General features: G+C 40.0%; 9 protein-coding genes and 1 long non-coding RNA gene across 10 annotated transcripts in view; all 10 read right to left on the bottom strand.

Moving 5' to 3' along the window:
• The window catches only part of LOC121690315 (mucin-5AC-like), a 7491-nt gene extending 6641 nt beyond the window's left edge, over positions 1–850 (bottom strand). Inside the window, exons 1-2 of the mRNA XM_042070801.1 lie at positions 841–850; positions 1–592 (exon numbers count right to left, since the gene is read on the bottom strand). The exon at positions 1–592 is cut by the window's left edge and continues 157 nt beyond it. Of these exons, the coding sequence (XP_041926735.1) occupies positions 1–592; positions 841–850 (602 nt within the window). The remainder of the gene's footprint in view (positions 593–840) is intronic.
• Positions 851–4724: 3874 nt separating this feature from the next.
• Positions 4725–5629, bottom strand: LOC121690090 (salivary glue protein Sgs-3-like; the record flags this gene model as incomplete). Its single annotated transcript, XM_042070443.1, has 1 exon — positions 4725–5629. A coding segment is annotated over exon 1 (855 nt), but the record flags the coding sequence as incomplete, so codon positions are not given.
• Positions 5630–8859: 3230 nt separating this feature from the next.
• On the bottom strand, positions 8860–10769 carry LOC121690314 (integumentary mucin C.1-like). The gene is made up of 2 exons (XM_042070800.1): positions 10173–10769; positions 8860–8865 (listed from the first exon to the last, which is right to left on the bottom strand). Exons 1-2 carry the CDS (start codon positions 10767–10769, stop codon positions 8860–8862), a joined length of 603 nt encoding a protein of 200 aa, XP_041926734.1.
• Positions 10770–15542: 4773 nt separating this feature from the next.
• LOC121690313 (mucin-5AC-like) lies at positions 15543–17867 on the bottom strand (the record flags this gene model as incomplete). Its single annotated transcript, XM_042070798.1, has 3 exons — positions 15543–16091; positions 16173–16262; positions 17049–17867. Coding segments are annotated over 3 exons (1458 nt in total), but the record flags the coding sequence as incomplete, so codon positions are not given.
• Positions 17868–20450: 2583 nt separating this feature from the next.
• LOC121690312 (mucin-5AC-like) lies at positions 20451–41159 on the bottom strand (the record flags this gene model as incomplete). Its single annotated transcript, XM_042070797.1, has 11 exons — positions 41141–41159; positions 38690–38859; positions 37663–37925; positions 37011–37309; positions 28611–28789; positions 28114–28547; positions 27653–27764; positions 26241–26753; positions 21357–21512; positions 21146–21233; positions 20451–21004 (listed from the first exon to the last, which is right to left on the bottom strand). Coding segments are annotated over exons 1-11 (2787 nt in total), but the record flags the coding sequence as incomplete, so codon positions are not given.
• Positions 41160–56908: 15749 nt separating this feature from the next.
• Positions 56909–57324, bottom strand: LOC121690376. Its single transcript, XR_006025054.1, has 3 exons — positions 57301–57324; positions 57134–57217; positions 56909–57050 (listed from the first exon to the last, which is right to left on the bottom strand). It is a non-coding gene; the product is annotated as an uncharacterized LOC121690376 (long non-coding RNA).
• An 8380-nt stretch (positions 57325–65704) lies between these two features.
• LOC121689948 (location of vulva defective 1-like) lies at positions 65705–68750 on the bottom strand. The gene is made up of 7 exons (XM_042070207.1): positions 68241–68750; positions 67625–67689; positions 67363–67541; positions 67081–67196; positions 66922–66986; positions 66570–66712; positions 65705–66279 (listed from the first exon to the last, which is right to left on the bottom strand). Exons 1-7 carry the CDS (start codon positions 68631–68633, stop codon positions 66188–66190), a joined length of 1053 nt encoding a protein of 350 aa, XP_041926141.1. The 5' UTR covers positions 68634–68750; the 3' UTR covers positions 65705–66187.
• An 87-nt stretch (positions 68751–68837) lies between these two features.
• Positions 68838–81998, bottom strand: LOC121690311 (integumentary mucin C.1-like; the record flags this gene model as incomplete). The annotated part of the gene is made up of 3 exons (XM_042070796.1): positions 68838–69365; positions 78549–78617; positions 81936–81998. Coding segments are annotated over 3 exons (660 nt in total), but the record flags the coding sequence as incomplete, so codon positions are not given.
• Positions 81999–83750: 1752 nt separating this feature from the next.
• Positions 83751–103652, bottom strand: LOC121690309 (mucin-5AC-like; the record flags this gene model as incomplete). The annotated part of the gene is made up of 3 exons (XM_042070795.1): positions 83751–84377; positions 88377–88910; positions 103131–103652. Coding segments are annotated over 3 exons (1683 nt in total), but the record flags the coding sequence as incomplete, so codon positions are not given.
• Positions 103653–106439: 2787 nt separating this feature from the next.
• On the bottom strand, positions 106440–128716 carry LOC121690308 (mucin-5AC-like; the record flags this gene model as incomplete). The annotated part of the gene is made up of 9 exons (XM_042070794.1): positions 128200–128716; positions 127569–127633; positions 127295–127485; positions 127041–127156; positions 126882–126946; positions 126565–126707; positions 111342–111604; positions 107232–107729; positions 106440–106967 (listed from the first exon to the last, which is right to left on the bottom strand). Coding segments are annotated over exons 1-9 (2343 nt in total), but the record flags the coding sequence as incomplete, so codon positions are not given.
• Between the last annotated feature and the right edge of the window lie 9824 nt (positions 128717–138540).

The raw sequence follows: 138540 nt of genomic DNA, 5'->3' as shown, positions 1-138540 counted from the left end.
GTTGTAGTTGTTGGTTTATTTGTGGTGGACATAGTTGGCTCAATTGTGGTTGTTGTTTGTTCCTTTGTGGTTGTTGTTGCCTCAGCTGTGGTTGTTGGTTCAATTTTTGTTGTTGTTGCCTCTGTTGTAGTCGTTGGTTCATTTGTGGTTGAAGTTGTTGGTTCAGTTGTGGTTGTTGTTGCCACAATTGTGGTTGTTGGTTCATTTGTGGTTGAAGTTGTTGCCTCCATTGTGGTTGTTGTTTGTTCATTTGTGGTTGTTGTTGCCTCAACTGTGGTTGTTGGCTCAATATTTGTTGTTGTTGCCTCTGTTGTAGTCGTTGGTTCATTTGTGGTTGAAGTTGTTGGTTCAGTTGTGGTTGTTGTTACCTCAGTAGTAGTTGTTGGTTCATTTGTGGTGGAAGTTATTGTCTGAATTGTGTTTGTTCTTTGCTCAGTTATGGTTGTTGTTGCCTCAGTTGTAGTTGTTGGTTTATTTGTGTTTGAAGTTGTTGTCTCCGTTGTAGTTGTTGGATCATTTTTGGTTGAAGTAGTAGGCCCGATTGTGGTTGTTATTGGTTCATTTGTGGTTGTTGTTGCCTCAATTGTGGTTGTTGGTGGTTCAATTGTTGTTGTTGCCTCTGTTGTAGTCGTTGGTTCATTTTTGGTTGAAGTAGTTGGCACAATTGTGGTTGTTCTTTGCTCAGTTATGGTTGTTGTTGCCTCAGTTGTAGTTGTTGGTTCATTTGTGGTTGAAGTTGTTGTCTCCATTGCAGTTTTTGGTTCATTTGTGGTTGAAGATGTTGGTTCATCTGTGGTTATTATTGCCTCAATTGTGATTGTTGTTGCTTCTGTTGTAGACATTGGTTCATTCATGGCTGAAGTAGTTGGCACAATTGTGGTTGTTGTTGGTTCAATTGTTGCTGTTGCCTCTGTTTTAGTCGTTTGTTCATTTATGGTTGAAGTTGTTGGCTCAGTGTTGGTTGTTGTTACCTCAGTTGTAGTTGTTGGTTCATTTGTGGTGGAAATTGTTGTCTGAATTGTTGTTGTTGTTGTTGCCTCTATTGTAGTCGTTGGTTCATTTGTTCTTGTTGTTGTTGCCTCAATTGTGGTTGTTGGTTCATTTGTGGTTAAAGTAGTTGCCTCCATTGTGGTTGTTGTTGCCTCAATTGTGGTTGTTGCTGGCTCAGTTATGGTTGTTGTTGCTTCAGTTGTCGTTGCTGGTTTATTTGTGGTTGAAGCAGTAGGCCCAATTGTGGTTTTTGTTGGTTCAATTGTGGTTGTTGGTTCATTTGTGGTTGAAGTTGTTGGCTCAATTGTGGTTGTTGTTGGTTCATTTGTGGTTGTTGTTGCCTCAATTGTGGTTGTTGTTGGTTCAATTGTTGCCTCTGTTGTAGTCGTTGGTTCATTTGTGGTTGAAGTTGTTGTCTCAGTTGTAGTTGTTGGTTCATTTGTGGTTGAAGATGTTGGCTCATTTCTGGTTGAAGTTGTTGCCTCCATTGTGGTTGTTGTTGCCTCAATTGTGGTTGTTGTTGGTTTAATTGTTGTTGTTGCCTCTGTTGTAGTCGTTGGTTCATTTGTGGTTGAAGTTGTTGGTTCAGTTGTGGTTGTTGTTACCTCAGTTGTAGTTGTTGGTTCATTTGTGGTGGAAGTTGTTGTCTGAATTGTTGTTGTTGTTGTTTCCTCTGTTGTAGTCGTTGGTTCATTTGTTGTTGTTGGTTCATTTGTTGTTGTTGGTTCATTTGTGGTTAAAGTATTTGCCTCCATTGTGGCTGTTGGTGCCTCAATTGTGGTTGTTGCTGGCTCAATGTTGGTTGTTGTTGCTTCAGTTGTCGTTGCTAGTTCATTTGTGGTTGAAGTAGTTGGCCCAATTGTGGTTTTTGTTGGTTCAATTGTGGTTGTTGGTTCATTTGTGTTTGAAGTTGTTGGCTCAATTGTGGTTGTTGTTGGTTCATTTGTGGTTGTTGTTGCCTCAATTGTGGTTGTTGTTGGTTCAATTGTTGCTGTTGTTGCCTCTGTTGTAGTTGTTGGTTCATTTGTGGTTGAAGTAGTTGGCACAATTGTGGTTGCTGTTGGCTCAGTTGTGGTTGTTGTTACCTCAGTTGTAGTTGTTGGTTTATTTGTGGTTGAAGATGTTGGCTCATTTCTGGTTGAAGTTGTTGCGTCCATTGTGGTTGTTGTTGCCTCCATTGTGGTTGTTGTTGGTTTAATTGTTGTTGTTGCCTGTGTTGTAGTCGTTGGTTCATTTGTGATTGAAGTTGTTGGATCATTTGTGGTTGTTGTTGCATCAGTTGTAGTTGTTGGATCATTTGTGGTTGAAGTAGTTGGCACAATTGTAGTTGTTGTTGGTTCACTTGTGGTTGTTGTTGCCTCAATTGTGTTTGTTGTTGGTTCAATTGTTGTTGTTGTTGCCTCTGTTGTAGTAATTGGTTCATTTGTAGTTGAAGTTGTTGGCTCAATTGTGGTTGTTGTTGGTTCATTTGTGGTTGTTGTTGCCTCAATTGTGGTTGTTGTTGGTTCAGTTGTTGCTTCTGTTGTAGTCGTTGGTTCATTTGTGGTGGAAGTTGTTGTCTGAAATGTTGTTGTTGTTGCCTCTGTTGTAGTCGTTGGTTCATTTGTTGTTGTTGTTGCCTCAGTTGTGGTTGTTGGTTCATTTGTGGTTGAAGTAGTTGCCTCCATTGTGGTTGTTGGTGCCTCAATTGTGGTTGTTGCTGGCTCAATTGTGGTTGTTGTTGCCTCAGTAGTAGTTGTTGGGTTATTTGTGGTTGAAGTTGTTGTCTCAGTTGTAGTTGTTGGTGCCTCAATTGTGGTTGTTGCTGGGTCAGTTGTGGTTGTTGTTGCTTCAGTTGTCGTTGCTAGTTCATTTGTGGTTGAAGTAGTTGGCCCAATTGTGGTTTTTGTTGGTTCAATTGTGGTTGTTCGTTCATTTGTGGTTGAAGATGTTGGCTCAATTGTGGTTGTTGTTGGTTCATTTGTGGTTGTTGTTACCTCAGTAGTAGTTGTTGGGTTATTTGTGGTTGAAGTTGTTGTCTCAGTTGTAGTTGTTGGTTCATTTATGGTTAAAGATGTTGGCTCATTTCTGGTTAAAGTTGTTGCCTCCATTGTGGTTGTTGTTGGTTTAATTGTTGTTGTTGCCTCTGTTGTAGTCGTTGGTTCATTTGTGGTTGAAGTTGTAGGTTCAGTTGTGGTTGTTGTTACCTCAGTTGTAGTTGTTGGTTCATTTGTGGTGGAAGTTGTTGTCTGAATTGTTGTTGTTGTTGCCTTTGTTGTAGTCGTTGGTTCATTTGTTGTTGTTGTTGCCTCAGTTGTGGTTGTTGGTTCATTTGTGGTTGAAGTAGTTGCCTCCATTGTGGTTGTTGGTGCCTCAATTGTGGTTGTTGCTGGCTCAATTGTGGTTGTTGTTGCTTCAGTTGTCGTTGCTAGTTCATTTGTGGTTGAAGTTGTTGGCTCAATTGTGGTTGTTGTTGGTTCATTTGTGGTTGTTGTTGCCTCAATTGTGGTTGTTGTTGGTTCAATTGTTGCTGTTGTTGTCTCTGTTGTAGTAGTTGGTTCATTTGTGGTTGAAGTAGTTGGCACAATTGTGGTTGTTGTTGGCTCAGTTGTGGTTGTTGTTACCTCAGTAGTAGTTGTTGGGTTATTTGTGGTTGAAGTTGTTGTCTCAGTTGTAGTTGTTGGTTCATTTGTGGTTAAAGATGTTGGCTCATTTCTGGTTGAAGTTGTTGCCTCCATTGTGGTTGTTGTTGGTTTAATTGTTGTTGTTGCCTCTGTTGTAGTCGTTGGTTCATTTGTGGTTGAAGTTGTAGGTTCAGTTCTGGTTGTTGTTACCTCAGTTGTAGTTGTTGGTTCATTTGTGGTGGAAGTTGTTGTCTGAATTGTTGTTGTTGATGCCTCTGTTGTAGTCGTTGGTTCAATTGTTGCTGTTGTTGCCTCTGTTGTAGTTGTTGGTTCATTTGTGGTTGATGTAGTTGGCCCAATTGTGGTTGTTGTTGGTTCACTTGTGGTTGTTGTTGCCTCAATTGTGTTTGTTGTTGGTTCAATTCTTGTTGTTGTTGCCTCTGTAGTAGTAATTGGTTTATTTGTGTTTGAAGTAGTTGGCACAAATGTGTTTTTTGTTGGTTCAATTGTGGTTGTTGTTGCCTCTGTTTTAGTCATTGGTTCATTTTCGGTTGAAGTAGTTGGCACAATTGTGGTTGTTGTTGCCTCAATTGTGTTTGTTGTTGGTTCAATTGTTGTTGTTGCCTCTGTTGTAGTAATTGGTTTATTTGTGGTTGAAGTAGTTGGCAAAAATGTGGTTTTTGTTGGTTCAATTGTGGTTGTTGGTTCATTTGTGGTTGAAGTTGTTGCCTCAATTGTGGTTATTGTTGGTTCAATTGTTGTTGTTGTTGCCTCTGTTATAGTCGTTGGTTCATTTATGGTTAAAGTTGTTGGCTCAGTTGTGGTTGCTGTTACCTCAGTAGTAGCTGTTGGTTCATTTGTTTTGGAAGTTGTTGTCTGAATTGTGGTTGTTGTTTCCTCTGTTGTAGTTGTTGGATCATTTCTGGTTGTAGTATTTAACGCAATTGTGGTTGTTTTTGGTTCAAATGTGGTTGTTGTTGCCTTACTTGTGGTTGTTGTTGTCTCAGTTGTGGTAGTTGATTCAGTTGTAGGTGTTGGTTCATTTGTGGTTGAAGTAGTTGGCACAATTGTGGTTGCTGTTGGCTCAGTTGTGGTTGTTGTTACCTCAGTTGTAGTTGTTGGTTTATTTGTGGTTGAAGATGTTGGCTCATTTCTGGTTGAAGTTGTTGTGTCCATTGTGGTTGTTGTTGCCTCCATTGTGGTTGTTGTTGGTTTAATTGTTGTTGTTGCCTGTGTTGTAGTCGTTGGTTCATTTGTGATTGAAGTTGTTGGATCATTTGTGGTTGTTGTTGCATCAGTTGTAGTTGTTGGATCATTTGTGGTTGAAGTAGTTGGCACAATTGTAGTTGTTGTTGGTTCACTTGTGGTTGTTGTTGCCTCAATTGTGTTTGTTGTTGGTTCAATTGTTGTTGTTGTTGCCTCTGTTGTAGTAATTGGTTCATTTGTAGTTGAAATTGTTGGCTCAATTGTGGTTGTTGTTGGTTCATTTGTGGTTGTTGTTGCCTCAATTGTGGTTGTTGTTGGTTCAGTTGTTGCTTCTGTTGTAGTCGTTGGTTCATTTGTGGTTGAAGTAGTTGGCACAATTGTGGTTGTTGTTGGCTCAGTTGTGGTTGTTGTTACCTCAGTAGTAGTTGTTGGGTTATTTGTGGTTGAAGTTGTTGTCTCAGTTGTAGTTGTTGGTGCCTCAATTGTGGTTGTTGCTGGGTCAATTGTGGTTGTTGTTTCTTCAGTTGTCGTTGCTAGTTCATTTGTGGTTGAAGTAGTTGGCCCAATTGTGGTTTTTGTTGGTTCAATTGTGGTTGTTGGTTCATTTGTGGTTGAAGTTGTTGGCTCAATTGTGGTTGTTGTTGGTTCATTTGTGGTTGTTGTTACCTCAGTAGTAGTTGTTGGGTTATTTGTGGTTGAAGTTGTTGTCTCAGTTGTAGTTGTTGGTTCATTTATGGTTAAAGATGTTGGCTCATTTCTGGTTAAAGTTGTTGCCTCCATTGTGGTTGTTGTTGGTTTAATTGTTGTTGTTGCCTCTGTTGTAGTCGTTGGTTCATTTGTGGTTGAAGTTGTAGGTTCAGTTGTGGTTGTTGTTACCTCAGTTGTAGTTGTTGGTTCATTTGTGGTGGAAGTTGTTGTCTGAAATGTTGTTGTTGTTGCCTCTTTTGTAGTCGTTGGTTCATTTGTTGTTGTTGTTGCCTCAGTTGTGGTTGTTGGTTCATTTGTGGTTGAAGTAGTTGCCTCCATTGTGGTTGTTGGTGCCTCAATTGTGGTTGTTGCTGGCTCAATTGTGGTTGTTGTTGCCTCAGTAGTAGTTGTTGGGTTATTTGTGGTTGAAGTTGTTGTCTCAGTTGTAGTTGTTGGTGCCTCAATTGTGGTTGTTGCTGGGTCAATTGTGGTTGTTGTTGCTTCAGTTGTCGTTGCTAGTTCATTTGTGGTTGAAGTAGTTGGCCCAATTGTGGTTTTTGTTGGTTCAATTGTGGTTGTTGGTTCATTTGTGGTTGAAGATGTTGGCTCAATTGTGGTTGTTGTTGGTTCATTTGTGGTTGTTGTTACCTCAGTAGTAGTTGTTGGGTTATTTGTGGTTGAAGTTGTTGTCTCAGTTGTAGTTGTTGGTTCATTTATGGTTAAAGATGTTGGCTCATTTCTGGTTAAAGTTGTTGCCTCCATTGTGGTTGTTGTTGGTTTAATTATTGTTGTTGCCTCTGTTGTAGTCGTTGGTTCATTTGTGGTTGAAGTTGTAGGTTCAGTTGTGGTTGTTGTTACCTCAGTTGTAGTTGTTGGTTCATTTGTGGTGGAAGTTGTTGTCTGAATTGTTGTTGTTGTTGCCTCTGTTGTAGTCGTTGGTTCATTTGTTGTTGTTGTTGCCTCAGTTGTGGTTGTTGGTTCATTTGTGGTTGAAGTAGTTGCCTCCATTGTGGTTGTTGGTGCCTCAATTGTGGTTGTTGCTGGCTCAATTGTGGTTGTTGGTTTATTTGTGGTTGAAGATGTTGGCTCCATTGTGGTTGTTGTTGCCTCCATTGTGGTTGTTGTTTGTTTAATTGTTGTTGTTGCCTGTGTTGTAGTCGTTGGTTCATTTGTGGTTGAAGTTGTTGGATCATTTGTGGTTGTTGTTGCATCAGTTGTAGTTGTTGGATCATTTGTGGTTGAAGTAGTTGGCACAATTGTGGTTGTTGTTGGTTCACTTGTGGTTGTTGTTGACTCTGTTGTAGTCGTTGGTTCATTTGTGGTGGAAGTTATTGTCTGAATTGTGGTTGTTGTGGCCTCAGTTGTAGTTGTTGGATCATTTGTGGTTGTAGTTGGCTCAGTTGTAGTTGTTGGATCATTTTTGGTTGAAGTAGTTGGCCCAATTGTGGTTGTTTTTGGTTCATTTGTGGTTGTTTGTGCCTCAATTGTGGTTGTTGGTGGTTCAATTGTTGTTGTTCTTGCCTCTGTTGTAGTCATTGGTTCATTTTCGGTTGAAGTAGTTGGCACAATTGTGGTTGTGGTTGCCTCAATTGTGTTTGTTGTTGGTTCAATTGTTGTTGTTGTTGCCTCTGTAGTAGTAATTGGTTTATTTGTGGTTGAAGTAGTTGGGACAAATGTGGTTTTTGTTGGTTCAATTGTGGTTGTTGTTGCCTCAATTGTGGTTGTTGGTTCATTTGTAGTTGAAGTTGTTGCCTCAACTGTGGTTGTTGGCTCAATATTTGTTGTTGTTGCCTCTGTTGTAGTCGTTGATTCATTTGTGGTTGAAGTTGTTGGATCATTTGTGGTTGTTGTTGCATCAGTTGTAGTTGTTGGATCATTTGTGGTTGAAGTAGTTGGCACAATTGTGTTTGTTGTTGGTTCAATTGTTGTTGTTGTTGCCTCTGTAGTAGTAATTGGTTTATTTGTGGTTGAAGTAGTTGGCACAAATGTGTTTTTTGTTGGTTCAATTGTGGTTGTTGTTGCCTCTGTTGTAGTCATTGGTTCATTTTCGGTTGAAGTAGTTGGCACAATTGTGGTTGTTGTTGCCTCAATTGTGTTTGTTGTTGGTTCAATTGTTGTTGTTGCCTCTGTTGTAGTAATTGGTTTATTTGTGGTTGAAGTAGTTGGCAAAAATGTGGTTTTTGTTGGTTCAATTGTGGTTGTTGGTTCATTTGTGGTTGAAGTTGTTGCCTCAATTGTGGTTATTGTTGGTTCAATTGTTGTTGTTGTTGCCTCTGTTATAGTCGTTGGTTCATTTATGGTTAAAGTTGTTGGCTCAGTTGTGGTTGCTGTTACCTCAGTAGTAGCTGTTGGTTCATTTGTTTTGGAAGTTGTTGTCTGAATTGTGGTTGTTGTTGCCTCTGTTGTAGTCGTTGGTTCATTTGTGGTTGAAGTAGTTGGCCCAATTGTGGTTGTTGTTGGTTCATTTGTGGTTGTTGTTTCCTCAATTGTGGTTGTTGGTTGTCCAATTGTTGTTGTTGGTGCCTCTGTTGTAGTAATTGGTTTATTTGTGGTTGAAGTAGTTGGCACAATTGTGGTTGTGGTTGCCTCAATTGTGTTTGTTGTTGGTTCAATTGTTGTTGTTGTTGCCTCTGTAGTAGTAATTGGTTTATTTGTGGTTGAAGTAGTTGGGACAAATGTGGTTTTTGTTGGTTCAATTGTGGTTGTTGTTGCCTCAATTGTGGTTGTTGGTTCATTTGTAGTTGTTGGTTCATTTGTAGTTGAAGTTGTTGCCTCAACTGTGGTTGTTGGCTCAATATTTGTTGTTGTTGCCTCTGTTGTAGTCGTTGGTTCATTTGTGGTTGAAGTTGTTGGATCATTTGTGGTTGTTGTTGCCTCTGTAGTAGTAATTGGTTTATTTGTGGTTGAAGTAGTTGGCACAAATGTGGTTTTTGTTGGTTCAATTGTGGTTGTTGTTGCCTCTGTTGTAGTCATTGGTTCATTTTCGGTTGAAGTAGTTGGCACAATTGTGGTTGTTGTTGCCTCAATTGTGTTTGTTGTTGGTTCAATTGTTGTTGTTGCCTCTGTTGTAGTAATTGGTTTATTTGTGGTTGAAGTAGTTGGCAAAAATGTGGTTTTTGTTGGTTCAATTGTGGTTGTTGTTGCCTCAATTGTGGTTGTTGGTTTATTTGTGGTTGAAGTTTTTGCCTCAATTGTGGTTATTGTTGGTTCAATTGTTGTTGTTGTTGCCTCTGTTATAGTCGTTGGTTCATTTATGGTTAAAGTTGTTGGCTCAGTTGTGGTTGCTGTTACCTCAGTAGTAGCTGTTGGTTCATTTGTTTTGGAAGTTGTTGTCTGAATTGTGGTTGTAGTTGCCTCTGTTGTAGTTGTTGGATCATTTCTGGTTGTAGTAGTTAACGCAATTGTGGTTGTTTTTGGTTCAAATGTGGTTGTTGTGTCCTTACTTGTGGTTGTTGTTGTCTCAGTTGTGGTTGTTGATTCAGTTGTAGGTGTTGGTTCATTTGTGGTTGAAGTAGTTGCCTCAATTGTGTTTTTTGTTGGTTCAATTGTTGTTGTTGTTGCCTCTGTAGTAGTAATTGGTTTATTTGTGGTTGAAGTAGTTGGGACAAATGTGGTTTTTGTTGGTTCAATTATTGTTGTTGGTTCATTTGTAGTTGAAGTTGTTGCCTCAACTGTGGTTGTTGGCTCAATATTTATTGTTGTTGCCTCTGTTGTAGTCATTGGTTCATTTTTGGTTGAAGTTGTTGGTTCAGTTGTGGTTGTTGGTTCATTTGTGGTTGAAGTTGTTGTCTCCATTGTGGTTGTTGTTGGTTCATTTGTGGTTGTTGTTTCCTCAATTGTGGTTGTTGGTTGTCCAATTGTTGTTGTTGGTGCCTCTGTTGTAGTAATTGGTTTATTTGTGGTTGAAGTAGTTGGCACAATTGTGGTTGTGGTTGCCTCAATTGTGTTTGTTGTTGGTTCAATTGTTGTTGTTGTTGCCTCTGTAGTAGTAATTGGTTTATTTGTGGTTGAAGTAGTTGGGACAAATGTGGTTTTTGTTGGTTCAATTATTGTTGTTGGTTCATTTGTAGTTGAAGTTGTTGCCTCAACTGTGGTTGTTGGCTCAATATTTATTGTTGTTGCCTCTGTTGTAGTCATTGGTTCATTTTTGGTTGAAGTTGTTGGTTCAGTTGTGGTTGTTGGTTCATTTGTGGTTGAAGTTGTTGTCTCCATTGTGGTTGTTGTTGGTTCATTTGTGGTTGTTGTTGCCTCAACTGTGGTTGTTGGCTCAATATTTGTTGTTGTTGCCTCTGTTGTAGTCATTGGTTCATTTGTGGTTGAAGTTGTTGGTTCAGTTGTGGTTGTTGTTACCTCAGTAGTAGTTGTTGGTTCATTTGTGGTGGAAGTTATTGTCTGAATTGTGGTTGTTCTTTGCTCAGTTATGGTTGTTGTTGCCTCAGTTGTAGTTGTTGGTTTATTTGTGTTTGAAGTTGTTGTCTTCGTTGTAGTCGTTGGTTCATTTATGGTTGAAGTTGTTGGCTCAGTGTTGGTTGTTGTTACCTCAGTTGTAGTTGTTGGTTTATTTGTGGTGAAAGTTGTTGTCTGAATTGTTGTTGTTGTTGTTGCCTCTGTTGTAGTCGTTGGTTCATTTGTTGTTGTTGTTGCCTCAATTGTGGTTGTTGCTGGCTCAATTGTGGTTGTTGTTGCTTCAGTTGTCGTTGCTAGTTCATTTGTGGTTGAAGTAGTTGGCCCAATTGTGGTTTTTGTTGGTTCAATTGTGGTTGTTGTTTCATTTGTGGTTGAAGTTGTTGGCTCAATTGTGGTTGTTGTTGGTTCATTTGTGGTTGTTGTTTCCTCACTTGTGGTTGTTGTTGGTTCAATTGTTGCTGTTGTTGCCTCTGTTGTAGTCGTTGGATCATTTGTGGTTGAAGATGTTGGCTCATTTCTGGTTGAAGTTGTTGCCTCCATTGTGGTTGTTGTTGCCTCAATTGTGGTTGTTGTTGGTTTAATTGTTGTTGTTGCCTGTGTTGTAGTCGTTGGTTCATTTGTGGTTGAAGTTGTTGGATCATTTGTGGTTGTTGTTGCATCAGTTGTAGTTGTTTGATCATTTGTGGTTGAAGTAGTTGGCACAATTGTGGTTGTTGTTGGTTCACTTGTGGTTGTTGTTGCCTCAATTGTGTTTGTTGTTGGTTCAATTGTTGTTGCCTCTGTAGTAGTAATTGGTTTATTTGTGGTTGAAGTAGTTGGCACAAATGTGTTTTTGGTTGGTTCAATTGTGGTTGTTGTTGCCTCTGTTGTAGTCATTGGTTCATTTTCGGTTGAAGTAGGTTGCACAATTGTGGTTGTTGTTGCCTCAATTGTGTTTGTTGTTGGTTCAATTGTTGTTGTTGCATCTGTTGTAGTAATTGGTTTATTTGTGGTTGAAGTAGTTGGCAAAAATGTGGTTTTTGTTGGTTCAATTGTGGTTGTTGTTGCCTCAATTGTGGTTGTTGGTTCATTTGTGGTTGAAGTTGTTGCCTCAATTGTGGTTATTGTTGGTTCAATTGTTGTTGTTGCCTCTGTTATAGTCGTTGGTTCATTTATGGTTAAAGTTGTTGGCTCAGTTGTGGTTGCTGTTACCTCTGTAGTAGTTGTTGGTTCATTTGTTTTGGAAGTTGTTGTCTGAATTGTGGTTGTTGTTGCCTCTGTTGTAGTTGTTGGATCATTTCTGGTTGTAGTAGTTAACACAATTGTGGTTGTTTTTGGTTCAAATGTGGTTGTTGTTGCCTTAATTGTGGTTGTTGTTGTCTCAGTTGTGGTTGTTGATTCAGTTGTAGGTGTTGGTTCATTTGTGGTTGAAGTAGTTGGCCCAATTGTGTTTTTTGTTGGTTCGATTGTTGTTGTTGCCTCAATTGTGGTTGTTGGTTCATTTGTGGTTGAAGTTGTTGTCTCCATTGTGGTTGTTGTTGCCTCAACTGTGGTTGTTGGCTCAATATTTGTTGTTGTTGCCTCTGCTGTAGTCGTTGGTTCATTTGTGGTTGAAGTTGTTGGTTCAGTTGTGGTTGTTGTTGCCTCAATTGTGGTTGTTGGTTCATTTGTGGTGGAAGTTATTGTCTGAATTGTGGTTGTGGCCTCAGTTGTAGTTGTTGGATCATTTGTGGTTGTAGTTGGCTCAGTTGTAGTTGTTGGATCATTTTTGGTTGAAGTAGTTGGCCCAATTGTGGTTGTTTTTGGTTCATTTGTGGTTGTTTGTGCCTCAATTGTGGTTGTTGGTGGTTCAATTGTTGTTGTTCTTGCTTCTGTTGTAGTCATTGGTTCATTTTCGGTTGAAGTAGTTGGCACAATTGTGGTTGTGGTTGCCTCAATTGTGTTTGTTGTTGGTTCAATTGTTGTTGTTGTTGCCTCTGTAGTAGTAATTGGTTTATTTGTGGTTGAAGTAGTTGGGACAAATGTGGTTTTTGTTGGTTCAATTGTGGTTGTTGTTGCCTCAATTGTGGTTGTTGGTTCATTTGTAGTTGAAGTTGTTGCCTCAACTGTGGTTGTTGGCTCAATATTTGTTGTTGTTGCCTCTGTTGTAGTCGTTGATTCATTTGTGGTTGAAGTTGTTGGATCATTTGTGGTTGTTGATGCATCAGTTGTAGTTGTTGGATCATTTGTGGTTGAAGTAGTTGGCACAATTGTGATTGTTGTTGGTTCACTTGTGGTTGTTGTTGCCTCAATTGTGTTTGTTGTTGGTTCAATTCTTGTTGTTGTTGCCTCTGTAGTAGTAATTGGTTTATTTGTGTTTGAAGTAGTTGGCACAAATGTGTTTTTTGTTGGTTCAATTGTGGTTGTTGTTGCCTCTGTTTTAGTCATTGGTTCATTTTCGGTTGAAGTAGTTGGCACAATTGTGGTTGTTGTTGCCTCAATTGTGTTTGTTGTTGGTTCAATTGTTGTTGTTGCCTCTGTTGTAGTAATTGGTTTATTTGTGGTTGAAGTAGTTGGCAAAAATGTGGTTTTTGTTGGTTCAATTGTGGTTGTTGGTTCATTTGTGGTTGAAGTTGTTGCCTCAATTGTGGTTATTGTTGGTTCAATTGTTGTTGTTGTTGCCTCTGTTATAGTCGTTGGTTCATTTATGGTTAAAGTTGTTGGCTCAGTTGTGGTTGCTGTTACCTCAGTAGTAGCTGTTGGTTCATTTGTTTTGGAAGTTGTTGTCTGAATTGTGGTTGTTGTTTCCTCTGTTGTAGTTGTTGGATCATTTCTGGTTGTAGTATTTAACGCAATTGTGGTTGTTTTTGGTTCAAATGTGGTTGTTGTTGCCTTACTTGTGGTTGTTGTTGTCTCAGTTGTGGTAGTTGATTCAGTTGTAGGTGTTGGTTCATTTGTGGTTGAAGTAGTTGCCTCAATTGTGTTTTTTGTTGGTTCAATTGTTGTTGTTGTTGCCTCTGTAGTAGTAATTGGTTTATTTGTGGTTGAAGTAGTTGGGACAAATGTGGTTTTTGTTGGTTCAATTATTGTTGTTGGTTCATTTGTAGTTGAAGTTGTTGCCTCAACTGTGGTTGTTGGCTCAATATTTATTGTTGTTGCCTCTGTTGTAGTCATTGGTTCATTTTTGGTTGAAGTTGTTGGTTCAGTTGTGGTTGTTGGTTCATTTGTGGTTGAAGTTGTTGGTTCAGTTGTGGTTGTTGTTACCTCAGTAGTAGTTGTTGGTTCATTTGTGGTGGAAGTTATTGTCTGAATTGTGGTTGTTCTTTGCTCAGTTATGGTTGTTGTTGCCTCAGTTGTAGTTGTTGGTTTATTTGTGTTTGAAGTTGTTGTCTTCGTTGTAGTCGTTGGTTCATTTATGGTTGAAGTTGTTGGCTCAGTGTTGGTTGTTGTTACCTCAGTTGTAGTTGTTGGTTTATTTGTGGTGAAAGTTGTTGTCTGAATTGTTGTTGTTGTTGTTGCCTCTGTTGTAGTCGTTGGTTCATTTGTTGTTGTTGTTGCCTCAATTGTGGTTGTTGGTTCATTTGTGGTTGAAGTAATTGCCTCCATTGTGGTTGTTGGTGCCTCAATTGTGGTTGTTGCTGGCTCAATTGTGGTTGTTGTTGCTTCAGTTGTCGTTGCTAGTTCATTTGTGGTTGAAGTAGTTGGCCCAATTGTGGTTTTTGTTGGTTCAATTGTGGTTGTTGTTTCATTTGTGGTTGAAGTTGTTGGCTCAATTGTGGTTGTTGTTGGTTCATTTGTGGTTGTTGTTTCCTCAATTGTGGTTGTTGTTGGTTCAATTGTTGCTGTTGTTGCCTCTGTTGTAGTCGTTGGATCATTTGTGGTTGAAGATGTTGGCTCATTTCTGGTTGAAGTTGTTGCCTCCATTGTGGTTGTTGTTGCCTCAATTGTGGTTGTTGTTGGTTTAATTGTTGTTGTTGCCTGTGTTGTAGTCGTTGGTTCATTTGTGGTTGAAGTTGTTGGATCATTTGTGGTTGTTGTTGCATCAGTTGTAGTTGTTTGATCATTTGTGGTTGAAGTAGTTGGCACAATTGTGGTTGTTGTTGGTTCACTTGTGGTTGTTGTTGCCTCAATTGTGTTTGTTGTTGGTTCAATTGTTGTTGCCTCTGTAGTAGTAATTGGTTTATTTGTGGTTGAAGTAGTTGGCACAAATGTGTTTTTGGTTGGTTCAATTGTGGTTGTTGTTGCCTCTGTTGTAGTCATTGGTTCATTTTCGGTTGAAGTAGGTTGCACAATTGTGGTTGTTGTTGCCTCAATTGTGTTTGTTGTTGGTTCAATTGTTGTTGTTGCATCTGTTGTAGTAATCGGTTTATTTGTGGTTGAAGTAGTTGGCAAAAATGTGGTTTTTGTTGGTTCAATTGTGGTTGTTGTTGCCTCAATTGTGGTTGTTGGTTCATTTGTGGTTGAAGTTGTTGCCTCAATTGTGGTTATTGTTGGTTCAATTGTTGTTGTTGCCTCTGTTATAGTCGTTGGTTCATTTATGGTTAAAGTTGTTGGCTCAGTTGTGGTTGCTGTTACCTCTGTAGTAGTTGTTGGTTCATTTGTTTTGGAAGTTGTTGTCTGAATTGTGGTTGTTGTTGCCTCTGTTGTAGTTGTTGGATCATTTCTGGTTGTAGTAGTTAACACAATTGTGGTTGTTTTTGGTTCAAATGTGGTTGTTGTTGCCTTAATTGTGGTTGTTGTTGTCTCAGTTGTGGTTGTTGATTCAGTTGTAGGTGTTGGTTCATTTTTGGTTGAAGTAGTTGGCCCAATTGTGTTTTTTGTTGGTTCGATTGTTGTTGTTGCCTCAATTGTGGTTGTTGGTTCATTTGTGGTTGAAGTTGTTGTCTCCATTGTGGTTGTTGTTGCCTCAACTGTGGTTGTTGGCTCAATATTTGTTGTTGTTGCCTCTGCTGTAGTCGTTGGTTCATTTGTGGTTGAAGTTGTTGGTTCAGTTGTGGTTGTTGTTGCCTCAATTGTGGTTGTTGGTTCATTTGTTGTTGAAGTTGTTGACTCCATTGTGGTTGTTGTTGGTTCATTTGTGGTTGTTGTTGCCTCAACTGTGGTTGTTGGCTCAATATTTGTTGTTGTTGCCTCTGTTGTAGTCATTGGTTCATTTGTGGTGGAAGTTATTGTCTGAATTGTAGTTGTTGGATCATTTGTGGTTGTAGTTGGCTCAGTTGTAGTTGTTGGATCATTTTTGGTTGAAGTAGTTGGCCCAATTGTGGTTGTTTTTGGTTCATTTGTGGTTGTTTGTGCCTCAATTGTGGTTGTTGGTGGTTCAATTGTTGTTGTTCTTGCTTCTGTTGTAGTCATTGGTTCATTTTCGGTTGAAGTAGTTGGCACAATTGTGGTTGTGGTTGCCTCAATTGTGTTTGTTGTTGGTTCAATTGTTGTTGTTGTTGCCTCTGTAGTAGTAATTGGTTTATTTGTGGTTGAAGTAGTTGGGACAAATGTGGTTTTTGTTTGTTCAATTGTGGTTGTTGTTGCCTCAATTGTGGTTGTTGGTTCATTTGTAGTTGAAGTTGTTGCCTCAACTGTGGTTGTTGGCTCAATATTTGTTGTTGTTGCCTCTGTTGTAGTCGTTGATTCATTTGTGGTTGAAGTTGTTGGATCATTTGTGGTTGTTGTTGCATCAGTTGTAGTTGTTGGATCATTTGTGGTTGAAGTAGTTGGCACAATTGTGGTTGTTGTTGGTTCACTTGTGGTTGTTGTTGCCTCAATTGTGTTTGTTGTTGGTTCAATTCTTGTTGTTGTTGCCTCTGTAGTAGTAATTGGTTTATTTGTGTTTGAAGTAGTTGGCACAAATGTGTTTTTTGTTGGTTCAATTGTGGTTGTTGTTGCCTCTGTTGTAGTCGTTGGATCATTTGTGGTTGAAGATGTTGGCTCATTTCTGGTTGAAGTTGTTGCCTCCATTGTGGTTGTTGTTGCCTCAATTGTGGTTGTTGTTGGTTTAATTGTTGTTGTTGCCTGTGTTGTAGTCGTTGGTTCATTTGTGGTTGAAGTTGTTGGATCATTTGTGGTTGTTGTTGCATCAGTTGTAGTTGTTTGATCATTTGTGGTTGAAGTAGTTGGCACAATTGTGGTTGTTGTTGGTTCACTTGTGGTTGTTGTTGCCTCAATTGTGTTTGTTGTTGGTTCAATTGTTGTTGCCTCTGTAGTAGTAATTGGTTTATTTGTGGTTGAAGTAGTTGGCACAAATGTGTTTTTGGTTGGTTCAATTGTGGTTGTTGTTGCCTCAGTTGTAGTCATTGGTTCATTTTCGGTTGAAGTAGGTTGCACAATTGTGGTTGTTGTTGCCTCAATTGTGTTTGTTGTTGGTTCAATTGTTGTTGTTGCATCTGTTGTAGTAATTGGTTTATTTGTGGTTGAAGTAGTTGGCAAAAATGTGGTTTTTGTTGGTTCAATTGTGGTTGTTGTTGCCTCAATTGTGGTTGTTGGTTCATTTGTGGTTGAAGTTGTTGCCTCAATTGTGGTTATTGTTGGTTCAATTGTTGTTGTTGCCTCTGTTATAGTCGTTGGTTCATTTATGGTTAAAGTTGTTGGCTCAGTTGTGGTTGCTGTTACCTCTGTAGTAGTTGTTGGTTCATTTGTTTTGGAAGTTGTTGTCTGAATTGTGGTTGTTGTTGCCTCTGTTGTAGTTGTTGGATCATTTCTGGTTGTAGTAGTTAACACAATTGTGGTTGTTTTTGGTTCAAATGTGGTTGTTGTTGCCTTAATTGTGGTTGTTGTTGTCTCAGTTGTGGTTGTTGATTCAGTTGTAGGTGTTGGTTCATTTGTGGTTGAAGTAGTTGGCCCAATTGTGTTTTTTGTTGGTTCGATTGTTGTTGTTGCCTCAATTGTGGTTGTTGGTTCATTTGTGGTTGAAGTTGTTGTCTCCATTGTGGTTGTTGTTGCCTCAACTGTGGTTGTTGGCTCAATATTTGTTGTTGTTGCCTCTGCTGTAGTCGTTGGTTCATTTGTGGTTGAAGTTGTTGGTTCAGTTGTGGTTGTTGTTGCCTCAATTGTGGTTGTTGGTTCATTTGTTGTTGAAGTTGTTGACTCCATTGTGGTTGTTGTTGGTTCATTTGTGGTTGTTGTTGCCTCAACTGTGGTTGTTGGCTCAATATTTGTTGTTGTTGCCTCTGTTGTAGTCATTGGTTCATTTGTGGTGGAAGTTATTGTCTGAATTGTAGTTGTTGGATCATTTGTGGTTGTAGTTGGCTCAGTTGTAGTTGTTGGATCATTTTTGGTTGAAGTAGTTGGCCCAATTGTGGTTGTTTTTGGTTCATTTGTGGTTGTTTGTGCCTCAATTGTGGTTGTTGGTGGTTCAATTGTTGTTGTTCTTGCTTCTGTTGTAGTCATTGGTTCATTTTCGGTTGAAGTAGTTGGCACAATTGTGGTTGTGGTTGCCTCAATTGTGTTTGTTGTTGGTTCAATTGTTGTTGTTGTTGCCTCTGTAGTAGTAATTGGTTTATTTGTGGTTGAAGTAGTTGGGACAAATGTGGTTTTTGTTTGTTCAATTGTGGTTGTTGTTGCCTCAATTGTGGTTGTTGGTTCATTTGTAGTTGAAGTTGTTGCCTCAACTGTGGTTGTTGGCTCAATATTTGTTGTTGTTGCCTCTGTTGTAGTCGTTGATTCATTTGTGGTTGAAGTTGTTGGATCATTTGTGGTTGTTGTTGCATCAGTTGTAGTTGTTGGATCATTTGTGGTTGAAGTAGTTGGCACAATTGTGGTTGTTGTTGGTTCACTTGTGGTTGTTGTTGCCTCAATTGTGTTTGTTGTTGGTTCAATTCTTGTTGTTGTTGCCTCTGTAGTAGTAATTGGTTTATTTGTGTTTGAAGTAGTTGGCACAAATGTGTTTTTTGTTGGTTCAATTGTGGTTGTTGTTGCCTCTGTTTTAGTCATTGGTTCATTTTCGGTTGAAGTAGTTGGCACAATTGTGGTTGTTGTTGCCTCAATTGTGTTTGTTGTTGGTTCAATTGTTGTTGTTGCCTCTGTTGTAGTAATTGGTTTATTTGTGGTTGAAGTAGTTGGCAAAAATGTGGTTTTTGTTGGTTCAATTGTGGTTGTTGGTTCATTTGTGGTTGAAGTTGTTGCCTCAATTGTGGTTATTGTTGGTTCAATTGTTGTTGTTGTTGCCTCTGTTATAGTCGTTGGTTCATTTATGGTTAAAGTTGTTGGCTCAGTTGTGGTTGCTGTTACCTCAGTAGTAGCTGTTGGTTCATTTGTTTTGGAAGTTGTTGTCTGAATTGTGGTTGTTGTTTCCTCTGTTGTAGTTGTTGGATCATTTCTGGTTGTAGTATTTAACGCAATTGTGGTTGTTTTTGGTTCAAATGTGGTTGTTGTTGCCTTACTTGTGGTTGTTGTTGTCTCAGTTGTGGTAGTTGATTCAGTTGTAGGTGTTGGTTCATTTGTGGTTGAAGTAGTTGCCTCAATTGTGTTTTTTGTTGGTTCAATTGTTGTTGTTGTTGCCTCTGTAGTAGTAATTGGTTTATTTGTGGTTGAAGTAGTTGGGACAAATGTGGTTTTTGTTGGTTCAATTGTGGCTGTTGTTGCCTCAATTGTAGTTGTTGGTTCATTTGTAGTTGAAGTTGTTGCCTCAACTGTGGTTGTTGGCTCAATATTTGTTGTTGTTGCCTCTGTTGTAGTCGTTGGTTCATTTTTGGTTGAAGTTGTTGGTTCAGTTGTGGTTGTTGTTGCCTCAATTGTGGTTGTTGGTTCATTTGTGGTTGAAGTTGTTGTCTCCATTGTGGTTGTTGTTGGTTCATTTGTGGTTGTTGTTGCCTCAACTGTGGTTGTTGGCTCAATATTTGTTGTTGTTGCCTCTGTTGTAGTCGTTGGTTCATTTGTGGTTGAAGTTGTTGGTTCAGTTGTGGTTGTTGTTACCTCAGTAGTAGTCGTTGGTTCATTTGTGGTGGAAGTTATTGTCTGAATTGTGGTTGTTCTTTGCTCAGTTATGTTTGTTGTTGCCTCAGTTGTAGTTGTTGGTTTATTTGTGTTTGAAGTTGTTGTCTTCGTTGTAGTCGCTGGTTCATTTATGGTTGAAGTTGTTGGCTCAGTGTTGGTTGTTGTTATCTCAGTTGTAGTTGTTGGTTTATTTGTGGTGGAAGTTGTTGTCTGAATTGTTGTTGTTGCCTCTGTTGTAGTCGTTGGTTCATTTGTTGTTGTTGTTGCCTCAATTGTGGTTGTTGGTTCATTTGTGGTTGAATTAATTGCCTCCATTGTGGTTGTTGGTGCCTCAATTGTGGTTGTTGCTGGCTCAATTGTGGTTGTTGTTGCTTCAGTTGTCATTGCTAGTTCATTTGTGGTTGAAGTTGTTGGATCATTTGTGGTTGTTGTTGCATCAGTTGTAGTTGTTGGATCATTTGTGGTTGAAGTAGTTGGCACAATTGTGTTTGTTGTTGGTTCACTTGTGGTTGTTGTTGCCTCTGTAGTAGTAATTGGTTTATATGTGGTTGAAGTAGTTGGCACAAATGTGTTTTTTGTTGGTTCAATTGTGGTTGTTGTTGCCTCATTTGTGGTTGTTGGTTCATTTGTGGTTGAAGTTGTTGCCTCAATTGTGGCTGTTGGCTCAATATTTGTTGTTGTTGCCTCTGTTGTAGTCGTTGGTTGATTTGTGGTTGAAGTTGTTGGTTCAGTTGTGGTTGTTGTTGCCTCAATTGTGGTTCTTGGTTCATTTGTGGTTGAAGTTGTTGTCTCCATTGTGGTTGTTGTTGGTTCATTTGTGGTTGAAGTTGTTGGATCATTTGTGGTTGTTGTTGCATCAGTTGTAGTTGTTGGATCATTTGTGGTTGAAGTAGTTGGCACAATTGTGGTTGTTGTTGGTTCACTTGTGGTTGTTGTTGCCTCAATTGTGTTTGTTATTGGTTCAATTGTTGTTGTTGTTGCCTCTGTAGTAGTAATTGGTTTATATGTGGTTGAAGTAGTTGGCACAAATGTGGTTTTTGTTGGTTCAATTGTGGTTGTTGTTGCCTCAATTGTGGTTGTTGGTTCATTTGTGGTTGAAGTTGTTGCCTCAATTGTGCTTGTTGTTGGTTCAATTGTTGTTGCCTCTGTTATAGTCTTTGGTTCATTTATAGTTAAAGTTGTTGGCTCAGTTGTGGTTGCTGTTACCTCAGTAGTAGCTGTTGGCTCATTTGTTTTTGAATTTTTTGTCTGAATAGTGGTTGTTTTTGCCTCTGTTGTAGTTGTTGGATCATTTCTGGTTGTAGTAGTTAACGCAATTGTGGTTGTTTTTGGTTCAAATGCGGTTGTTGTTGCCTTACTTGTGGTTGTTGTTGTCTCAGTTGTGGTTGTTGATTCAGTTGTAGGTGTTGGTTCATTTGTGGTTGAAGTAGTTGGCCCAATTGTGTTTTTTGTTGGTTCAATTGTGGTTGTTGTTGCCTCAATTGTGGTTGTTGTTTCATTTGTGGTTGAAGTTGTTGTCTCCATTGTGGTTGTTGTTGGTTCATTTGTGGTTGTTGTTGCCTCAACTGTGGTTGTTGGCTCAATATTTGTTGTTGTTGCCTCTGCTGTGGTCGTTGGTTCATTTGTGGTTGAAGTTGTTGGTTCAGTTGTGGTTGTTGTTGCCTCAATTGTGGTTGTTGGTTCATTTGTGGTTGAAGTTGTTGCCTCCATTGTGGTTGTTGTTGGTTCATTTGTGGTTGTTGTTGCCTCTGTAGTAGTAATTAGTTTATTTGTGGTTGAAGTAGTTGGGACACATGTGGTTTTTGTTGGTTCAATTGTGGTTGTTGTTGCCTCAATTGTGGTTGTTGGTTCATTTGTAGTTGAAGTTGTTGCCTCAACTGTGGCTGTTGGCTCAATATTTGTTGTTGTTGCCTCTGTTGTAGTCGTTGGTTCATTTGTGGTTGAAGTTGTTGCCTCAGTTGTGGTTGTTGTTACCTCAGTAGTAGTTGTTGGTTCATTTGTGGTGGAAGTTATTGTCTGAATTGTGGTTGTTCTTTGCTCAGTTATGGTTGTTGTTGCCTCAGTTGTAGTTGTTGGTTTATTTGTGTTTGAAGTTATTGTCTCCGTTGTAGTCGTTGGTTCATTTATGGTTGAAGTTGTTGGCTCAGTGTTGGTTGTTGTTACCTCAGTTGTAGTTGTTGGTTTATTTGTGGTGGAAGTTGTTGTCTGAATTGTTGTTGTTGTTGTTGCCTCTGTTGTAGTCGTTGGTTCATTTGTTGTTGTTGGTTCATTTGTGGTTGAAGTAATTGCCTCCATTGTGGTTGTTGGTACCTCAATTGTGGTTGTTGCTGGCTCAATTGTGGTTGTTGTTGCTTCAGTTGTCGTTGCTAGTTCATTTGTGGTTGAAGTAGTTGGCCCAATTGTGGTTTTTGTTGGTTCAATTGTGGTTGTTGGTTCATTTGTGGTTGAAGTTGTTGGCTCAATTGTGGTTGTTGTTGGTTCAATTGTTGCTGTTGATGCCTCTGTTGTAGTCATTGGTTCATTTTCGGTTGAAGTAGTTGGCACAATTGTGGTTGTTGTTGCCTCTGTAGTAGTAATTACTTTATTTGTGGTTGAAGTAGTTGGGACAAATGTGTTTTTTGTTGGTTCAATTGTGGTTGTTGGCTCAATATTTGTAGTTGTTGCCTCTGTTGTAGTCGTTGGTTCATTTGTGGTTGAAGTTGTTGGTTCAATTGTGGTTGTTGTTGCCTCAATTGTGGTTGTTGGTTCATTTGTAGTTGAAGTTGTTGCCTCAACTGTGGCTGTTGGCTCAATATTTGTTGTTGTTGCCTTTGTGGTAGTTGTTGGTTCATTTGTGGTTGAAGATGTTGTCTCATTTCTGGTTGAAGTTGTTGCCTCCAATGTGGTTGTTGTTGCCTCAATTGTGGTTGTTTTTGGTTGAATTGTTGTTGTTGCTTGTGTTGTAGTCGTTGGTTCATTTGTGGTTGAAGTTGTTGGACCATTTGTGGTTGTTGTTGCATCAGTTGTAGTTGTTGGATCATTTGTGATTGAAGTAGTTGGCACAATTGTGTTTGTTGTTGGTTCAATTGTTGTTGTTGTTGCCTCTGTAGTAGTAATTGGTTTATATGTGGTTGAAGTAGTTGGCACAAATGTGTTTTTTGTTGGTTCAATTGTGGTTGTTGTTGCCTCAATTGTGGTTGTTGGTTCATTTGTGGTTGAAGTTGTTGTCTCCATTGTGGTTGTTGTTGGTTCATTTGTGGTTGTTGTTGCCTCAACTGTGGTTGTTGGCGCAATATTTGTTTTTGTTGCCTCTGTTGTAGTCGTTGGTTCATTTGTGGCGGAAGTTATTGTCTGAATTGTGGTTGTGGCCTCAGTTGTAGTTGTTGGATCATTTGTGGTTGTAGTTGGCTCAGATGTAGTTGTTGGATCATTTTTGGTTGATGTAGTTGGCCCAATTGTGGTTGTTGTTGGTTCATTTGTGGTTGTTTGTGCCTCAATTGTGGTTGTTGGTGGTTCAATTGTTGTTGTTGTTGCCTCTGTTGTAGTCATTGATTCATTTTCGGTTGAAGTAGTTGGCACAATTGTGGTTGTTGTTGCCTCAATTGTGTTTGTTGTTGGTTCAATGGTTGTTGTTGTTGCCTCTGTAGTAGTAATTGGTTTATTTGTGGTTGAAGTAGTTGGGACAAATGTGTTTTTTGTTGGTTCAATTTTGGTTGTTGTTGCCTCAATTGTGGTTGTTGGTTCATTTGTAGTTGAAGTTGTTGTCTCCATTGTGGTTGTTGTTGGTTCATTTGTGGTTGAAGTTGTTGGATCATTTGTGGTTGTTGTTGCATCAGTTGTAGTTGTTGGATCATTTGTGGTTGAAGTAGTTGGCACAATTGTGGTTGTTGTTGGTTCACTTGTGGTTGTTGTTGCCTCAATTGTGTTTGTTATTGGTTCAATTGTTGTTGTTGTTGCCTCTGTAGTAGTAATTGGTTTATATGTGGTTGAAGTAGTTGGCACAAATGTGGTTTTTGTTGGTTCAATTGTGGTTGTTGTTGCCTCAATTGTGGTTGTTGGTTCATTTGTGGTTGAAGTTGTTGCCTCAATTGTGCTTGTTGTTGGTTCAATTGTTGTTGCCTCTGTTATAGTCTTTGGTTCATTTATAGTTAAAGTTGTTGGCTCAGTTGTGGTTGCTGTTACCTCAGTAGTAGCTGTTGGCTCATTTGTTTTTGAATTTTTTGTCTGAATAGTGGTTGTTTTTGCCTCTGTTGTAGTTGTTGGATCATTTCTGGTTGTAGTAGTTAACGCAATTGTGGTTGTTTTTGGTTCAAATGCGGTTGTTGTTGCCTTACTTGTGGTTGTTGTTGTCTCAGTTGTGGTTGTTGATTCAGTTGTAGGTGTTGGTTCATTTGTGGTTGAAGTAGTTGGCCCAATTGTGTTTTTTGTTGGTTCAATTGTGGTTGTTGTTGCCTCAATTGTGGTTGTTGTTTCATTTGTGGTTGAAGTTGTTGTCTCCATTGTGGTTGTTGTTGGTTCATTTGTGGTTGTTGTTGCCTCAACTGTGGTTGTTGGCTCAATATTTGTTGTTGTTGCCTCTGCTGTGGTCGTTGGTTCATTTGTGGTTGAAGTTGTTGGTTCAGTTGTGGTTGTTGTTGCCTCAATTGTGGTTGTTGGTTCATTTGTGGTTGAAGTTGTTGCCTCCATTGTGGTTGTTGTTGGTTCATTTGTGGTTGTTGTTGCCTCTGTAGTAGTAATTAGTTTATTTGTGGTTGAAGTAGTTGGGACACATGTGGTTTTTGTTGGTTCAATTGTGGTTGTTGTTGCCTCAATTGTGGTTGTTGGTTCATTTGTAGTTGAAGTTGTTGCCTCAACTGTGGCTGTTGGCTCAATATTTGTTGTTGTTGCCTCTGTTGTAGTCGTTGGTTCATTTGTGGTTGAAGTTGTTGCCTCAGTTGTGGTTGTTGTTACCTCAGTAGTAGTTGTTGGTTCATTTGTGGTGGAAGTTATTGTCTGAATTGTGGTTGTTCTTTGCTCAGTTATGGTTGTTGTTGCCTCAGTTGTAGTTGTTGGTTTATTTGTGTTTGAAGTTATTGTCTCCGTTGTAGTCGTTGGTTCATTTATGGTTGAAGTTGTTGGCTCAGTGTTGGTTGTTGTTACCTCAGTTGTAGTTGTTGGTTTATTTGTGGTGGAAGTTGTTGTCTGAATTGTTGTTGTTGTTGTTGCCTCTGTTGTAGTCGTTGGTTCATTTGTTGTTGTTGGTTCATTTGTGGTTGAAGTAATTGCCTCCATTGTGGTTGTTGGTACCTCAATTGTGGTTGTTGCTGGCTCAATTGTGGTTGTTGTTGCTTCAGTTGTCGTTGCTAGTTCATTTGTGGTTGAAGTAGTTGGCCCAATTGTGGTTTTTGTTGGTTCAATTGTGGTTGTTGGTTCATTTGTGGTTGAAGTTGTTGGCTCAATTGTGGTTGTTGTTGGTTCATTTGTGGTTGTTGTTGCCTCAATTGTGGTTGTTGTTGGTTCAATTGTTGCTGTTGATGCCTCTGTTGTAGTCATTGGTTCATTTTCGGTTGAAGTAGTTGGCACAATTGTGGTTGTTGTTGCCTCTGTAGTAGTAATTACTTTATTTGTGGTTGAAGTAGTTGGGACAAATGTGTTTTTTGTTGGTTCAATTGTGGTTGTTGGCTCAATATTTGTAGTTGTTGCCTCTGTTGTAGTCGTTGGTTCATTTGTGGTTGAAGTTGTTGGTTCAATTGTGGTTGTTGTTGCCTCAATTGTGGTTGTTGGTTCATTTGTAGTTGAAGTTGTTGCCTCAACTGTGGCTGTTGGCTCAATATTTGTTGTTGTTGCCTTTGTGGTAGTCGTTGGTTCATTTGTGGTTGAAGATGTTGTCTCATTTCTGGTTGAAGTTGTTGCCTCCAATGTGGTTGTTGTTGCCTCAATTGTGGTTGTTTTTGGTTGAATTGTTGTTGTTGCTTGTGTTGTAGTCGTTGGTTCATTTGTGGTTGAAGTTGTTGGACCATTTGTGGTTGTTGTTGCATCAGTTGTAGTTGTTGGATCATTTGTGATTGAAGTAGTTGGCACAATTGTGTTTGTTGTTGGTTCAATTGTTGTTGTTGTTGCCTCTGTAGTAGTAATTGGTTTATATGTGGTTGAAGTAGTTGGCACAAATGTGTTTTTTGTTGGTTCAATTGTGGTTGTTGTTGCCTCAATTGTGGTTGTTGGTTCATTTGTGGTTGAAGTTGTTGTCTCCATTGTGGTTGTTGTTGGTTCATTTGTGGTTGTTGTTGCCTCAACTGTGGTTGTTGGCGCAATATTTGTTTTTGTTGCCTCTGTTGTAGTCGTTGGTTCATTTGTGGCGGAAGTTATTGTCTGAATTGTGGTTGTGGCCTCAGTTGTAGTTGTTGGATCATTTGTGGTTGTAGTTGGCTCAGATGTAGTTGTTGGATCATTTTTGGTTGATGTAGTTGGCCCAATTGTGGTTGTTGTTGGTTCATTTGTGGTTGTTTGTGCCTCAATTGTGGTTGTTGGTGGTTCAATTGTTGTTGTTGTTGCCTCTGTTGTAGTCATTGATTCATTTTCGGTTGAAGTAGTTGGCACAATTGTGGTTGTTGTTGCCTCAATTGTGTTTGTTGTTGGTTCAATGGTTGTTGTTGTTGCCTCTGTAGTAGTAATTGGTTTATTTGTGGTTGAAGTAGTTGGGACAAATGTGTTTTTTGTTGGTTCAATTTTGGTTGTTGTTGCCTCAATTGTGGTTGTTGGTTCATTTGTAGTTGAAGTTGTTGCCTCAACTGTGGCTGTTGGCTCAATATTTGTTGTTGTTGCCTCTGTTGTAGTCGTTGGTTCATTTGTGGTTGAAGATGTTGGCTCATTTCTGGTTGAAGTTGTTGCCTCCAATGTGGTTGTTTTTGCCTCAATTGTGGTTGTTTTTGGTTTAATTGTTGTTGTTGCTTGTGTTGTAGTCGTTGGTTCATTTGTGGTTGAAGTTGTTGGACCATTTGTGGTTGTTGTTGCATCAGTTGTAGTTCTTGGATCATTTGTGGTTGAAGTAGTTGGCACAATTGTGTTTGTTGTTGGTTCAATTGTTGTTGTTGTTGCCTCTGTAGTAGTAATTGGTTTATATGTGGTTGAAGTAGTTGGCACAAATGTGTTTTTTGTTGGTTCAATTGTGGTTGTTGGTTCATTTGTGGTTGAAGTTGTTGCCTCCATTGTGGTTGTTGTTGGTTCATTTGTGGTTGTTGTTGCCTCAACTGTGGTTGTTGGCTCAATATTTGTTGTTGTTGCCTCTGTTGTAGTCGTTGGTTCATTTGTGGCGGAAGTTATTGTCTGAATTGTGGTTGTGGCCTCAGTTGTAGTTGTTGGATCATTTGTGGTTGTAGTTGGCTCAGTTGTAGTTGTTGGATCATTTTTGGTTGATGTAGTTGGCCCAATTGTTGTTGTTGTTGGTTCATTTGTGGTTGTTTGTGCCTCAATTGTGGTTGTTGGTGGTTCAATTGTTGTTGTTGTTGCCTCTGTTGTAGTCATTGATTCATTTTCGGTTGAAGTAGTTGGCACAATTGTGGTTGTTGTTGCCTCAATTGTGTTTGTTGTTGGTTCAATGGTTGTTGTTGTTGCCTCTGTAGTAGTAATTGGTTTATTTGTGGTTGAAGTAGTTGGGACAAATGTGTTTTTTGTTGGTTCAATTGTGGTTGTTGTTGCCTCAATTGTGGTTGTTGGTTCATTTGTAGTTGAAGTTGTTGCCTCAACTGTGGTTGTTGGCTCAATATTTGTTGTTGTTGCCTCTGTTGTAGTCGTTGGTTCATTTGTGGTTGAAGTTGTTGGTTCAGTTGTGGTTGTTGTTACCTCAGTAGTAGTTGTTGGTTCATTTGTGGTGGAAGTTATTGTCTGAATTGTGGTTGTTCTTTGCTCAGTTATGGTTGTTGTTGCCTCAGTTGTAGTTGTTGGTTTATTTGTGTTTGAAGTTGTTGTCTCCGTTGTAGTCGTTGGTTCATTTATGGTTGAAGTTGTTGGCTCAGTGTTGGTTGTTGTTACCTCAGTTGTAGTTGTTGGTTTATTTGTGGTGTAAGTTGTTGTCTGAATTGTTGTTGTTATTGTTGCCTCTGTTGTAGTCGTTGGTTCATTTGTTGTTGTTGTTGCCTCAATTGTGGTTGTTGGTTCATTTGTGGTTGAAGTAATTGCCTCCATTGTGGTTGTTGGTGCCTCAATTGTGTTTTTTGTTGGTTCAATTGTGGTTGTTGTTGCCTCAATTGTGGTTGTTGGTTCATTTGTAGTTGAAGTTGTTGCCTCAACTGTGGTTGTTGGCTCAATATTTGTTGTTGTTGCCTCTGTTGTAGTCGTTAGTTCATTTGTGGTTGAAGTTGTTGGTTCAGTTGTGGTTGTTGTTACCTCAGTAGTAGTTGTTGGTTCATTTGTGGTGGAAGTTATTGTCTGAATTGTGGTTGTTCTTTGCTCAGTAATGGTTGTTGTTGCCTCAGTTGTAGTTGTTGGTTTATTTGTGTTTGAAGTTGTTGTCTCTGTTGTAGTTGTTGGATCATTTTTGGTTGAAGTAGTTGGCCCAATTGTGGTTGTTGTTGGTTCATTTGTGGTTGTTGTTGCCTCAATTGTGGTTGTTGGGGGTTCAATTGTTGTTGTTGCCTCAATTGTGGTTGTTGGGGGTTCAATTGTTGTTGTTGCCTCTGTTGTAGTCGTTGGTTCATTTTTGGTTGAAGTAGTTTGCACAATTGTGGTTGTTCTTTGCTCAGTTATGGTTGTTGTTGCCTCAGTTGTAGTTGTTGGTTCATTTGTGGTTGAAGTTGTTGTCTCTGTTGTAGTTGTTGGTTCATTTGTGGTTGAAGATGTTGGTTCATCTGTGGTTGTTGTTGACTCAATTGTGGTTGTTGTTCCTTCTGTTGTAGTCATTGGTTCATATGTGGTTGAAGTACTTGGCTGATTTGTGGTTGTTGTTTCCTCAGTTGTAGTTGTTGGTTCTTTTGTGGTGGAAGTAGTTGGCTCAATTTTGGTTGTTGTTGGTTCATCTGTGATTGATGTAGTTGCCTCAATTGTGGTTGTTGTTTGTTCAATTGTGGTTGTTGTGGGCTCATTGGTGGTTGAAGTTGTTGCCTCAGTTGTAGTTCTTGGTTCATTTGTGGTTGAAGTAGTTGACTCTATTGTTGTTGTTGTTGCCTCAGATGTGATTGTTGGTTGGATTGTGGTTGAAGTAATTCGCTCGGTTGTTGTTACTTCAGTTGTGGTTGTTGGTGGCTTAATAGTAGTTACTGGTTCATTTGTTGTTGTTGGTTGAATTGTAGTTGTTTTTGGTTCTATTTTGGCTGTTGCTGCCTCAGTTGTAGTTGTTGGTTCATTTGTGGTTGAAGATGTTGGTTCATCTGTGGTTGTTGTTGACTCAATTGTGGTTGTTGTTCCTTCTGTTGTAGTCATTGGTTCATTTGTGGTTGAAGTTGTTGGATCATCATTTGTGGTTGAAGTAGTTGGCACAATTGTGGTTGTTATTGGTTCACTTGTGGTTGTTGTTGGTTCAATTGTGGTGGTTGTTGCCTCTGTTATAGTCATTGGTTCATTAATGGTTAAAGTTGTTGGCTTGGTTGTTGTTACCTCAGTAGTAGTTGTTGGATCATTTGTGGTTGTAGTAGTTAGCGCGATTGTGGTTGTTTTTGGTTCAAATGTGGTTGTTGTTGCCTTACTTGTGGTTGTAGTTGTCTCAGTTGTGGTTGTTGTTGGTTCAATTGTTGCTGTTATTGCCTCTGTTGTAGTCGTTGGTTCATTTGTGGTTGAAGTAGTTGGCCCAATTGTGGTTGTTGTTGGCTCGGTTGTTGTTGCCTCCATTGTGGTTGTTGTTGCCTCAATTGTGGTTGTTGTTGCTTTAATTGTGGTTATTGTTGCCTCAGTTGTAGTTGTTGGTTCATTTGTGGTTGAAGTTTTTGGCTCAATTGTGGTTGTAGTTGTTGGTTCATCTGTGGTTGACGTTGTTGCTTCAATTGTTGTAGTGCTTGGCTCATTTGTTGTTGTTTCTACCTCAGTTGTAGTTGTTGGATTATTTGTGATTGAAGTTGCTACCTCAACTGTGGTTGTTGTTGATTCAATTGTGGTTAAAGTACTTGGCTGATTTGTGGTTTTTGTTTCCTCAGTTGTAGTTGTTGTGGTGGAAGTAGTTGACTCAATTTTGGTTGTTGTTGGTTCATCTGTGATTGATGTAGTTGCCTCAATTGTGGTTGTTGTTTGTTCAATTGTGGTTGTTGTGGGTTCATTGGTGGTTGAAGTTGTTGTCTCAGTTGTAGTTCTTGGTTCATTTGTGGTTGAAGTAGTTGACTCTATTGTTGTTGTTGCCTCAGATGTGATTGTTGGTTGGATTGTGGTTGAAATAATTCGCTCAATTGTGGTTGTTGTTACTTCAGTTGTGGTTGTTGGTGGCTCAATAGTAGTTACTGGTTCATTTGTTGTTGTTGGTTGAATTGTAGTTGTCTTTGGTTCTATTTTTGCTGTTGCTGCCTCAATTGCAGTTGTTGGTTTATTTGTGGTTGAAGTTGTTGCATCAGTTGTGGTTGTTGTTGATTCATTTGTGGTTGTTGTTGCCTTAATTGTGGTTGTTGCCTCAGTTGTAGTCGTTGGTTCATTTGTGGTTGAAGTTGTTGCCTCCATTGTGGTTGTTGTTGGTTCATTTGTGGTTGTTGTTTGTTCAGTTGTGGTTGTTGTTACCTCAGTAGTAGTTGTTGGTTCATTTGTGGTGGAAGTTGTCTGAATTGTGGTTGTGGTTGCCTCAGTTGTAGTTGTTGGTTCATTTGTGGTTGTTGTTGCCTCCATTGTTGTTGTTGTTGTCTCAATTGTGGTCGTTGTTGCCTCAGTAGTAGTTTTTGGTTCATTTGTGGTGGAAGTTGTCTGAATTGTGGTTGTGGTTGCCTCAGTTGTAGTTGTTGGTTCATTTGTGGTTGTTATTGGCTCAGTTGTGGTTGTTGTTACCTCAGTTGTAGTTGTTGGTTCATTTGTGGTTGAAGTTGTTGTCTCAGTTGTAGTTGTTCGTTCATTTGTGGTTGAAGATGTTGGCTCATTTGTTGTTGAAATCGTTGCCTCCATTGTGGTTGTTGTTGCCTCAATTGTGGTTATTGTTGCCTCAGTTGTAGTTGTTGGTTCATTTGTGGTTGAAGTTTTTGGCTCAATTGTGGTGGTTGTTGGTTCATTTGTGGTTGAAGTAGTTGCCTGACTTGTGGTTGTTTGTTCAATTGTGGCTGTTGTTGGTTCATTGGTTGTTGAAGTATTTGCCCCAATTGTGGTTGTTATTGTCTCAGTTGTAGTTTTTGGTTCATTTGTGGTTGATGTAGTTGGCTCAATTGTGGTTGTTGTTGACTTAGTTGTAGTTGTTGGTTCATCTGTGGTTGACGTTGTTGCTTCAATTGTTGTAGTGCTTGGCTCAATTGATGTTGTTTCTGCCTCAGTTGTAGTTGTTGGATTATTTGTGATTGAAGTTGCTACCTCAACTGTGGTTGTTGTTGATTCAATTGTGGTTAAAGTACTTGGCTGATTTGTGGTTGTTGTTTCCTCAGTTGTAGTTGGTGGTTCTTTTGGGGTGGAAGTAGTTGGCTCAATTTTGGTTGTTGTTGGTTGATTTGTGGTTGAAGTAGTTGACTCTATTGTTGTTGTTGTTGCCTCAGATGTGATTGTTGGTTGGATTGTGGTTGCAGCAATTTGCTCAATTGTGGTTGTTGTTACTTCAGTTGTGGTTGTTGGTGGCTCAATAGTAGTTACTGGTTCATTTATTGTTTTTGGTTGAATTGTAGTTGTTGTTGGTTCTATTTTGGTTGTTGCTGCCTCAGTTGTAGGTTTATTTGTGGTTGAAGTTGTTGCATCAGTTGTTGTTGTTGTTGATTCATTTGTGGTTGTTGTTGCCTCAATTGTGGTTGTTGTTGGTTCAATTGTTGTTGTTGCCTCAGTTGTAGTCGTTGGTTCATTTGTGGTTGAAGTTGTTGCCTCCATTGTGGTTGTTGTTAGTTCATTTGTGGTTGTTGTTGGCTCAGTAGTAGTTGTTGGTTCGTTTGTGGTGGAAGTTGTCTGAATTGTGGTTGCCTCAGTTGTAGTTGTTGGTTCATTTGTGGTTGTTGTTGCCTCAATTGTTGTTGTTATTGTCTCAATTGTAGTCGTTGTTGCCTCAGTTGTAGTTGTTGGTTCATTTGTGTTTGAAGATGTTGGTTCATTTGTGGTTGTTGTTGCCTCAATTGTGGGTGTTGTTGGTTCATTTGTGGTTGTTGCCTCAATTGTGGTTGTTGTTGGTTCAATTGTTGTTGATGTTGCCTCTGTTGTAGTCATTGGTTCATTTGTGGTTGAAGTTGTTGGCTCAGTTGTGGTTGTTGTTACCTCAGTAGTAGTTGTTGGTTCATTTGTGTTGGAAGTTGTCTGAATTGTGGTTGTGGTTGCCTCAGTTGTAGTTGTTGGTTCATTTGTGGTTGTAGTACTTGTCTTAATTGTAGTTGTTGTTTTCACAGTTGTAGCTGTTGGTTCATTTGTGGTTGAAGTAATTGCCTCAATTGTGGTTGTTATTAGTTCAGTTGTCGTTGAAGTAGTTGGTTCAATTGTGTTTGTTGTTGGTTCATTTGTAGTTGAAGTAGTTGCTTCAATTGTGGTTGTTGTTTGGTTGGTTGTTGGATCATTTTTTGTTGTTTTTGTTTGATTAGTGGTTGTTGTTTTTTCAGTTGTTGTTGTCGGTGCCTCATTTGTGGTTGGTTTACTTGTAGTTGGTATATTGGTTGATGATGTTGGTGATCCAATTGTAGTTGATACTTTAAGAAAATTGCAAGGTAGGTATTACAAAGATGGAAATATTTGTGTATTACTTCAAAAACAAAATATGATTATTTTATTGTGCCCACCAATAATCACCATGGTCATAGCAGCTGCTCTTTTCCACATTTTCATAAGTTGGAGGACCTGTTGGCAAGGGGAAAAATGCACATAACTGCAAACATGTAGAAACACTGTGAGGCCCTGAGTTTGGCAGTGATGTATTACCAGCGAATATGGCCGAGTATGCATAATATTGCACAAGATAATTGCCAGGAGGAAGATGTGATCAAACATAGTAAGTGGGTTAAGTCAGGTTGAATTCCAGTAAGGAAAGGTTTTGTTAAAACTGACCAATAGCAGTTTTGATCATTACCTTTAAATAGAATGTCAGACAAATTAGTAGCCTTTGAAATCTGAAAAACTACGGAGGTTAGCTTTTAACTAATATGGTATGATGCATCTAAGTTATGACTGTTTCCCAAAACCGTTGTACTTAGTTAGTACTTCATAAGGTTGCACCATGATAGTTTCTAAACTTTAGTAGTCTGGACTATTAATGACTGCTTCAACTGACTAATTAGAAAGTTTACACCCTGTATTATTATCTGCAGATGTGTGACTTTGACTTGTGTCCATGTGGCTGCAAATTTACTTTTAAAATATGGATGTATGATGGTTAGAAGTGTACATATCAACCATAAACATAAATCCATTTATAATTATTGATTTGCACACAAATAACTGCCATCAGTGACGTCTTTGACATAAAGATTCCCGGAAATATGTTCCTGATTACAGGTTGAGAGGTGTAGTTCAAACTAACTAACTTTACGACAGTGTACCGAATGTTCTTTGGAACTGTGGTTTTGGGAAACACTTGTGTAGCTCAACGAAGTACCGGACTATGTAAGTTGCACCACTATAGTTCAAATGATCGTTTTGGGAAACAGTTGTCGTACTCACATAGTTGCTAACATAGCTGCTAACTATGCTTTTGGGAAAATACCCCTCTATAGTTTTTTTTTTAGGTAACCCTTCCTTTTACAATCCCCTAATTATTAGGTTTTTAGCTAGTAAGTATGAGGCAAATTATGTGGAGAAGAGGAACACGTGGGTACAGAGGAGGCTGATGTGGGGACAGAAGACATGAATGGAAGAGAGGAAATGCTTGTGACTGTTGGTGGTGCCACCTGCACTCAAGGGACTAACACTCATAAGAGAAACCTGAGAAGGAGTTGGCATCCGCCCATGAAACTCTTCTTCAAGTCCCATGCCAGGAAGATGGAAAATGACCAGCAAAATAAATAAATAAAGAGAAAGTTGTGGTGAAGGGCCAAAGTAAAAAGAGTGGCAGGACATTTAAGGGATAATGGATAACACAGCATACGGTTCACAGAATTAAAGAATCACTATGCAGGTCTGGTTATTCCTTCACTGGGTTTTCACCGGATTTGGGCTTGCATTTTACTCTACACAGCTTCCCCTGCAGCTTCGGTAGCAAGTGACTGAGAAACCAAGCTAAACACATACAGGGCTCACAATAAAACGGTCGAGCAAACACATTGGTCAAGAGACTATCAAAGCACATTACAAAGACTCACCCACGGGTAGGCTACTTACAATTTCAACAGCAACAAAGCCAAGTCGGCATCCGTTTTGCAGTCTTCTTTGAAACTGCAATCTGACTACATTTTCGAGGCGCGATTAGATACTTCCGCTGAGTCACATCCGGATGTACCCGGACAGAGTCCAGAAAGTAATTTTTTTTTTCCGCGGAGAAGCGATAGGGGGAGACGAAGCACCCACCAAACGACCCAGAAAGTGTTGTAGAACCATCAGAACGACTCTCAACCTGCATAATTAAGGTAATTTTTGCTAAAATTGTTGCATAGTGTTTCTTTAAATGCACGGCCGAGGTGGTAAAATGGCCCTGACACACAGCAGAGGGGCGTTTACACCTTGTAAGTGCATTCATTTCTGTGAACCGAATGCCATGGAGTACATTGTCCTGTTTATTCCACTGTTGCCACTTGCGTTGTGTTTATTTCCTGTTATAATGTAAACGTTTTAATCACTAAAACTTTGTAGAACTACTTTTTTCTGCCACATATCAACTAATTTCTAAACTTGCAGGACAAACTGCCATTACTAGTTCTTAATGGATGGTTGCTATGTTCAAAGGCCAGTTGTTAGTTCTAAATGGATGGTTGCTACGGCTAAAAGCCAGTCGTTAGTTCTATCTCTCCCGTTGTCAAGCAGGCATATCTCAAGATTCTGATGAACCTTAGCTTTGAAACATCACTGTTTTACTTAGCTTACGTGCCATCCAACTAGCTAAAATCCACTTCAGTCATATGCTACTATGTTACTATCTGAACATCTGTATTTTACAGCTTGGATGCGTTACGGTTCAGTTCATTTAAACTTCACAACGAGTTTGGCAAATTAAAGAGAAACTATGCAGTTTTGGCAATTTCTTCGCTATTTGCTTTTTGCTCGCAGGTTTCTCTGCATAGCTCCCCCTACAGCTTCAGAGTATATGATTTTTGACACTCCTCAATCGGTGTAGTGGTAGTATGTGTGTAGTGTAGTAAAGCAATTTGTTACATCACAAGGCTGCGAGACTTTCTGTCTCTGAGGCCGTCGGCCCGCTGGCCCAAAGTTGCAAGGGTATTTTTTTTCTGCTCACAGGCGCTAGGGGGAAGCGAGACGGCCACCATTCAACCCCAAAAAAGTAATATAACCATTCCAATGACTTCAAAGCTGTTCAGTTAAGGTAAATTCAGCTAACAAACCTGCAAAGTTCCCCTTTAATAAACAAGTGTGATACAGCCAACAAATTGTAGCTACTTCATAGGTGTGCAAATAACATACGGCTAATACACATTCTAAAGAACGCAGGCCAATGGGAAATTCAACCAAGCAGTGGAATAAAGAGCCACAATGAATGCACCTTGATAACAACTATCTGCATACACACTTACTACACACTTGTTTTAGGTGGTTTTGGTTGATCTGATGGTATTTCTATCATACACTAAAATTTTTCGCCATGCCCTTCTGTTTTATTATACTATGCGCTCAGTGACTCAGGTGTGACAGTTAAAAACCTATCTATCTGTTCCAGCCACTGGCCCAAAGTAGGTTTAGATTGAGAGATCCAGTTTGTGAGGATACATTTTTTGGCAAAATGACAAAGTATTGTGATCACAGTTTTCCTTTCCAATGTAAACCAGCTATCCTCATTATAATTCATCAGGTACAGCATAGGATTCAATTCAAAAACACAATCAGTAATATCCTGAATTGCCTCGTGGACCATCTCCCAAAAACCGTAGACAGGTTTACAAAACAAAACAAAATGCATAAATGTTCCAAGTTTATCATTGCATTTTCTACAAACAGGTGAGATTGAATTGTCAAATTTATTAAGCTTCACTGGAGTCAAATAGAATTTGTACAAAAGTTTGTAGTTGGTTTCTTTAATTTTAATGTTTGTGGCTAAAGGAGAAGTCATCTTATTGCATAAACATATCCAGTCCTTATTGCTAAAAGACAGCCCAAGGTCCTGCTCCCAGTTAGTTTTTAAAGATAGAAATGAATTAGAGGAGTTAGCAGATAAGATTCTATATGACTAGGAGATTTTTCCTTTAACTGAACTAGATGAATTAATTAATGAATTGCTCAAATTCTTTATTGTGTAGTCTGACCAGTTGCTTACTAAGTAGGGAAGAAATAAGATGATGAATTTGTAGATAGAGTCTGATCTTGGGATTTGAAATTCTGTGCAAATGTCTTTGAATGTTTTAAATGAGTCTGAGTTGTTCATGAGTAGGTCAGAAAAAGTTTTTAAACACTGAGATGTCACGTTGCGAAAGTCTGACATAATGCAGGGAAGTCAGGATTGAAAGCAATGGGTGAATTTTTACATGACCTTGTATGCCTAAATGTTTATTACAGTCTTGCCAAGCTTTCAGTGTTGACTGTAGTGGGGACAAGCCCTCTACATGTGAGGAGTATTGAAGTGTATCAGTGAAAATTAGTAAGTTAATATCTAAAGGATAACACATCAGTGATTCCACTGATACTGATAGCAATAATTTTACGGTTAAAATTAATAATAATTTAATTGTCATGTGGCCCTTCTTGGTTTAAAACAAAGACACCCTCCCCTCCCCCAGTGGAATGCTAATGTAGTGGTTCAAGGGCTACAGGTACACAGGACAAAGGATGATATATATATACGCACACACACACACCCACACACAATATGCACACTAACTCTCACACCCCATGCAGATACACACACAGACCATATACACTAACTCTCACAACTACATGCAGACACACACGCACGCACAGACATACACACACATTCAGGGTTCTATTTTTTTTATTTTAACGAGCCGAAGCTCCTGGGAAATAAACAACACACAGACACAAACACACACACAGACATACACACTCACACACACACAGATATACACACTCACACACACAGTGTGTATGTCTGTGTGTGTGTGTGTTTGTGTCTGTGTGTGTGTGAGTGTGTATGTCTGAGTGTGTATATCTGTGTATGTGAGTGTATCTGTGTGTGTGTGTGTATCTGTGTGTGTGAGTGTGTATATTTGTGAGTGTGTATGTGAGTGTGTGTGTATGTCTGTGTGTGTGAATATGTGTTCACTAGTTCGCCCGTCGGCATGATTGCTATACTGAGTGTATAAGCTAAGTGCGTGTTTGGCATGGTAGCTGGCCGTGGTCATGGAATGCCTGAAGCGGAGATCGCGATAGAGCGATGGCCGCTTGCACCCCAAAAGAGCAGAAAGGAAGGCCACTACCGAAATAAAATTTGCGCTTGCTTAGCAAGTCATAGATCCACTAGAAGGAGTGGATGTACAGTAGGACTGATGGGCATCTGTGGACCAACGGCTCAGTATTTAATTGTTGCTCTGATAGGCCAATGCATGCAGCTGTAGTAGCAGCTCCTATCCTGAATGCACAGAGTAGCGGCCTGCGGGAACCGGATTTGACAAGGATATATATTAGAGTCTGGAACCTGTGACGAGTGATGGGTATCCTTCATCTGAGATGAAGAGAGCGGGCTAGTAGGCGATGCTTAAGCTGACCGATATGAGATGTAGTGTGATGGGTATGAAAGCTGAGGATCTGAGGCAGAGTTGGATATGAAAAGGTGTCCTTTTCGGAACTGATCAGTTTTAGTCTGGTAGTAAACATATTGTTTCCTGGTCTAACTCTCAAGATCTGCCATCGGGAATGAAATGAGACGAGGGGCATGTAGACTCACTACATCTCAGCAGCCCGAAGGAGGTCGGTAAACATGATGGAGGGTGAATTAGAGTGCTGTGACATGAACCCCTTGCGAAGTATAGCGAGGCAAGCAGCAAGTACACAAGAGTGGATCTTCGTTGCGCTTGCTCAGCGGCGGACATTTGTGTATTGCATAACCGTGGGAGAGCTGCTGCCGTGAGGGTCTCGGGGTTCAGCCGAGACGTTGCTGCATGGTCTTGGGGCTCAGCGGAGCAGTCATTAGATGGGTCCTGAACCTTGGCGGAGCTGTTCCTAAAGGTCCTATGGGCTCAGCGGAGCTGCTTCTCCATGGGTCCTGGGGCTCGTTGGAGCCGTCGTTGCCTGGGTCCTGTAGCTCGGTGGAGCCGTCGTTACCCGGGTCCTGGGGCTCGGTGGAGCCGTCGTTGCCTGGGACCTGGGGCTCGGTGGAGCTGTTGCTGCATGGGGCTTTGGGCTCGGCAGAGCAGTCATTGCACAGATCTTGGGCCTCGGTGTAGCTGCTGCTGTATGGGTCGTGGAGCTCAGTGTATTTGCTGCATGGTTCTGGGGCTCAGCGAAGCCAACTTGTCGACTTGACTCGACTTGACTCGACTTTATGGGTCTTGGGGCTCGGCGTAGCTGCTGTTGCATGGTTCTCGGGGCTTGGTGGAGCCGACGTTGCATGGGTCCTGGAGCTCAGCGTAGCTGTTGCTGCATGGTTCTCGGGGCTTGGTGGAGCCGACGTTGCATGGGTCCTGGATCTCGGCTTAGTTGTTGCTGCATGGCTCTTGGGGCTGAGCAAAGCAGTCGTTGCATGGGTCTTTGGTCTCAGCGTAGCTGCTGTTGCATGGGTCCTGGAGCTCAACGTAGTTGTTGCTGCGTGGTTCTTGGGGCTTCAGCGAAGCAGTCATTGCATGGGTCTTGGGGCTCAGTGAAGCCATCGTTGCATGGGTCCTGGAGCTCGACGTAGTTGTTGCTGCGTGGTTCTTGGGGCTCAGCGGAGCCGTTGTAGCAGGGTTGCAGGAGCTCAGCGGAGCAGTTGTTGCATGGGTCTTGGGGCTCAGAGTAGTTGTTGCTGCATGGTTCTTGAGGCTCAGCGAAACTATCATTGCATGGGTCCTGTAGCTTTGCTGCATGGGTCTTGGGACAGGAGCTCAGCGGAGCAGTTGCTGCATGGGTCTCCCTGAAGCTGTTGTTGCATTGGGTCCAAGCTCATTCCGTACCATCTGTGGCAGCCTTAAATAATCCAACCTGGGCTGAAAGAATACTTTTAGAATACCATTACCTGATAAAACATGACATATTCAGCATGATACGACATACAACACATAATACATGATAGGCAGATAAGGCATGATAAGGCATGAATAGCATGAATGGTGAGTATCCAGATGGAATGAAATGGCTGTGGCTAATGAATAGCTGGGTAGACGGAATGGGATGTTAAAGCTGGAACGTGCAGCGTGAGGAGGTGGTCGAAGGGCCTTTGCTGTGGCTAGTGAATAGCTGGGGAGCCGGAATGGGACGTCGTGATCCGAAGCACTCGCGGAGTGCTGATAACCCGCTGCGGCGGGCTGGCCTAGCGCGGAGCCGGGGAAGGGATGGGTAGGGGGGGGTAGCGACGCAGTCCCTACCGGAGCCGGCTGAGACCAGGTGCTTGCTAACTCGTAAAGAAAATAGGTAGCTAGCGAGGTGAGTTTGAACGGACGCCTCTTCATGAGTCGTGGCGTGCTGTACAGACGTGACTCCGGGAATGGAATGGAATGGGGAGGGGGAAAAAGGGGGAAAGGAGGGACCAGTCGTCGGAACTACTGGAAGAGGGGCAGTATGCTGGGGGTCCTGGCTGGGGGAAGTGGGTGGGGAAGGGGAAGAGGGGGCGGAGGGAGTAGCGACGCGGTCGCTACCGGGGCCGTCTGAAGAAGTGGAGTCGGATCCGGAAGTACGGCGGAGATGCTGCGGGAAGGAAGTCGGTAGTTAAGAACCTGGGCCGCTGGCGTGGCTGTGGCTGAAACAGCGGAGAGATACGCTCTGGAGCGTGTGGTGCAGGAAAGCACTGTCAAGAGCAGCCTGCTTCCTGGTCAGGAGAAGAGAATGAATAGAGGGTGCGGAAAAGAGAAAAGATTGGTTTATAGAACTTAGTGACCCGAGTTCGGGCAAATACATACATTTTTTTGCACCTTATCATGAACTACCATAGTCATGCTATATACCATTTTAAAGCTGAGGATCTCAAGAATCGATATATGTAAAGCTTTCCATGAATTAACATATATTTTGTGTGTAAAATATAAGTTTATCCCGATATATAACATATCAGAAAACCCCCCTCCACCACCCCCCCAAAGTTGCTGCGTTGATACTTTGTCACTTGTCTGTATGGCCGTACCAATAAGTTAGCCCAGCATGCTTGGTCTTGAAATTTTCGTAAGAATCCATAGATGTGAAATATTTACATTGTTTTATTGCCAATATATTGAGTAGTTGTACACGCCAGTGCAAACAAAACAGATACATAAGAAAAGAAGCGAAGTGAAAACTTATTTTCCGCGGAAATCCAGGTATTTCGGTTTGACTTCCATTATTGTCGCTGGATTCACGGTACTCTGCGTGTTCACGAGGCTCTTCTGATTCAATCGATACCAATTACATGTCTGTAGGACCAATGAGAGTCGAGATAGATGCCATCAAAGCCAATGAGTCACGTAAGCGATGAATCTGACAACCAGGCTTTGAATGGCCATAGCGCTGCGTCTGAACGAGTAAATGAGATGGGACCTAGATGTCAGTGTAGCCAACGAGGAGAGCTTTCTTTAGACACGTGACACATCGTCACATTCTACTTCCTTGTCGGCTACAAGATGCCGCGGAAATGGAGAGTGCTGCGGATGTGTGCCGCTGTCCAATGTTGGAGCAATGCAATAGCGATTTTTTTTTTTTTTTTTTTTTTTTTTTTTAATGTTGATGTCAAGATTTAGCTAACATCCAAAGTTGTGCCACTTCTGATTGATGAGCACGTCAGTGCAGTGTCGTTTTTCACTAACTGTCACACAAGAAGACGACATAAATAGTTGCAGCTTGCAATAAGATAATGCATTGCGATGCGATAAACCTTGGGTTCCCAAACTCCATCAATGTGGGCCTCCCCTCCGAAAACAGTGACACCTCCGCCCCCCCGACAATCATTTGCAAATAATGATATTCACTTCAGTTAAGCCACTTAAATAGGTGCTATACTATGCTATGCAATGCAATGATTTTTCATCATATTTTCAACGTTTGGCTTTGTTGCCCATATCAGGCTCGGGCCGTGCAGCGATAAAATGTGACAAATCTGTCCATTTTAAGTTAGCTATCGGAACGTCACATATTACCGTCACGTATGTCCAACCTCTTACGTGTATCTGTCACTTAATATTCATTTCTATACAAACCAAGGCGGCGGATTCCTAAAGAAACGCAACCACCCACACCATACGTTTATCTAAATTAGCTATGTAGCCTACCAAAAAATTAATTTTACCGTGACTCGAAGAGCTGTAAACAGTGTTGTAAGGCTGCGTGTACTAATCCGCTTGGAGCTGCAAGTTACTGTTCACTGGTAACTTGCAGCTAGCTCGGCTGGCAGCATTGTTGCTAAATTACGTTATGAAGTTTGGCACAATACATTCTCACTCAGGATAGGGATCAATAATACTTTCCACTATCCCAAAGATTTAGTATACATCTCTTCTATGATTTATTTTGATTTTATAATGTTGACAATTACATAATCATTGAAAAAAAAAACATAGATAGTTCTAACATGAAATAAACGTTTTCCCTTCTTTTTTGAATCAACTTTCCGCTCCTCCCCTCAAATCATTTGGCGCGCCTCACAGTTTGGGAACCTCTGCGATAAACGATTGTATGCGATGTGATAATAGCAAACATTTTAATAAGCTGTCAATGAGGAGGGGGGGGGGGGGGGGGGGGGGTGGTGATCACTCCCTCCTGTCGGTGTTGGCATGGAATGAAACAATAAACCGGTGTTCAAGGAGTGTCATTAATATATTTTGGCTGTAGACTGGGGTTTGAGGGCCTGCTGAGAGCGAACTTAGCGCAACTGCCCACAAAGCACTGCTTGCTGGCGAAGTGCTTATTTTAAAACATACGAAACATACAAAAACATACAAAAATATTTGTAACCAAATATGACTTTAGTTTATTTGCAAGTGAACTAGCTTGTTGCTATACCCCTAGAAGCTACATGAAACGTCGGCCATCGACACAGGACGAGTTGACCAATCACGGTCCTTGCCGTCTGCGTAGCCTGACGCAAATTACAAATGTGTACTATCGCTTTAATAATTGCTGACGTCTGCGACGCAGCGCCATCGTTTAAACAGCCTGCGGAACAAGCCAGCGGAAATACTGGGCACTTAAGGTTGAGGCTTATCAGTTCGTTATAAGTAGCTTAAATATCCAACAACGCTAATCAGTTTATGAGAAGTCACTGGACAACTATAGGAAGTGAATGAACAAGACCTGTTCCGTTTCCGATGCCAATACGGATTACGGATTGAGTGATCTTCGGAAGATAGGCCTCCGCTGGATAGTGGATAGCCTACAAACTTCAGACGCTTGGCGTGGCGAGCCATGTTAGAATTTAGAGCATTTCGAGTTACCTGGATAATCTTGCGACGTGAAAAACGTGAACTTGGAGCAGCCTGATTGTTAGAGCCTTGAAGTAGGCTGGGGTGAGTAGGCTATAGCATAATCGATAGTTGTAGCTTACCCTTGCTCTGTAACCTGACCCTCGCCAGATGAATTTCGTTCCGCTTAGCTCCGCCTAGCTCCACTCACATCCATCTGGGACCCATGAGAGTGATTTCTGCAACCGACTATATGGTTCAGCCAATCAGGACGCAGGGCGGGAGTTTCATAGATGTGAAGTAGTGGAGAAGCGACCGTGAGACTGTTATCAGCGTCACGGGTTGGCTTCGATGTGAGTGGTTGAAGTAGCACGTCAATTCAATCATATGCAAGCATTTTTTGATTAGGCCCAGCCTTCTGAAACACCATTCCAATGGATCGGTTCCAGATGGATGAGTGGAGCTAGGCGGAGCGAAATTCATCTGGCGAGGGTCAGGTTACTTGCTCTGTGCAGTGACCTGGAAATGCTGGTGAACCAGGTGGCTGTAGCCCATGGACTGGATGTAGCTTTTGGATGGTTAGTAGTGAAAAGACCTAGCTCCATTACGTCTGCCTACCGAAGCTTTGCGACTCTAATAATTTTGCGAGCGCCGCGGTGTGTGACGTATGGATAAGGAGGCCGGATTAAATACCCTGGCAGCGGAAGACAGGTGAGTTAATTGCTGTCAATCATCCCTAAGGGCTCCTCCCGAATTTTGTTTAGAAAACATCATTATGTGTGTGTGTGTGTGTGTGTGTGCATGTGTGTGTGTGTGTGTGAGAGAATATGTGTGTGTGTGTGTGTGTGTGTATGTCTGTGAGTGTGTGTGTCTGAGTGTATGTGTGTGGGTGTATGTCTGTGTGTGTGTGTGTGTGAGTGTGAGTGTGTATATCTGTGTGTATGTGTGTATGAGTATGTATGTGTGTGTGTGAGTGTGTGTATGTGTGTGTGTATGTCTCTGTATGTGTGTATGTATGAGTATTTGTATGTGTGTGTGTTTGTAGGTGTAGAAGTATGTGTGCATCTAGATACAACATTCTATCCCACCGGTCACTATTGTGACCGTTAACATGTTTACTCATTCTGCAAACACACCAAAGACTTTTGAATAATTATAAATGTATATATCATAACTAGACACCTTAAAGACCATGTGTACAGAAAATATTTGTCTTATGTTTATTTTAACATACTTTAAAAACCTTTTATTTGGGAGCTGTGAGGCCATCATCCTCTTCTCAAGGTGCAACCAGGAAGTAAACAGCTCTGGTCATGTGACAATTTACTCAAAACATTTGACACTGCACACATTTCATTGAAACACTCTATTGTTTCAATATTTACTGAAAGAGTATTGGGATATTCCCCAGTTACAGTTTTAGAGTCTTATAAGTACATTTTTTTTTTTCGGTCACAATTGTGACCGATGGGGTGAAATGGGTTATTAATAGGTGACAAAATGGTCAATGTATAAAATTGAGTCCAGGCACATACTTATATACACATCCAGACCCTGGTAATCTAGAAAGATTAAGGGTCTGGCCACGAACAATGTAATGACAACTCGACAACTCCAACTCGAGGGGCGGCAACAACCATGCATTTAAAAATCTCACTGCACGCAACTGGAAAACGCTAGACCATGTTTACTCTGAATGATTTTGGACTTTGACGCAATTGGATAACACTACGACCAATGTGTACTGTCCTCCAACGTTGCAGCGCTGTCTTTATCAGTTTAGCTGGTTCCCCGGAATGTTGGGGTAAAAGTAACGTGTATTATTGCTCATTGCCAGAGTGTCTCGCAGAGACAATTCCATTGTGGATTTCCAGGGTACTGTATATGTGCTTCTGTACATTAAAACACACACACAAACACACCCTCACTCCCCCTCTTTGCTTCTATGCCAGCCCTCACTGGAACCTTTCCCCAATAGAATCTTCCCCTTTCTGACTTGCATGAGGTCAGGTCAGTGAGGCCTGCAGGCCATAAATAGCAAATGGAAGCACAAAACTGTTTATATCCAATAGAACACAAGTTGATACAAAGGTCTATCACAACATTGCATGTTGTGTGTTACTATGGATTTATAACAAGTTATACTGCAGCGGTCATTTTTACTGGGAACACAAAACTAGTAAACATAAAACGAACACAATTATTGTGTATAATAATTCTGGTCTGTACACTTTTGTCTATATCTAGAATTGATGCTCAATGACTTGCTGAAGCTCACAGAAATATAGGTCTCACTTACCTGCTCCTAGTAAGCAGTTGGTTGCAGGAAAAGATACAGATAGCTGCTTTAATTTCTTGTGATGGGTAAAATCCTTTGTGTATCAGTCGAGCAGCCGTAGTAGTACTCCTGATACACTGATATATCTCAAAAGATTATGTTTTCGGAGGTGAGGCACATATATAGGTGTGGCTATGACATTGACAATGTTTATTGTAATGTTTGTAATGTTTACTTTTCCATGGGAGGCTATGTAATTCTTGACACTCACACACACACAAACACACACGCATGAACACTCTAACATGCAAATACCACTAGGATTTGCGTTCCTTAATGACATCTATGAACACTAACATGACATTTTGGCTTCACTGTACTAATAACCAATGCATCACAAAGGCAAAGTGACAGAGTTATCACTAAACCAGAAGAGCAAGGTGAAACCATTATTTGGATTTCTGGTTGGCTAGTCATTTGATTGCCATGTGGCCACCACTGGGCCATACCCTTGTGCTCCTACAAAGAATGTTGTCTGATGACACTGCCACCCCTACACACACATGTCAATCCAGACTATTTTAATTTGTTGTTCCCCAATAGTAGAACTATGTAAACCCTTTTAATTTAACTTAACCAGTAGGCTATCTGGCCCAACTCATCAGAAGGGTCACACACTAGATCTTGTCCTATCATCTGGTTTCCTTGTATCCATCTCTAAGACTGTTGACATTGCTGACCACCTCTTGACTGAGTTTGAATCCTCACAATCCTGTTCTGATCCTGGCTGATTATGTAAGCCACGTATTTCAGTTTGGGAACGTGCGCACATCCAAATTGAGGTGCAGGAGCCAAAAGTCCAAGATCCAATAACAGAGAAGGTCCGCACACTTGCTCTCCGTTTTTTAATTTTATTTGACTTCAATCCCCCACACACATGACGTTTCGAGCCCTTGGCTCTTCATCATACTTGAACAGACAAAAGACCATCACCATTTGAAATAGGTCATAGGTCGCCTGACCCATATGTACCGGGGTTCACAATACATACATACATCGTCCACCATCCCAATAGTGAATAAATATTTAGAAACATATGTTTTATAACAGCAACATATAAAACATCCTCTATATCAAGTCTCTGTAGAAAAATATATCTGTAGAAAAATATATAGCTATATAGAATAAATAGAAAAATATTAAACACTACCCGTGGTGGTTTGAACAGAAAAAAAGAATTACCTGTTGTATCCAATTTTCACCTGTAAGCAGAGATATCCAGAAGGTTGTAAGTCAACATTGGCATGTTATGGAAACAGATCCCACTTTGAAAGATGTGTTTAAGAAACCACTACGGGTAGTGTTTAAGAGACCACCTAATCTCCGGAATATGTTGGTAAGGGCAGATTTGCCTCCTATCTCCCTCCCTACCTACACCAACACATTTTCTCAGCCACATTCCTTCTGGCAATTACAGATGTGGAAATTGCCAGCAGTGCAACTACACACACAAAACTCAAACATTCAACCACCCCCATTCAGGAAAGAGTTACAAAATTAGAGGTGTGATATCCTGCAACACTAGAAATGTAATTTACCTAAATGTCCATGTGGATTGGCGTACGTGGGAAAAACATCAAGAGCACTAAAAACCAGAATCACTGAACATCGCTGTACCATCCGTAACCAGGACAAAAAAAAAGCCCAGTTGCTATACACTTTAAAGAGGCCAAGCATAATGTAGCTTCATTAAGATGAAATGCCCAAGAAGAGGTGGGAATATGGACAACTTGCTCCTTAAACGGGAATTATGGTGGATTTTCACATGGGATACACTCACCCATAGGGGACTTAATGAATAGTTCAATATAAGACCATACTTGTGATAATTTGAGATACTAATTGTAATTCTGTTGTGGGATTGAGGACGGTTAATGTTGATATTTCTATAGGATCTGAGAGATGTGATAAAGACATGTATCACACCATAATGTCTAAGGTCTAGAGATCATCCTTTTATCTGGAGTTTGTGCAACATTCTGCTTATGTACATGATAAAAAGAAACCCCTGGAAGACTTGATAAGATCACTTTCTAGCTAAGTATACATCTTGGTTGTGCGTCTGTCTAGATGATTGTATGCTATATAGGTCCCTGTTAAGACTGTGTGTCAAGTATATATATATTTTCTATCTTTCTATATACCTATATATTTTTCTAAATATTTATTTTTCTACAGAGACTTTATATACAGGATGTTTTATATTTTGCTCTTATACAATGTATGTTTCTAAATATTTAATCCCTATTGGGATGGTGGACGATGTATGTATGTATTGTGAACCCCGGTACATATGGGTCAGGTGACCTATGACCAATTTTAAATGGTGATGGTCTTTTGTCTGTTCAAGTCTGACGAAGAGCCGAAGGGTTCGAAACGTCATGTGTGTGGGGGATTGAAGTCAAATAAAATAAAAAATGTAGAGCAAGTGTGCGGACCTTTTCTGTTACTGATTATATACTTAATCCACAGCAATAACAACTGCGTGAGCACCCCTGTAAGTTCTATGATTGGTCATACGCAGGAAACTGCAACACCACTATTATCAGAATCCCTGTAACAAGGCCCCAGGCTGCTAAAAGGTTTGAGGTTTTACAGCGTCATCATATGTAGGCTATCATGTGGTGCACCCATGCCTCAGGAAACAAGAAAAGAAAGCAAAGGCAAGAGGAGAAAAGGGAAAAATGAGACAGTGGTAAATGTAAAAATGTGTTACACTAAATAAATGAGTTATGGTGACGATTTTATTTGTAGCAGGGTTGCAGCAAAAATATGGGTGGTGTGGTTTGTCAATCGCTAAACATAAGATCTAGTTATAGCCTACTTGTTTCATCATGCATGAATGGCTGATAATATGTAACATTAGCTCTCTTGCTTGTAAGCCAGTGTACTAAACATTAACATAAGGCATGTTGCCAATAGCTGGAGGTTAAAGATTAAGGATTTTTCATATCTTAAAAGCATTGGTACTTGAAAATTGTGCTAAAACCGTTGTCAGCGATGTTACCTCTCTTGCCTACCTTGCTGCCTTCACTATTTCTGTTTTCGAAAGAAAAATATGTCCATGGCCTTGAAATCTTGTCTTAGTGTTTAGCTAATCCTTAGCTGGTTGCGTGTATGCTTGCGCTCTTATTCTCATTCTCTCTCCTGCGCAAACATTATGTCCTGCATATGTGTAGTCTAAAGTTTCGCAAATAAATTAGTTTGTTTTAGAGAAATGGCCTAGGCTACCGTCACACTGCATGCAGGGCTGCCAACTTTTCAAAAAACCTTGGAGTGAGATTTGGTGGGGCCAACCAAAATTTTGCTGCGGAAATGTTTGTTTGGCTCATTCAGCATTATACCGTACAGTAAAGAGTCGTTAGGGGGGCATAACATAATGATTGATGGCAGAGTTGCAACGGTTTGGCTTGAATTCCCTGCTACTTGAAAACAAAGAAGATGGACATTGCTGTTGGCCAACAGTGTGACACGAGTTAAGCTTGTTTTGAGATGGCAAAAGTTTGAACTAGCCAACTAGCTCCGCTGGTGGGAAAACGCATGGGACTCAGTGCTGTCCTATTGCGTGCAGAGGGAATTTGAAAGACAACCGATTATCCCGCCCCTCGTACTGAGCACTGCGAACGGTGTTTGCCCAGACCCTACATTTTAATGTGGGTCTGGCTCGTCAGGCTAGCATTTTGGGGATGGCCAATACTAAATTCAATCAGATTCATAGCCTTCTTCCTGATGTGTTGATATTGAGGCAATGATTCCATGCAAAGGCTTGGGCTTCAGGGCCCCCTGACACCTTGGGCCCCTGGGTCTGGGCCCGGAAGGCCCGTGCAGGGCCAGGGTCCCAGAGTTAAATGAACATTGGTATCAAAGGGATCTAGCCTACTACTAGGACCATGGGCGTCGGAGGCATTGTGAAAGTGGGTGGGACATTTCAGAGGGGGGGTATGGGGGTCCTCCCCCAGAAAATGTTTTTTGGACTAGATGCAATTTCCTGAATTCTGGTACATTTTAACAGGTTATTTAGATACTTCTATATAACAAAATAAAGCCAGCCTACCAAATTAATAAAAAGTAAATCATGCATAATTTAAAAATAACTCAATAGGCTACTTGGCTACGCAATAAGGTTTCCATTACAGCACCGCAGACGTTCAATGAACGCATGAAAGCGGATGGTTTGTTTGAAATCCTGACACTCTTTCAACTACATGGAACGTAATAGTGATCATCAAATACCTCCCCAGATTTCAGTGCCCATCAGTCCCAACATTTAACAATATAATCAAACAGTCCAAAAGTAAATTAAATATCAAACTAAACCGTGAATCCAATGAAAATGACAATGAAGCACTAAACAGATGCTGAAAACAGCACTGGTATTTCGCACGGCAAAAGTGAGGGGGTCCAAACTAACAACTTTAAAAAGTGGGTGGGTGTTTTGTAAGAATTTAAGAAATGTTTGTATATTTTAACTTTTAAATGCATCAATCAGGTGCACTTTCAAATTAAATTCAGAGGTCAAACTTGCTTATTTTTATGGAAATATTTGTGCTGTAGCCTAACCTATTTTGCACTTCAGAATTATAACCATGCACACACAGGTGGAATAGTTATGGTGATATTGCAATAAGTTCACAACCACAAAAACATATGCTACATTTCACAGTTCAGAAATGTTAAAAAATGTGTTGACATTTCAGCACTCCATGAAATTATGCAGAAGTGGTCACCTGTGTTATTCAGCTAGTTTATTTAAGATAATATATTGGTCATTGTAATGGCCATAGCCTATAGCCTACATGCTATTCCTTTTTCAGGATGTACCCATATCTGCATGATGTGAATGTTTGCATATGGCTTATGTCAGGCTTTATATCAATATTTGTGTCTCGTTATTTGATTTTCTTCATATTTTTGCATTAATGTCACTAGGAAGCATGGCAATATAAATATATTCATTTATCTGTAATGGGATTGGCTGGAACCTGACAATATAAGAACCATGATAGTGGGATAATCTATGGCTGAGCAATTTACAAAAATGTATGTAGGCCTACTGACAAATAGTTTACATTAGAACACATTAGGCCTATAATTTCGCCCCAATGAGGCTATGTAGAAATGTGTTTCAAAACCGGATTACTCAGGAACCACTTATTGCACAAAGGCATGCTTTATATCCTCGTATTCGGTAAGGTTTGCTGTTTATTGTGATATTGGGTTTGCCACGTGTTGTGTGAAGGGTTAGTGAAATATTAAACCGAGAGTAATGGGTGTGCACTGTGTGCAAAATGCAAATATGATTAGCCTAAATTGCACATCGGTTCAATGTTAATTTTCTCGCGAATATATCACAGCAACTTGGCGCTAATAATAGCTTAGATTCCGCACGTTCACCTGATGTGTGATATCATATGTATAGGTTTAGTTTAGTTGAACCTCATCTGCCAGGTATTTGACCTACCAGGTTGACACTTCAGCGTGAAGAATACTCAATAATACTCAAAGCATAGCCTACCTGAAGCCGGGGAAATGTGGGGGGAATGCGCCTGGGACGGCTTCTGAAGTAGCATCGCAAATGAGAGAAAATTTATAAAATTCCACAGACAGGGGGTGCTCTTGAACCCTCTCACCGTCTCTGAAAGCATAACCGTGGCTCAACAGGTAGATCTATAGATAGGCTAAACTCATTTTTCAGGCATCTGACCGACCGGGTTGACACTTCAGCGTGAGAAATCGGGGGTGTGGCGTGTGAGTGTGTGAAACCAATCAAATGCGTGTGTCTCACGGCCAATGCGTGAGAGTTGGCACCTATGCTGCATGGTAGGCTACCAAAAGCACACATTTTGTAAATAAGCAGGTCGGATCACGGGTCGGGTATAATTTTGTCCTAATTAATATTCGCGGTCCGAGTTGCAGTCGGGTTGATACAAATATCTGGCGAGCCCGGGCTGCTTGTGACCAAACCTGCGCAACACTGGTAGGCTTCCAATTCACAGTGTTTCCATAATGTTCCTCAGAAAGTGGATACTCTGTTAACGCAAACTCAATATCTACCTGCGCCCCTTGCAATGCCCATCTCGCAACATTTCAAAACTAAATTTCACCGGTTGGAGAGAAGGGGGTCACGAGACTTGGCCCATGTAGGGGGGGGGGGGGGGGGGGGGTCGCTATACAAAAAGTTCCCTTTGCACGCAATAGGATAGTACTACAACTCATGAGTCCCATGCGTTTTCCCATCAGCGGAGCTAGTTGGCTAGTTCAAACTTTTGCCAACTTAAAAAAAAACTTAACTCATGTCACGCTGTTCACCAACAGCAACATCCATCTTCTTTGTTGGCCGCCCCCCTTAGGCACTGGCACAATGCAGGATGTCTTCCACTGCTTCGGCACCTGACTCGTCTGGAGGCTCCAGTTGAAGAGTGTGTGCAGAGGAACCGCCAGCTCCGCAGCACAATCCTTCAGAAGCCTCGGTGGTATTCATAAGTAAAAATTCAATGCAATTTCTCCATTGACAATTGCGGTATAAGCCATAAAAACTTAACTGCACGTGGTAGACTTAAAACCAGCTACGGCTGTACTAAGCGATTGTATATGCTCATATAGACGCCAAGAGTTCATGGGGCACTAACCTTGTTTTGAGATAAATGCCTTTTATTCGCGATCTCTTGGATAAGTACTTCATTTCCCACAATCCCACAGTGATGCCTCTGATTGGTGGAAAGGCCGTTATGGTCATAGTTTGAAACTTTATCAGCGAAAAGAGTATTTTACTGCCTATGGCGAAAATCTTAATGTGATTAAAAACTTTCTTGACGAATATTGGTACTTGTATCAACAAGGATTGTGGTTTATACATCACACGAACTTAGTCAGGGCCAATACACTATCAAATAGACCACTGTAAATGTTAGTTTAAACACTCAAACTTTTCAGGTAGCCGACAGGCTAACCTTTAGCATTTCCGACATTGTATGTCATTACATAATGCAGCTAACATTAGCCTACATGCTGCAACACAGGTAAGAAATATATTGTGTTTTAGTGAGTGTCCAAAGGGGTGAAAGCCACTTTAAATCGGGTCACATTATTGACTGTTGTGTGTCTGAGAGTCAGTTTGTGGGTTTTGTAAGGGCCAGCATGAGGGACAAGACCTACAAAGTTGTGGTGAGATAAGCAGGGAGGTTGCAACGTTAATGCTGCTAGCAGTGCTAGTTAACATTAGCTAGACTACTGTAGCCTTCATACTGTATGATTCATATCAATCATTAACCTAGGAAAACTTTGTGCATTTAATAAACATTTTGTGTAATAATTCACGGCAAATTAATAAACTGAGTATGGTGGTCCAAGAGCAGACCATGCACCAGTCCATGCATCAGCCCGACTGAGCAGTGATGACAGCATAGGATGAGTCAGGTAACTCCACCATGTTGCTAACGTTAACGTTAACCGCTTTCACACACTCACGATATAAAATACACAATGATAAATATAAAATTCAATATCAAAACACTTTTATTTACACGATTACTCCTGAAATAACTGCTATTAACTGCACATTCACTATATAAAAATCACTGTTTGGAGCTAAGGGTTTGCGTGCTGTCTCCGGTTGGAAATGGTTTACCTGTAAATGGCAAAATAAATCGTGCCGATTTTGCCTATATTATTCAGTGAGGCGCAGTGGTTTATGGGATGAGTAGTTCCTTCGCTCGGAAATGAAAATATGTACACAGTCTTGTACCTTTGACTTTTTTTGGATTTTCTCTCCGTTTTTTCACTCGAAATGATATGTTGTATGCTTATGAGTTATGCCGTAGCTGGTTAGATAGATAGATAGATAGATAGATAGATACTTTATTGATCCTCAAGGGGAAATTCAAGGGTCTCAGTAGCATACAGACATAACACACAACATGCACTTACAACAGAAATGGTAAACATTAGTATAGTATAAGGGTCAATGATGTGACGCTCATTTTTTTGTCTACATATGGTTTACATACATTTAAAAATGTTAAAATTTGAAAATAATTTGACAAATTATTTTCAAATATAATTTTCATCAAACCCTAATCTTAAAGTTTTGGATTTATTTAATTTTGAAAGAGTATTAACTGAATTTGGGTAAAATTGTCAACACGGTGTAACCACAAAAACATGAACCAAAAAATTACACTTGCTGAAAAAAATGTGAAATTCTCTCCAAAATCCCTTCTAAAATAATCTGGCATGATCTTGCACAAGAACTTTTCAATATTTAATACAAGTAATGAAACCCCATTGTTCTGAAGGTTTGAATTAATATGGGGAATCGTGTCTGTCACATCAACCACTTAAAATGTCAAGTGGTGTAACCACCATTTAAGGAGCAATTTTGTATGTATTATGTCAGAGAATAATTTGACAGGAAATTATGTCATAGAGAAGGACCCTTCAAGACCCCAACTGCTATGAGTCAAGGTTAGCAACTCTCTTAAAGTAACATAATAGTGTTTTTAGGCCATGGCCAGGCAAGCTTAGGTTACATGTCAAATAGTATGACCTTTTTAAAATGTTGATAAATCATAATAATCATAAAATATTCAATTTAATGTATTTAATACAATTTAATATTCACATAAAGGTGAAGTGTGTACATAGTTGTCCATAATAATGCCTGCAAATTTTGCTTTTAAATAGAAATGTCAAATGGTGTAACCGGTTACACCATTTGACTCTTTTCTGTTTGAGACCAGTTTGATCAGATTCAGGGCCAAGAGTATATAATTTTAGGTGCCAATTATATTATTTTTATAATTTAAATAGTGACTAACTGTTTAGCATGAACAATAGCTTTAAAGGGTTTAATTAGATTGCAATTTAAGCGATTTTTCAAATGTCAAAGCTTTTCATTTTAAATTTAAACTTCCATAATTATTTTTTTATATTTTATTATGATGTATGTCAACAGTATGTTCAAATTATAAATAAATAATATAAATACATTTATTTTATATAAAATGTACCTCTTGTCCCCCAATGGATGCCACTTACAAGCAAGAAAAACTTGTCTCGCCACAGAGTGCATGTGAACGCAGATCCTGCTGTTGGTTGGTTGTTAAATGATCATACCAACTCTTTCACTCACTCTTATTCTCTCTCACACACACTTTGGGCCCTAATTTAGCAAAATAAAATGAATGGTCACTAGCAAATAGCGTAAATATATTTAGGGGTTTGTCCAGTCCACATTCAGGGTGGTTTTGTTATCAAACGTCAGGTGCCTGGCGCAAAAAGGTGGCTCTTATGTTTCTTAATCAGTCATGGGTGTGTTTTGGGCTTAACATCCTTTAAACCAATGAGGAGGACATCTGTCATTCCCTTTAACAGCAAGCAGGGCAACTTCAAACAGCGCATCAGTATTTTGATAGTCAGCGGTGCATTTGAAGGAATCTGCTTGTACGCAAGACCGTATGGAACAGGTATTCCACTAAGCCATTCTTTACTAAAACCGAGTAGAGTATAGGCTACACACATCTGCACTTGTCTATTAATTGAACATATTAAGTGAAACTAACTCCACTGTGGTGTCATAGTCAACGACAAAACAGTTATACACAGTTAATTACTTTCAATATTGACTGACAATGGCTTACCAGCAAAAACATAGCCTGAAAAAAGCAAAATTTCCCCCTATAATGTTCAAATGACTGAATAAATAACCTAAGGACATTTATTCTGCAGAGGAATTGCTGCTTACTGTACATCTCGTGACAGTGCGTCTTCAGCTGTGTTTCATATGCGCCTTTCGCTATAGACCAGACTTTTCTTGGTCAGTGGCGTAATGATTTTTAGATGTAAGATAGCGGTTTTTAGATCATGTGCCAGACCACACCTTATGTCGGTAATTGCCACACCCCTGGGCGCATTATTTAAGAAAAGTGAAGTGTAAGATAGGAAAAAACTTTGCGTCAGAATAATAATACGCTTTGTGCCAGGTTTTGCATCGCGAAAATAGGGCCCTTTATCTCACTCTCTTTGAAAATAATGGGTATAGACTGAAATTGTATGAGAACTGAATTGAAATCAAATAGAACACAAGTTTCTTCATTGATGTTATGAAATGATATTTGATATGGAATATGATGAATGACATGAATACATATCAAAATATCCAATTCAGTTGACCTTGATGCCTATTTTCTGTGTCAATTTCTTGTCCTATTGCTATAAACGTTTCATGGTCAATTGGTGTAACCGATTTATGTCAATTGGTGTAACCAGTATTTTGTCTAAAATACTAATAATGTACAAAAAAATGAATAGGGATAATGATTTAATACCCTACTTTACTGTAATAATGGTTGTTTAAACCATTTTTACTCAAATGGTCAAAGAATAGACAGAAAACAAGATGTTTACAGCATATGGTCTTGCTCAGTACAATGAAAAACTCATAAAATTTAAATTTAGAAATAAAAAAAAAAAAAACATATTCTCATAGGATATTACAAAATAAACTAATAATTTCATGAGAGCAATTGCATGAACTCCAGGAGGTGTGAAATATTAGATATTTGTCATTTTTGTGGTTTCACCATTTGACAATTTAACAGGCTGTTAGTTCTATCTTTTGTTAAAAAATAGCATACACGTCATATTAAATAATGTGAATACAACAGAAATACAAAGTATACACTTTATCAAACCTCAGGCATGTTTTGTTTTAAAGGTTTAAACATATTTTTATTTTTCTCATCTTACCAACCCTTAGCTGTCACTGACCCATAAACATATAACTAAACTCCACTGTACAATAAAGACAGTAGAAGATAAGAAAAGAAACTAACAAAACTAAATACTAAATACACTATATAAGTGATCAAGCATAAGACGCTTGTAGTGACAGGGCCAGGACTGGTGAGGTGCTAAAGGGAGTGAGTGTCATGGTGAAGGTGCAAACAGTAGTCCAACCATAGTCCTTAGTTGTGTGTGCCTGGCAAGGTGCTCAAGAGAGTGGGTGTCATGATGAAGGTGCAAAAAGTAGTCCATTAGTCCAACAGTGCAACAGTAAGGTCTAGAGACCAGCATAAATAATATAGACAAATAGGAGAGTAAAGTGTAATGTAGACAAGGTAAAATAAAAAACTATTTCAGTGCAAGAACAGGTTGAGGTAACAGTGTAGCAGTAAAACAGTAGTGAAAACATTAGGCTGTGTACAATAGTAAAACAGTAGTAAAACAGTAGTAAGCTGTAGTGGGCAGTCAGTACTCAAAAAACATGGACATGGAGAGGCAGACAGACTAAGCAGAGAAGTCTATCTCTCCTCTTCCCTTTAGTGAGGCATTGAACAGTTCAATGGCCCTAGGAACAAATGACTTCCTCAGCCTTTCAGTTGTGCATGGCAGTGAGCGAAGTCTCCAGCTGATCAAGCTCTTTTGGTTTTTGATAGTGCTGTAGAGCGGATGACATTCATTGTCCAAGATGTTGATCAGTTTGTTTAGGGTCCTTTTGTCAGATATTGAAGTGATGCACTCCAGTTCAGCTCCCACTACAGAGCCAGCCTTCCTTACCAGCCTGTCAAGTCGCCCAGCATCCTTCTTCTTTGTGCTTCCTCCCCAGCATACCACTGCATAGAAGAGGGCGCTGGCCACAACAGACTGATAGAACATCCTGAGGAGCTTGCTGCACACATTGAAGGACCGCAGCCTCCTCAGGAAGTACAGCCTGCTTTGTCCTTTCTTGTAGAGTGCATCAGTGTTGGCTGACCAGTCCAGTTTATTGTCCAGGTGGAGACCCAGATACTTGTAGGTGCTTACCACCTCCACATTGACCCCATCAATGGAGACTGGTAGCAGAGCGGGCTTAGACCTTCGGAAATCCACCACCATCTCCTTGGTCTTTGAAGTGTTAAGTTGAAGGTGATTGAGTTTGCACCAATGCACAAGTCCTCCACCAGGCTCCTGTACTCCTCCTCTTGCTCGTCCCTGATACACCCCACAATTGCAGTATCATCAGAAAACTTCTGCATGTGGCATGACTCGGTGTTGTAGTGGAAGTCAGATGTGTATAGGGTGAACAGGACTGGAGAGAGCACAGTTCCCTGTGGCGCTCCGGTGCTGCTGATCACAGTGTCAGAGAGGCAGTTCTTCAGTCTGACGAACTGTGGTCGCTCGGTCAGGTAATCTGTAATCCAGGTTACCAGGTGAGCGTCCACACCCATCTGCAAGAGCTTGTCTCCCAGTCTGAGGGGTTGGATGGTGTTAAAAGCACTTGAAAAATCAAAGAACATGATTCTCACAGCACTTTTCCCCTTGTCTAGGTGAGAATGTGTCCTGTGTAGAAGATAAGTGATGGCATCGTCCACGCCCACTTTCTCCTGGTATGCAAACTGTAAAGGGTCTAGTGCATGGCGTACCTGGGGTCTGAGCATACCTAAGACCAGCCGCTCCATTGTTTTCATCACATGTGATGTTAGAGCGACAGGCCTGAAGTCATTAAGCTTGCTGGGGTGTGGTTTCTTGGGAACGGGGGTGAGACATGATGTCTTCCACAGTGTTGGAACTTGTCCGAGACGTAGACTCCAGTTGAAGATGTGCTTCAGTGGCTCCCCCAGTTCAGCAGCACAGGCCTTGAGCAGCCTTGGACACAGTCTGTCAGGCCCGGCTGCCTTACGAGGATGGAGTTTCCTTAAGAGATAACTTACTTGGTCCGCTGGAATGATGGGGGGGATGAGGGGAGTGGAGGGTGAGGAGGAGGAGGGGTGCTTCTGTGAGGGTTGTCGTGTGGCTAGAGACTGATGGCCATTGGCTGAAGCCATTGTTGTCGCACTACTCGTGGTCACCATGTGGGGGAGAGGTGCGATAGCCTGATCAGCAGTGATGATGGAGGGGGGGAAGGGAGGGGAGGGGGGCAGCATCTGAGGTCTGTGTATCTGGTGGCTGTTGACTGAGGTCGTTGTCACCTCTTTGTTCGTGGTAGCCATGTGGGGGAGGGATGCAATATCCAGTGATGGTGGGGGTGGGGGATGTGGGATGGGCAATCGAACCTGTTGTAAAAGTGGTTCAGCTGGTTCGCCCTGACCAGGTCTCCCTCCACAGAGCTGCTGCTCTTCTTAAGGCCAGTGATAGATTTCATACAGTCCCACACCTCCTTCATGTTGTTATCTTGCAGCTTCTGTTCCATCTTCCTTCTGTAGTCCTCCTTTGCCTCCTTCAGCTTAATCTTGAGTTCCCCCTGTACTCGCCTCTGTTGACATAAACTCCCGAACCCTTGCGTAAAGCAGTCCTACCTCCGTGTGGATGCAGCTCACACTGTAACAGTTGTTAAAAAGTAGCAGTTGTTACGACTGAACTGATGTTAGTTAGTGCACTTAGAACAAAACGGGAGGTCATACCTAATAATGGACACAGCAAGGGTACGGAACCTCCAGTGTTCGTTTGGCATATCCCTTGTCCATCAACGTTACTATGCGCCCAGTCTAAAAGCATTTGTTAGGGTTAAAACACTTGACTACCACAGCTACAATACATTTCTATGTCTGCTCAAACATAAATAGCATACCTGTGTGAAAGCTCTAAACCCCCACTACGGTGTTCATTTTAGGACATCCTCAGACTCAGGTGTCAGACTCAGAAAAACATCGGTCATCTTCAGACAAAACTGCCTCAGCGTCAGAAAAACCTCTGTCATCTTCAGACAAAACTGCATCAGCGTCAGAAAAACCTCTGTCATCTTCAGACAAAACTGCCTCAGCGTCAGAAAAACCAGACTCAGGTATCAGACTCAGAAAAACATCTGTCATTTTCAGACAAAACTGCCTCAGCTTCAGAAAAACTTCTGTCATCTTCAGACAAAACTGCCTCAGCGTAAGAAAAACCTCTGTCATCCTCAGATAAAACTGCTTCAAACCAAACTGCCTCAGAAAAACATCTCTAAGGAGTCAGGTCTCAGAAAATCAGGTCTCAGAAAAGTATTAAGTATTAAATAAAGACAAATGTGCTATGCCATGATGTAATACCATATAATACCATTATAAAACGTTAGCAGTTGTCATTGTCATTGCACAACAATAATAGACAGACATAAAGATAGACAGGTACTTGAAATGTAATCCCCAGGGGACAATAACTGCAGCGTTGTTGAATTCATTTGATATGAGATGTTATCTTAACTTATTTAGAGAAATGTGCCTTGTTGTTGGTACCTGCTATTTCATGTATTATCATAATGGTATTATATGGTATTACATCATGACATAGCACATTTGTCTTTATGGGGGTTTGGGAATAATGATGTGATGATAATGATGCAGGTTTCTTACTGGTAGGTAGTGTACAACTGGGAAACGGTTAGCAAAAGTAAGAAATAATGGTCCAGGTGTCGTTCTGGACTTTCGTGGTGGAAAAATGTTTAACCCACTTTTCCCTAGCTCATTGAATGTACCGTAATCCTACGAAAAACAAATTATTTTGCTGTATGTAGTACGTAGCTTACTCCGGAATGTGCCTTACAGCAGCTGCTAATGTTACTAGCGAAGTGAGGTTAGCTAAGTTACATCCATGGATTTCCTACAATGTGTATACCATTGGATCACTTTCTACCTTTACTTATAATTTCTACATCTAACCAAGCACCAAATATAACATGCCAGTGACCAGGCTTGGAATTTCACCATTCTGGGGGCAAGGCCACTTGGCCTTCAGTTGGGCATATTTGGTGGGGGGCACAAAGGCCACATGGGCACCAAGGCCAAAGTTAACTATACAGTAGTAGGCTATAAAAATGATCAAAGTTGTATTTAGCCTATTCACTGCAGTAGACCTGCATCATTGTATGAAACATAACAAAAACATGAAACATGACATATTACATATAACTGTGAATCATCTGATCATCTAATAAAAACAGATATCTAGGCTATATATAACATTTATTTTATATTTGGCCTGCTATGAAATCATGTATTGAACAATTTAAATTTAAGCACAGCTCATCTTTAAGAAACTCAAATAGCCTAGCATGCTTAGCATTTTGTGATCAGGCTACTTTCATAAACTCTTAGTCAGCTGTCCTCTGATTTACCAACATCTAGGCGATATTTGTAACATTTATTTTGTATTTGGCCAGTTATGAAATCGTGTGGAACAATTTAAACACATTGTAAAACTTAAAGCCCAAATTTGGAGACATCAATGCATGTCGAAATTTACTGCAAATTCAAAACTGGATTACTCTGGAACGGCTAACTGTACAGGGGACTGCTTTACACCTTTATGTTCGGTAAGGTCTGCTGTTTATTCTGATATGTGGTTTGTCATGTGTTAAAAGAAGGGTTCGTAAAGTATTCCACCGAGATGAATGGGTAGGGAGATCATGGACGCAAAACCTTCAGTAGAATGTATGATTAAATTGAATTATATTATTTACTTTTCTCGCGAACCGTTCAACACAGCAATTATCGGCTAACATCGTTTAAAAGCTGAGAAAAAGCTCTTTCATGTGACATCACTTGTGATGTCTGTGTGATGAATAGGCTACTTCGCGAGTAGTTCAACTGAGAAGAATGGGTGAATTTGGACGCACTCTCTTGCGATGTCACTTTCTCCACTGCGTAAAAGACTAAATTAATTTGCGCTGTGAATGCTAAGATTATTTTGACAGGCCGCAGGCTAAATAAAAATCGCTATTAGTAGGACACAAAGCAGAATATTGAAAGAAGGGGGCACCAAGGCCACCGTGGCCTGTAAACCTATGATTTTCAAAGGGGCTTCACGGCCAACGCAAGGGGCTACCACGGCCGTCGTGGCCGCCGTGAAATTCCTACCCTGCCAGTGACAGAATAACGTATTAAGCATAATATTAAACTCACCGTTCTGTATCCGTCGTCTTCTTCTGTCCCCACAATAACTTTTCATTTGAGACTTTTTCGTCTGACTCTGTTTTTTCTGACAGCGTTTTTTTTGAGACCTGATTTTCTGAGACCTGACTCCACTTTTTCTGACAGCGTTTTTTCTGAGACCTGACTCCACTTTTTCTGAGGCAGTTTGGTTTGAAGCAGTTTTATCTAAGGATGACAGAGGTTTTTCTTACGCTGAGGCAGTTTTGTCTGAAGATGACAGAAGTTTTTCTGAAGCTGAGGGAGTTTTGTCTGAAAATGACAGATGTTTTTCTGAGTCTGACACCTGAGTCTGGTTTTTCTGACACTGAGGCAGTTTTGTCTGAAGATGACAGAAGTTTTTCTGACGCTGATGCAGTTTTGTTTTAAGATGACAGAGGTTTTTCTGACGCTGAGGCTGTTTTGTCTGAAGATTACCGATGTTTTTCTGAGTCTGACACCTGAGTCTGAGGATGTCCTAAAATGAACACCGTACCCCACAGTAGTCGTCCTAAACGAGATGCTATGCTTCGTTGCTGAACTGAGGACAAGTATTCTACCAGCGACGACTCGGCAAAAGCACAGGTGCTGCCTTATGTTAATGAATAACAAACGAGATCCAACGATACATTGCCACGGACACGAGACTTTATTCGTCCCGTCAATCACTCTGTCAAAGTAAAAGCCCCCTTCCCCAAATCAACAACAGCTCCTGCTGCAGGCTACATAAGTTTAAGCAAAGCTCCTCAACTGCTAGTCACTTGTCAGCGCATAGCTGTGAACAAAATGAACAATTTCATCAATACTGTTACAGTGAAGTAGCCTAGTTTAGCTCAGTTAGTAGCAAATCACTCATGAGCAAATGACTCAGGAGACCAGGGTTCAATTCCTGCTCACTGCAGCAATTTTGAAGGTGCATTTCGCACAGCTAAACCAAGCTAGATAGATAGATGCAGTAGAGATAGAAGGTTGGGCTTGTGGAGCTATAGGCTACATGGTCCTCGCTTTAGATTGGGGGGCTGCAAAATTTACTACAAATAAATAAGAAAGGTCTTATAAGCGTATTAGTTATCCACCTCTTTGTCTTATACAACATTAACAAGCATTAACAAGCTGCTTGTTAACACTTACAAGCTGCATGTTAGCTGTTAACAAATATGCTTGTAGTCACTTAAAAGGCTGCTTATTAACACTTACAAGCGGCATGTTAACCGTTAGTTAATGTTATTAAAGGATAACAACAGTTAACTAACTGTTAGTAATAAATTGTTAACTGCTTATTATGCACTGTTAATACCTAATAAGCACATGTTATTCTAAAGCGTTACCCTAAGATGTTGTGGTTTAGTAATAGATTACTACAATATAAGCCTACAATAAAGTATTCTGGTCAAACAGTTCCTATCGCGGGTAATCTGCAGTATCCAGAAGTTCGCATCATATTGCGGGTGACTTTGTAGTTCTTTAGAGCCCTATTTCTACTAGCCCTGCTGTCTGTACCACATACATTACGGACACTATCATCACGATTACCACTGCAACCTCCAAGCTATGTTGGGCAGAGGGTCGAAACAAGCATGGTATGCTTAGTGGACACCGTTGTACACGCACCTCCATTCACAGACGCACCGTGACTATCACTGTCCGATCATAATCTCCAAAAGGATATTCTCCTTCAGAATTAGAATAGGTGAATAAATAGCTTACCTAAGACTTCATCACACGTGAACGTTTTTCAACATTTGGTGTAGGCCTATTTCTGCTTAATTTCTGCTTCAATTTCTGCAACACTATGGCCTGCATCGCTTCCTCACCGCGTCATTACAAATGCACCTCTTTGTGTTTCTCGCGTGTAATACAAGTATTTCCTGAAAACTTTGTGCAGCGATTTTGGGTTTGAATCAAGCTCTGGATGTCTTGCACATAGTGGAGCAGAGTAGCCCTACAAATGAGATTTGTCACCGTACCTGGATCTATCGTCTATTTTAATCAGTAGGCCTATCGTTGTTTGTCGCAATTAATAGCCTCAAGGGCCGGATTACATTATTATTTTGTCATACGTCGCGGGCCGGAATTGGGCAGGACGCGGGCCGGATTTGGCCCGCGGGCCGGGTGTTTGAGACCCCTGGTTTACCCAGTGAGAGGCCTAGGGGGTATTTCACATTTTATCTCAGTGTTAAACAAACACTGAGATAAAACTTAACCTCTGGGTTGTCTGAACCTGTGGCGACTAAACCCGAGCTGTCGGGTCCAAAACACTGGTTACCAGATAGTTAAATCAACCCTGTGTTAGATAACCTATAGTTGTGCGCATTCACAGCGAACTTATAAAGGCCGAGGTCGAAACCATGAGTGAAACTGGCGAAACGAAGAGTGTATTTTTCAGAGGTGGAGTAGCAAGTTCTTCTCGAAGCTTACGAGGAGAGAACTGTAATAACAAAAAAAGAGCAATACTTGAGCGTCTGCCAAGGAACGAGACCTTGCTTGGCAGAGACTATAAATGCCTACGTTTAGGATAGCCTATTTAATGTTAAAAGCACAATTAAATAATTCAGTGGACATTACATATTGTATTGACTGCTTTGAATGATGCTTTCTTAAACTAGCCTACCTTGTCACAGATTGAGTGAGCCATAGACTCCTTGAGAATCCCAAATGTAATTTTCTATTTTAACGCGGGTTCTGCAGCTGTGGGCCAAGTTAAACCTTTGCGCTCCAGCATCGGAAGGGTGATGAATGTCGGAAGGCATGTGTAGCCTATGCACAGTAGCATACCCATCAAGTTTTCCTGTAATTGCACAGGTTACAGCCTACCAGGGCTCGAATTACACGGGAGCCAGAGGGAGCCGAGCTCCCATAGAGTGAGGACTGGCTCCCATGAAAGCAACAAAGTCAAAAACCTGAGGGGGTCTCTCATATCTGAAGGTGTCTGGCATTGTAATTTAATCTTAAAAAAACGCTCATTATCCATCCCTGTGCGATCTCTTACCATTAAAGACGTTAAATTAAAATATAGGCTACTACGGGACGTAGACCTACACTACGCTCTTGAACGCATGACACTTCACCACCACACCACTAGACTATATGAGCAAACCGTTTTGACAGCACTCGCAAATCTGAAGAAGTCACCCTGCTTTGATGTGAGTGTTTTGTCTATTTGCATAGGCCTTCATTGGGCTAGCCTACGTGGTTTGATACGTGCTGAAAAGTCCTGTTTGCTGTTGAACTTGCACTTCACCTATTCTATGTTGATTGACAAAGCCATAAATGATGGCCCATAATGCAGCCTACAATGATTGTGTTGTCTGATGATCTAGCTATCCTCTGCCATTCAGAGCTCCGGAAAGTTCCCAGCTATTTTGAAACACCTGTTAGCAATCTCTGATGTCGGAATATTCAATGGCTACCCGACAATATCTCCAAAATTGTTCGTCTATTAATTTTCCACGGTTCAACACATTAGCCTACTAGAACATAGTGTAGTGAACTGAGCCTAGCTGGTTCATGACTGAACTCCCATAATACTGTGCAGTGTATGTGTGTGTGTGTAATGTTGATGTTGGTTTTAGTATGAGTAATGGCGTTTACCTTGTCATGTATGTGTTAGCTGGTATAGTCTTTCTTTATGTTGTACCTCATGTGTTTACCCCGTGTATTGTATGTGACTACCCTGTTTAATTGTGCTTGTTTAATTGACCTCCCTTGTGTTGCCTGTTTAATGACGTTCGTGTGTTTTGGTGTGTAACCAATAAAAAAACATTCTGAGACAACCTTGCAGTTTGTTACAATAGTTTGGCTGGCTTTATTCATTTCTGCCAGTTTGTGCTTTTTCCCCTGTGTATAAGTTACACTACATGCATTATTGTGTTTGACACTGAGGATAGCCTATCTGAGACGGTGGTCTGGTTTACATGAGTTACGTTGTGAAATTGAGAATGGCACAGACTAAATCGTGTAGTCTATTTCTTTGTATTGTGAAATTGAAATGAGATATGGACTATTACAATCAATAATATGTTGAAATTAATTAAAAGTAATCAATTTCTATGAAAAATCTATGTCTGTTGTGTGCGTGTGTCAAGGTAAAGCCTAGGCCTACCGTGCGCATATACTGTACCAAAAAAAAGCGCCACTTGCGCCTAGGCTATTTCACTGTATCGCCTTGTTAGGCAATGCGCGGGGTGTGCCAACTTTTTATGAGATAGAGAGACCCCCTTAAAGACAAAAAGATAATTCGAGCCCTGCAGCCTACACATTAATTAGTCTGTAGTGGATCTGATTTGATCTGAATATTCTAGTAAGGTGTAGGCCTGCCCTAACGTACCCTGTTGAAATGTGTCGCTCAAATTAGATTCCTGGTACATCATTCCTGGCATCGTGTAGGCCTACTGGGCCCTGCCATTTCGCCTCCACATTTGTGATAAGATGTGAAGCATCATCACATATCATCTGGCAATTATTAAAATAAAAATGTGCATCCAAAAATAGAAGTGGCCTATGACCTATCCATTCGACCTTAAGGACACTCTGAAAAAGCCAAAGCCCGTTAATTAAGGCTCACCAGCTAAGCTATAGCTGTTATGTCTATATTTAGACTTATTTAGACTTTTATTTAGACTTTAGACTAAGGTGAGTCAGTTTTTCCATAATTAGCAGGTGTAATATGTTGCTAGTGAGGCCCTAGATGTGTGTTGTGATTTTTGAAGGAGTAGGCTCAGTAACAGTGAAGCTATTGAATTTCCCCCCCATAAAAAAATATAAATAGGGTGAGTCCGTTTTTCCATAATTAGCTGGTGTAGTATGTTGCTAGTGAGGCTCTAGATGTGTGTTGTGATTTTGGAAGTACTAGACTCAATAACAGTGAAGCTATTGAATTTTACCCCCGTTAAAAACATATTATAAATAGGGCGAGTCCATTTTTCCATAATTACCTGCTGTAGTATGTTGCTTGGCAGGCCCTAGATGTATGTTGTGATTTTGGACGGAGTAGGCTCGATAACAGTGAAGCTATTGAATTTCTCAACCATTAAACATAGATTATAAATAGGGTGAGTCTGTTTTTCCATAGCTGGTGTAGTTTGTTGCTAGTGAGGCCTTAGATGTGTATTGTGATTTTGGAAGCACTAGGCCCAATGATAGTGAAGCTATTGAATTTTACCCCCAATAAAAATATATTATAAATAGGGTGAGTCCGTTTTTCCCGTAATTGGCAGGTGTAGTGTAGTGCGTCAGACAGAGTAGCTTAACTACACGCACGGAGATGAGAAAGGTATGTATCGTCTTATCAAACTCTGGGAAATACGGTGAATGAGCTAAAGTCCCAAAAGTTGTCGTGTTCCTTTAAAGTTGCTTCATTAGCATGACAGTCGGGACATAGTATTACCAGTTAGGGAACTCATTACAATCAAAAATCCTGTATTCACTCTTACTTTTCCTCAGTAAGAGAACAAATTTATTTTCTGTCCACTCCTGGCTGGCAATAGCCTAATTCGGCAACAGTAACCTATTGAGAGGCACAAAGCAGACTAGTGAAATTGCATCTTTTGACTGTTCCCTCTGAATGGGTGTTTCATATATTTTGACAGCTTAATAGGATAAGGCTCTGCACAAGGCTATTTAGAAATGTTGCTGGGTATTGTTGTATTGTTTACTGTTTTAGGAATGTTGGTAATGTTCCTGTGTATTGTTGTTCCAGCATACACCCATTGTCAATGAGATCTCATGATCATTAAATCATCTTGATCACTAAATCTGACACCATTGAACTGGTTATGTGGTTGCCAGCAACATTGCCCAAAAGGTTGCTCCATCATGACCTTATAGACCAGACAAAACTCAGAATGATCTGATTAAGGTCACTACCAAACATTTCTCAATTGATGTTATAGTACGTTTTCGCGTAGAATCCATTTCTGCTTGGGACATTTTTATATAACGCATAGTTAATGAGATAATTTGCATATTTATTGTATTGCTCCTTAAGTGATTTATTTATTTACTATTTCTTTATGTCAGGACATTCAGGCACATTGCAAATGTGATGTTCTGAACTTCTGATAAGACCATTCATGTATAAGACAGAAAGAAAGCAATATGACACACTTGTACACCTGACTCTCCCACAAATGCTACAACATCCATTTGAAAGACATTGAAGTAACATTTTCAAGCCTCAAAAATGATTTATTACAAACATTTTTCTACCATAATATTACATTATACAGAAATGCTCAAAGTGAATTTTACTTGATTGCATATATGATTACTGACCAACACGTCTACATGTACAGGCTGCTTATTCCTTATTCTTTCTTCATAACAAACGACAGCTTTAGCACACAGGCCTACTGGGTGGTTACCACAAGCCACGTAATTGGGAAAACATTCAGGATCTACCACATCAGTAACGTTATTTATATAAATATATTTAGATTTAGGTAGCTTTCAGTCTGTCAATCATTTTACAATACAGGTCTCTTTAATCATTAAAAATAATGTACATGTATAATGTGCTTCCTCTTCACAGAGACGGTCCACATTGGCGAGGTCAAAGGTGAGTGATCTCTGAGTCTACCAGGGCTGAGCCACAAGGAGCGAGATGATGGTGAGTCCACAGGCACTCAGGAGGTTAACACTGCTGCTGACTTCACCCGCTGACACCGCTGTGTGTGTGTGTGTGTGTGTGTGTGTGTGTGTGTGTGTGTGTGTGTGTGTGTGTGTATGTGAATTGGGGAAAAAGTTGAAAGAAGTTAGAACAGACTTAAGATAGAAGCAAGTAGAAATGTAATCTCCCAACAGGCCTTATGCAAGCCCTACGATAACAGCTTCAAACAGCTTCAACATTTTGATGCTACACTGACTTACAGTACAGATAATGGAGTATACAATGCACAACACATTATTTATACAATATATTGTGAGCTCACTAGGTATATCAAACAGATCAGCTTACCTGTGCCGTCGATGAAGATGATGGTAAATGACAAGTTTCCACTCAATGCAGCTCTAGTCAGGGTGGCTATAATCTGTGTATCGTTGGGGAACGTTGCATCAGAGGTTATGGTCATGTTCGCCTCATGGATAATTGATCCATTGCTGGTGAAGGGGAAATGCAGTAGCATAGCAAAGACACAAGATTAGAATACATGAAGAATACAATGAGCAGCTATTAACAATACATTATCCCATCACACACACACCCACACAGACACTCTCTCAAAAACATATACACATGCAAACATAAACACACACACACACACACACACAATTATCTATACTTGTTACAGTTTGCATGTGACGGTCACCTGAATCTTGTTGGTGTGAGGCTGATGAAATCTGGCTGGTAGTCTTCAAAGAAAAATGGCTCTAGCTACATATATTGAAAGGAATGGACAAAAGTCCACAATCAATGCTTCAATCAAAACAGTCAGCAGCTATAACTCATGAATTATAGGCTACTGTACCTCTGTTTTGATAAGTGAGGATCTATCACTGAAGGCGACCGAAGAGGAATTCAAAAGGTCAGCAATAAATGTGTCATTGGTACGGAACTGGACAATGGCTGCTGATTTGGGTTCACCTAGGAACACACACACACACACACACACACACACACACACACACACACACACACACACACATTTGTGAAGAGATAGTTCTGTTTACTGTGTTAAATATGCGGCTTATTCATATGTTCATTCATGATTGATCACTATTATTAATTTCAGAAGCAAACATTTTCTTACTTCTCATAAAGATAGATCCAGGCACCACAAAAAGATTGAAGCCTAAATTTGAGTCATTTACAGCGGTAGCCAGGGCTTCAACAACAGCAGAGCTTGTAGGGAGGGGCTCAATCGAATTCTCATTGAACACAACGTCAATATCTGTCTCAACGTTGTCCACTCGGTATCTAGTAGCCAGCCTGTAACAATGACAAAACATTTATCTTAGTCTCAAAATATATCTTGCTTTTTCACATATAATTAACATATGAGGGAGATTTACCTGAATGCTCTCACAATGGTTCGCACAAACAGAAATCCAAAGCGTTGTCGATAGATGACATCACACTGCACAGAAACAGAGCAGCAGAAATATTTTTTATTTATTTTTAATTATTTGCACCATCATAATATGGTCACTATCTAATTATGAATTTCAATATTGTTTAATTTATTTTCATTGTGTTTATTTTCATTGTGTCTGTGGTTTCCAGGTGCATGGCCTGTTTATAGCACACAGTCTGGTGCATTTGGTGCAAGTATACGTTTTTGATGCATGATTCAAAAGGGTTGCACTAAGTCGAATAGTTAATAAAAATGTGTTTTGGGCGTAACATACAGTAAACCAACAAGAGATCCATCTCCAATCCATTCCCTTTAAAAAACAGGAGAACTTAAGCCTGGAGTGGCAGAGTGTTATTATAATGACTGATTTGCCAAATAGAAAATACTCTTCCAGATTCATCTTGAAATGTAACCTTTTTTGAAGACTCACACAGATATGAATTGCATGTTCACTAATACATAATCTACAGTAGGTAAATCTGTACTCTGTCATTTCAGCCAATGGCTGCAGACCAATACCTTACATTTGTCATGTAGTATAATAGAGTACTTACTGCATTTTCAACCACAGCTGCTTGTTGCTGGAACTCTGGACTCTGTGGATTGGTAAGCGCTGACTCAAATACTATGAAAAGGACAGCCCGAATCTCAAATGTAGGAGCTGGGCGAGATGGTCGTCTAGTTGTAGTTGTGGTGGTTGTTGTGGTGGGAGTTGTTGTAGTTGTAGTAGGGTCTCGAGTAGTTGCAGTGCTTGTGGTAGGTACTGGGGTAGTTCTGATAGTTGTAGTACGGGCTGATGAAGCTCTGGTTGATGTGGCAGGTGCTGAGGTACTTGTAGTTCTTGTGGTTGGGCCTAGAATAGCTCTGGTTGTGATAGTAGTTGTTGTGGCCTCACTTGTGGTTGTTGTTGCTTCAATTGTTGTTGTTATTGCCTCTGTTGTAGACATAGGTTTATTGGTGGTTGAAGTAGTTGGCGCAATTTTGGTAGTTGTTAGTTCAATTGTGGTTGTTTTTGCCTCAATTGTGGTTGTTGCTGGTTCAATTGTTCTTGTTGTTGCCTCTGTTGTGGTTGTTTGTACATTTGTGGTTGTTGTTTTTTCAAATGTGGTTGTTGTTGGTTCAAATGTGGTTGTTGTTGCCTCAATTGTGGTTGTTGTTGCCTCAGTTGTAGTTGTTTTTTCATTTGTGGTTGAAGTTGTTGGCGCAATTGTGGTTGTTGTTGGTTCAAATGTGGTTGTTGTTTCCTCAATTGTGGTTGTTGGATCATTTGTGGTTGAAGTTGTTGCCTCAATTGTGGTTGTTGTTGGTTCAAATGTGGTTGTTGTTGTCTCAATTGTGGTTGTTGTTGCCTCAGTTGTAGTTGTTGGTTCATTTGTGGTTAAAGAAATTGGCCCAATTGTGATTGTTTTTGGTTCAGTTGTAGTTGTTGTTGCCTCAATTGTGGTTGATGTTGGTTCAATTGTTGTTGTTGTTGGTTCTTTTGTGGTTGAAGTTGTTGTCTGAATTGTGGTTGCTGTTGTTGGTTCATTTGTGGTTGAAGTAGTTGGTGCAATTGTGGTTGTTGGTTCAAATGTGGTTGTTGTTGCCTCTGTTGTGGTTGTTGGTTTTGTTGTTGTTGCCTCTGTTGTAGTCATTGGTTCATTTGTGGTTGAATCAGTTGGTGCAATTGTGGTTGTTGTTGGTTCAAATGTGGTTGTTGTTGTCTCAGTTGTGGTTGTTGGTTCATTTGTGGTTGAAGTTGTTGTCTGAATTGTGGTTGTTGTTACCTCAGTTGTAGTTGTTGGTTCATTTTTTGTTGAAGTAGTTGATGCAATTGTGGTTGTTGTTGCCTCAATTGTGGTCGTTGGTTCATTTGTGGTTGAAGTAGATGGTGCAAATGTGGTTGCTGTTGGTTCAAGTGTGGTTGTTGTTGCCTCAATTGTGGTTGTTGGTTTATTTGTGGTTGAAGTAGTTGGCTCAGTTCTGGTTGTTGGTTCATTTGTGGTTGAAGTAGTTGGCTCAGTTGTGGTTGTGGTTGGTTCATTTGTAGTTGTTGTTGCTTCAATTGTGGTTGTTCTTGGTTCAGTTGTTGTTTTTGTTGCCTCTGTTGTACTCGTTGGTTCATTTGTGGTTGAAGTAGTTGGCACAATTGTGGTTGTTGTTGGTTCAGTTGTGGTTGTTGTTACCTCTATTTTAGTCATTTGTTCATTTGTGGTTGAAGTTGTTGGCTCAATTGTGGTTGTTCTTACCTCAGTAGTAGTTGTTGGTTCATTTGTGGTGGAAGTTGTTGCCTCAATTGTGGTTGTTGTCTGTTCAGTTGTTGTTGTTGCCTCTGTTGTAGCCATTGGTTCATTTGTGGTAGAAGTTGTTGGCTCAGTTGTGGTTGGTACCTCAGTTGAAGTTGTTGGCACAATTGTGGTTGAAGTTGTTGTCTCAGTTGTAGTTGTTGGTTCATTTGTGGTTGAAGATGTTGGCTCAATTGTGGTTGTTGTTAACTCAGTGGTGGTTGTTGGTTCAATTGTGGTTTTTGTTGCCTCAGTTGTGGTTGTTGGTTCATTTGTGGTTGAAGTAGTTGGCACAATAGTGGTTGTTGTTGGTTCATTTGTTGTTGTTGTCTCAATTCTGGTTGTTTTTGGTTCAATTGTTGTTGTTGCCTCTGTTGTAGTCATTGGTTCATTTGTGGTTGAAGTAGTTGGCACAAATGTAGTTGTTTCAAATGTAGTTGTTTTTGCCTCAATTGTGGTTGTTGTTGCCTCAATTGTGGTTCTTGGTTCATTTGTGGTTGAAGTTGTTGCCTCAATTGTGGTTGTTTTTGGTTCATATGTAGTTGTTGCCTCTGTTGTGGTCGTTGTTTCATTTATGGTTGAAGTAGTTGGCACAATTGTAGTTGTTGTTGGTTCAAATGTGGTTGTTGTTGCCTCAATTGTGGTTGTTGTCTCAATTGTGGCTGTTGCCTCAGTTGTAGTTGTTGGTTCATTTGTGGTTGAAGTAGTTAGCGCAATTGTGGTTGTTGGTTCATTTGTGGTTGAAGATGTTGGTTCATTTTTGGTTGTTGTTGCCTCTGTTGTGGTTGTTGGTTCTATTGTTGTTGTTGTTGCCTCTGTTGTAGTCGTTGGTTCATTTGTGGTTGAATATGTTGGCTCATTTGTGGTTGTTGTTATGTTAGTAATAGTTGTTGGTTCAATTGTGGTTGAAGTTGTTGTCTGAATTGTGGTTGTTGTTGCCTCAGTTGTAGTTGTTGGTTCATGTGTGGTTGAAGATGTTTCCTCAATTGTGGTTGTTTTTGGTTCAATTGTTGTTGTTGCCTCTGTTGTAGTCGTTGGTTCATTTGTGGTTGAAGATGTTGGCTCATTTGTGGTTGTTGTTATCTTAGTTGTAGTTGTTGGTTCATTTGTGGTTGAAGTTGTTGTCTGAATTGTGGTTGTTGTTGCCTCTGTTGTAATCGTTGGTTCATTTGTGGTTGAAGTAGTTGGCACAATTGTAGTTGTTGTTGGTTCAAATGTGGTTGTTTTTGCCTCAATTGTGGTTGTTGTCGCCTCAATTGTGGTTCTTGGTTCATTTGTGGTTGAAGTTGTTGCCTCAATTGTGGTTGTTTTTGGTTCAAATGTAGTTGTTGCCTCTGTTGTGGTCGTTGTTTCATTTATGGTTGAAGTAGTTGGCACAATTGTAGTTGTTGTTGGTTCAAATGTGGTTGTTGTTGCCTCAATTGTGGTTGTTGTCTCAATTGTGGCTGTTGCCTCAGTTGTAGTTGTTGGTTCATTTGTGGTTGAAGTAGTTAGCGCAATTGTGGTTGTTGGTTCATTTGTGGTTGAAGATGTTGGTTCATTTTTGGTTGTTGTTGCCTCTGTTGTGGTTGTTGGTTCTATTGTTGTTGTTGTTGCCTCTGTTGTAGTCGTTGGTTCATTTGTGGTTGAATATGTTGGCTCATTTGTGGTTGTTGTTATGTTAGTAATAGTTGTTGGTTCAATTGGGGTTGAAGTTGTTGTCTGAATTGTGGTTGTTGTTGTAGTTGTTGGTTCATTTGTGGTTGAAGATGTTTCCTCAATTGTGGTTGTTTTTGGTTCAATTGTTGTTGTTGCCTCTGTTGTAGTCGTTGGTTCATTTGTGGTTGAAGTAGTTAGCGCAGTTGTGGTTGTTGGTTCAAATGTGGTTGTTGTTGCCTCAATTGTGGTTGTTGATTCATTTGTGGTTGAAGATGTTGGTTCATTTTTGGTTGTTGTTGCCTCTGTTGTGGTTGTTGGTTCTATTGTTGTTGTAGTTGCCTCTGTTGTAGTCGTTGGTTCATTTGTGGTTGAATATGTTTGCTCATTTGTGGTTGTTGTTATGTTAGTAATAGTTGTTGGTTCAATTGTGGTTGAAGTTGTTGTCTGAATTGTGGTTGTTGTTGCCTCAGTTGTAATTGTTGGTTCATGTGTGGTTGAAGATGTTTCCTCAATTGTGGTTGTTTTTGGTTCAATTGTTGTTGTTGCCTCTGTTGTAGTCGTTGGTTCATTTGTGGTTGAAGATGTTGGCTCATTTGTGGTTGTTGTTATCTTAGTTGTAGTTGTTGGTTCATTTGTGGTTGAAGTTGTTGTCTGAATTGTGGTTGATGTTGCCTCTGTTGTAATCGTTGGTTCATTTGTGGTTGAAGTAGTTGGCACAATTGTAGTTGTTGTTGGTTCAAATGTGGTTGTTGTTGCCTCAATTGTGGTTGTTGTCTCAATTGTGATTGTTGCCTCAGTTGTAGTTGTTGGTTCATTTCTGGTTGAAGTAGTTGGCACAATTGTGGTTGTTGGTTCAAATGTGGTTGTTGTTGCCTCAATTGTGGTTGTTGGTTCATTTATGGTTGAAGTTGTTGGTTCATTTTTTGTTGTTGTTGCCTCTGTTGTGGTTGTTGGTTCATTTGTGGTTGAAGATGTTGTCTGAATTGTGGTTGTTGTTGCCTCTGTTGTAGTCATTGGTTCATTTGTGGTTGAGGTAGATGGCACAATTGTAGTTGTTGTTGGTTCAAATGTGGTTGTTGTTGCCTCAATTGTGGTTGTCTTCTCAATTGTGGTTGTTGCCTCAGTTGTAGTTGTTGGTTCATTTGTGGTTGCAGTAGTTGGCACAATTGTGGTTGTTGTTGGCTCAGTTGTGGTTGTTGTTACCTCAGTTGTAGTGTTTGGTTCATTTGTGGTTAAAGTAGTTTGCACAATTGTAGTTGTTGTTGGTTCAAATGTGGTTGTTTTTGCCTCAATTGTGGATGTTGTTGTCTCAATTGTGGATGTTGTTGTCTCAATTGTGGTTGTTGTTGCCTCAATTGTGGTTCTTGGTTCATTTGTGGTTGAAGTTGTTGCCTCAATTGTGGATGTTTTAGGTTCAATTGTTGTTGTTGCCTCTGTTGTAGTCGTTGGTTTATTTGTGGTTGAAGTAGGGTGCACAATTGTGGTTGTTGTTCGCTCAGTTGTGGTTGTTGTTACCTCAGTTGTAGTTGGTGTCTCAATTGTGGTTGTTGCCTCAGTTTTAGTTTTTGATTCATTTGTGGTTGAAGTAGTTGGCACAATTGTGGTTGTTGGTTCAAATGTGGTTGTTGTTGCCTCAATTGTGGTTGTTGGTTCATTTGTGGTTGTTGTTGCCTCAGTTGTAGTTTTTGTCTCAATTGTGGTTGTTGCCTCAGTTTTAGTTGTTGGTTCATTTTTGGTTGAAGTAGTTGGCTCAGTTGTGGTTGTTGTTGCCTCTGGTGTAGTCGTTGGTTCATTTGTGGTTGAAGTAGTTGGCACAATTGTAGCTGTTGTTGGTTCAAATGTGGTTGTTTTTGCGTCAATTATGGTTGTTGTTGTCTCAATTGTGGTTGTTGTTGCCTCAATTGTGGTTGATGTTGGTTCAATTGTTGAAGCAGTTGGCGCAATTGTGATTGTTGTTGGTTCAAATGTGGTTGATTTTTCCTCAATTGTGGTTGTTGTTGCCTCAATTGTTGTTCTTGGTTCATTTGTGGTTGAAGTTGTTGCCTGAATTGTGGTTGTTTTTGGTTCAAATGTTGTTGCTTCCTTTGTAATCGTTGGTTCATTTGTGGTTGAAGTAGTTTGCACAATTGTAGTTGTTGTTGGTTCAAATGTGGTTGTTGTTGCCTCAATTGTGGTTGTTGGTTCATTTGTGGTTGAAGATATTGGTTCATTTTTGGTTGTTGGTTCAAATGTGGTTGTTGTTGCCTCAAATGTGGTTGTTGGTTCATTTGTGTTTGAAGATGTTGGTTCATTTTTGGTTGTTGGTTCAATTGTGGTTGTTGTTTCCTCAGTTGTAGTTGTTGGTTCATTTGTGGTTGAAGTAGTTGGCACAATTGTAGTCGTTGGTTCATTTGTTGTTGAAGATGTTGTCTGAATTGTGGTTGTTGTTGCCTCAGTTGTAGTTGTTGGTTCATTTGTGGTTGAAGTAGTTGGCACAATTGTGGTTGTTGGTTCAATTGTGGTTGTTGTTTCCTCAGTTGTAGTTGTTGGTTCATTTGTGGTTGAAGAGGTTGGTTCATTTTTGGTTGTTGTTGCCTCTGTTGTGGTTGTTGGTTCTATTGTTGTTGTTGCCTCTGTTGTAGTCGTTAGTTCATTTGTGGTTGAATATGTTGGCTCATTTGTGGTTGAAGTTGTTGTCTGATTTGTGGTTGTTGGTTCATTTTTGGTTGAAGTTGTTGCCTCAATTGTGGTTGTTTTTGGTTCAATTGTTGGTGTTGCCTCTTTTGTAGTCATTAGTTCATTTGTGATTGAAGTAGTTGGCACAATTGTAGTTGTTGTTTGTTCAAATGTGGTTGTCGTCTCAATTGTGGTTGTTGCCTTAGTTGTAGTTGTTGGTTCATTTGTGGTTGAAGTAATTAGCACAATTGTTGTTGTTGTTGGCTCAGTTGTGGTTGTTGTTACCTCAATTGTAGGTGTTGATTTATGTGTGGTTGAAGTATTTGGCTCAGTTGTGGTGGTTGTTGCTTCATTTATTGCCTCAATTGTGATTGTTGTTGGTTCAATTGTTGTTGTTGTTGCCTCTGGTGTAGTCATTGGTTCATTTGTGGTTGAAGTAGTTGGCACAATTGTGGTTGTTGTTGGTTCAGTTGTAGTTGTTGTTACCTCTGTTGTAGTCGTTGGTTCATTTGTGGTTGAAGTAGTTGGCACAATTGTAGTTGTTGTTGGTTCAAATGTGGTTGTTGTTGCCTCAATTGTGGTTGTTGCCTCAGTTGTAGTTGTTGGTTCATTTGTGGTTGAAGTAGTTGGCACAATTGTGGTTGTTGTTGGTTCAATTGTTGTTGTTGTTGCCTCAATTGTGGTGGTTGTGTCAATTGCGGTTGTTGCCTCAGTTGTAGTTGTTGGTTCATTTGTGGTTGCAGTAGTTGGCACAATTGTGGTTGTTGTTGGCTCAGTTGTGGTTGTTGTTACCTCAGTTGTAGTTTTTGGTTTATTTGTGATTGGATTTGTCTCAGTTGTAGTTGTTGGTTCATTTGTGGTTGTAGTTGGCCCAGTTGTGGTTGTTGTTGGTTCATTTGTGGTCTTTGTTACCTCAATTGTGGTTGCTGTGGGTTCAATTGTTGTTTCTTCTGTTGTAGTCGTTGGTTCATTTCTGTTGGAAGTAGTTCGTACAATTGTGGTTGTTGTTGGTTCAGTTGTGGTTGTTGTTACCTCTGTTGTAGTCGTTGGTTCATTTGTTTTTGAAGTTGTTTGCTCAGTTGTGGTTGTTGTTACCTCAGTTGAAGTACTTGGCTCAATTGTTGTTGAAGTTGTTGTCTCAGTTGTAGTTGTTGGTTCATTTGTGGTTGAAGATGTTGGCTCAATTGTGGTTGTTGTTACCTCAGTGGTGGGTGTTGGTTCAATTGTGGTTGTTGTTGGTTCAAATGTGGTTGTTGTTGCCTCAATTGTGGTTTTTGTTTTCTCAATTGTGGTTGTTGTTGCCTCTGTTTTAGTCGTTGGTTCATTGGTGGTTGAAGTAGTTGTCGCAATTTTGGTTGTTTTTAGTTCAATTGTTGTTGTTGTTGCCTCTGTTGTAGTCATTGGTTCATTTGTGGATGAAGTTGTTGCCTCAATTGTGGTTGTTTTTGGTTCAGTTGTTGTTGTTGCCTCTGTTGTAGTCGTTGGTTCATTTGTGGTTGAAGTAGTTGGCACAATTGTGGTTGTTGTTGGCTCAGTTATGGTTGTTGTTACCTCAGTTGTAGTCTCAATTGTGGTTGTTGCCTCAGTTTTAGTTGTTGGTTCATTTGTGGTTGCAGTAATGGGCACAATTGTGGTTGTTGTTGGTTCAATTGTTGTTTTTGCCTCAATTGTGGTGGTTGTGTCAATTGCAGTTGTTGCCTCAGTTGTAGTTGTTGGTTCATTTGTGGTTGAAGTAGTTGGTACAATTGTGGTTGTTTTTGGTTCGGTTGTGGTTGTTGTTACCTCTGTTGTAGTTGTTGGTTCATTTGTGGTTAAAGTTGTTGGCTCAGTTGTGGTTGTTGTTACCTCAGTTGAAGTAGTTGGCTCAATTGTGGTTGAAGTTGTTGTCTCAGTTGTAGTTGTTGGTTCATTTGTGGTTGAAGATGTTGGCTCAATTGTGGTTGGTTTTACCTCAGTGGTGGTTGTTGGATCAATTGTTGTTTCTTCTGTTGTAGTCGTTGGTTCATTTGTGGTTGAAGTAGTTGGTACAATTGTGGTTGTTGTTGGTTCGGTTGTGGTTGTTGTTACCTCTGTTGTAGTCGTTGGTTCATTTGTGGTTAAAGTTGTTGGCTCAGTTGTGGTTGTTGTTACCTCAGTTGAAGTAGTTGGCTCAATTGTGGTTGAAGTTGTTGTCTCAGTTGTAGTTGTTGGTTCATTTGTGGTTGAAGATGTTGGCTCAATTGTGGTTGGTTTTACCTCAGTGGTGGTTGTTGGATCAATTGTTGTTTCTTCTGTTGTAGTCGTTGGTTCATTTGTGGTTGAAGTAGTTGGTACAATTGTGGTTGTTGTTGGTTCGGTTGTGGTTGTTGTTACCTCTGTTGTAGTCGTTGGTTCATTTGTGGTTAAAGTTGTTGGCTCAGTTGTGGTTGTTGTTACCTCAGTTGAAGTAGTTGGCTCAATTGTGGTTGAAGTTGTTGTCTCAGTTGTAGTTGTTGGTTCATTTGTGGTTGAAGATGTTGGCTCAATTGTGGTTGGTTTTACCTCAGTGGTGGTTGTTGGTTCAATTGTTGTTTCTTCTGTTGTAGTCGTTGGTTCATTTGTGGTTGAAGTAGTTGGTACAAATGTTGGTTCAATTGTGGTTGTTGTTGGTTCAAATGTGGTTGTTGTTGCCCCAATTGTGGTTGTTGTTGTCTCAATTGTGGTTGTTGTTGCCTCAGTTGTAGTTGTTGGTTCATTTGTAGTTGAAGTAATTGGCACAATTGTGGTTGTTGTTGGCTCAGTTGTGGTTGTTGTTACCTCAGTTGAAGTAGTTGGCACAATTGTGGTTGAAGTTGTTGTCTCAGTTGTAGTTGTTGGTTCATTTGTGGTTGAAGATGTTGGCTCAATTGTGGTTGGTTTTACCTCAGTGGTGGTTGTTGGTTCAATTGTTGTTTCTTCTGTTGTAGTCGTTGGTTCATTTGTGGTTAAAGTTGTTGGCTCAGTTGTGGTTGTTGTTACCTCAGTTGAAGTAGTTGGCTCAATTGTGGTTGAAGTTGTTGTTTCAGTTGTAGTTGTTGGTTCATTTGTGGTTGAAGATGTTGGCTCTATTGTGGTTGTTGGTTCATTTGTTGTTGAAGTTGTTTGCTCAGTTGTGGTTGTTGTTGGTTCAAATGTGGTTGTTGTTGTCTCAATTGTGGTTGTTGTTGCCTCAGTTGTAGTTGTTGGTTTATTTGTTGTTGAAGTAATTGGTACAATTGTGGTTGTTGTTGGCTCAGTTGTGGTTGTTGTTACCTCAGTTGAAGTAGTTGGCACAATTGTGGTTGTAGTTGTTGGTTCATTTGTGGTTGAAGTTGTTGCCTCAATTGTGGTTGTTTTTGGTTCAATTTTGGTGGTTGTTGCCTCAGTTGTAGTTTGTTGTTCATTTGTGGTTGAAGTAATTGGCACAATTGTTGTTGTTGTTGGCTCAGTTGTGGTTGTTGTTACCTCAGTTGTAGTTTTTAGTTCATTTGTGATTGAATTTGTCTTAGTTGTAGTTGTTAGTTCATTTGTGGTTGTAGTTGGCCCAGTTGTGGTTGGTGTTGGTTCATTTGTGGTCTTTGTTACCTCAAATGTGGTTGCTGTTGGTTCAATTGTTTTTTCTTCTGTTGTAGTCGTTGGTTCATTTGTGGTTGAAGATGTTGGCTCAATTGTGGTTGGTTTTACCTCAGTGGTGGTTGTTGGTTTAATTGTTGTTTCTTCTGTTGTAGTCGTTGGTTCATTTGTGGTTGAAGTAGTTGGTATAATTGTGGTTGTTGTTGGTTCGGTTGTGGTTGTTGTTACCTCTGTTGTAGTCGTTGGTTCATTTGTGCTTAAAGTTGTTGGCTCAGTTGTGGTTGTTGTTACCTCAGTTGAAGTAGTTGGCTCAATTGTGGTTGAAGTTGTTGTCTCAGTTGTAGGCTCAGTTGTCTTTGTTGTTACCTCAGTTGAAGTAGTTGGCTCAATTGTGGTTGAAGTTGTTGTCTCAGTTATAGTTGTTGGTTCATTTGTGGTTGAAGATGTTGGCTCAATTGTGGTTGGTTTTACCTCAGTGGTGGTTGTTGGTTCAATTGTGGTTGTTGTTGGTTCAAATGGGGTTGTTGTTCCCCCAATTGTGGCTGTTGTTGTCTCAATTGTGGTTGTTGTTGCCTCAGTTGTAGTTGTTGGTTCATTTGTTGTTGAAGTAATTGGCACAATTGTGGTTGTTGTTGGCTCAGTTGTGGTTGTTGTTACCTCAGTTGAAGTAGTTGGCACAATTGTGGTTGAAGATGTTGGCTCAATTGTGGTTGTTATTACCTCAGTGGTGTTTTTTGGTTCAATTGTGGTTGTTGTTTGTTCAAATGTGGTTGTTGTTCCCCCAATTGTGGTGGTTGTTGTCTCAATTGTGGTTGTTGTTGCCTCAGTTGTAGGTTCATTTGTTGTTGAAGTAATTGGCACAATTGTGGTTGTTGTTGGCTCAGTTGTGGTTGTTGTTACCTCAGTTGAAGTAGTTGGCACAATTGTGGTTGAAGTTGTTTTCTCAGTTGTAGTTGTTGGTTCATTTGTGGTTGAAGATGTTGGCTCAATTGTGGTTGTTATTACCTCAGTGGTGTTTTTTGGTTCAATTGTGGTTGGTATTGTCTCAGTTGTGGTTGAAGTTGTTGGCGCAATTGTGGTTGTTGTTGGTTCAATAGTGGTTGTTGTTGCCTCTGTTGTAATTGTTGGTTCATTTGTGGTTGAAGTTGTTGGCACAATTGTAGTTGTTTTTTGTTCAAATGAGGTTGTTGTTGCCTCAATTGTGGTTGTTGGTTCATTTGTGGTTGAAGTTGTTGCCTCAATTGTGGTTGTTTTTGGTTCAATTGATGTTGTTGCCTCTGTTGTAGTCATTGGTCCATTTGTGGTTGAAGTAATTAGCACAATTGTAGTTGTTGTTGGATCAAATGTGGTTGTTGCCTCAATTGTGGTGGTTGTCTTAATTGTGGTTGTTGCCTCAGTTGTAGTTGTTGGTTCATTTGTGGTTGCAATAGTTGGCACAATTGTGGTTGTTGTTACCTCAGTTGAAGTAGTTGGCTCAATTGTGGTTGAAGTTGTTTTCTCAGTAGTAGTTGTTGGTTCATTTGTGGTTGAAGATGTTGGCTCTATTGTGGTTGTTGGTTCATTTGTTGTTGAAGTTGTTTGCTCAGTTGTGGTTGTTGTTGGTTCAAATGTGGTTGTTGTTGCCCCAATTGTGGTTGTTGTTGTCTCAATTGTGGTTGTTGTTGCCTCAGTTGTAGTTGTTGGTTCATTTGTTGTTGAAGTAATTGGCACAATTGTGGTTGTTGTTGGCTCAGTTGTGGTTGTTGTTACCTCAGTTGAAGAAGTTGGCACAATTGTGGTTGAAGTTGTTGTCTCAGTTGTAGTTGTTGGTTCATTTGTGGTTGAAGGCGTTGCCTCAATTGTGGTTGTTTTTGGTTCAATTGTGGTGGTTGTTGCCTCAGTTGTAGTTTGTTGTTCATTTGTTTTTGAAGTAATTGGCACAATTGTTGTTGTTATTGGCTCAGTTGTGGTTGTTGTTACCTCAGTTGTAGTTTTTAGTTCATTTGTGATTGAATTTGTCATAGTTGTAGTTGTTAGCTCATTTGTGGTTGTAGTTGGCCCAGTTGTGGTTGGTGTTGGTTCATTTGTGGTCTTTGTTACCTCAAATGTGGTTGTTGTTGGTTCAATTGTTGTTTCTTCTGTTGTAGTCGTTGGTTCATTTGTGATTGAAGTTGTTTTCTCAGTTGTAGTTGTTGGTTCATTTGTGGTTGAAGATGTTGGATCTATTGTGATTGTTGGTTCATTTGTTGTTGAAGTTGTTTGCTCAGTTGTGGTTGTTGTTGGTTCAAATGTGGTTGTTGTTCCCCCAATTGTGGCTGTTGTTGTCTCAATTGTGGTTGTTGTTGCCTCAGTTGTAGTTGTTGGTTCATTTGTTGTTGAAGTAATTGGCACAATTGTGGTTGTTGTTGGCTCAGTTGTGGTTGTTGTTACCTCAGTTGAAGTAGTTGGCACAATTGTGGTTGAAGATGTTGGCTCAATTGTGGTTGTTATTACCTCAGTGGTGTTTTTTGGTTCAATTGTGGTTGTTGTTTGTTCAAATGTGGTTGTTGTTCCCCCAATTGTGGTGGTTGTTGTCTCAATTGTGGTTGTTGTTGCCTCAGTTGTAGGTTCATTTGTTGTTGAAGTAATTGGCACAATTGTGGTTGTTGTTGGCTCAGTTGTGGTTGTTGTTACCTCAGTTGAAGTAGTTGGCCAGGTTGAAGTTGTTTTCTCAGTTGTAGTTGTTGGTTCATTTGTGGTTGAAGATGTTGGCTCAATTGTGGTTGTTATTACCTCAGTGGTGTTTTTTGGTTCAATTGTGGTTGGTATTGTCTCAGTTGTGGTTGAAGTTGTTGGCGCAATTGTGGTTGTTGTTGGTTCAATAGTGGTTGTTGTTGCCTCTGTTGTAATTGTTGGTTCATTTGTGGTTGAAGTTGTTGGCACAATTGTAGTTGTTGTTTGTTCAAATGAGGTTGTTGTTGCCTCAATTGTGGTTGTTGGTTCATTTGTGGTTGAAGTTGTTGCCTCAATTGTGGTTGTTTTTGGTTCAATTGATGTTGTTGCCTCTGTTGTAGTCATTGGTCCATTTGTGGTTGAAGTAATTAGCACAATTGTAGTTGTTGTTAGATCAAATGTGGTTGTTGCCTCAATTGTGGTGGTTGTCTTAATTGTGGTTGTTGCCTCAGTTGTAGTTGTTGGTTCATTTGTGGTTGCAATAGTTGGCACAATTGTGGTTGTTGTTACCTCAGTTGAAGTAGTTGGCTCAATTGTGGTTGAAGTTGTTTTCTCAGTAGTAGTTGTTGGTTCATTTGTGGTTGAAGATGTTGGCTCTATTGTGGTTGTTGGTTCATTTGTTGTTGAAGTTGTTTGCTCAGTTGTGGTTGTTGTTGGTTCAAATGTGGTTGTTGTTGCCCCAATTGTGGTTGTTGTTGTCTCAATTGTGGTTGTTGTTGCCTCAGTTGTAGTTGTTGGTTCATTTGTTGTTGAAGTAATTGGCACAATTGTGGTTGTTGTTGGCTCAGTTGTGGTTGTTGTTACCTCAGTTGAAGAAGTTGGCACAATTGTGGTTGAAGTTGTTGTCTCAGTTGTAGTTGTTGGTTCATTTGTGGTTGAAGGCGTTGCCTCAATTGTGGTTGTTTTTGGTTCAATTGTGGTGGTTGTTGCCTCAGTTGTAGTTTGTTGTTCATTTGTTTTTGAAGTAATTGGCACAATTGTTGTTGTTATTGGCTCAGTTGTGGTTGTTGTTACCTCAGTTGTAGTTTTTAGTTCATTTGTGATTGAATTTGTCATAGTTGTAGTTGTTAGCTCATTTGTGGTTGTAGTTGGCCCAGTTGTGGTTGGTGTTGGTTCATTTGTGGTCTTTGTTACCTCAAATGTGGTTGTTGTTGGTTCAATTGTTGTTTCTTCTGTTGTAGTCGTTGGTTCATTTGTGATTGAAGTTGTTTTCTCAGTTGTAGTTGTTGGTTCATTTGTGGTTGAAGATGTTGGCTCTATTGTGATTGTTGGTTCATTTGTTGTTGAAGTTGTTTGCTCAGTTGTGGTTGTTGTTGGTTCAAATGTGGTTGTTGTTCCCCCAATTGTGGCTGTTGTTGTCTCAATTGTGGTTGTTGTTGCCTCAGTTGTAGTTGTTGGTTCATTTGTTGTTGAAGTAATTGGCACAATTGTGGTTGTTGTTGGCTCAGTTGTGGTTGTTGTTACCTCAGTTGAAGTAGTTGGCACAATTGTGGTTGAAGATGTTGGCTCAATTGTGGTTGTTATTACCTCAGTGGTGTTTTTTGGTTCAATTGTGGTTGTTGTTTGTTCAAATGTGGTTGTTGTTCCCCCAATTGTGGTGGTTGTTGTCTCAATTGTGGTTGTTGTTGCCTCAGTTGTAGGTTCATTTGTTGTTGAAGTAATTGGCACAATTGTGGTTGTTGTTGGCTCAGTTGTGGTTGTTGTTACCTCAGTTGAAGTAGTTGGCACAATTGTGGTTGAAGTTGTTTTCTCAGTTGTAGTTGTTGGTTCATTTGTGGTTGAAGATGTTGGCTCAATTGTGGTTGTTATTACCTCAGTGGTGTTTTTTGGTTCAATTGTGGTTGGTATTGTCTCAGTTGTGGTTGAAGTTGTTGGCGCAATTGTGGTTGTTGTTGGTTCAATAGTGGTTGTTGTTGCCTCTGTTGTAATTGTTGGTTCATTTGTGGTTGAAGTTGTTGGCACAATTGTAGTTGTTCTTTGTTCAAATGAGGTTGTTGTTGCCTCAATTGTGGTTGTTGGTTCATTTGTGGTTGAAGTTGTTGCCTCAATTGTGGTTGTTTTTGGTTCAATTGATGTTGTTGCCTCTGTTGTAGTCATTGGTCCATTTGTGGTTGAAGTAATTAGCACAATTGTAGTTGTTGTTGGATCAAATGTGGTTGTTGCCTCAATTGTGGTGGTTGTCTTAATTGTGGTTGTTGCCTCAGTTGTAGTTGTTGGTTCATTTGTGGTTGCAATAGTTGGCACAATTGTGGTTGTTGTTACCTCAGTTGAAGTAGTTGGCTCAATTGTGGTTGAAGTTGTTTTCTCAGTAGTAGTTGTTGGTTCATTTGTGGTTGAAGATGTTGGCTCTATTGTGGTTGTTGGTTCATTTGTTGTTGAAGTTGTTTGCTCAGTTGTGGTTGTTGTTGGTTCAAATGTGGTTGTTGTTGCCCCAATTGTGGTTGTTGTTGTCTCAATTGTGGTTGTTGTTGCCTCAGTTGTAGTTGTTGGTTCATTTGTTGTTGAAGTAATTGGCACAATTGTGGTTGTTGTTGGCTCAGTTGTGGTTGTTGTTACCTCAGTTGAAGAAGTTGGCACAATTGTGGTTGAAGTTGTTGTCTCAGTTGTAGTTGTTGGTTCATTTGTGGTTGAAGGCGTTGCCTCAATTGTGGTTGTTTTTGGTTCAATTGTGGTGGTTGTTGCCTCAGTTGTAGTTTGTTGTTCATTTGTTTTTGAAGTAATTGGCACAATTGTTGTTGTTATTGGCTCAGTTGTGGTTGTTGTTACCTCAGTTGTAGTTTTTGGTTCATTTGTGATTGAATTTGTCATAGTTGTAGTTGTTAGCTCATTTGTGGTTGTAGTTGGCCCAGTTGTGGTTGGTGTTGGTTCATTTGTGGTCTTTGTTACCTCAAATGTGGTTGTTGTTGGTTCAATTGTTGTTTCTTCTGTTGTAGTCGTTGGTTCATTTGTGATTGAAGTTGTTTTCTCAGTTGTAGTTGTTGGTTCATTTGTGGTTGAAGATGTTGGCTCTATTGTGATTGTTGGTTCATTTGTTGTTGAAGTTGTTTGCTCAGTTGTGGTTGTTGTTGGTTCAAATGTGGTTGTTGTTGCCCCAATTGTGGTTGTTGTTGTCTCAATTGTGGTTGTTGTTGCCTCAGTTGTAGTTGTTGGTTCATTTGTTGTTGAAGTAATTGGCACAATTGTGGTTGTTGTTGGCTCAGTTGTGGTTGTTGTTACCTCAGTTGAAGTAGTTGGCTCAATTGTGGTTGACGTTGTTGTCTCAGTTGTAGTTGTTGGTTCATTTGTGATTGAAGATGTTGGCTCTATTGTGGTTGTTGGTTCATTTGTTGTTGAAGTTGTTTGCTCAGTTGTGGTTGTTGTTGGTTCAAATGTGGTTGTTGTTGCCCCAATTGTGGTTGTTGTTGTCTCAATTGTGGTTGTTGTTGCCTCAGTTGTAGGTTCATTTGTTGTTGAAGTAATTGGCACAATTGTGGTTGTTGATGGCTCAGTTGTGGTTGTTGTTACCTCAGTTGAAGTAGTTGGCTCAATTGTGGTTGAAGTTGTTGTCTCAGTTGTAGTTGTTGGTTCATTTGTGGTTGAAGATGTTGGCTCAATTGTGGTTGGTTTTACCTCAGTGGAGGTTGTTGGATCAATTGTTGTTTCTTCTGTTGTAGTCGTTGGTTCATTTGTGGTTGAAGTAGTTGGTACAATTGTGGTTGTTGTTGGTTCGGTTGTGGTTGTTGTTACCTCTGTTGTAGTCGTTGGTTCATTTGTGGTTAAAGTTGTTGGCTCAGTTGTGGTTGTTGTTACCTCAGTTGAAGTAGTTGGCTCAATTGTGGTTGAAGTTGTTGTCTCGGTTGTAGTTGTTGGTTCATTTGTGGTTGAAGATGTTGGCTCAATTGTGGTTGGTTTTACCTCAGTGGTGGTTGTTGGTTCAATTGTTGTTTCTTCTGTTGTAGTCGTTGGTTCATTTGTGGTTGAAGTAGTTGGTACAAATATTGGTTCAATTGTGGTTGTTGTTGGTTCAAATGTGGTTGTTGTTGCCCCAATTGTGGTTGTTGTTGTCTCAATTTTGGTTGTTGTTGCCTCAGTTGTTGGTTCATTTGTTGTTGAAGTAATTGGCACAATTGTGGTTGTTATTGGCTCAGTTGTGGTTGTTGTTACCTCAGTTGAAGAAGTTGGCACAATTGTGGTTGAATTTGTTATCTCAGTTGTAGTTGTTGGTTCATTTGTGGTTGAAGCCGTTGCCTCAATTGTGGTTGTTTTTGGTTCAATTGTGGTGGTTGTTGCCTCAGTTGTAGTTTGTTGTTTATTTGTGGTTGAAGTAATTGGCACAATTGTTGTTGTTGTTGGCTCAGTTGTGGTTGTTGTTACCTCAGTTGTAGTTTTTACTTCATTTGTGATTGAATTTGTCATAGTTGTAGTTGTTAGTTCATTTGTGGTTGTAGTTGGCCCAGTTGTGGTTGGTGTTGGTTCATTTGTGGTCTTTGTTACCTCAAATGTGGTTGTTGTTGGTTCAATTGTTGTTTCTTCTGTTGTAGTCGTTGGTACAATTGTGGTTGTTGTTGGTTCGGTTGTGGTTTTTGTCACCTCTGTTGTAGTCGTTGGTTCATTTGTGGTTAAAGTTGTTGGCTCAGTTGTGGTTGTTGTTACCTCAGTTGAAGTAGTTGGCTCAATTGTGGTTGAAGTTGTTGTCTCAGTTGTAGTTGTTTGTTCATTTGTGGTTGTTGTTACCTCAGTTGAAGCAGTTGGCTCAATTGTGGTTGAAGTTGTTGTCTCAGTTGTAGTTGTTGGTTCATTTGTGGTTGAAGATGTTGGCTCAATTGTGGTTGGATTTACCTCAGTGGTGGTTGTTGGTTCAATTGTTGTTTCTTCTGTTGTAGTCGTTGGTTCATTTGTGGTTGAAGTAGTTGGTACAAATGTTGGTTCAATTGTGGTTGTTGTTGGTTCAAATGTGGTTGTTGTTGCCCCAATTGTGGTTGTTGTTGTCTCAATTTTGGTTGTTGTTGCCTCAGTTGTAGTTGTTGGTTCATTTGTTGTTGAAGTAATTGGCACAATTGTGGTTGTTGTTGGCTCAATTGTGGTTGACGTTGTTGTCTCAGTTGTAGTTGTTGGTTCATTTGTGATTGAAGATTTTGGCTCTATTGTGGTTGTTGGTTCATTTGTTGTTGAAGTTGTTTGCTCAGTTGTGGTTGTTGTTGGTTCAAATGTGGTTGTTGTTGCCCCAATTGTGGTTGTTGTTGTCTCAATTGTGGTTGTTGTTGTCTCAGTTGTAGGTTCATTTGTTGTTGAAGTAATTGGCACAATTGTGGTTGTTGTTGGTTCGGTTGTGGTTGTTGTTACCTCTGTTGTAGTCGTTGGTTCATTTGTGGTTAAAGTTGTTGGCTCAGTTGTGGTTGTTGTTACCTCAGTTGAAGTAGTTGGCTCAATTGTGGTTGAAGTTGTTGTCTCAGTTGTAGTTGTTGGTTCATTTGTGGTTGAAGATGTTGGCTCAATAGTGGTTGGTTTTACCTCAGTGGTGGTTGTTGGTTCAATTGTTGTTTCTTCTGTTGTAGTCGTTGGTTCATTTGTGGTTGAAGTAGTTGGTACAAATGTTGGTTCAATTGTGGTTGTTGTTGGTTCAAATGTGGTTGTTGTTGCCCCAATTGTGGTAGTTGTTGTCTCAATTTTGGTTGTTGTTGCCTCAGTTGTAGTTGTTGGTTCATTTGTTGTTGAAGTAATTGGCACAATTGTGGTTGTTGTTGGCTCAGTTGTGGTTGTTGTTACCTCAGTTGAAGTAGTTGGCACAATTGTGGTTGAAGTTGTTGTCTCAGTTGTAGTTGTTGGTTCATTTGTGGTTAAAGATGTTGGCTCAATTGTGGATGTTATTACCTCAGTGGTGTTTTTTGTTTCAATTGTGGTTGTTGTTGCCTCAGTTGTGGTTGAAGTTGTTGGCGAAATTGTGGTTGTTGTTGGTTCAATAGTGGTTGTTGTTTTAATTGTTGGTTCATTTGTGGTTGAAGTTGTTGGCACAATTGTAGTTTGTTCAAATGAGGTTGTTGTTGCCTCAATTGTGGTTGTTGCCTCAATTGTGGTTGTTGGTTCATTTGTGGTTGGAGATGGTGTCTGAATTGTGGTTGTTGTTTCCTCAGTTGTAGGTTCATTTGTGTTTGAAGTAGTTGGTGCAATTGTGGATGTTGTTTGTTCAAATGTGGTTGTTGTTGCCTCAATTGTGGTTGTTGGTTCATTTGTGGTTGAAGTTGTTGCCTCAATTGTGGTTGTTTTTGGTTCAATTGATGTTGTTGCCTCTGTTTTAGTCATTGGTTCATTTGCGGTTGAAGTAGTTGCCACAATTGTAGTTGTTGTCTCAATTGTGGTTGTTGGTTCATTTGTGGTTGGAGATGGTGTCTGAATTGTGGTTGTTGTTTCCTCAGTTGTAGGTTCATTTGTGTTTGAAGTAGTTGGTGCAATTGTGGATGTTGTTTGTTCAAATGTGGTTGTTGTTGCCTCAATTGTGGTGGTTGTCTCAATTGTGGTTGTTGCCTCAGTTGTAGTTGTTGGTTCATTTGTGGTTGCAGTAGTTGGCACAATTGTGGTTGTTGTTACCTCAGTTGAAGTAGTTGGCTCAATTGTGGTTGAAGTTGTTGTCTCAGTTGTAGTTGTTGGTTCATTTGTGGTTGAAGATTTTGGCTCTATTGTGGTTGTTGTTTCCTCAGTGTTGGTTGTTGGTTCAATTGTGGTAGTTGTTGGTTTAAATGTTGTTGTTGCCTCAATTGTGGTTGTGTTTGTCTCAATTGTGGTAGTTGTTGCCTCAGTTGTAGTTGTTGGTTCATTTGTGGTTGCAGTAATTGGCACAATTGTGGTTGTTGTTGGCTCGGTTGTGGTTGTTGTTACCTCTGTTGTAGTCGTTGGTTCATTTGTGGTTAAAGTTGTTGGCTCAGTTGTGGTTGTTGTTACCTCAGTTGAAGTAGTTGGCTCAATTGTGGTTGAAGTTGTTGTCTCAGTTGTAGTTGTTGGTTCATTTGTGGTTGAAGATGTTGGCTCAATTGTGGTTGGTTTTACCTCAGTGGTGGTTGTTGGTTCAATTGTTGTTTCTTCTGTTGTAGTCGTTGGTTCATTTGTGGTTGAAGTAGTTGGTACAAATGTTGGTTCAATTGTGGTTGTTGTTGGTTCAAATGTGGTTGTTGTTGCCCCAATTGTGGTTGTTGTTGTCTCAATTTTGGTTGTTGTTGCCTCAGTTGTAGTTGTTGGTTCATTTGTTGTTGAAGTAATTGGCACAATTGTGGTTGTTGTTGGCTCAGTTGTGGTTGTTGTTACCTCAGTTGAAGTAGTTGGCACAATTGTGGTTGAAGTTGTTGTCTCAGTTGTAGTTGTTGGTTCATTTGTGGTTGAAGTTGTTGGCGCAATTGTAGTTGTTGTTTGTTCAAATGAGGTTGTTGTTGCCTCAATTGTGGTTGTTGCCTCAATTGTGGTTGTTGGTTCATTTGTGGTTGGAGATGTTGTCTGAATTGTGGTTGTTGTTGCCTCAGTTGTAGGTTCATTTGTGTTTGAAGTAGTTGGTGCAATTGTGGATGTTGTTTGTTCAAATGTGGTTGTTGTTGCCTCAATTGTGGTTGTTGGTTCATTTGTGGATGAAGTTGTTGCCTCAATTGTGGTTGTTTTTGGTTCAATTAATGTTGTTGCCTCTGTTGTAGTCATTGGTTCATTTGTGGTTGAAGTAGTTGGCACAATTGTAGTTGTTGTTGGATCAAATGTGGTTGTTGTTGCCTCAATTGTGGTGGTTGTCTTAATTGTGGTTGTTGCCTCAGTTGTAGTTGTTGGTTCATTTGTGGTTGCAATAGTTGGCACAATTGTGGTTGTTGTTACCTCAGTTGAAGTAGTTGGCCCAATTGTGGTTGAAGTTGTTGTCTCAGTTGTAGTTGTTGGTTCATTTGTGGTTGAAGATGTTGGCTCTATTGTGGTTGTTGGTTCATTTGTTGTTGAAGTTGTTTGCTCAGTTGTGGTTGTTGTTGGTTCATTTTTGGTTGTTGTTGCCTCAGTTGTGGTTGTTGTTGGTTCAATTGTTGTTGTTGCCTCTGTTGTAGTCGTTGGTTCATTTGTGGTTGATGTAGTTGGCACAATTGTGGTTGTTGTTGGTTCAGTTGTGGTTGAAGTAGTTGGTGCAATTGTGGTTGTTATTGGCTCAATTTTGGTTGTTGTTGCCTCAATTGTGATTGTTGGTTCATTTGTGGTTGAAGTTGTTGCCTCAATTGTGGTTGTTTTTGGATCAATTGTTGTTGCCACAGTTGTAGTTGTTGGTTCATTTGTGATTGAAGTAATTGGCACAATTGTAGTTGTTGTTGGCTCAGTTGTGGTTGTTGTTATCTCTGTTGTAGTCGTTGGTTCATTTGTGGTTGAAGTTGTTGGCTCAGTTGTGGTTGTTGTTACCTCAGTTGAAGTAATTGGCACAATTATGGTTAAAGTTGTTGTCTCAGTTGTAGTTGTTGGTTCATTTGTGGTTGAAGATGTTGGCTCAATTGTGGTTGTTGTTACCTCAGTGGTGGTTGTTGGTTCAATTGTGGTAGTTGTTGGTTTAAATGTGGTTGTTGTTGCCTCATTTGTGGTTGTTGTTGCCTCAGTTGTAGTTGTTGGTTCATTTGTGGTTGAAGTAATTGGCACAATTGTGGTTGTTGTTGGCTCAGTTCTGGTTGTTTTTGCCTCAGTTGTAGTTGTTGGTTCATTTGTGATTGAAGTTGTTGTCTCAGTTTTAGTTGTTGGTTCATTTGTGGTTGAAGTAGTTGCAATTGTGGTTGTTGTTGGTTCAATTGTTGTTGTTGTTGCCTCTGTTGTAGTCATTGATTCATTGGTGGTTGAAGTAGTTGGTGCAATTGTGGATGTTGTTTGTTCAAATGTGGTTGTTGTTGCCTCAATTGTGGTGGTTGTCTCAATTGTGGTTGTTGCCTCAGTTGTAGTTGTTGGTTCATTTGTGGTTGCAGTAGTTGGCACAATTGTGGTTGTTGTTACCTCAGTTGAAGTAGTTGGCTCAATTGTGGTTGAAGTTGTTGTCTCAGTTGTAGTTGTTGGTTCATTTGTGGTTGAAGATTTTGGCTCTATTGTGGTTGTTGTTTCCTCAGTGTTGGTTGTTGGTTCAATTGTGGTAGTTGTTGGTTTAAATGTTGTTGTTGCCTCAATTGTGGTTGTGTTTGTCTCAATTGTGGTTGTTGTTGCCTCAGTTGTAGTTGTTGGTTCATTTGTGGTTGCAGTAATTGGCACAATTGTGGTTGTTGTTGGCTCAGTTGTGGTTGTTGTTACCTCTGTTGTAGTCGTTGGTTCATTTGTGGTTAAAGTTGTTGGCTCAGTTGTGGTTGTTGTTACCTCAGTTGAAGTAGTTGGCTCAATTGTGGTTGAAGTTGTTGTCTCAGTTGTAGTTGTTGGTTCATTTGTGGTTGAAGATGTTGGCTCAATTGTGGTTGGTTTTACCTCAGTGGTGGTTGTTGGTTCAATTGTTATTTCTTCTGTTGTAGTCGTTGGTTCATTTGTGGTTGAAGTAGTTGGTACAAATGTTGGTTCAATTGTGGTTGTTGTTGGTTCAAATGTGGTTGTTGTTGCCCCAATTGTGGTTGTTGTTGTCTCAATTTTGGTTGTTGTTGCCTCAGTTGTAGTTGTTGGTTCATTTGTTGTTGAAGTAATTGGCACAATTGTGGTTGTTGTTGGCTCAGTTGTGGTTGTTGTTACCTCAGTTGAAGTAGTTGGCACAATTGTGGTTGAAGTTGTTGTCTCATTTGTAGTTGTTGGTTCATTTGTGGTTAAAGATGTTGGCTCAATTGTGGATGTTATTACCTCAGTGGTGTTTTTTGTTTCAATTGTGGTTGTTGTTGCCTCAGTTGTGGTTGAAGTTGTTGGCGCAATTGTAGTTGTTGTTTGTTCAAATGAGGTTGTTGTTGCCTCAATTGTGGTTGTTGCCTCAATTGTGGTTGTTGGTTCATTTGTGGTTGGAGATGTTGTCTGAATTGTGGTTGTTGTTGCCTCAGTTGTAGGTTCATTTGTGTTTGAAGTAGTTGGTGCAATTGTGGATGTTGTTTGTTCAAATGTGGTTGTTGTTGCCTCAATTGTGGTTGTTGGTTCATTTGTGGATGAAGTTGTTGCCTCAATTGTGGTTGTTTTTGGTTCAATTAATGTTGTTGCCTCTGTTGTAGTCATTGGTTCATTTGTGGTTGAAGTAGTTGGCACAATTGTAGTTGTTGTTGGATCAAATGTGGTTGTTGTTGCCTCAATTGTGGTGGTTGTCTTAATTGTGGTTGTTGCCTCAGTTGTAGTTGTTGGTTCATTTGTGGTTGCAATAGTTGGCACAATTGTGGTTGTTGTTACCTCAGTTGAAGTAGTTGGCCCAATTGTGGTTGAAGTTGTTGTCTCAGTTGTAGTTGTTGGTTCATTTGTGGTTGAAGATGTTGGCTCTATTGTGGTTGTTGGTTCATTTGTTGTTGAAGTTGTTTGCTCAGTTGTGGTTGTTGTTGGTTCATTTTTGGTTGTTGTTGCCTCAGTTGTGGTTGTTGTTGGTTCAATTGTTGTTGTTGCCTCTGTTGTAGTCGTTGGTTCATTTGTGGTTGATGTAGTTGGCACAATTGTGGTTGTTGTTGGTTCAGTTGTGGTTGAAGTAGTTGGTGCAATTGTGGTTGTTATTGGCTCAATTTTGGTTGTTGTTGCCTCAATTGTGATTGTTGGTTCATTTGTGGTTGAAGTTGTTGCCTCAATTGTGGTTGTTTTTGGATCAATTGTTGTTGCCACAGTTGTAGTTGTTGGTTCATTTGTGATTGAAGTAATTGGCACAATTGTAGTTGTTGTTGGCTCAGTTGTGGTTGTTGTTATCTCTGTTGTAGTCGTTGGTTCATTTGTGGTTGAAGTTGTTGGCTCAGTTGTGGTTGTTGTTACCTCAGTTGAAGTAATTGGCACAATTATGGTTAAAGTTGTTGTCTCAGTTGTAGTTGTTGGTTCATTTGTGGTTGAAGATGTTGGCTCAATTGTGGTTGTTGTTACCTCAGTGGTGGTTGTTGGTTCAATTGTGGTAGTTGTTGGTTTAAATGTGGTTGTTGTTGCCTCATTTGTGGTTGTTGTTGCCTCAGTTGTAGTTGTTGGTTCATTTGTGGTTGAAGTAATTGGCACAATTGTGGTTGTTGTTGGCTCAGTTCTGGTTGTTTTTGCCTCAGTTGTAGTTGTTGGTTCATTTGTGATTGAAGTTGTTGTCTCAGTTTTAGTTGTTGGTTCATTTGTGGTTGAAGTAGTTGCAATTGTGGTTGTTGTTGGTTCAATTGTTGTTGTTGTTGCCTCTGTTGTAGTCATTGATTCATTGGTGGTTGAAGTAGTTGGTGCAATTGTGGATGTTGTTTGTTCAAATGTGGTTGTTGTTGCCTCAATTGTGGTGGTTGTCTCAATTGTGGTTGTTGCCTCAGTTGTAGTTGTTGGTTCATTTGTGGTTGCAGTAGTTGGCACAATTGTGGTTGTTGTTACCTCAGTTGAAGTAGTTGGCTCAATTGTGGTTGAAGTTGTTGTCTCAGTTGTAGTTGTTGGTTCATTTGTGGTTGAAGATTTTGGCTCTATTGTGGTTGTTGTTTCCTCAGTGTTAGTTGTTGGTTCAATTGTGGTAGTTGTTGGTTTAAATGTTGTTGTTGCCTCAATTGTGGTTGTGTTTGTCTCAATTGTGGTTGTTGTTGCCTCAGTTGTAGTTGTTGGTTCATTTGTGGTTGCAGTAATTGGCACAATTGTGGTTGTTGTTGGCTCAGTTGTGGTTGTTGTTACCTCTGTTGTAGTCGTTGGTTCATTTGTGGTTAAAGTTGTTGGCTCAGTTGTGGTTGTTGTTACCTCAGTTGAAGTAGTTGGCTCAATTGTGGTTGAAGTTGTTGTCTCAGTTGTAGTTGTTGGTTCATTTGTGGTTGAAGATGTTGGCTCAATTGTGGTTGGTTTTACCTCAGTGGTGGTTGTTGGTTCAATTGTTATTTCTTCTGTTGTAGTCGTTGGTTCATTTGTGGTTGAAGTAGTTGGTACAAATGTTGGTTCAATTGTGGTTGTTGTTGGTTCAAATGTGGTTGTTGTTGCCCCAATTGTGGTTGTTGTTGTCTCAATTTTGGTTGTTGTTGCCTCAGTTGTAGTTGTTGGTTCATTTGTTGTTGAAGTAATTGGCACAATTGTGGTTGTTTTTGGCTCAGTTGTGGTTGTTGTTACCTCAGTTGAAGTAGTTGGCACAATTGTGGTTGAAGTTGTTGTCTCAGTTGTAGTTGTTGGTTCATTTGTGGTTAAAGATGTTGGCTCAATTGTGTATGTTATTACCTCAGTGGTGTTTTTTGTTTCAATTGTGGTTGTTGTTGCCTCAGTTGTGGTTGAAGTTGTTGGCGCAATTGTAGTTGTTGTTTGTTCAAATGAGGTTGTTGTTGCCTCAATTGTGGTTGTTGCCTCAATTGTGGTTGTTGGTTCATTTGTGGTTGGAGATGTTGTCTGAATTGTGGTTGTTGTTGCCTCAGTTGTAGGTTCATTTGTGTTTGAAGTAGTTGGTGCAATTGTGGATGTTGTTTGTTCAAATGTGGTTGTTGTTGCCTCAATTGTGGTTGTTGGTTCATTTGTGGATGAAGTTGTTGCCTCAATTGTGGTTGTTTTTGGTTCAATTAATGTTGTTGCCTCTGTTGTAGTCATTGGTTCATTTGTGGTTGAAGTAGTTGGCACAATTGTAGTTGTTGTTGGATCAAATGTGGTTGTTGTTGCCTCAATTGTGGTGGTTGTCTTAATTGTGGTTGTTGCCTCAGTTGTAGTTGTTGGTTCATTTGTGGTTGCAATAGTTGGCACAATTGTGGTTGTTGTTACCTCAGTTGAAGTAGTTGGCCCAATTGTGGTTGAAGTTGTTGTCTCAGTTGTAGTTGTTGGTTCATTTGTGGTTGAAGATGTTGGCTCTATTGTGGTTGTTGGTTCATTTGTTGTTGAAGTTGTTTGCTCAGTTGTGGTTGTTGTTGGTTCATTTTTGGTTGTTGTTGCCTCAATTGTGGTTGTTGTTGGTTCAATTGTTGTTGTTGCCTCTGTTGTAGTCGTTGGTTCATTTGTGGTTGATGTAGTTGGCACAATTGTGGTTGTTGTTGGTTCAGTTGTGGTTGTTGTTACCTCAGTTGAAGTAGTTGGCTTAATTGTGGTTGTTGTTGCCTCAGTTGTCGTTGATAGTTCATTTGTGGTTGAAGTACTTGGCGCAATTGTCGTTTTTGTTGGTTCAATTGTGGCTGTTGTTGGTTCAATTGTTGTTGTTGTTTGTTGAAATGTTGTTGTTGTTGCTTCTGTTGTACTCGTTGGTTCATTTATGGTTGAAGTAGTTGGTACAATTGTGGTTGTTGTTAGATCAATTTTGGTTGTTGTTGCATCAATTGTGGTCGTTGGTTCATTTGTGGTTGAAGTTGTTGCCTCAATTGTGGTAGTTTTTGGTTCAATTGTGGTGGTTGTTGCCTCAGTTGTAGTTGTTGGTTCATTTGTGGTTGAAGTAATTGGCACAATTGTTGTTGTTGTTGGCTCAGTTGTGGTTGTTGTTACCTCAGTTGTAGTTTTTAGTTCATTTGTGATTGAATTTGTCTTAGTTGTAGTTGTTAGTTCATTTGTGGTTGTAGTTGGCCCAGGTGTGGTTGGTGTTGGTTCATTTGTGGTCTTTGTTACCTCAAATGTGGTTGCTGTTGGTTCAATTGTTGTTTCTTCTGTTGTAGTCGTTGGTTCATTTGTGGTTGAAGTAGTTGGTACAATTGTGGTTGTTGTTGGTTCGGTTGTGGTTGTTGTTACCTCTGTTGTAGTCGTTGGTTCATTTGTGGTTAAAGTTGTTGGCTCAGTTGTGGTTGTTGTTACCTCAGTTGAAGTAGTTAGCTCAATTGTGGTTGAAGTTGTTGTCTCAGTTGTAGTTGTTGGTTCATTTGTGGTTGAAGATGTTGGCTCAATTGTGGTTGGTTTTACCTCAGTGGTGGTTGTTGGTTCAATTGTGGTTGTTGTTGGTTCAAATGTGGTTGTTGTTGCCCCAATTGTGGTTGTTGTTGTCTCAATTGTGGTTGTTGTTGCCTCATTTGTAGTTGTTGGTTCATTTGTGGTTAAAGATGTTGGCTCAATTGTGGTTGGTTTTACCTCAGTGGTGGTTGTTGGTTCAATTGTTATTTCTTCTGTTGTAGTCGTTGGTTCATTTGTGGTTGAAGTAGTTGGTACAAATGTTGGTTCAATTGTGGTTGTTGTTGGTTCAAATGTGGTTGTTGTTGCCCCAATTGTGGTTGTTGTTGTCTCAATTTTGGTTGTTGTTGCCTCAGTTGTAGTTGTTGGTTCATTTGTTGTTGAAGTAATTGGCACAATTGTGGTTGTTTTTGGCTCAGTTGTGGTTGTTGTTACCTCAGTTGAAGTAGTTGGCACAATTGTGGTTGAAGTTGTTGTCTCAGTTGTAGTTGTTGGTTCATTTGTGGTTAAAGATGTTGGCTCAATTGTGGATGTTATTACCTCAGTGGTGTTTTTTGTTTCAATTGTGGTTGTTGTTGCCTCAGTTGTGGTTGAAGTTGTTGGCGCAATTGTAGTTGTTGTTTGTTCAAATGAGGTTGTTGTTGCCTCAATTGTGGTTGTTGCCTCAATTGTGGTTGTTGGTTCATTTGTGGTTGGAGATGTTGTCTGAATTGTGGTTGTTGTTGCCTCAGTTGTAGGTTCATTTGTGTTTGAAGTAGTTGGTGCAATTGTGGATGTTGTTTGTTCAAATGTGGTTGTTGTTGCCTCAATTGTGGTTGTTGGTTCATTTGTGGATGAAGTTGTTGCCTCAATTGTGGTTGTTTTTGGTTCAATTAATGTTGTTGCCTCTGTTGTAGTCATTGGTTCATTTGTGGTTGAAGTAGTTGGCACAATTGTAGTTGTTGTTGGATCAAATGTGGTTGTTGTTGCCTCAATTGTGGTGGTTGTCTTAATTGTGGTTGTTGCCTCAGTTGTAGTTGTTGGTTCATTTATGGTTGCAATAGTTGGCACAATTGTGGTTGTTGTTACCTCAGTTGAAGTAGTTGGCCCAATTGTGGTTGAAGTTGTTGTCTCAGTTGTAGTTGTTGGTTCATTTGTGGTTGAAGATGTTGGCTCTATTGTGGTTGTTGGTTCATTTGTTGTTGAAGTTGTTTGCTCAGTTGTGGTTGTTGTTGGTTCATTTTTGGTTGTTGTTGCCTCAATTGTGGTTGTTGTTGGTTCAATTGTTGTTGTTGCCTCTGTTGTAGTCGTTGGTTCATTTGTGGTTGATGTAGTTGGCACAATTGTGGTTGTTGTTGGTTCAGTTGTGGTTGTTGTTACCTCAGTTGAAGTAGTTGGCTCAATTGTGGTTGTTGTTGCCTCAGTTGTCGTTGATAGTTCATTTGTGGTTGAAGTACTTGGCGCAATTGTCGTTTTTGTTGGTTCAATTGTGGCTGTTGTTGGTTCAATTGTTGTTGTTGTTTGTTGAAATGTTGTTGTTGTTGCTTCTGTTGTACTCGTTGGTTCATTTATGGTTGAAGTAGTTGGTACAATTGTGGTTGTTGTTAGATCAATTTTGGTTGTTGTTGCATCAATTGTGGTCGTTGGTTCATTTGTGGTTGAAGTTGTTGCCTCAATTGTGGTAGTTTTTGGTTCAATTGTGGTGGTTGTTGCCTCAGTTGTAGTTGTTGGTTCATTTGTGGTTGAAGTAATTGGCACAATTGTTGTTGTTGTTGGCTCAGTTGTGGTTGTTGTTACCTCAGTTGTAGTTTTTAGTTCATTTGTGATTGAATTTGTCTTAGTTGTAGTTGTTAGTTCATTTGTGGTTGTAGTTGGCCCAGGTGTGGTTGGTGTTGGTTCATTTGTGGTCTTTGTTACCTCAAATGTGGTTGCTGTTGGTTCAATTGTTGTTTCTTCTGTTGTAGTCGTTGGTTCATTTGTGGTTGAAGTAGTTGGTACAATTGTGGTTGTTGTTGGTTCGGTTGTGGTTGTTGTTACCTCTGTTGTAGTCGTTGGTTCATTTGTGGTTAAAGTTGTTGGCTCAGTTGTGGTTGTTGTTACCTCAGTTGAAGTAGTTAGCTCAATTGTGGTTGAAGTTGTTGTCTCAGTTGTAGTTGTTGGTTCATTTGTGGTTGAAGATGTTGGCTCAATTGTGGTTGGTTTTACCTCAGTGGTGGTTGTTGGTTCAATTGTGGTTGTTGTTGGTTCAAATGTGGTTGTTGTTGCCCCAATTGTGGTTGTTGTTGTCTCAATTGTGGTTGTTGTTGCCTCATTTGTAGTTGTTGGTTCATTTGTGGTTAAAGATGTTGGCTCAATTGTGGATGTTATTACCTCAGTGGTGTTTTTTGTTTCAATTGTGGTTGTTGTTGCCTCAGTTGTGGTTGAAGTTGTTGGCGCAATTGTAGTTGTTGTTTGTTCAAATGAGGTTGTTGTTGCCTCAATTGTGGTTGTTGCCTCAATTGTGGTTGTTGGTTCATTTGTGGTTGGAGATGTTGTCTGAATTGTGGTTGTTGTTGCCTCAGTTGTAGGTTCATTTGTGTTTGAAGTAGTTGGTGCAATTGTGGATGTTGTTTGTTCAAATGTGGTTGTTGTTGCCTCAATTGTGGTTGTTGGTTCATTTGTGGATGAAGTTGTTGCCTCAATTGTGGTTGTTTTTGGTTCAATTAATGTTGTTGCCTCTGTTGTAGTCATTGGTTCATTTGTGGTTGAAGTAGTTGGCACAATTGTAGTTGTTGTTGGATCAAATGTGGTTGTTGTTGCCTCAATTGTGGTGGTTGTCTTAATTGTGGTTGTTGCCTCAGTTGTAGTTGTTGGTTCATTTGTGGTTGCAATAGTTGGCACAATTGTGGTTGTTGTTACCTCAGTTGAAGTAGTTGGCCCAATTGTGGTTGAAGTTGTTGTCTCAGTTGTAGTTGTTGGTTCATTTGTGGTTGAAGATGTTGGCTCTATTGTGGTTGTTGGTTCATTTGTTGTTGAAGTTGTTTGCTCAGTTGTGGTTGTTGTTGGTTCATTTTTGGTTGTTGTTGCCTCAATTGTGGTTGTTGTTGGTTCAATTGTTGTTGTTGCCTCTGTTGTAGTCGTTGGTTCATTTGTGGTTGATGTAGTTGGCACAATTGTGGTTGTTGTTGGTTCAGCTGTGGTTGTTGTTACCTCAGTTGAAGTAGTTGGCTCAATTGTGGTTGTTGTTGCCTCAGTTGTCGTTGATAGTTCATTTGTGGTTGAAGTACTTGGCGCAATTGTCGTTTTTGTTGGTTCAATTGTGGCTGTTGTTGGTTCAATTGTTGTTGTTGTTTGTTGAAATGTTGTTGTTGTTGCTTCTGTTGTACTCGTTGGTTCATTTATGGTTGAAGTAGTTGGTACAATTGTGGTTGTTGTTAGATCAATTTTGGTTGTTGTTGCATCAATTGTGGTCGTTGGTTCATTTGTGGTTGAAGTTGTTGCCTCAATTGTGGTAGTTTTTGGTTCAATTGTGGTGGTTGTTGCCTCAGTTGTAGTTGTTGGTTCATTTGTGGTTGAAGTAATTGGCACAATTGTTGTTGTTGTTGGCTCAGTCGTGGTTGTTGTTACCTCAGTTGTAGTTTTTAGTTCATTTGTGATTGAATTTGTCTTAGTTGTAGTTGTTAGTTCATTTGTGGTTGTAGTTGGCCCAGGTGTGGTTGGTGTTGGTTCATTTGTGGTCTTTGTTACCTCAAATGTGGTTGCTGTTGGTTCAATTGTTGTTTCTTCTGTTGTAGTCGTTGGTTCATTTGTGGTTGAAGTAGTTGGTACAATTGTGGTTGTTGTTGGTTCGGTTGTGGTTGTTGTTACCTCTGTTGTAGTCGTTGGTTCATTTGTGGTTAAAGTTGTTGGCTCAGTTGTGGTTGTTGTTACCTCAGTTGAAGTAGTTAGCTCAATTGTGGTTGAAGTTGTTGTCTCAGTTGTAGTTGTTGGTTCATTTGTGGTTGAAGATGTTGGCTCAATTGTGGTTGGTTTTACCTCAGTGGTGGTTGTTGGTTCAATTGTGGTTGTTGTTGGTTCAAATGTGGTTGTTGTTGCCCCAATTGTGGTTGTTGTTGTCTCAATTGTGGTTGTTGTTGCCTCATTTGTAGTTGTTGGTTCATTTGTGGTTAAAGATGTTGGCTCAATTGTGGTTGGTTTTACCTCAGTGGTGGTTGTTGGTTCAATTGTTATTTCTTCTGTTGTAGTCGTTGGTTCATTTGTGGTTGAAGTAGTTGGTACAAATGTTGGTTCAATTGTGGTTGTTGTTGGTTCAAATGTGGTTGTTGTTGCCCCAATTGTGGTTGTTGTTGTCTCAATTTTGGTTGTTGTTGCCTCAGTTGTAGTTGTTGGTTCATTTGTTGTTGAAGTAATTGGCACAATTGTGGTTGTTTTTGGCTCAGTTGTGGTTGTTGTTACCTCAGTTGAAGTAGTTGGCACAATTGTGGTTGAAGTTGTTGTCTCAGTTGTAGTTGTTGGTTCATTTGTGGTTAAAGATGTTGGCTCAATTGTGGATGTTATTACCTCAGTGGTGTTTTTTGTTTCAATTGTGGTTGTTGTTGCCTCAGTTGTGGTTGAAGTTGTTGGCGCAATTGTAGTTGTTGTTTGTTCAAATGAGGTTGTTGTTGCCTCAATTGTGGTTGTTGCCTCAATTGTGGTTGTTGGTTCATTTGTGGTTGGAGATGTTGTCTGAATTGTGGTTGTTGTTGCCTCAGTTGTAGGTTCATTTGTGTTTGAAGTAGTTGGTGCAATTGTGGATGTTGTTTGTTCAAATGTGGTTGTTGTTGCCTCAATTGTGGTTGTTGGTTCATTTGTGGATGAAGTTGTTGCCTCAATTGTGGTTGTTTTTGGTTCAATTAATGTTGTTGCCTCTGTTGTAGTCATTGGTTCATTTGTGGTTGAAGTAGTTGGCACAATTGTAGTTGTTGTTGGATCAAATGTGGTTGTTGTTGCCTCAATTGTGGTGGTTGTCTTAATTGTGGTTGTTGCCTCAGTTGTAGTTGTTGGTTCATTTGTGGTTGCAATAGTTGGCACAATTGTGGTTGTTGTTACCTCAGTTGAAGTAGTTGGCCCAATTGTGGTTGAAGTTGTTGTCTCAGTTGTAGTTGTTGGTTCATTTGTGGTTGAAGTTGTTTGCTCAGTTGTGGTTGTTGTTGGTTCATTTTTGGTTGTTGTTGCCTCAATTGTGGTTGTTGTTGGTTCAATTGTTGTTGTTGCCTCTGTTGTAGTCGTTGGTTCATTTGTGGTTGATGTAGTTGGCACAATTGTGGTTGTTGTTGGTTCAGTTGTGGTTGTTGTTACCTCAGTTGAAGTAGTTGGCTCAATTGTGGTTGTTGTTGCCTCAGTTGTCGTTGATAGTTCATTTGTGGTTGAAGTACTTGGCGCAATTGTCGTTTTTGTTGGTTCAATTGTGGCTGTTGTTGGTTCAATTGTTGTTGTTGTTTGTTGAAATGTTGTTGTTGTTGCTTCTGTTGTACTCGTTGGTTCATTTATGGTTGAAGTAGTTGGTACAATTGTGGTTGTTGTTAGATCAATTTTGGTTGTTGTTGCATCAATTGTGGTCGTTGGTTCATTTGTGGTTGAAGTTGTTGCCTCAATTGTGGTAGTTTTTGGTTCAATTGTGGTGGTTGTTGCCTCAGTTGTAGTTGTTGGTTCATTTGTGGTTGAAGTAATTGGCACAATTGTTGTTGTTGTTGGCTCAGTTGTGGTTGTTGTTACCTCAGTTGTAGTTTTTAGTTCATTTGTGATTGAATTTGTCTTAGTTGTAGTTGTTAGTTCATTTGTGGTTGTAGTTGGCCCAGGTGTGGTTGGTGTTGGTTCATTTGTGGTCTTTGTTACCTCAAATGTGGTTGCTGTTGGTTCAATTGTTGTTTCTTCTGTTGTAGTCGTTGGTTCATTTGTGGTTGAAGTAGTTGGTACAATTGTGGTTGTTGTTGGTTCGGTTGTGGTTGTTGTTACCTCTGTTGTAGTCGTTGGTTCATTTGTGGTTAAAGTTGTTGGCTCAGTTGTGGTTGTTGTTACCTCAGTTGAAGTAGTTAGCTCAATTGTGGTTGAAGTTGTTGTCTCAGTTGTAGTTGTTGGTTCATTTGTGGTTGAAGATGTTGGCTCAATTGTGGTTGGTTTTACCTCAGTGGTGGTTGTTGGTTCAATTGTGGTTGTTGTTGGTTCAAATGTGGTTGTTGTTGCCCCAATTGTGGTTGTTGTTGTCTCAATTGTGGTTGTTGTTGCCTCATTTGTAGTTGTTGGTTCATTTGTGGTTAAAGATGTTGGCTCAATTGTGGATGTTATTACCTCAGTGGTGTTTTTTGTTTCAATTGTGGTTGTTGTTGCCTCAGTTGTGGTTGAAGTTGTTGGCGCAATTGTAGTTGTTGTTTGTTCAAATGAGGTTGTTGTTGCCTCAATTGTGGTTGTTGCCTCAATTGTGGTTGTTGGTTCATTTGTGGTTGGAGATGTTGTCTGAATTGTGGTTGTTGTTGCCTCAGTTGTAGGTTCATTTGTGTTTGAAGTAGTTGGTGCAATTGTGGATGTTGTTTGTTCAAATGTGGTTGTTGTTGCCTCAATTGTGGTTGTTGGTTCATTTGTGGATGAAGTTGTTGCCTCAATTGTGGTTGTTTTTGGTTCAATTAATGTTGTTGCCTCTGTTGTAGTCATTGGTTCATTTGTGGTTGAAGTAGTTGGCACAATTGTAGTTGTTGTTGGATCAAATGTGGTTGTTGTTGCCTCAATTGTGGTGGTTGTCTTAATTGTGGTTGTTGCCTCAGTTGTAGTTGTTGGTTCATTTGTGGTTGCAATAGTTGGCACAATTGTGGTTGTTGTTACCTCAGTTGAAGTAGTTGGCCCAATTGTGGTTGAAGTTGTTGTCTCAGTTGTAGTTGTTGGTTCATTTGTGGTTGAAGATGTTGGCTCTATTGTGGTTGTTGGTTCATTTGTTGTTGAAGTTGTTTGCTCAGTTGTGGTTGTTGTTGGTTCATTTTTGGTTGTTGTTGCCTCAATTGTGGTTGTTGTTGGTTCAATTGTTGTTGTTGCCTCTGTTGTAGTCGTTGGTTCATTTGTGGTTGATGTAGTTGGCACAATTGTGGTTGTTGTTGGTTCAGCTGTGGTTGTTGTTACCTCAGTTGAAGTAGTTGGCTCAATTGTGGTTGTTGTTGCCTCAGTTGTCGTTGATAGTTCATTTGTGGTTGAAGTACTTGGCGCAATTGTCGTTTTTGTTGGTTCAATTGTGGCTGTTGTTGGTTCAATTGTTGTTGTTGTTTGTTGAAATGTTGTTGTTGTTGCTTCTGTTGTACTCGTTGGTTCATTTATGGTTGAAGTAGTTGGTACAATTGTGGTTGTTGTTAGATCAATTTTGGTTGTTGTTGCATCAATTGTGGTCGTTGGTTCATTTGTGGTTGAAGTTGTTGCCTCAATTGTGGTAGTTTTTGGTTCAATTGTGGTGGTTGTTGCCTCAGTTGTAGTTGTTGGTTCATTTGTGGTTGAAGTAATTGGCACAATTGTTGTTGTTGTTGGCTCAGTTGTGGTTGTTGTTACCTCAGTTGTAGTTTTTAGTTCATTTGTGATTGAATTTGTCTTAGTTGTAGTTGTTAGTTCATTTGTGGTTGTAGTTGGCCCAGGTGTGGTTGGTGTTGGTTCATTTGTGGTCTTTGTTACCTCAAATGTGGTTGCTGTTGGTTCAATTGTTGTTTCTTCTGTTGTAGTCGTTGGTTCATTTGTGGTTGAAGTAGTTGGTACAATTGTGGTTGTTGTTGGTTCGGTTGTGGTTGTTGTTACCTCTGTTGTAGTCGTTGGTTCATTTGTGGTTAAAGTTGTTGGCTCAGTTGTGGTTGTTGTTACCTCAGTTGAAGTAGTTAGCTCAATTGTGGTTGAAGTTGTTGTCTCAGTTGTAGTTGTTGGTTCATTTGTGGTTGAAGATGTTGGCTCAATTGTGGTTGGTTTTACCTCAGTGGTGGTTGTTGGTTCAATTGTGGTTGTTGTTGGTTCAAATGTGGTTGTTGTTGCCCCAATTGTGGTTGTTGTTGTCTCAATTGTGGTTGTTGTTGCCTCATTTGTAGTTGTTGGTTCATTTGTGGTTAAAGATGTTGGCTCAATTGTGGTTGGTTTTACCTCAGTGGTGGTTGTTGGTTCAATTGTTATTTCTTCTGTTGTAGTCGTTGGTTCATTTGTGGTTGAAGTAGTTGGTACAAATGTTGGTTCAATTGTGGTTGTTGTTGGTTCAAATGTGGTTGTTGTTGCCCCAATTGTGGTTGTTGTTGTCTCAATTTTGGTTGTTGTTGCCTCAGTTGTAGTTGTTGGTTCATTTGTTGTTGAAGTAATTGGCACAATTGTGGTTGTTTTTGGCTCAGTTGTGGTTGTTGTTACCTCAGTTGAAGTAGTTGGCACAATTGTGGTTGAAGTTGTTGTCTCAGTTGTAGTTGTTGGTTCATTTGTGGTTAAAGATGTTGGCTCAATTGTGGATGTTATTACCTCAGTGGTGTTTTTTGTTTCAATTGTGGTTGTTGTTGCCTCAGTTGTGGTTGAAGTTGTTGGCGCAATTGTAGTTGTTGTTTGTTCAAATGAGGTTGTTGTTGCCTCAATTGTGGTTGTTGCCTCAATTGTGGTTGTTGGTTCATTTGTGGTTGGAGATGTTGTCTGAATTGTGGTTGTTGTTGCCTCAGTTGTAGGTTCATTTGTGTTTGAAGTAGTTGGTGCAATTGTGGATGTTGTTTGTTCAAATGTGGTTGTTGTTGCCTCAATTGTGGTTGTTGGTTCATTTGTGGATGAAGTTGTTGCCTCAATTGTGGTTGTTTTTGGTTCAATTAATGTTGTTGCCTCTGTTGTAGTCATTGGTTCATTTGTGGTTGAAGTAGTTGGCACAATTGTAGTTGTTGTTGGATCAAATGTGGTTGTTGTTGCCTCAATTGTGGTGGTTGTCTTAATTGTGGTTGTTGCCTCAGTTGTAGTTGTTGGTTCATTTGTGGTTGCAATAGTTGGCACAATTGTGGTTGTTGTTACCTCAGTTGAAGTAGTTGGCCCAATTGTGGTTGAAGTTGTTGTCTCAGTTGTAGTTGTTGGTTCATTTGTGGTTGAAGATGTTGGCTCTATTGTGGTTGTTGGTTCATTTGTTGTTGAAGTTGTTTGCTCAGTTGTGGTTGTTGTTGGTTCATTTTTGGTTGTTGTTGCCTCAATTGTGGTTGTTGTTGGTTCAATTGTTGTTGTTGCCTCTGTTGTAGTCGTTGGTTCATTTGTGGTTGATGTAGTTGGCACAATTGTGGTTGTTGTTGGTTCAGCTGTGGTTGTTGTTACCTCAGTTGAAGTAGTTGGCTCAATTGTGGTTGTTGTTGCCTCAGTTGTCGTTGATAGTTCATTTGTGGTTGAAGTACTTGGCGCAATTGTCGTTTTTGTTGGTTCAATTGTGGCTGTTGTTGGTTCAATTGTTGTTGTTGTTTGTTGAAATGTTGTTGTTGTTGCTTCTGTTGTACTCGTTGGTTCATTTATGGTTGAAGTAGTTGGTACAATTGTGGTTGTTGTTAGATCAATTTTGGTTGTTGTTGCATCAATTGTGGTCGTTGGTTCATTTGTGGTTGAAGTTGTTGCCTCAATTGTGGTAGTTTTTGGTTCAATTGTGGTGGTTGTTGCCTCAGTTGTAGTTGTTGGTTCATTTGTGGTTGAAGTAATTGGCACAATTGTTGTTGTTGTTGGCTCAGTTGTGGTTGTTGTTACCTCAGTTGTAGTTTTTAGTTCATTTGTGATTGAATTTGTCTTAGTTGTAGTTGTTAGTTCATTTGTGGTTGTAGTTGGCCCAGGTGTGGTTGGTGTTGGTTCATTTGTGGTCTTTGTTACCTCAAATGTGGTTGCTGTTGGTTCAATTGTTGTTTCTTCTGTTGTAGTCGTTGGTTCATTTGTGGTTGAAGTAGTTGGTACAATTGTGGTTGTTGTTGGTTCGGTTGTGGTTGTTGTTACCTCTGTTGTAGTCGTTGGTTCATTTGTGGTTAAAGTTGTTGGCTCAGTTGTGGTTGTTGTTACCTCAGTTGAAGTAGTTAGCTCAATTGTGGTTGAAGTTGTTGTCTCAGTTGTAGTTGTTGGTTCATTTGTGGTTGAAGATGTTGGCTCAATTGTGGTTGGTTTTACCTCAGTGGTGGTTGTTGGTTCAATTGTGGTTGTTGTTGGTTCAAATGTGGTTGTTGTTGCCCCAATTGTGGTTGTTGTTGTCTCAATTGTGGTTGTTGTTGCCTCATTTGTAGTTGTTGGTTCATTTGTGGTTAAAGATGTTGGCTCAATTGTGGTTGGTTTTACCTCAGTGGTGGTTGTTGGTTCAATTGTTATTTCTTCTGTTGTAGTCGTTGGTTCATTTGTGGTTGAAGTAGTTGGTACAAATGTTGGTTCAATTGTGGTTGTTGTTGGTTCAAATGTGGTTGTTGTTGCCCCAATTGTGGTTGTTGTTGTCTCAATTTTGGTTGTTGTTGCCTCAGTTGTAGTTGTTGGTTCATTTGTTGTTGAAGTAATTGGCACAATTGTGGTTGTTTTTGGCTCAGTTGTGGTTGTTGTTACCTCAGTTGAAGTAGTTGGCACAATTGTGGTTGAAGTTGTTGTCTCAGTTGTAGTTGTTGGTTCATTTGTGGTTAAAGATGTTGGCTCAATTGTGGATGTTATTACCTCAGTGGTGTTTTTTGTTTCAATTGTGGTTGTTGTTGCCTCAGTTGTGGTTGAAGTTGTTGGCGCAATTGTAGTTGTTGTTTGTTCAAATGAGGTTGTTGTTGCCTCAATTGTGGTTGTTGCCTCAATTGTGGTTGTTGGTTCATTTGTGGTTGGAGATGTTGTCTGAATTGTGGTTGTTGTTGCCTCAGTTGTAGGTTCATTTGTGTTTGAAGTAGTTGGTGCAATTGTGGATGTTGTTTGTTCAAATGTGGTTGTTGTTGCCTCAATTGTGGTTGTTGGTTCATTTGTGGATGAAGTTGTTGCCTCAATTGTGGTTGTTTTTGGTTCAATTAATGTTGTTGCCTCTGTTGTAGTCATTGGTTCATTTGTGGTTGAAGTAGTTGGCACAATTGTAGTTGTTGTTGGATCAAATGTGGTTGTTGTTGCCTCAATTGTGGTGGTTGTCTTAATTGTGGTTGTTGCCTCAGTTGTAGTTGTTGGTTCATTTGTGGTTGCAATAGTTGGCACAATTGTGGTTGTTGTTACCTCAGTTGAAGTAGTTGGCCCAATTGTGGTTGAAGTTGTTGTCTCAGTTGTAGTTGTTGGTTCATTTGTGGTTGAAGATGTTGGCTCTATTGTGGTTGTTGGTTCATTTGTTGTTGAAGTTGTTTGCTCAGTTGTGGTTGTTGTTGGTTCATTTTTGGTTGTTGTTGCCTCAATTGTGGTTGTTGTTGGTTCAATTGTTGTTGTTGCCTCTGTTGTAGTCGTTGGTTCATTTGTGGTTGATGTAGTTGGCACAATTGTGGTTGTTGTTGGTTCAGTTGTGGTTGTTGTTACCTCAGTTGAAGTAGTTGGCTCAATTGTGGTTGTTGTTGCCTCAGTTGTCGTTGATAGTTCATTTGTGGTTGAAGTACTTGGCGCAATTGTCGTTTTTGTTGGTTCAATTGTGGCTGTTGTTGGTTCAATTGTTGTTGTTGTTTGTTGAAATGTTGTTGTTGTTGCTTCTGTTGTACTCGTTGGTTCATTTATGGTTGAAGTAGTTGGTACAATTGTGGTTGTTGTTAGATCAATTTTGGTTGTTGTTGCATCAATTGTGGTCGTTGGTTCATTTGTGGTTGAAGTTGTTGCCTCAATTGTGGTAGTTTTTGGTTCAATTGTGGTGGTTGTTGCCTCAGTTGTAGTTGTTGGTTCATTTGTGGTTGAAGTAATTGGCACAATTGTTGTTGTTGTTGGCTCAGTTGTGGTTGTTGTTACCTCAGTTGTAGTTTTTAGTTCATTTGTGATTGAATTTGTCTTAGTTGTAGTTGTTAGTTCATTTGTGGTTGTAGTTGGCCCAGGTGTGGTTGGTGTTGGTTCATTTGTGGTCTTTGTTACCTCAAATGTGGTTGCTGTTGGTTCAATTGTTGTTTCTTCTGTTGTAGTCGTTGGTTCATTTGTGGTTGAAGTAGTTGGTACAATTGTGGTTGTTGTTGGTTCGGTTGTGGTTGTTGTTACCTCTGTTGTAGTCGTTGGTTCATTTGTGGTTAAAGTTGTTGGCTCAGTTGTGGTTGTTGTTACCTCAGTTGAAGTAGTTAGCTCAATTGTGGTTGAAGTTGTTGTCTCAGTTGTAGTTGTTGGTTCATTTGTGGTTGAAGATGTTGGCTCAATTGTGGTTGGTTTTACCTCAGTGGTGGTTGTTGGTTCAATTGTGGTTGTTGTTGGTTCAAATGTGGTTGTTGTTGCCCCAATTGTGGTTGTTGTTGTCTCAATTGTGGTTGTTGTTGCCTCATTTGTAGTTGTTGGTTCATTTGTGGTTAAAGATGTTGGCTCAATTGTGGATGTTATTACCTCAGTGGTGTTTTTTGTTTCAATTGTGGTTGTTGTTGCCTCAGTTGTGGTTGAAGTTGTTGGCGCAATTGTAGTTGTTGTTTGTTCAAATGAGGTTGTTGTTGCCTCAATTGTGGTTGTTGCCTCAATTGTGGTTGTTGGTTCATTTGTGGTTGGAGATGTTGTCTGAATTGTGGTTGTTGTTGCCTCAGTTGTAGGTTCATTTGTGTTTGAAGTAGTTGGTGCAATTGTGGATGTTGTTTGTTCAAATGTGGTTGTTGTTGCCTCAATTGTGGTTGTTGGTTCATTTGTGGATGAAGTTGTTGCCTCAATTGTGGTTGTTTTTGGTTCAATTAATGTTGTTGCCTCTGTTGTAGTCATTGGTTCATTTGTGGTTGAAGTAGTTGGCACAATTGTAGTTGTTGTTGGATCAAATGTGGTTGTTGTTGCCTCAATTGTGGTGGTTGTCTTAATTGTGGTTGTTGCCTCAGTTGTAGTTGTTGGTTCATTTGTGGTTGCAATAGTTGGCACAATTGTGGTTGTTGTTACCTCAGTTGAAGTAGTTGGCCCAATTGTGGTTGAAGTTGTTGTCTCAGTTGTAGTTGTTGGTTCATTTGTGGTTGAAGATGTTGGCTCTATTGTGGTTGTTGGTTCATTTGTTGTTGAAGTTGTTTGCTCAGTTGTGGTTGTTGTTGGTTCATTTTTGGTTGTTGTTGCCTCAATTGTGGTTGTTGTTGGTTCAATTGTTGTTGTTGCCTCTGTTGTAGTCGTTGGTTCATTTGTGGTTGATGTAGTTGGCACAATTGTGGTTGTTGTTGGTTCAGTTGTGGTTGTTGTTACCTCAGTTGAAGTAGTTGGCTCAATTGTGGTTGTTGTTGCCTCAGTTGTCGTTGATAGTTCATTTGTGGTTGAAGTACTTGGCGCAATTGTCGTTTTTGTTGGTTCAATTGTGGCTGTTGTTGGTTCAATTGTTGTTGTTGTTTGTTGAAATGTTGTTGTTGTTGCATCAATTGTGGTCGTTGGTTCATTTGTGGTTGAAGTTGTTGCCTCAATTGTGGTAGTTTTTGGTTCAATTGTGGTGGTTGTTGCCTCAGTTGTAGTTGTTGGTTCATTTGTGGTTGAAGTAATTGGCACAATTGTTGTTGTTGTTGGCTCAGTTGTGGTTGTTGTTACCTCAGTTGTAGTTTTTAGTTCATTTGTGATTGAATTTGTCTTAGTTGTAGTTGTTAGTTCATTTGTGGTTGTAGTTGGCCCAGGTGTGGTTGGTGTTGGTTCATTTGTGGTCTTTGTTACCTCAAATGTGGTTGCTGTTGGTTCAATTGTTGTTTCTTCTGTTGTAGTCGTTGGTTCATTTGTGGTTGAAGTAGTTGGTACAATTGTGGTTGTTGTTGGTTCGGTTGTGGTTGTTGTTACCTCTGTTGTAGTCGTTGGTTCATTTGTGGTTAAAGTTGTTGGCTCAGTTGTGGTTGTTGTTACCTCAGTTGAAGTAGTTAGCTCAATTGTGGTTGAAGTTGTTGTCTCAGTTGTAGTTGTTGGTTCATTTGTGGTTGAAGATGTTGGCTCAATTGTGGTTGGTTTTACCTCAGTGGTTGTTGTTGCCCCAATTGTGGTTGTTGTTGTCTCAATTGTGGTTGTTGTTGCCTCATTTGTAGTTGTTGGTTCATTTGTTGTTGAAGTACTTGGCACAATTGTGGTTGTTGTTGGCTCAGTTGTGGTTGTTTTTGGATCAATTGTTGTTGCCACAGTTGTAGTTGTTGGTTCATTTGTGATTGAAGTAATTGGCACAATTGTAGTTGTTGTTGGCTCAGTTGTGGTTGTTGTTATCTCTGTTGTAGTCGTTGGTTCATTTGTGGTTGAAGTTGTTGGCTCAGTTGTGGTTGTTGTTACCTCAGTTGAAGTAGTTGGCACAATTGTGGTTGAAGTTGTTGTCTCAGTTGTAATTGTTGGTTCATTTGTGGTTGAAGATGTTGGCTCAATTGTGGTTGTTTTTACCTCAGTGGTGGTTTTTGGTTCAATTGTGGTTGTTGTTGCCTCAGTTGTGGTTGAAGTTGTTGGCGCAATTGTGGTTGTTGTTGGTTCAATAGTGGTTGTTGTTGTAATTGTTGGTTCATTTGTGGTTGAAGTTGTTGGCACAATTGTAGTTTGTTCAAATGAGGTTGTTGTTGCCTCAATTGTGGTTGTTGCCTCAATTGTGGTTGTTGGTTCATTTGTGGTTGGAGATGGTGTCTGAATTGTGGTTGTTGTTTCCTCAGTTGTAGGTTCATTTGTGTTTGAAGTAGTTGGTGCAATTGTGGATGTTGTTTGTTCAAATGTGGTTGTTGTTGCCTCAATTGTGGTTGTTGGTTCATTTGTGGTTGAAGTTGTTGCCTCAATTGTGGTTGTTTTTGGTTCAATTGATGTTGTTGCCTCTGTTTTAGTCATTGGTTCATTTGCGGTTGAAGTAGTTGCCACAATTGTAGTTGTTTTTGATTCAAATGTGGTTGTTGTTGCCTCAATTGTGGTGGTTGTCTCAATTGTGGTTGTTGCCTCAGTTGTAGTTGTTGGTTCATTTGTGGTTGCAGTAGTTGGCACAATTGTGGTTGTTGTTACCTCAGTTGAAGTAGTTGGCTCAATTGTGGTTGAAGTTGTTGTCTCAGTTGTAGTTGTTGGTTCATTTGTGGTTGAAGATGTTGGCTCTATTGTGGTTGTTGTTTCCTCAGTGGTGGTTGTTGGTTCAATTGTGGTAGTTGTTGGTTTAAATGTTGTTGTTGCCTCAATTGTGGTTGTGTTTGTCTCAATTGTGGTTGTTGTTGCCTCAGTTGTAGTTGTTGGTTCATTTGTGGTTGCAGTAATTGGCACAATTGTGGTTGTTGTTGGCTCAGTTGTGGTTGTTGTTACCTCAGTTGAAGTAGTTGGCACAATTGTGGTTGAAGTTGTTGTCTCAGTTGTAGTTGTTTTTTCATTTGTGGTTGAAGATGTTGGCTCAATTGTGGTTGTTATTACCTCAGTGGTGGTTTTTGGTTCAATTGTGGTTGTTGTTGCCCGAGTTGTGGTTGAAGTTGTTAGCGCAATTGTGGTTGTTGGTTCAATAGTGGTTGTTGTTGCCTCTGTTTTAGTCGTTGGTTCATTTGTGGATGAAGTTATTGTCTCAATTGTGGTTGTTGTTGCCTCAGTTGTTGTTGTTAGTTCATTTGTGTTTGAAGTAGTTGGCGCAATTGTCGATTTTGTTGGTTCAATTGTGGCTGTTGTTGGTTCAATTGTTGTTGTTGTTTGTTGAATTGTTGTTGTTGTTGCTTCTGTTGTAGTCGTTGGTTCATTTGTGGTTGAAGTAGTTGGTGCAATTGTGGTTGTTATTGGCTCAATTTTGGTTGTTGTTGCCTCAATTGTGATTGTTGGTTCATTTGTGGTTGAAGTTGTTGCCTCAATTGTGGTTGTTTTTGGATCAATTGTTGTTGCCACAGTTGTAGTTGTTGGTTCATTTGTGATTGAAGTAATTGGCACAATTGTAGTTGTTGTTGGCTCAGTTGTGGTTGTTGTTATCTCTGTTGTAGTCGTTGGTTCATTTGTGGTTGAAGTTGTTGGCTCAGTTGTGGTTGTTGTTACCTCAGTTGAAGTAATTGGCACAATTATGGTTAAAGTTGTTGTCTCAGTTGTAGTTGTTGGTTCATTTGTGGTTGAAGATGTTGGCTCAATTGTGGTTGTTGTTACCTCAGTGGTGGTTGTTGGTTCAATTGTGGTAGTTGTTGGTTTAAATGTGGTTGTTGTTGCCTCATTTGTGGTTGTTGTTGCCTCAGTTGTAGTTGTTGGTTCATTTGTGGTTGAAGTAATTGGCACAATTGTGGTTGTTGTTGGCTCAGTTCTGGTTGTTTTTGCCTCAGTTGTAGTTGTTGGTTCATTTGTGATTGAAGTTGTTGTCTCAGTTTTAGTTGTTGGTTCATTTGTGGTTGAAGTAGTTGCAATTATGGTTGTTGTTGGTTCAATTGTTGTTGTTGTTGCCTCTGTTGTAGTCATTGATTCATTGGTGGTTGAAGTAGTTGGCGCAATTTTGGTTGTTGTTAGCTCAATTGTGGTTGTTGTTGGTTTAATTGTTGTTGTTGTTGCCTCTGTTGTAGTTGTTGGTTCATTGGTGGTTGAAGTAGTTGGCCCAGTTGTGGTTGTTGTTGGTTCATTTGTGGTTGTTGTTGCCTTAATTGTGGTTGTTGTTGGTTCAATTGTTATTGTTCTTGCCTCTATTGTAGTCGTTGGTTTATTTGTGGTTGAAGTAGTTGGCACAATTGTGTTTGTTGTTGGTTCATTTGTGGTTGTTGTTACCTCTGTTGTAGTCATTGGTTCATTTGTGGTTGAAGTTGTTGGCTCAGTTGTGGTTGTTGTTACCTCAGTTGAAGTAGTGTGCACAATTTTGGTTGAAGTTGTTGTCTCAGTTGTAGTTGTTGGTTCATTTGTGGTTGAAGATGTTGGATCAGTTGTGGTTGTTGTTACCTCAGTGGTGGTTGTTGGTTCAATTGTGGTTGTTGTTGCCTCAGTTGTGGTCGTTGGTTCATTTGTGGTTGAAGTAGTTGGCACAATATTGGTTGTTGTTACCTCAGTTGTGGTTGATGGTTTGGAAGTGGTTGTTGTTGGCTCAATTGGGGTTGTTGTTGCCACAGTGGAAGTTGGTTCGATTGTGGTTATTGTTGGTTTATTTTTGGTTGAAGTAGTTGGATTAATTGTGGTTGTTTTTGCCTCAATTGTAGTTGTTGTCAGTTCAATTGTAGTTGTTGTTGCTTTATCTGTGGTTGTTGTTTGTTCAATTGTGGTTGTTGCTGCCTCATTTGTGGTTGGTTCCGTTGTAGTTGATTGTGTTGGTATATTGGTCGTTGATGTTGGTGCTCCAATTGTAGTTGATACTTTAGGAAAATTAGAAGGTAGTTATTACAAAGAAGGAAATATGTTTATTTTACTTCAAAACAAATATGATTATTTTCTTATGCAACCCACCAAAAATCATCATGGTTATAGCAGCTGCTCTTTTCCACATTTTTATAAGTTGGAGGACCTGTGGTCAAAAAAAATGTAATTAACATTAGTTTGGCAACGATGTATTTAATGAGAGAATCACCAGCAGGAAGGTGTGATGAAATGCAATAAGTGGGTCGAGCCAGGTTGTATTCAACTAATGAAAGGTTTTTTTTAAAGCTGACCAATTGCAGTGTTGAACTAGCCTGACGTAGTCATACTCAATTCTAGTCAGAATATGAGTCTGATACTGCTCCATTGGGACGTAATTATGGGGCGTGTTTCAACCGATACAGGGGGGGGGGGATGCCTCAATTGGATAGACCTAACCAATCAGAGCAACAAAATAGCTTACCGTGAGGTGTAGGAAGAAAACACACGAACCATCCTTCTTCTCCTATATCCCCTCCGTTTTTAAAAATAATTCTGTTGAACAGTGATATGCTACAAACATGTTAAACAGCTGGGAAAGGCTGTCGCAAATCCCTCGAACAGGTGGTCAATCGGAGATTTCAAACGAGCGAGGGAACATGTCGCAATGCAACAGCGATGTTTTCCCTTGATGAAAGTGAAACCACGAGTTTTCCCACATCTCAATTTGGCAAAAGTTTTCAGAAATAATCGTTTTCAGTGATACAACCTCATTATATATGATATATTATAATATGAATTTTCCATATGGGGTCTTAAAAGCCATGTATCCTTCTAGCCACAGCGTTTTTGTTTCAAACATAAGCGTAATCAAAGCGTGCTCAGATGACGTGATAGATCAGGTGCTGTTGCTCACCTATCCATCATTGTAAAGCCTGATTTGATTGGTCTGCCCGATATATAGGGCGAGCATACTTCCACCACAATGGAACAATGCCAGACCGAACTTCCCGACCTCAAATGTTATGGGCGGGACTAAGTTCGGAATGGCACCGAGGCTAGTGTTGAACAATACCTTTAAATGGAATGGGTCAGGCGAGATTACAGTAGCCTTTGAAATCTCAATATAGGACATCTGAATAGTTTTTTTTAAAGAATAATATGTAGGCCTAGCATTTATTTTGCTCTTCCAAACAATTAAATATACGAAAACATTGTCGTACCATCATATCCAACTAGGCTGTTAATCTATGTAGTAGGGCCTAGACCAGTGTTTCTCAAAGTTTTTCAGACGAAGGACCACCTAACCAATAAAAAAGAAACGCACAAACCACCTAAAAAAAAATTAGACCTACTTCAATGGTATATTAGCCTACACAATAGGCCTACTCACTGAACCACCTTGCTTATTGTCTTTGCGCTTTGCTTATTGTGTCAGAGGATTCATACAGTGGGCAGTGCTTCGATTTGGCCAGCTTCACTCGCGGTCCGCGCGTGGGATCACGCGGTATCACGCAACTTTAATTTGTATTTTTCCAGTGAGACGCTGCAACAACCCAAACAACCGGTAGATGGCTCAAGTGAGCAGGGTGTCTCGTAAAAAGAAATGGAGCCTGGAAAACCCTACACAGACTTCACTACAGACTTTAGCAGACTGGTTTAGAAATAATGTAATAGCCAGAAATATGCCTGCTCTGCCCTAATAAAGAAATATTTGGTTAACTGCGAGTGAATCCCGTTTGCAGCCGTAGAGACGCAGGACAAATTAAACATTCTGGTTTTCTCCGAGTGCAACGATGATAGACAGACATCATTTGGACAAAATATAGAGTATTAACCTCCGTTGCTCAGCCAAATGCCTTCCTGTTACGTCCTGTTATCACGGAGTTACAGGCGATAAACGATTTTTGATGGTCACAAGTTTACTTCATTAGGGACTGTTCGTTATTTATTTAAGGGGCTACCGGAGGAGCTTTGGGAGCATTAGTCCAAAAAGACGTGACCCTCCCTTGCCAGCAATACATTTTTCTATGACCCTCCAAAGTGATTATGAAAAAATCACTGTCAACTTTTTCCGGGTTTGTCGCCTACTGTATTTTAACGTTTTCACATATTTGGCCATAAGCCGTTTATCATAGGCTATCACGAAACCAAACTACAAAGGCGAACACTTTAACAGGGGGAATTAATTGGGCATGAATCATGCTGAACGCTATTTCGCTACCTTAGAATAATACGGTTCTATCTGCGTTTTGAGTAGGTACAACCGGGACGATTGAAACGGGGACGAATGAAACATTCCGGTTTTCTCCGAGTGCAACGATGATAGACAGTTTGGACAAAACATGGAGCATATTAACCTCCGTTGCTCAGCCAAATGCCTTCCTGTTACGTCCTGGTATCACGGAGTTACAAGCGATAAACGATTTTTGATGGTCAAGTTTACTTCATTAGCGGTTTATTTTTTTGGATTATTAAAGAGTGTTTTTCATTTAAAGGTTTGACTTCGTGCTTATTCAGTAGAGCATTTAGTGCTCTCCCCAATCCCAGACGTTCACAGTGCATGTTTGTTTGTAATGGATGCAACCGCGAGATAGGCTATGCATTTGACAATGAGTTGTTAACAGAACCAAGACATATAGCCCAGCAGCAATCTAGGGACTGGTCGTTATTTATTGAAGGGGCCACCGGAGGAATTTTGAGTGCTTCAGTTGGAAGTTGCATGACCCTCTCTTGTCTGCTAGAAATTGTTCAATGACCCTCCGACAGAATTGTTAAAAAAGACATGACCCTCCCCTGCCAATTGTCTTCCGCCCGCGCCACAGCCACACACTTTGTGATAACGTTCTTAAATCAATCTTTCCCGTGAGCTTGCATGCTACCAGTCCTTCCTTTTCAAATGTGTTGCGCCTGTTTGCACAATTTCACAAATAATCATATGTGATTAATAGTATGACAAAAAAATCCCTGTGCACGGGGACCGAAACAATGCATGCCAACTTTTTCCGTGTTTATCACGTATTTTAACTTTCCCCGCTGTCTTGCCGTTTTAATGTTTTCCCGTAGAATATCCCATATTTTAATACTCTCATAACAGCCCTGCCATCGGGCCTGTCTCTGTGTTGCCCTGTTGCTACCCCTTGCCCTTCCAACGAAACAGATGTCTTCAAATCATCGTTTTCCTTGCTTGAAGGCGAACTTAGAGTGATGTTAACCTATTTAAGTTTAACGGCGCGATTGTTGTGAGAGCACGATTCATTGGCGCTTGCATGTTCGGCCTTATGTCTACGTGCGCACCTGAGGCTACTCAGCTGCAAGAGAAATAATTTCCCCTGTTTGTATGTTCACTGCAGGTTGGCCTACCATAACTTACCAACTCTGCACTGTAGACTGGCTATTTATATTTTTCTGTGAAATAAGCAAATGTATTTGTTCAACTTTATGAAGCAGAATTACGCATAGGGTAGGGGAGACCGGGTATGGTTGTAACACATTTTTCTTCAGCACCTAAAACTACCATTTCTTTTAAAGCTACAGTTCTGGAACTTTTTGGCAAAGTACCCACATTTGTCTACTACAAGTGGCAACCATTTAAATCTCTTCAACTATATTACAGAATTTGTGAGATTATGACAAATACAGTGTGTACCTTTGTTACAACCTACCCCACTACTGGGGTAGATTGTAACACCTATTGGGGTAGATTGTAACAGGTAAAAATAAATGCAGAAAAAAAATGGAATTCCATTTGATATACTGATTTATTGCATAAACAGGGTACACAGGGTGTGAAAATAGATTCACCAACATATTGTATACCATACAATCCGTTCTTCACATAGAGAATGGAGATCATATTAACGTTTTAAACCAAATATAAAAACCACAACGTTTATACTTTTGTGTGTGTATGTATTTGTGTCTCTCATGGAAAGAGAGAGAGGGCTGAACAGTCACACACACAAAGATGAAATTAAACAGACATTAAATGGGTCTACTAGCCCCATTCCACAGGTTGTAACATATTCAAAAAATGTGTTACAACCTACCCCACCACTGTCATCCATTGTTTAGCTAGCTGTATTAGCATGGTGCTTTGACATTAGCAAGAGAGAGCTACACCATTCTTTACTAGAGAAACTATAGTTTGACCTGATGTAACTCATACAACTGTATCTACAATGGTAAAAGCACTAGAAAAAAATAAATCTAAAAAAAAAAAGTTGCTTTCTTACCTCAGATGTTGAATTTTTCTCCTTACTCTGGGATAAATGGCACTAACAACTTGAAAATGTCCATGTGTGATCGTTAAGGAAGTCTGATGAGTCAGAAACTGTCACATGGCTCATATCTTATCCCTGATTGGTGGAATTGGTGATGTTACAACTCCCCCCATGTTACAACCATACCCTGTCTCCCCTACTTGGAACATAATACATTTGACAAAGGACAGATGAATGTTGCTAGTGACAAAATATTAACTTTCAGTGTTTTACGATGTCTTTGTCATGGGGAAGTGTTTTTCCCCATGCATTTATTCTAGGTTACTGTCAGTGACTGCCGTGAGAGAAGCGGGTTCTGTGTTTCGTTCATGTCAGTGACTGACGCGAGAGAAGCGGGGTCTGTGTTGTGTTGTGTTGCGTTGCGTTAATTTATTTTCATTGGGCATACCGTGCCGTGCCGTCCACAGCTCTTCAGTTCTGACAAAGCCAAAATTACTCCTTTTGAAACAATGAGTGCAGGAAGCGCGTTTGTATGGTTATATTGCTTGACGGGGGGTCCCAAGCAGCTTTCAGCCATAAGGCTACTTTGAGAACATTTCAATTCACCCGACACTAATATTCAAAATGTTGAAAACTATTTCGGCATAGCCTATAAAGCAGTTTAATTAAATGGAATGTTAGTTGTAAACAAACGAGCTACTTGGTGAGGCTTGGCCTCACAGATGCGCTCGTGCCTTAGATGGCAGGAAAAATCTTCACGATAGGCCTATTAACTAACCACCCGATTCACGTTGGCTGGGGGGAAGGGGGGCCATCAGACAATTGTGCCCAGTTAATCCGGCCCTTCCCCCAAAAAATCACACCTTCCCACCTCTGACAGCTTAAAAGAAGTCAAGATGACTCCTTACTCACAGACCTATTCACAAACCTGCGGTTTTGAAATCCTATGCAGCTACAGGAGCTTCCAATCGCGAGGAAGCAATTTTGCATTGTAGGCATAACTAACATGAAATAACGCCGCCAACAACAACCAAAACTAGGCTAATCATTGTCAACATGTAAATTAAATGTAACATTAGTGTGAATCAAATTAAAATGTTCTCTTTTGCAAACGTAGGCATAGTAACAGAATAATTTAATAATGTTACAAAGATACTACATCAATCCGTATGTTTCATTGGGCTACTAGGCTATTTGTTTTGCCTTGATTCATTTAGGCTAGGCCTTTTTATTCAGGGGCCGTATTCACAAATAATTTTAAGGCTAAAAGTAGCTCCTAACTGGCGAATTTAGGAGCAACTCCTAAAAATAATGGGCGTGTCACTCCTAACTTCAGGACTCCTAATTTTTTCACAAAAAGTAATTCACGAAGCATTTTAGACCTAAATGTAGCACCTAAGTCTGGGACAGCTTAAGTCGAGAGGACTCCTAACTCACTAAGACCTATTCATAAACAGCTTTTTTGTGGCATTTTACGTTGCAATGTTTTGAAATAGCCTATGCGCAACAGGAGCTTCCAATCGCAAGGGAACAATTTTGCATTCATAAAAGGGATGCAATAACGCCACCAACAACAACCAAAACTACTCATTGTTAACATGTAAATGAAATGCAGTGGTGGAATGTAACGAAGTACAAATACTTCGTTACTGTACTTAAGTAAATTTTCCACGTATTTGTACTTTACTTAAGTAGAATTTATAGTGCATACTTTTGACTTTTACTTCGTTACATTTTACAGCAATTATCTGTACTTTTACTCCGCTACATTTCTACAACACCATCGTTCCTTTTTACGATACATTTTATGATTTTTTTTCTCTCTGACAAACACGTTTGTTTTACCAGGCGGCGGGGTTGCTACCACAGGTTCTGGAGCGCTACAGTACGTGCCCAGCTTTTAAATCTTTAAAACATAAGCTTCTAGTCTAGACCAGGCAAAGCGTGAGCTTGTAGCCATCTGCATTCGGTAGGCTATATTCACCAGACCCATGGCTACACTGGACATGCAACTGTGTTCTGTGCCTTTCTCTGTCTGTTATCTGAAGCGTTAGGGCCTCCTCTGCGATGAGATTGCTATCCGCGGATCAGCGAAGTTACAGGCTATGTCCATGCTTCTGTCACACGTCTGATCATTTGCGGCACAAATGAATGGTAGACTATTATAGAACCGCTGGCCGAAAAAAACGTAGCATTTTCCAGATTAGGAAATATTTCTTAATTGTGTGTGATCAAATAAAGAGGCATAGCCTACAATTGGGGGGTAGAAATGTGAGCGCTCATTCAATGTCTATGTGCGTCTGCGCAAGTGAAACTGAACCTAATCATAACACCTTTCTCAGCAACTTTTCTGTTCAATCAGCAGAATTGGCATTACGATCCAGCCGACGTTTCCCTTGTCTACCCCGTTAAACTTCAGGCTCTCATGTTTTGCTGAATGATATTTTACTCAGCAGATCACCCTAGTAGATAACCAGAATTAGGCCTACAGTCTCTAGAATTTTAGGTCAGAATGTAAACTGGGCCACAGATGGTAAGCACAATTGCATTAGCTTAAATCTAGTCGAGTATAACCTAAAACTAGCTTAATTAAAATGCCACAGCCCATACTAATCTTTCTTTTAGAATATAGATATTAAGAGAATAAATCATTATGCAAATACTTTTACTTTTAATACTTAAAGTACATTTAAAAGCAGGTACTTTTTACTTTTACTTAAGTAGGGTTGTCATTGTGGTACTTTTACTTTTACTAAAGTAAATATTTCTCTGTGTATTTGTACTTTTACTTAAGTACTGAGATTCAGTACTTCCTCCACCACTGATGAAATGTAACGTTTCATTGTGAATCAAATTAAAATGTTCTCTTTGCAAACGTAGCCTAGGGATATGGTGACAGATACATTTAATAATGTTGCAAAGGTAGGCTACTGCATCAATCCATAGGCCCATGTTTCATTAGGCTACTAAGCTATTTGTTTTGCCTTACTCTTTATTCATTTAGGCTAGGCCTTTTTATTCAGTTATTAATCATCTTCCGTCCTTCGCACTACTTGTGTAGCGCACGCATTCTCCGACCTGTCACCTGTCAGTCATCATCGGAAGAGAGGTGTTTGGAATTCCCGCGTTACAATCGTCAGCCAATCAAGGTGGTCACTTCTTCAGTCAAGCTCGTGCATGAGTAATGACGTCACCCATAGCCACGAAGACTCACTCCTAGTTTAGGAGTTGTCTGAAAGGCTTTGTGAATAACTTTTAAGAGAAAACTCCAATCTAAAATCTTTAAGTGCGATTTAGGAGTAGCCTACTCCTAGTAGTAAGATAAAAGCCTTTGTGAATAGCCTACGACCCCAGTTATTCATCATCTTCCGTCCTTGTGTAGCGCACGCATTCTGAGACCTGTCACTCATCATCGTAAGGGAGGTGTTTGGAATCATGCCCGCGTTACAATCATCAGCCAATCAGCCAATCAAGGTGGTCTTGCTTGCCCATTTACCCAAATTAATGGTCGAATATTACTGATGATCATTGTTATTTAAGAACATGCAGTGTGCGTAGGGTACCAAAACATCTTGCTCGTAAATAAGCATCATAACGCACATTCTGGCGGGTCTGTTATTTACTGTAGGCTGCGCAAACCACATGCCTTTATTTTGGGCAAGCCTGCATTAATTCATTCATTCAACCTTTATTTATTCTCGGAGGGTCATTGAGGGAAGCCCTCATCTTCAATGAAGCCGAAATTACAGAAGCGAAGCAAAGCGCTCCACAAACAAGACAACATTCGAGGCCTTCTGTTGAAGAATTTTATATAAAGCCTGCGCTGACAGTAATCCTCCTGCCCCTGATAGGCCTACCACAGCTGTGGATAGTGTGGAGTGTTCAAGTAATAAAACAATCCAATGTGTGTCTCAATTGTCCCCCGCTGACCACCTCACACATTTCTCTAGATTTTGCAACGAACTTACATGACACAATGCCATAAAATATGCCAGTTTTAGGACACAGAATAATGTTTGTAATGATACCAGGTAGGCCAGGTATTGTCGAAGGTGCATGGTGAAGTGAAATTCTTACTTTGGAAAACAAACATTTGCCGATATCATCGCCGATCATCAGAATATTACAGATTCTGTGTTCTGGACTGTAGGTAACTTGTTAAGCCAGTGGTTCTCAAACTTTTATTTCATTCCCCACTTTGATCAAGGGGCATGACTGATGATAGTGGAGATAACGTGTTATCCCGAGGCTTTTGCAAGTAAGCATCTTCGACGGTAGTCTATTAAAAATATAAGTTTTCGATGTCCCAAACGGAGAGCCATACTTTATTGTTTTTAACGATCTCTATGTTACTCACAAAAATGTAGGCATGGGGACATGATGAAGTAGGTTATCCAACTGTCGTGTGTTAAATTATTGTGATTACGAGCCAGTGGTTTTCAAACATTATGCGTGACTCGGACATCTAACTAAATGCAACAGGCTCATATCGTCCTCGCATTCGCAAAATGAGGACCAGTGTTTTGTCAAATTGCAAATAGCTATTCGTTTTAACTATTTTTTTACAAAAAGCACTTCATACTATCTTAATCTTGGAATATGGGGAGGGAAGTGGCGCGTCTGCAGTCAGCCAAATATGAATGTAATTCTGCGGCATAAAGCAGATGTAATTGTTTATTGTACAGAAAAATAAAAATGACATGTCAAGCAGTCAATTGACTACATTGCAGTCAAGAAGTAGGCCAAATTAATTTACGAAACCAAAACGTGGGTCATAGTTGTCTAAGCCTCTATTGCGTAGCCTGTTAAAAACGTAGCCAGATAGTATTAAATCGGCAACAACATTGTTTTCTGCAGAAGCCTACCCAAGGCTACATATTAATTCTGAACAGTTATTTCTCTACTGGCTCAATTATCACACCACTGTTTTGATTTGCGTAGTTGCGTTAACCCCAACACTGACAATAATGTAGACAGCAAATTTCGATTTTCGTGTAGTCAAGCCTTAAGCCATACCCAAGTAGCCTAAATCGAGGTAATGTTTAATTATGCCTGATTTATTTTGTTATTGAATTCGTAGGCTGGGATTACTCTCGGCAACAATTATGTAAGGGACGGCAGGCAGAGCGATGTACAGTGGCAGAGCGACGCACAGTGGCTGAAAGTGGTACTAAAGCTTCACGCAGCTTCACGCCGCGTAATGCGCGAATGAAGTGTTCATTTGAAAGCGATGCCCACTGTATGACTTAAACTGGCATATCTTACATAGACAGTGTTGCAGAACTGTGGATTTACATACAAGTTGGTTCAATATTGCAAACAACACATCTATATTGTATTTTACCATGTCTGTTTGCGGACCACTTGGGATAGCTTGCGGACCACCAGTGGTCCCCGGTCCACACTTTGAGAAACACTGGCCTAGACTAATACGATTGGAGCAAAACATATGTGATATTACATATTTAATTATGAGTTGGCTGATTCGCGTTTAATGGAGTCCTAATGGGATACCCTACTGTGTAATAATGGCAAAAATAATCTTATAGTCTAGTTAATATCTGTTAACTATGATAGGCCAACTATTGTAATAGTATATTCTCGTCTGGCTTTAATATTAATTGGAAAGACATGCATAATGAGATGAATGAATCCTCAACATAAGCCACTAGTAAGCCTTGATCTCTACTTAGTAATTAGTAGTAAGTACCAAAAGAGAATATGTATAATCCATTAGTATACTGTCTGGTTAAATCCCGAATAGTGGGAGAACAGTTGTAGAATAAGCAAGTATATGGCTCAACCTCTGCTGTATTGCTGTATTTCACTGCCCAGGTTGCTATGTCAAACAGCACTTAGCAACTGGGAGATTGGCTCCCATTCTTAAGTGGAAACTGGTTCCTTAGCAGCAGGCACATTATCATCAGTAATACCTATCCAGTATGTACTTACTAGTCAAGAAATGATTCCATATTATATAGTCTTACAGTCTAGAGCCTATAACCCCTGGTCAATACAGACATTCTTTACCCCATTACACAGCAACCTGGGCAGTGAAGTCGAGCGAGGTTGATCCATATACTTGCTTATCCTGCATTCTCCCACTATTTGGAAGTTATAAAGACAGTATACTAGTGGGTTATACATATTCTCTTTTGGTACTTACTACTAATTAGTAAGTAGACATCAAGGCTTACTGGGTCATTAGTAAGATTATATCAAGAATAAAGGCCTAATTCGCCATGAACAAGAACATTTGTGAATACATGCCTAACAAATTATTAATGTTGCCTAACACATGCCTTACAAGTCACTAATACAGGCTTTAATTAGGTATTAGTGGCTAACATGCGAACATGTGAAGTGTTACAAATAATTTTTCTAAGCACAAAAAAGTGAGCATTCATATTTCTGTTTTGAAAGTCTCACTCACCTAAACCTAGTATGCAGTTGGTAGAAGTCAAAGCTGCTCAACCAGCTCTGTTTTCATTTCTTGTGATGGTTAAATCCTTGAAGTTCTGCTCATATGTTTGTGATGTATCTGTGAAATTATTCTGTTTTGAGAGGTATACTACATACGTAGGTGTGGTAATGTGACGTTGAAAGCAACATTTTATGTTAATGGGAGGTAATGAGAAGACTCACCCCCCCCCCCCCCCCGGCCAACACATACATGTACACACACACACACACACACACACACACACACACATATGCAAACAAAGAACATCTCTTACCACACCCTAGGACATTCCTTTATGACACTTTAGGGCTATAGTGCTTATTGGAAAATGATCAATGCATGTCAAAGGCATAGACATAGTTAATATCTAGGAGAAGCTCATTTAATAGTTAAAGTTCAGAGGTGATCCAATACATATTATATAAGCAAGCCCAGCCATAATCATTGATCAATTTCTGATAAAATATTGGACACTTATTGAATGAAATAAGACAACTGGCATGCACAGCACACGTAGGTGGTGGTTTGCATCACAGTCTGGTAAGTCTCCATTCCATGTCTGTTTTAACTTACAGTAATACATAATAAATAATGTTACCAACTATGTTGGGGTCTTGTTTTATACATATTTAACATTGAACATCAAATATAGTGTTGGAGTGCCACCTACTGGACAGTTCATAAATAACCGATTATTTCACAAAGGATAATTCCCCCCTGGGTTTTATTAACAGGTTAATCAGAGGAGTTTTTAGCTAGACTGTTGTTTGCATTAGCAACAACATGGCTTAGAGCTTACAAACCTTAGGATTGTATCCGCCAGTGGGTGGCAAAAACTCATTAATGATATAGTCAGTGTACCCCATAGCCTCCTTTTGGTTTACTAAACCAGTGGTTTTCAAAGTGGGGGCTGTGAGGGGGTGCCAGGGGGGCCTCAGCAAGTTGAAAGGAAAAATAAAAGCAACAAATAAATACATTTGATGTAAAAAAATGTAAAATATATTACTATGAGGGTTGTTATACAATCCCATAATAATAATAATTTGTCACATATCTGAACATTATATTTTCCATGATAATGACTGGGAATAATAGTAGAGTGATAACGCTCATATAGCAGAAAGCCCCAAATGTTTAACGCTTCACATAAGGGAAGAGGAGAGATAGACTTCTCCGCATAGTCTGTCTGCCTCTTTACCCCCTCCATGTTTGGATACTGTCTGTCCACTAGCCACTTTTACCACTGTCTTACTGCCTCACTGTTTGCGTGCTATATTAACACATATGCATAACCCCTCCCTCCATGCCACAGCCGAATTGTGGCCACACTTATACCTTTTCTAGATATAGATATAGTTTTGTCTATAGTTTTTTTTATATTACCTTGCCTACTCGCTGATATGTCCATATTTATTTTATGCTGGTCTCTAGACTTTATTCTTGCACTGTTGCACTGTTGCACTGTTGGACTTATCATCTGCACCATCACCATGACACTCACTCACACAGAGCACCTTACCTTACCTTACTATGCACATAGAATCAGTCATTGCAAGAGCCAGTGGATACTGTTTTTAGAATTGATTTAGATTAAGTGTTATTTAATATAATTTGTATTTTAGTATATTTAGTATATTCTTTATCTTCTACTGTCCTCATTGCTTAGTTGTGTTTTTTTTATATTATATACTTTTAATTACTGTTTTCTGCTGTTAGTGAATGTGTGTGGGATGTCTGTATGCTTCAGAGACCTTGAATTTCCCCTGGGGATAAATAAAGTATCTATCTATCTATCTATCTCTCTATCTATCTATCTATCTATCTAAATGCAATTTTTACACACTGTATGCTCCATCGCGAAGTGCTTGTGGCTAAAATAATTATTAGGATTAGCTTAATGTATTTTTACATTTGCCGTAGTATTGTCTATTATTATATTTAATAACACATCAAGGGGGTCCTTGGCCAGAACCTAGTGGTATTTGGGGGTCCTTGGCCAGAACCTAGTGGTATTTGGGGGGCCTTGGCCAGAACCTAGTGGTATTTGGGGGTCCTTGGCCAGAACCTAGTGGTATTTGGGGGGCCTTGTCATGGAAAGGTTTGGGAACCCCTGTACTAAACGGCTGTACTAATGAATATCTAATATCTTTGATATTGAATCAGGAATCACAAACAGAAACTGAGCAAATAGCCCATAGGAACACACAATTCTAAATGAGATTGGAGTCTCCCCCACATGCTACAACATCCATTTGAAGATTAAATGAGACATTGAAGAAATACATTTTCAAGCTTAAATAATAATTTATTACATATTTATAGAGTTGTTCAACCATAATATTGCATTATACAGAAATGCTCAGAGTGAATTCTGATTTTACATGATTACACATAATGATTACTGATTAACACTTGTGCATGTACAAGCCTGTTGATTCTTTATTCTTTCTTCATAACAAATGACAGCTTTAGTGCACATGCTTACTGGGTGGTTATTGCAAGAAAAGTCAGTGGGACACCTTTCAGGATCCCCCACTTAGGCAATTTTAAATATTTGCTATTTAGCTAGCTAGCTTTTTCAAGACAAGGAAAAAACATTCAGTCTATCAATCATTGTACAGCACAGGTCTCCATCATTTAAGATAGCTTATCACCCAAAGAGAAAAAATAATCTTTTCTGATTGGCTGATGGGGTGGCTATTAATTCTGAATAACAGGACACCTATGAAGTAGATCTGGTAAAAAAAAAAAAAAAAGTTTAATCACCATTCAGCAGCGGTCCGCTTCTACTAACTACCACACCTGTTAGACTCTGTGCAGTTTTACTGTTTGAGACTTAGCCTGTGCTCGGTTAGTGAGTGTTGTACCATCTACAATAAATTCTTTTGATCACTGATCCTGATCCAGCCGTCAAGCTTTATTGACCATATTCAATACAGACATCAGAACTAAAACACAACGCAAAACGATTGTGAATCCAACACATATCAATGCTTATGAATGGTAACAGTAGGACGATGGTTGAGCCTGGAAGCAGGCTTCAGAACAATAGAATCAACTGTAAACAAGTTAACCGTCCATGCTATCGCTGTTATAGGGCAAAAGAAAGTTGTAAAACAAACTGAACAAGTCGGCTTCTTTTTAAACGGAACCGCGTGTTTCCTTTGCATGCTATAAAGGCATGACTATTGCCTACAGTGGCAACTGGGTAATAAGTGGGATAACGTCCTTCTAGGTGTCCTGTTACATGGAATTAAAGGAACTGTATGTAAGAAATGTATTTCAATTAATCATAAAATGGCCCTGATATGTCACTAGACATTAAGAAATCATGTTCATTTCAAATACTTATATCACTGACAACAGTAGTCCGGCCAGGATATTGTTATTTAAAAAGTGAAGTTGCAGCCCTCAACTGATGTTGATGTTGTCATGTTGTGTTTTGGCCTGATGTGCCACCCTCCACCTATCTACTAATCACGAAGTCAGCAGTGTTTCGGCATCCGGATTGCTAGCTCTGCCAGTCAGGGGGGAGGGGGAGGGGGAGGTGATGCACCGCTTTACAGTAATTTGAAAGTGATTGCAGTACCAGTTTTGGCCACAATCTTACATACGGTTCCTTTAATGGACTTGGGTGGAGGCAACCCCCCTCCACAGCGCGTCGGGGAGTTCTTTGCCTCTTGCCCTCGTCCATTAAATCCGGATAACAGGACACCTCGGCGGACGTTATCCCTTACATATATAATGTGTGTCCTCTTCACAGAGACAATACTCATAATTCATTGTATCTCTTTTGGAGGTGGAATTAGATCCACGAAACATTCTCTCTTTATGTTGATACTCCACTTGGGCGAGGTCAAATGTGAGAGATTTCTGTGTCTACCAGGGCTGAGCCACAAGGAGCGATATGATGGTAAGTCCACAGGCACTCAGGAGGTTAACACTGCTGCTGACTTCACCTGCTGACATGGCTGTGTGTGTGTGTGTGTGTGTGTGTGTGTGTGTGCATGGGAATTGGGGAATACATAAAAAGAGGAAGTTAGAACAGACTCAAGATAGAAGCAAGTTGAAATGCAATTCCATATTAGCCGTTTATGCAAACACAGGTGTTTTTTTACCCTAAGATACTATTTTCAAACTTATTTTGATGCTACGCTGACTTACAATACAGAGAATGGAGTACACAATGTGCAATGCATTATTTATACAATATATTGTGAGCTCACTAAGTATATTAAACAAATCAGTTTACCTGTGCTGTCAATGAAGATGATGGTAAATGACAAGTTTCCACTCAAGGCAGCTCTAGTCAGGGTGGCTATAATCTGTGTATCATTGGGGAACGTTGCATCAGAGGTTATGGTCATGTTCGTCTCATGAATAATTGATCCTTTGCTGGTGAAGGGGAAATGCAGTAGCATAGCAAGAAGCAAGATTAGAATACATGTGTAACCTGAGCAGCTATTAACATTATCCCATCACACACACACACTCACTCTCTCAAAAGCATACACACATAAACACACACACAATTATCTATACTTGTTACAGTTTGCAGGTGGCAGTCACCTGAAGCTTGTTGGTGTGAGGCTGATGAAATCTGGCTGATAGTCTTCAAAGAAAAATGGCTCTAGCTACATAGATTGAAAGAAATGGAGAAAAGTCCACAATCAATTGTTTGATCAAAGCAGTCAGCAGCTATAACACATGAAATATAGGCTACTGTACCTCTGTTTTGATCAGTGAGGATCTTTTACTGAAGGCAACCGAAGAAGAATTCAAAAGGTCAGCAATAAATGTGTCATTGGTACGGAACTGGACAATGGCTGCTGATTTGGGTTCACCTAGGAAACACACACACACACAAACATTTGTGAAGAGATAGTACTGTTTACTGCACTAAATATGTGACTTATTCATTATTCTTATGTTAATTCACGTTTGATCACTATTACTAGTTTCTGAAACAAACATTTTCTTACTTCTCACAAAGATGGATCCAGGCACCACAGAAATATTGAAGCCTGAATTTAAGTCATTTATGGCGATAGCCAGGGCTTCAATAACAACAGAGCTTGTAGGTAGGGGCTCAATTGAAGTCTCGTTGAACACAACGTCAATATCTGTCTCAACTTCTGATTCAATGGTGTCCGCTCGGTATCTAGTAGCCAGCCTGTAACATTGCCAAAGCATTTGTCTTAGTCTCAAAATATATCTTGCTTTTTCACTGTGATACAATATATTAGGGAGATTTACCTGAATGCTCTCACAATGGTCCGCACAAACAGAAATCCAAAGCGTCGTCGATAGATGAAATCACACTGCACAGAAACACAGACAGAATTATTTTTTCATTTGTTTTGTTTTTAATTATTTGCACCATCATAATATGGTCAGTATCTAATTATGAATTTCAATATTGTTTAATTTATTTTCATTGTGTTACTGTGGTTTCCAGGTGCATGGCCTGGCTTTCAAATAGAGGTCCCCTCGTTAGCACACAGTGGTGCATTTGGTGCAAGTACAAGTGTCTGATGCATGATTCAAAAGGGTTGCACTGAGTCTAATAGTTAATCAATGATGTGTTTTGGGCATAACATACAGTAAACCAATAAGAGTTCCATCTCCAATCCATTCCCTTTTAAAAAAATAGGAGAGCTTAACCCTGGAGTGGCAGAGTGTTATTATAATGGCTGATTTACCAAATAGAAAATACTCTTCCAGATTCATCCTTAAATGTAACCTTTTTTTGAAGACCCACACAGATATGAATTGCATGTTTACTAATACACAATCTACAGTATGTAAATGTGTACTCTGTCATTTCTTAGCCAATGGCTGCAGACCAATAACTTGAATTTGTCATGTGGTACAAAAGAGTACTTACTGCATTTTCTACCACAACTGCTTGTTGCTGGAACTCTGGACTCTGTGGATTGGTAAGCGCTGACTCAAATACTATGAAAAGGACAACCCGAATCTCAAATGTAGGAGCTGGACGAGATGGTGGTCTAGTTGTAGTCGTGGTGGTTGTTGTGGTGGGAATTGTTGTAGTTGTAGTAGGGGCTGGAGTAGTTGTAGTGCTTGTGGTAGGTGCTGGGGTAGTTCTGATTGTTGTAGTACGGGCTGACGAAGTTCTGGTTGATGTGGCAGGTGCTGAGGTAATTGTCGTTCTTGTGGTTGGGGCTAGAATAACTGTGGTTGTAGTTGTTGTTGCCTCAATTGTGGTTGTTATTGCTTCATTTATTGTTGAAGAACTTGCTTCAATTGTGGTTGAAGTTGTTGCATCAATTGTAGCTTTATTTGTTGCCTCAATTATGGCCTCAACTGTGGTTGTTGTTGGTGCATTAGTGGTGGACATTGTTGGTTCAATTGTGGTTGAAGTTGTTGCCCCAATTGTGGTTGTTGTTGCCTCAAATGTGGTTGTTGTTGGTTCTGATGTGGTTGTTGTTGACTCGATTGTGGTTGTCGTTGCTTTATTTGTTGTTGAAGTTGCGTCAATTGTGGATGAAGTTGTTGTTGTTGCCACAGTTGTAGTTGTTGGTTCATTTCTGGTTGTTGTTGCCTCATTTCTGGTTTCTGTTTGTTCAATTGTGGTTTTTGTAGATTCAATTGTTGTTGTTGCCTCAGTTGTAGTTGTTGGATCATTTGTGGTTGAAGTAGTTGGTGCAATTGTGGTTGTTGTTGGTTCAAATGTAGTTGTTGTTGCCTCAATTGTGGTTGTTGTTGCCTCGGTTATAGTTGTTGGTTCATCTGTGGTTGAAGATATTGGCTCATTTGTGGTTGAAGTTGTTGCCTCAATTGTGGTTGTTGTTGGTTCAATTGTTGTTGTTGTTGTTGCCTCTGTTGTAGTCGTTAGTTCATTTGTGGTTGAAGTTGTTGCCTCCATTGTGGTTGTTGTTGGCTCAGTTGTGGTTGTTGTTACTTCAGTTGTAGTCGTTGGTTCATTTATGGTTGAAGTAGTTGGCCCAATTATGTTTTTTGGTGGTTGAATTGTGGTTGTTGTTGCCTCAATTGTGGTTGTTGGTTCATTTGTGGTTGAAGATGTTGGTTCAGTTGTGGTTGTTGTTTGCTCAGTTGTGGTTGTTGTTGGTTCAATTGTTGTTGTTGTTGCCTCTATTGTAGTCGTTGATTCATTTGTGGTTGAAGTAGTTGGCACAATTGTGGTGGTTGTTGGCTCAGTTGTGGTAGTTGTTTGTTCAATTGTTGTTGTTGTTGCCTCTGTTGTAGTCATTGATTCATTTGTGGTTGAAGTAGTTGGCACAATTGTGGTTGTTGTTGGCTCAGTTGTGGTTGTTATTACTTCAGTTGTAGTTGTTGCCTCAATTGTGGTTGTTGGTTCATTTGTGGTTGAAGATGTTGGCTCAATTGTGTTTGTTATTGGTTTATTTGAGGTTGTTGTTGGTTGAATTGTTGTTGTTGTTGCCTCTGTTGTAGTCGTTGGTTCATTTGTGGTTGAAGTAGTTGGCACAATTGTGGTTGTTTTTGGCTCAGTTGTGGTTGTTGTTACTTCAGTTGTAGTTGTTGGCTCATTTGTGGTTGAAGTTGTTGCCTCCATTGTGGTTGTTGTTAGTACATTTGTGGTTGCCTCAGTTGTGGTTGTTGTTGGTTCAATTGTTGTTGCCTCTGTTGTAGTTGTTAGTTCATTTGTGGTTGAAGTAGTTGGCACAATTGTGGTTGTTGTTGGCTCAGTTGTGGTTGTTGTTACTTCAGTTGTAGTTGTTGGCTCATTTGTGGTTGAAGTTGTTGCCTCAATTGTGGTTGTTGTTGCCTCAGTTGTAGTTGTTGGTTCATTTGTGGTTGAAGATGTTGTCTCAGTTGTGGTTGTTGTTGCCTCAATTGTGGTTGTGGGTTCATTTGTGGTGGAAGTTGTTGCCTCAATTGGGGTTGTTGTTGCCTTAGTTGTAGTTGTTGGCTCATTTGTGGTTGAAGTTGTTGCCTCAATTGTGGTTGTTGTTGCCTCAGTTGTTGGTTCATTTGTGGTTGAAGATGTTGTCTCAGTTGTGGTTGTTGTTGCCTCAATTGTGGTTGTGGGTTCATTTGTGGTGGAAGTTGTTGCCTCAATTGGGGTTGTTGTTGCCTTAGTTGTAGTTGTTGGTTCATTTGTGGTTGAAGTTGTTGCCTCCATTGTGGTTGTTGTTAGTACATTTGTGGTTGCCTCAGTTGTGGTTGTTGTTGGTTGAATTGTTGTTGTTGTTGCCTCTGTTGTAGTCGTTGGTTCATTTGTGGTTGAAGTAGTTGGCACAATTGTGGTTGTTGTTGGCTCAGTTGTGGTTGTTGTTTGTTCAATTGTTGTTGTTGTTGTTGCCTCTGTTGTAGTCGTTGGGTCATTTGTGGTTGAAGTAGTTGGCACAATTGTGATTGTTGTTGGCTCAGTTGTGGTTGTTGTTACTTCAGTTGTAGTTGTTGGCTCATTTGTGGTTGAAGTTGTTGCCTCAATTGTGGTTGTTGTTGCCTTAGTTGTAGTTGTTGGTTCATTTGTGGTTGAAGTTGTTGCCTCCATTGTGGTTGTTGTTAGTACTTTTGTGGTTGCCTCAGTTGTGGTTGTTGTTGGTTCAATTGTTGTTGCCTCTGTTGTAGTCGTTGGTTCATTTGTGGTTGAAGTAGTTGGCACAATTGTGGTTGTTGTTGGCTCAGTTGTGGTTGTTGTTACTTCAGTTGTAGTTGTTGGCTCATTTGTGGTTGAAGTTGTTGCCTCAATTGTGGTTGTTGTTGCCTCAGTTGTAGTTGTTGGTTCATTTGTGGTTGAAGATGTTGTCTCAGTTATGGTTGTTGTTGCCTCAATTGTGGTTGTGGGTTCATTTGTGGTGGAAGTTGTTGCCTCAATTGGGGTTGTTATTGCCTTAGTTGTAGTTGTTGGTTCATTTGTGGTTGAAGTTGTTGCCTCCATTGTGGTTGTTGTTACTACATTTGTGGTTGCCTCAGTTGTGGTTGTTGTTGGTTCAATTGTTGTTGTTGTTGCCTCTGTTGTAGTCGTTGGTTCATTTGTGGTTGAAGTAGTTGGCACAATTGTGGTTGTTGTTGGCTCAGTTGTGGTTGTTGTTACTTCAGTTGTAGTTGTTGCCTCAATTGTGGTTGTTGTTGCCTCAGTTGTAGTTGTTGGATCATTTGTGGTTGAAGATTTTGGCTCAATTGTGTTTGTTGTTGGTTTATTTGAGGTTGTTGTTGGTTGAATTGTTGTTGTTGTTGCCTCTGTTGTAGTCGTTGGTTCATTTGTGGTTGAAGTAGTTGGCACAATTGTGGTTGTTGTTGGCTCAGTTGTGGTTGTTGTTTGTTCAATTGTTGTTGTTGTTGTTGCCTCTGTTGTAGTCGTTGGGTCATTTGTGGTTGAAGTAGTTGGCACAATTGTGATTGTTGTTGGCTCAGTTTTTGTTGTTGTTACTTCAGTTGTAGTTGTTGGCTCATTTGTGGTTGAAGTTGTTGCCTCAATTGTGGTTGTTGTTTCCTTAGTTGTAGTTGTTGGTTCATTTGTGGTTGAAGATGTTGTCTCAATTGTGGTTGTTGTTGCCTCAATTGTGGTTGTTGGTTCATTTGTGGTTAAAGTTGTTGCCTCAATTGTGGTTGTTGTTGGTTCAATTGTTGTTATTGTTGGCACTGTTGTAGTCGTTGGTTCATTTGTGGTTGAAGTAGTTGGCCCAATTATGTTTTTTGGTGGTTGAAGTGTGGTTGTTGGTTCATTTGTGGTTGTTGGCTCATTTGTGGTTGAAGTTGTTGCCTCAATTGTGGTTGTTGTTGCCTTAGTTGTAGTTGTTGGTTCATTTGTGGTTGAAGTTGTTGCCTCCATTGTGGTTGTTAGTACATTTGTGGTTGCCTCAGTTGTGGTTGTTGTTGGTTCAATTGTTGTTGCCTCTGTTGTAGTCGTTGGTTCATTTGTGGTTGAAGATGTTGTCTCAGTTGTGTTTGTTGTTGCCTCAATTGTGGTTGTGGGTTCATTTGTGGTGGAAGTTGTTGCCTCAATTGGGGTTGTTGTTGCCTCAGTTGTAGTTGTTGGTTCATTTGTGGTTGAAGATGTAGTCTCAGTTGTGGTTGTTGTTGCCTCAATTGTGGTTGTGGGTTCATTTGTGGTGGAAGTTGTTGCCTCAATTGGGGTTGTGGGTTCATTTGTGGTGGAAGTTGTTGCCTCAATTGGGGTTGTTGTTGCCTCAGTTGTAGTTGTTGGTTCATTTGTGGTTGAAGATGTTGTCTCAGTTGTGGTTGTTGTTGCCTCAATTGTGGTTGTGGGTTCATTTGTGGTGGAAGTTGTAGCCTCAATTGGGGTTGTTGTTGCCTTAGTTGTAGTTGTTGGTTCATTTGTGGTTGAAGTTGTTGCCTCCATTGTGGTTGTTGTTAGTACATTTGTGGTTGCCTCAGTTGTGGTTGTTGTTGGTTCAATTGTTGCTGCCTCTGTTGTAGTCGTTGGTTCATTTGTGGTTGAAGTAGTTGGCACAATTGTGGTTGTTGTTGGCTCAGTTGTGGTTGTTGTTACTTCAGTTGTAGTTGTTGGCTCATTTGTGGTTGAAGTTGTTGCCTCAATTGTGGTTGTTGTTGCCTCAGTTGTAGTTGTTGGTTCATTTGTGGTTGAAGATGTTGTCTCAGTTGTGGTTGTTGTTGCCTCAATTGTGGTTGTGGGTTCATTTGTGGTGGAAGTTGTTGCCTCAATTGGGGTTGTTGTTGCCTTAGTTGTAGTTGTTGGTTCATTTGTGGTTGAAGTTGTTGCCTCCATTGTGGTTGTTGTTAGTACATTTGTGGTTGCCTCAGTTGTGGTTGTTGTTGGTTCAATTGTTGTTGCCTCTGTTGTAGTTGTTAGTTCATTTGTGGTTGAAGTAGTTGGCACAATTGTGGTTGTTGTTGGCTCAGTTGTGGTTGTTGTTACTTCAGTTGTAGTTGTTGGCTCATTTGTGGTTGAAGTTGTTGCCTCAATTGTGGTTGTTGTTGCCTCAGTTGTAGTTGTTGGTTCATTTGTGGTTGAAGATGTTGTCTCAATTGTTGTTGTTGTTGCCTCAATTGTGGTTGTGGGTTCATTTGTGGTGGAAGTTGTTGCCTCAATTGGGGTTGTTGTTGCCTTAGTTGTAGTTGTTGGCTCATTTGTGGTTGAAGTTGTTGCCTCAATTGTGGTTGTTGTTGCCTCAGTTGTTGGTTCATTTGTGGTTGAAGATGTTGTCTCAGTTGTGGTTGTTGTTGCCTCAATTGTGGTTGTGGGTTCATTTGTGGTGGAAGTTGTTGCCTCAATTGGGGTTGTTGTTGCCTTAGTTGTAGTTGTTGGTTCATTTGTGGTTGAAGTTGTTGCCTCCATTGTGGTTGTTGTTAGTACATTTGTGGTTGCCTCAGTTGTGGTTGTTGTTGGTTGAATTGTTGTTGTTGTTGCCTCTGTTGTAGTCGTTGGTTCATTTGTGGTTGAAGTAGTTGGCACAATTGTGGTTGTTGTTGCCTCAGTTGTAGTTGTTGGTTCATTTGTGGTTGAAGATGTTGTCTCAGTTGTGGTTGTTGTTGCCTCAATTGTGGTTGTGGGTTCATTTGTGGTGGAAGTTGTTGCCTCAATTGGGGTTGTTGTTGCCTTAGTTGTAGTTGTTGGTTCATTTGTGGTTGAAGTTGTTGCCTCCATTGTGGTTGTTGTTAGTACATTTGTGGTTGCCTCAGTTGTGGTTGTTGTTGGTTCCATTGTTGTTGCCTCTGTTGTAGTTGTTAGTTCATTTGTGGTTGAAGTAGTTGGCACAATTGTGGTTGTTGTTGGCTCAGTTGTGGTTGTTGTTACTTCAGTTGTAGTTTTTGGTTCATTTGTGGTTGAAGATGTTGTCTCAGTTGTGGTTGTTGTTGCCTCAATTGTGGTTGTGGGTTCATTTGTGGTGGAAGTTGTTGCCTCAATTGGGGTTGTTGTTGCCTTAGTTGTAGTTGTTGGCTCATTTGTGGTTGAAGTTGTTGCCTCAATTGTGGTTGTTGTTGCCTCAGTTGTTGGTTCATTTGTTGTTGAAGATGTTGTCTCAGTTGTGGTTGTTGTTGCCTCAATTGTGGTTGTGGGTTCATTTGTGGTGGAAGTTGTTGCCTCAATTGGGGTTGTTGTTGCCTTAGTTGTAGTTGTTGGTTCATTTGTGGTTGAAGTTGTTGCCTCCATTGTGGTTGTTGTTAGTACATTTGTGGTTGCCTCAGTTGTGGTTGTTGTTGGTTCAATTGTTGTTGTTGTTGCCTCTGTTGTAGTCGTTGGTTCATTTGTGGTTGAAGTAGTTGGCACAATTGTGGTTGTTGTTGGCTCAGTTGTGGTTGTTGTTACTTCAGTTGTAGTTGTTGCCTCAATTGTGGTTGTTGTTGCCTCAGTTGTAGTTGTTGGTTCATTTGTGGTTGAATATGTTGTCTCTGTTGTGGTTGTTGTTGCCTCATTTGTGATTGTGGGTTCATTTGTGGTGGAAGTTGTTGTCTCAATTGTGGTTGTTGTTGCCTCGATTGTGGTTGTTGGTTCATTTGTGGTTAAAGTTGTTGCCTCAATTGTGGTTGTTGTTGGTTCAATTGTTGTTATTGTTGTCACTGTTGTAGTCGTTGGTTCATTTGTGGTTGAAGTAGTTGGCCCAATTGTGATTGTTGTTGGCTCAGTTGTGGTTGTTGTTACTTCAGTTGTAGTTGTTGGCTCATTTGTGGTTGAAGTTGTTGCCTCAATTGTGGTTGTTGTTGCCTCAGTTGTAGTTGTTGGTTCATTTGTGGTTGAAGATGTTGTCTCAGTTGTGGTTGTTGTTGCCTCAATTGTGGTTGTGGGTTCATTTGTGGTGGAAGTTGTTGCCTCAATTGGGGTTGTTGTTGCCTTAGTTGTAGTTGTTGGTTCATTTGTGGTTGAAGTTGTTGCCTCCATTGTGGTTGTTGTTAGTACATTTGTGGTTGCCTCAGTTGTGGTTGTTGTTGGTTCAATTGTTGTTGCCTCTGTTGTAGTTGTTAGTTCATTTGTTGTTGAAGTAGTTGGCACAATTGTGGTTGTTGTTGGCTCAGTTGTGGTTGTTGTTACTTCAGTTGTAGTTTTTGGTTCATTTGTGGTTGAAGATGTTGTCTCAGTTGTGGTTGTTGTTGCCTCAATTGTGGTTGTGGGTTCATTTGTGGTGGAAGTTGTTGCCTCAATTGGGGTTGTTGTTGCCTTAGTTGTAGTTGTTGGTTCATTTGTGGTTGAAGTTGTTGCCTCCATTGTGGTTGTTGTTAGTACATTTGTGGTTGCCTCAGTTGTGGTTGTTGTTGGTTCAATTGTTGTTGTTGTTGCCTCTGTTGTAGTCGTTGGTTCATTTGTGGTTGAAGTAGTTGGCACAATTGTGGTTGTTGTTGGCTCAGTTGTGGTTGTTGTTACTTCAGTTGTAGTTGTTGCCTCAATTGTGGTTGTTGTTGCCTCAGTTGTAGTTGTTGGTTCATTTGTGGTTGAATATGTTGTCTCAATTGTGGTTGTTGTTGCCTCAGTTGTAGTTGTTGGTTCATTTGTGGTTGAAGATGTTGTCTCAGTTGTGGTTGTTGTTGCCTCAATTGTGGTTGTGGGTTCATTTGTGGTGGAAGTTGTTGCCTCAATTGGGGTTGTTGTTGCCTTAGTTGTAGTTGTTGGTTCATTTGTGGTTGAAGTTGTTGCCTCCTTTGTGGTTGTTGTTAGTACATTTGTGGTTGCCTCAGTTGTGGTTGTTGTTGGTTCAATTGTTGTTGCCTCTGTTGTAGTTGTTAGTTCATTTGTTGTTGAAGTAGTTGGCACAATTGTGGTTGTTGTTGCCTCAGTTGTGGTTGTTGTTACTTCAGTTGTAGTTGTTGGCTCATTTGTGGTTGAAGTTGTTGCCTCAATTGTGGTTGTTGTTGCCTCAGTTGTAGTTGTTGGTTCATTTGTGGTTGAAGATGTTGTCTCAGTTGTGGTTGTTGTTGCCTCAATTGTGGTTGTGGGTTCATTTGTGGTGGAAGTTGTTGTCTCAATTGTGGTTGTTGTTGCCTCAATTGTGGTTGTTGGTTCATTTGTGGTTAAAGTTGTTGCCTCAATTGTGGTTGTTGTTGGTTCAATTGTTGTTATTGTTGTCACTGTTGTAGTCGTTGGTTCATTTGTGGTTGAAGTAGTTGGCCCAATTGTGATTGTTGTTGGCTCAGTTGTGGTTGTTGTTACTTCAGTTGTAGTTGTTGGCTCATTTGTGGTTGAAGTTGTTGCCTCAATTGTGGTTGTTGTTGCCTCAGTTGTAGTTGTTGGTTCATTTGTGGTTGAAGATGTTGTCTCAGTTGTGGTTGTTGTTGCCTCAATTGTGGTTGTGGGTTCATTTGTGGTGGAAGTTTTTGCCTCAATTGGGGTTGTTGTTGCCTTAGTTGTAGTTGTTGGTTCATTTGTGGTTGAAGTTGTTGCCTCCATTGTGGTTGTTGTTAGTACATTTGTGGTTGCCTCAGTTGTGGTTGTTGTTGGTTCAATTGTTGTTGCCTCTGTTGTAGTTGTTAGTTCATTTGTTGTTGAAGTAGTTGGCACAATTGTGGTTGTTGTTGGCTCAGTTGTGGTTGTTGTTACTTCAGTTGTAGTTTTTGGTTCATTTGTGGTTGAAGATGTTGTCTCAGTTGTGGTTGTTGTTGCCTCAATTGTGGTTGTGGGTTCATTTGTGGTGGAAGTTGTTGCCTCAATTGGGGTTGTTGTTGCCTTAGTTGTAGTTGTTGGCTCATTTGTGGTTGAAGTTGTTGCCTCAATTGTGGTTGTTGTTGCCTCAGTTGTTGGTTCATTTGTGGTTGAAGATGTTGTCTCAGTTGTGGTTGTTGTTGCCTCAATTGTGGTTGTGGGTTCATTTGTGGTGGAAGTTGTTGCCTCAATTGGGGTTGTTGTTGCCTTAGTTGTAGTTGTTGGTTCATTTGTGGTTGAAGTTGTTGCCTCCATTGTGGTTGTTGTTAGTACATTTGTGGTTGCCTCAGTTGTGGTTGTTGTTGGTTCAATTGTTGTTGTTGTTGCCTCTGTTGTAGTCGTTGGTTCATTTGTGGTTGAAGTAGTTGGCACAATTGTGGTTGTTGTTGGCTCAGTTGTGGTTGTTGTTACTTCAGTTGTAGTTGTTGCCTCAATTGTGGTTGTTGTTGCCTCAGTTGTAGTTGTTGGTTCATTTGTGGTTGAATATGTTGTCTCAGTTGTGGTTGTTGTTGCCTCATTTGTGATTGTGGGTTCATTTGTGGTGGAAGTTGTTGTCTCAATTGTGGTTGTTGTTGCCTCGATTGTGGTTGTTGGTTCATTTGTGGTTAAAGTTGTTGCCTCAGTTGTGGTTGTTGTTGGTTCAATTGTTGTTATTGTTGTCACTGTTGTAGTCGTTGGTTCATTTGTGGTTGAAGTAGTTGGCCCAATTGTGATTGTTGTTGGCTCAGTTGTGGTTGTTGTTACTTCAGTTGTAGTTGTTGGCTCATTTGTGGTTGAAGTTGTTGCCTCAATTGTGGTTGTTGTTGCCTCAGTTGTAGTTGTTGGTTCATTTGTGGTTGAAGATGTTGTCTCAGTTGTGGTTTTTGTTGCCTCAATTGTGGTTGTGGGTTCATTTGTGGTGGAAGTTGTTGCCTCAATTGGGGTTGTTGTTGCCTTAGTTGTAGTTGTTGGTTCATTTGTGGTTGAAGTTGTTGCCTCCATTGTGGTTGTTGTTAGTACATTTGTGGTTGCCTCAGTTGTGGTTGTTGTTGGTTCAATTGTTGTTGCCTCTGTTGTAGTTGTTAGTTCATTTGTGGTTGAAGTAGTTGGCACAATTGTGGTTGTTGTTGGCTCAGTTGTGGTTGTTGTTACTTCAGTTGTAGTTTTTGGTTCATTTGTGGTTGAAGATGTTGTCTCAGTTGTGGTTGTTGTTGCCTCAATTGTGGTTGTGGGTTCATTTGTGGTGGAAGTTGTTGCCTCAATTGGGGTTGTTGTTGCCTTAGTTGTAGTTGTTGGCTCATTTGTGGTTGAAGTTGTTGCCTCAATTGTGGTTGTTGTTGCCTCAGTTGTTGGTTCATTTGTGGTTGAAGATGTTGTCTCAGTTGTGGTTGTTGTTGCCTCAATTGTAGTTGTTGGTTCATTTGTGGTTGAAGTTGTTGCCTCCATTGTGGTTGTTGTTAGTACATTTGTGGTTGCCTCAGTTGTGGTTGTTGTTGGTTCAATTGTTGTTGTTGTTGCCTCTGTTGTAGTCGTTGGTTCATTTGTGGTTGAAGTAGTTGGCACAATTGTGGTTGTTGTTGGCTCAGTTGTGGTTGTTGTTACTTCAGTTGTATTTGTTGCCTCAATTGTGGTTGTTGTTGCCTCAGTTGTAGTTGTTGGTTCATTTGTGGTTGAATATGTTGT

Source organism: Alosa sapidissima, chromosome 18, assembly GCF_018492685.1.
Source record: "Alosa sapidissima isolate fAloSap1 chromosome 18, fAloSap1.pri, whole genome shotgun sequence".
In the NCBI taxonomy this organism is placed as follows: domain Eukaryota; kingdom Metazoa; phylum Chordata; class Actinopteri; order Clupeiformes; family Clupeidae; genus Alosa; species Alosa sapidissima.
Note: the sequence above shows the minus strand (reverse complement) of the source record. Positions and strands in the feature narration are given on the sequence as shown.

Bases quoted from the DNA above. Each gene is read 5' to 3' on its own strand.
- LOC121690314 (XM_042070800.1), bottom strand. From the start codon at position 10,769: ATGACTACAACAGAGGCAACAACAACCACAATTGAACCAACCAAAAAC.
- LOC121689948 (XM_042070207.1), bottom strand. From the start codon at position 68,633: ATGTCTACAACAGAGGCAATAACAACAACAATTGAAGCAACAACAACC. The intron at 67,690-68,240 runs GTAAGTACTCTA...GTTTCTGTGCAG, and splicing joins CAGCTGTGGTTGAAAATGCA to TGTGATGTCATCTATCGACA. The intron at 67,197-67,362 runs GTAAGAAAATGT...GTGTGTTCCTAG, and splicing joins TGGATCTATCTTTATGAGAA to GTGAACCCAAATCAGCAGCC.